This window comes from Oncorhynchus tshawytscha, linkage group LG21, assembly GCF_018296145.1.
Source record: "Oncorhynchus tshawytscha isolate Ot180627B linkage group LG21, Otsh_v2.0, whole genome shotgun sequence".
Classification (NCBI taxonomy): domain Eukaryota; kingdom Metazoa; phylum Chordata; class Actinopteri; order Salmoniformes; family Salmonidae; genus Oncorhynchus; species Oncorhynchus tshawytscha.
This window is the reverse complement of record NC_056449.1, coordinates 27,602,045-27,741,832: the sequence shown is the minus strand read 5'-3', so window position 1 is coordinate 27,741,832 and position 139,788 is coordinate 27,602,045. Positions and strand designations below refer to the sequence as shown.

General features: G+C 43.7%; 11 protein-coding genes across 24 annotated transcripts; 4 read left to right on the top strand and 7 right to left on the bottom strand.

Moving 5' to 3' along the window:
* The first annotated feature begins 12,124 nt into the window (after positions 1–12,124).
* Positions 12,125–16,395, top strand: si:dkeyp-115e12.6 (coagulation factor V). 4 transcript variants are annotated; one of them, XM_042303270.1, is made up of 5 exons: positions 12,125–12,281; positions 12,506–13,106; positions 13,275–14,098; positions 14,728–14,868; positions 15,228–16,395. In XM_042303270.1, the coding sequence occupies exons 2-4, from the start codon at positions 13,033–13,035 to the stop codon at positions 14,856–14,858; spliced, it is 1,029 nt and encodes a 342-aa protein (XP_042159204.1). In that variant the 5' UTR covers positions 12,125–12,281; positions 12,506–13,032; the 3' UTR covers positions 14,859–14,868; positions 15,228–16,395. The 4 variants fall into 3 exon arrangements, with proteins under 4 accessions (XP_042159204.1, XP_042159203.1, XP_042159205.1 ...); XM_042303269.1 differs by lacking the exon at positions 15,228–16,395 and having other exon boundaries at positions 14,728–14,973; XM_042303268.1 differs by lacking the exons at positions 14,728–14,868; positions 15,228–16,395 and adding an exon at positions 14,266–14,476.
* Positions 16,396–22,561: 6,166 nt separating this feature from the next.
* kcnk4a (potassium channel, subfamily K, member 4a) lies at positions 22,562–33,554 on the top strand. 2 transcript variants are annotated; one of them, XM_042303267.1, is made up of 8 exons: positions 22,562–23,318; positions 24,618–24,700; positions 29,160–29,435; positions 30,273–30,390; positions 30,625–30,686; positions 31,176–31,362; positions 31,591–31,727; positions 31,947–33,554. In XM_042303267.1, the coding sequence occupies exons 3-8, from the start codon at positions 29,247–29,249 to the stop codon at positions 32,907–32,909; spliced, it is 1,656 nt and encodes a 551-aa protein (XP_042159201.1). In that variant the 5' UTR covers positions 22,562–23,318; positions 24,618–24,700; positions 29,160–29,246; the 3' UTR covers positions 32,910–33,554. The 2 variants fall into 2 exon arrangements, with proteins under 2 accessions (XP_042159201.1, XP_042159200.1); XM_042303266.1 differs by having other exon boundaries at positions 22,563–23,318; positions 30,625–30,785.
* Positions 33,555–35,045: 1,491 nt separating this feature from the next.
* On the bottom strand, positions 35,046–43,109 carry tgfb5 (transforming growth factor, beta 5). Its single transcript, XM_024383313.2, has 7 exons — positions 40,477–43,109; positions 39,364–39,527; positions 38,100–38,232; positions 37,803–37,913; positions 37,390–37,567; positions 36,953–37,106; positions 35,046–35,535 (listed from the first exon to the last, which is right to left on the bottom strand). Exons 1-7 carry the CDS (start codon positions 40,868–40,870, stop codon positions 35,377–35,379), a joined length of 1,293 nt encoding a protein of 430 aa, XP_024239081.1. The 5' UTR covers positions 40,871–43,109; the 3' UTR covers positions 35,046–35,376.
* A 2,631-nt stretch (positions 43,110–45,740) lies between these two features.
* trmt112 (tRNA methyltransferase activator subunit 11-2) lies at positions 45,741–47,263 on the bottom strand. Its single transcript, XM_024382503.2, has 4 exons — positions 47,023–47,263; positions 46,803–46,904; positions 46,480–46,572; positions 45,741–46,222 (listed from the first exon to the last, which is right to left on the bottom strand). The coding sequence occupies exons 1-4, from the start codon at positions 47,095–47,097 to the stop codon at positions 46,121–46,123; spliced, it is 372 nt and encodes a 123-aa protein (XP_024238271.1). The 5' UTR covers positions 47,098–47,263; the 3' UTR covers positions 45,741–46,120.
* Positions 47,264–47,598: 335 nt separating this feature from the next.
* Positions 47,599–74,397, bottom strand: atg2a (autophagy related 2A). The gene is made up of 39 exons (XM_024383315.2): positions 73,871–74,397; positions 73,289–73,451; positions 72,836–72,985; positions 72,444–72,546; positions 72,029–72,167; positions 70,857–71,123; positions 70,626–70,725; positions 70,245–70,415; positions 69,809–69,991; positions 69,488–69,731; positions 69,193–69,334; positions 68,974–69,072; positions 68,686–68,844; positions 67,467–67,740; positions 67,299–67,371; positions 66,967–67,135; positions 66,589–66,725; positions 66,357–66,481; positions 65,968–66,128; positions 65,615–65,765; positions 65,243–65,427; positions 65,036–65,116; positions 64,813–64,919; positions 64,555–64,718; positions 64,342–64,418; positions 64,041–64,211; positions 61,399–61,525; positions 60,817–61,043; positions 60,457–60,686; positions 55,788–55,923; positions 55,316–55,546; positions 52,565–52,751; positions 51,231–51,396; positions 51,068–51,137; positions 50,879–50,961; positions 50,672–50,793; positions 50,325–50,479; positions 49,808–49,963; positions 47,599–49,711 (listed from the first exon to the last, which is right to left on the bottom strand). Exons 1-39 carry the CDS (start codon positions 74,039–74,041, stop codon positions 49,475–49,477), a joined length of 6,093 nt encoding a protein of 2,030 aa, XP_024239083.1. The 5' UTR covers positions 74,042–74,397; the 3' UTR covers positions 47,599–49,474.
* A 359-nt stretch (positions 74,398–74,756) lies between these two features.
* On the bottom strand, positions 74,757–95,091 carry nxf1a (nuclear RNA export factor 1a). Of its 4 annotated transcripts, none has more exons than XM_024383316.2 (22): positions 94,688–95,091; positions 93,875–93,931; positions 92,893–93,112; positions 92,622–92,766; positions 92,452–92,535; positions 91,956–92,060; positions 90,856–90,936; positions 90,685–90,754; positions 90,507–90,595; positions 90,308–90,415; positions 89,992–90,101; positions 89,746–89,782; positions 89,587–89,660; positions 89,435–89,490; positions 88,765–88,780; positions 86,922–87,026; positions 86,779–86,837; positions 86,552–86,667; positions 86,328–86,443; positions 85,898–86,080; positions 75,185–75,245; positions 74,757–75,074 (listed from the first exon to the last, which is right to left on the bottom strand). In XM_024383316.2, the coding sequence occupies exons 1-22, from the start codon at positions 94,746–94,748 to the stop codon at positions 75,036–75,038; spliced, it is 1,992 nt and encodes a 663-aa protein (XP_024239084.1). In that variant the 5' UTR covers positions 94,749–95,091; the 3' UTR covers positions 74,757–75,035. The 4 variants fall into 4 exon arrangements, with proteins under 4 accessions (XP_024239084.1, XP_024239086.1, XP_024239085.1 ...); XM_024383318.2 differs by lacking the exon at positions 94,688–95,091 and adding an exon at positions 93,996–94,277; XM_024383317.2 differs by lacking the exon at positions 88,765–88,780 and having other exon boundaries at positions 89,592–89,660; positions 94,688–95,089.
* A 345-nt stretch (positions 95,092–95,436) lies between these two features.
* Positions 95,437–100,728, bottom strand: LOC112221172. Its single transcript, XM_042303265.1, has 8 exons — positions 100,343–100,728; positions 98,961–100,054; positions 98,395–98,479; positions 97,937–98,150; positions 97,469–97,673; positions 96,310–96,411; positions 96,112–96,183; positions 95,437–96,004 (listed from the first exon to the last, which is right to left on the bottom strand). Exons 2-8 carry the CDS (start codon positions 99,954–99,956, stop codon positions 95,618–95,620), a joined length of 2,061 nt encoding a protein of 686 aa, XP_042159199.1. The 5' UTR covers positions 99,957–100,054; positions 100,343–100,728; the 3' UTR covers positions 95,437–95,617.
* Positions 100,729–104,039: 3,311 nt separating this feature from the next.
* LOC112221176 (seipin) lies at positions 104,040–111,429 on the bottom strand. Of its 3 annotated transcripts, XM_042303264.1 has the most exons (11): positions 110,776–111,429; positions 110,247–110,340; positions 109,802–110,120; positions 107,258–107,339; positions 106,978–107,121; positions 106,651–106,680; positions 105,883–106,017; positions 105,711–105,808; positions 104,862–104,991; positions 104,582–104,675; positions 104,040–104,486 (listed from the first exon to the last, which is right to left on the bottom strand). In XM_042303264.1, exons 3-11 carry the CDS (start codon positions 110,053–110,055, stop codon positions 104,200–104,202), a joined length of 1,254 nt encoding a protein of 417 aa, XP_042159198.1. In that variant the 5' UTR covers positions 110,056–110,120; positions 110,247–110,340; positions 110,776–111,429; the 3' UTR covers positions 104,040–104,199. The 3 variants fall into 3 exon arrangements, with proteins under 3 accessions (XP_042159198.1, XP_024239093.1, XP_024239095.1); XM_024383325.1 differs by lacking the exon at positions 110,247–110,340 and having other exon boundaries at positions 110,776–111,427; XM_024383327.2 differs by lacking the exons at positions 106,651–106,680; positions 110,247–110,340 and having other exon boundaries at positions 110,776–111,422.
* LOC112221174 (cathepsin F) lies at positions 108,545–123,844 on the top strand. Of its 3 annotated transcripts, XM_042303263.1 has the most exons (14): positions 111,516–111,716; positions 113,407–113,649; positions 115,482–115,592; positions 118,295–118,376; positions 118,498–118,565; positions 118,677–118,758; positions 118,872–118,985; positions 119,293–119,441; positions 120,478–120,574; positions 120,683–120,883; positions 121,045–121,109; positions 122,600–122,690; positions 122,783–122,841; positions 123,012–123,844. In XM_042303263.1, exons 2-14 carry the CDS (start codon positions 113,416–113,418, stop codon positions 123,084–123,086), a joined length of 1,428 nt encoding a protein of 475 aa, XP_042159197.1. In that variant the 5' UTR covers positions 111,516–111,716; positions 113,407–113,415; the 3' UTR covers positions 123,087–123,844. The 3 variants fall into 3 exon arrangements, with proteins under 3 accessions (XP_024239092.1, XP_042159197.1, XP_024239091.1); XM_024383324.2 differs by lacking the exons at positions 111,516–111,716; positions 113,407–113,649 and adding an exon at positions 108,545–108,702; XM_024383323.2 differs by lacking the exon at positions 113,407–113,649.
* A 132-nt stretch (positions 123,845–123,976) lies between these two features.
* eif1ad (eukaryotic translation initiation factor 1A domain containing) lies at positions 123,977–130,159 on the top strand. Of its 2 annotated transcripts, none has more exons than XM_024383330.2 (5): positions 123,977–124,078; positions 126,540–126,645; positions 126,917–127,025; positions 128,511–128,619; positions 129,426–130,159. In XM_024383330.2, exons 2-5 carry the CDS (start codon positions 126,556–126,558, stop codon positions 129,664–129,666), a joined length of 549 nt encoding a protein of 182 aa, XP_024239098.1. In that variant the 5' UTR covers positions 123,977–124,078; positions 126,540–126,555; the 3' UTR covers positions 129,667–130,159. The 2 variants fall into 2 exon arrangements, with proteins under 2 accessions (XP_024239098.1, XP_024239097.1); XM_024383329.2 differs by having other exon boundaries at positions 123,995–124,167.
* A 538-nt stretch (positions 130,160–130,697) lies between these two features.
* On the bottom strand, positions 130,698–134,402 carry LOC112221173 (N-acetyllactosaminide beta-1,3-N-acetylglucosaminyltransferase 2). 2 transcript variants are annotated; one of them, XM_042303262.1, is made up of 3 exons: positions 134,367–134,402; positions 134,163–134,265; positions 130,698–132,396 (listed from the first exon to the last, which is right to left on the bottom strand). In XM_042303262.1, the coding sequence occupies exon 3, from the start codon at positions 132,390–132,392 to the stop codon at positions 130,896–130,898; it is 1,497 nt and encodes a 498-aa protein (XP_042159196.1). In that variant the 5' UTR covers positions 132,393–132,396; positions 134,163–134,265; positions 134,367–134,402; the 3' UTR covers positions 130,698–130,895. The 2 variants fall into 2 exon arrangements, with proteins under 2 accessions (XP_042159196.1, XP_024239089.1); XM_024383321.1 differs by lacking the exon at positions 134,367–134,402 and having other exon boundaries at positions 134,163–134,360.
* Positions 134,403–139,788: the final 5,386 nt, after the last annotated feature.

Below are 139,788 nucleotides of genomic sequence, written 5' to 3'. Positions count from 1 at the left end.
CACTTTGTCACCACACCACTCTGTGTTATCACTTGTTGACAGATAATTGATGTGCTCTGATGTCGAACTCCACTCCAAACACCTTGGTTTATCATAGTGTCACAACAGTACAGGCTGATCATAGGCCAGTAGTGCTGAGCGATTCACTAACATTTTGATAACTTTGTTTTTTTTAATGTAACTAAATGACCGATGTGGGTTCAATTATTTGAATTCCATTTCATTTGTTTTTTTCTGTTAGCTCAATGTGCAGTTTCTCTAGAAATAAGATCAAGTCCAAACTGTACGACGTAAAGTGCTTTCGGAAAGTATTCAAACCACTTGACTTTTTCAAGGTTTTGTTACATTACAGCCTTATTCTAAAATGTATTTAATTGTATTTTTTCCTCATCAATCTACACACAATACCCCATAATGACAAAGCAAGTATTCAGACCCTTTACTCAGTACTTTGTTGAAGCAACTTTGGTAGCAATTAAAGCCTTGAGACTTCTTGGGTATTTGGGGAATTACTCACATTCTTCTCTGCAGATCCTCTCAAGCTCTCAGGTTGGATGGGGAGTGTCACTGCACAGCTATTTTCAGGTTTCTCCAGAGATGTTTGATTTGGTTCAAGTCTGGGCTCTGGCTGGGCCACACAAGGACATTCAGAGACTTGTCCCAAAGACTCTCCTGCATTGCCCTGGCTGTGTGTCAGTGGGGCCTTATATAGGGGCCTTATAGTCGGCTCTGTGGGGCCTTATATAGACAGGTGTGTTCTTTTCCAAATCATGTCCAATCAATTGAATTTACCGCAGGTGGACTCCAATCAAGTTGTAGAAACATCTCAAGGATGATCAATGGAAACAGGATGCACCAGAGCTCAATTTCTAGTATTATAGCAAATGGTTTGAGTACTTATGTAAATAAGGTATTTCTGTTTTTTAAGTAAAAAAAAAAATCTATAAACCTGTTTGTACTTTGTCATTATGGGGTATTGTGTGTCGATTGAGGAAATGTTTTATTTAATCCATTTTAGAGTAAGGCTGTAACGTAACAATGTGGAAAAAGTCTAGGAGTCTGAGTACTTTCCGAGTGCACTGTAGTAGCGAGGCCATTATCCTACATCAGTGGAGTCGTCAAACTCTACAATAATAATGGGGGAAGAAAATGTAAGAGTACAGATTATTGTATGGAACAATATACACATGTTTTTGAGAAGGCTAAAGATGCAGTTTTATTGTGCAAATGTATTTATTGGTTTCTCTTCATTTTGATGAGATAAAAATGCAATAGATTTAAGTTTATTTGTTGATGTAAAAATCGAAATTCAGATTTTACTGTTGCCTTTTAGATTTAGGGTGTGGTGGGGGGGTCAGAAGAAATTTTTGGGAAAAAATGGTGTCCCTGCTGAAAAAGTTAAAATACCACTGTTTTACATAGTTTAGTGCAGGAAACGTGGTAATTTACTACAATGACCATAATCCATGTCGCGCCAAATTGTCCGGTCTGTATTTCGTTTACAGCTGCTGCGAGAAGAGATGGAAAAATGTGTGATCGACAGGTATAGCAGTTTCTTTGAGGTATCTAGCTGAAAATACATCTACATCTAAGTGATTGCTAGTTGTTATTCAGCAGTCATAAAGTATGCCTCATTTACCTTGAAGAACTTCTGAAATGGTGATAAAGAAATATATATGCATAACCGTTCAAGTTTGGGGTTACTTAGAAATGCCCTTGTTTTTGAAAGAAAAGAAAACAAATTGTCCATTTAAAATAACATCAGTGTTGACATTAATGTTGTAAATTACTATTGTAGCTGGAAACGGCATAGGCGTACAGAGGCCCATTATCAGCAACCATCACTCCTGTGTTCCAATGGCACGTTGTGCTAGCTAATCTAAGTTTATCATTTTAAAAGGCTAATTGATCATCGAAAACCCTTTTGCAATTATTTTAGCACAGCTGAAAACTGTTGTTCTTATTAAAGAATCAATAAAACTGGTCTTTAGACAAGTTGATTATCAGCATTTGTGGGTTCGATTACAGGCTCAAAATTGCCAGAAACAAAGAATTGTCTTCTGAAACTCGTCAGTCTATTCTTGTTCTGACCAAATGAAGGCAATTCCATGTGAGAAATTGCCAAGAAACTGAAGATCTCGTACAACGCTGTGTACTATTCCCTTCACAGAACAGCACAGACTGTCTCTAATCAGAATAGAAAGAGGAGAGGGAGGCCCCGGTGCACAACTGAGCAAGAGGACAAGTACATTAGATTGTTTCTCAAACTAGACAGACGCCTCACAAGTCCTCAACTGGCAGCTTCATTAAATAGTACCCGCAAAACACATCTCAACGTCAACAGTGAAGAGGCGACTCCGGGATGCTGGCCTTCTAGGCATATCTCAGACTGGCCAATAAAAGATTAAGATGGGAAAAAGAACAGACACTGGACAGAGGCACTCTGCCTAGAAGGCCAGCATACGTTGAGACTGGTGTTTTGCGGGTACTATTTAACTATGATAAACTTGGATTAGCTAACGTAACGTGCCATTGGAACACAGGAGTGATGGTTGCTGATAATGGGCCTCTGTACACCTATGTAGATATTCCATTAAAAAAATCTAACGTTTCCAGATACAATAGTAATTTACAACAAGCGCATTTCTAAGTGACCCCAAACTTTTGAGCGGTAGTGTATATATACAAAACTCAACCGAAACGGTACCGAATTCGAAAAGGACTTATTGCTCAGTACTAGAGACCATATTTGATAAATTCTGTTGTGTCTGGTCTCATCTCTAGTATTTCCAAAAATCAGAGGATTTGTTTTCCAGTAGGAGGCCAATAATACAGTTGAAGTCAGAGGTTTACATACACCAAATACATTTAAACTCAGTTTTTCACAATTCCTGACATTTAATCCTAGTAAAAATTCCCGGTCTTAGGTCAGTTAGGATCACCACTTGATTTTAAGAATGTGAAATGTCAGAATAATAGTAGAGAGAATGATTTATTTCAGATTTTATTACTTTCATCACATTCCCAGTGGGTTAGATGTTTACATACACTCAATTAGTATTTGGTAGCATTGCCTTTTAAATTGTTTAACTTGGGTCAAACGTTTCAGGTAGCCTTCCACAAGCTTTTCAGGTAGCCTTCCACAAGCTTCCCACAATAAGTTGGGTGAATTTTGGCCCATTCCTCCTGACAAAGCTGGTGTAACTGAGTCAGGTTTGTAGGCCTCCTTGCTCGCACACGCTTTTTCAGTTCTGCTCACAAATTTTCTATAGGATTGAGGTCAGGGCTTTGTGATGGCCACTCTAATACCTTGACTTTGTTGTCCTTAAGCCATCTTGCCACAACTTTGGAAGTATGCTTGGGGTCATTGTCCATTTGGAAGACCCATTTGCGACCAAGCTCTAACTTCCTGACTGATTTCTTGAGATGTTGCTTCAATCAATCCACATACTTTTGCATCCTCATGATGCCATCTATTTTGTGAAGTGCACCAGTCCCTCCTGCAGCAAAGCATCCCCACAACATGTTGCTGCCACCCCTGTGCTTCTCGGGTTGGGATGGTGTTCTTCGGCTTGCAAGCGTCCCCCTTTTTCCTCCAAACATAACAATGGTCATTATGGCCAAACAGTTTTATTTTTGTTTCATTAGACCCGAGGACATTTCTCCAAAAAGTACGATCTTGCAGTTGCAAACCGTAGTCTGGCTTTTTTATGGCGGTTTTGGAGCAGTGGCTTCTTCCTTGCTGAGTGACCTTTCAGGTTATGTCGATATAGGACTTGTTTTACTGTGGATATAGATACCTGTTTCCTCCAGCATCTTCACAAGGTCCTTTGCTGTTGCACTTTTCACACCAAAGTACGTTAATCTCTAGGAGACGGTCTCCTTCCTGAGCGCTATGACATCTGCGTGGTCCCATGGTGTTTATACTTGCGTTCTATTGTTTGTACCGTTGATCGTAGTATCTTCAGGCTTGTGGAGGTCTCCAATTTTTTTGAGGTCTTGGCTGATTTCTTTTGATTTTCCCAAGATGTCAAGCAAAGAGGCACTGAGTTTGAAGGTACACCTTGAAATACATCCACAGATACACCTCCAATTGACTCAAATGATGTCAATTAGCCTATCAGAAGCTTCTAAAGCCATGACATCATTTTCTGGAATTCTCCAAGCTGTTTAAAGGCACAGTCAACTTAGTGTATGTAAACTTCTGACCCACTGGAATTGTGATGCATTGAATTATAAGTGAAATCTGTCTGTAAACAATTGTTAGAAAAATGACTTGTGTCATGCACAAAGTAGATGTCCTAACCGACTTGCCAAGACTAGTTTGTTAAGAAGAAATTTGTGGTATGGTTGAAAAACTAGTTTTAATGACTCCAACCTATGTGTATGTAAACTTCCGACTTCAATTGTACATGGGTTGAATTTGTTTTCCATTAGTTGTCCAATAATATATGGGTTGTATTTGTTTCCATTAGTCGGCCAATAATATATGGTCTGTTTTTGTTTGCCGTTAGTCGGCCAATAATATGTGGATTTGTTTTTCGAGTGCTGGTTGGAGCAGGAAGGATGCCATTAAAATTAAATCAGTAAAAACTGCTAGCTTCCTTTGACAGCAGGAGGGGCAGAGAGAGAGGCAATGTTTACTTTAGGTGTGAGTCAGACAGTGTGTAATCAGAGACTCAGGGAGTGCGTTCAGCCTGAATGCCCCCCCTCCCCTCCCCCATTGTCTTCCCTGCTGGTCGGTAGATGCTGGCTGCAGTAATGGGCTTTGTGTCATCCTGTATGGCTCCAGACACATTGAATTACTGGCCTTTCAGTACAGACACTGCGTTCCTCAACAGAGGAGACAAGACTGCTCAAATGTACTTTGAAATGAGCTCAAAATGGATTTCACATGACTTAGAATCTGTTGAAATTGTGGAACTCAAAACTAGAGTAAAGGGCATTGGGGAAACAGAGCTGATAGTGCCTTGACAGTTGACTGACTCCCATGAGTCATTCTGGATGGATTGTCCTACTTTCACAATAATCAATAGTCGCCACAGCTACAGTGTTAATCCGTGTGTTAATCGTTCTGACAATCTGACAGCTATCTGATAAATCAGTCACTTCCCTGTTTACATTCTAAACATGTTACAGCAAAACACTACGTGTTGACTGAATCCCGAACACCCTCTCAACTTGTATTAATTCACAACCCTTTGTTGACATGAAATGTGTAAGAAAGGCACAGTCACATTGCCTAAATGCCAAAGCAAACGGGGAACACTCTCTCACTCCACCTCTCCCAGTGTCGGGGTGTGTAGCAGAGCTGCAGGGGCGTATGCGTGGCCTACAAGGGGAGCTGAAGGCTGAGTGTGAGCGGTTCAGACAAACCCAGGATGCTCTAGCCAACGCCAGGAAAGACCTGACCACCAGAGAACAAAGTCTACAGAGGGCCAAGGATGAACTGAGCCTCGCTCACACGCGCATCTCACAGGAGAGCGATCGGGTACGGCTGCAACACACTAACACTGTATGAAACACAAAGACGTGAGTGACTGCCAAACACAGACTGCACTTAACAGTGTGACTGGCAAGGCACAGGGACACAGTCATACCTGTCACATTGTTATACTGTGTCTCCTCTCCAGGCCCAGTCGTTGGAGCAGCGTGGGAAGCAGCTGCAGGAGGAACTGAAGTGTCAGAGACAGAACACTGAGAGCAGCCGCCTGCAGCACCAGCAACGCACCAGAGACCTGGACAAGCAACACCAGAGGGTGAGGAGAGGGGAGAGAGGCTGTGTGTGCGTCTGAGGGTCTCATACGCCCCTGCAGCTACACACCCAGGTGTGACGGTGTGGAAGGTGATGTGGAAAAAAGTCTAGTGTCTGTTTCGTGCGTGTATTGTGAGTTCAAAGTGTCAAAGCATCCGGTTATTAAAATAGTATCTAGGTATGTGTCCCAAATGGCTCTCTATTCCCTATGTAGTGCACTACTTTTGACCCGAGCCCATAGGGTAGTGCACTACATAGTAGAGAATAGTGTGCCATTTGGGACAGAGTTCGGTATCCTGTCTACTCTACTGATGATGCCCATGATGTTGGGTGTATTGCAGGACTTGTTGGAGCTGCAGAAAGAGTGTCAGGCTGTGGAGAAACAGCACCAGCTGGATGTTAACAAACTGAACCAGGAGGTCCAGCAGGCCAGAACACTACACAACACACTACAGGCCCAGTCTGAGAAGGTAGACATACTTTCTTTACTTCACTGTTTTCATATCTCTGGGTTTCAAAATGTCTACTTTCTTGCCTCTTGTTCTCGCTCTCTCTCACAATGGGGTTCAGCTATGTGCTGCTCTCAAGGTCAATGAACTAATGTTTCTCTTTTCTTTCTTGACCTTGCTTGTTTTCTTTTTTGCTTCCTCTCTTCTCTCTCTGTCTCTCTTCTCTCTCTGTCTCTCTTCTCTCTCTGTCTCTCTTCTCTCTCTGTCTCTCTTCTCTCTCTGTATTTTCCTCCCCTCTTGGTTTGTCCCAGTGGAGTGTTGAGCAGGGAAGGTAATACTGGTGTGACTGACTGACTGTTCAGAACCTTTGACTTGATGTGCTGTTGTCTTCTGGGAAACATAACTCGCCTTGACGTAGTCATCATTCTCATCCAAGGAGGGTTGGTGGGAGTGGGTGGAGGCATGAGGGATACTTCCACTAGAGGCTGGAAGAGCATGTGGAGGTGCATGAATGGTGTGATGTTATTGGTGTGCATTTCAAAATGGTTGCACTTTACAGTAAAAGAGATGCTGGTTATTTCAGGCTCACAGGTGCTACTTAATATTTCCCATCCCCACCTCTACACATGTTTAGCTTTTCAAGCTCTAGTTCATGAATGATGAATAATAAATCACTTTCAGTTCCTTCTGTAGGTCACCACAGTCTAGTAAAGGCAGGCCTGACCGCAGTAGTATATCTAATCTAGTTCAATCTGATACGGCATTCATTGGTTACATCCCAAATGGCACCCTATTCCCCTTAATAGTGCACTTCTTTTAACCAGGGCACATAGATGGGGAATAGGCTGCCATTTGGGGACACAACCATTCTCTTCCTCACTCTCCAATCCACACTGAACACAATAGAGCTACAGTTCATATGGTTTAGCTAGCTGCCTCAAATCAGATTGACATAATATTGAATTACTGATAAGCTTTTTAATCTGATCACGTGTTGCTTTTAAAGCGATTATGCGAGTTAAACAGCCCAATGGTTGTAGGGCTTTGTTTGAGCATGGGGAATATAAGCATGTGTATTCCAGACCAGTGAATTCCACAACAATGACATTGCACAAATTGATAAACCTCAAATTGGTTGATCAATTTGTAGAGGTATTCATTAGTTGTTTTTATCCATGGCATGGAAGTGTATCCAATGTTTTGAGTGTTACATCATGTAAGCAAGAAACATGTGATCATGTTTACATGTAGTTTGCTATGTATCTGATGGATTTGATAGTTTCTCCATCTCTCTGCCTGGTGTGTAGCTTACTGCACTTTGTGCGGCTGTCCTTTAGACCGATACAATGCGACCCGTCCTTTAGACGGACACCACGCGACCCGTCCTTTAGACGGACACCACGCGACCCGTCCTTTAGGCGGACACCACGCGACCCGTCCTTTAGGCGGACACCACGCGACCCGTCCTTTAGGCGGACACCACGCGACCCGTCCTTTAGGCGGACACCACGCGACCCGTCCTTTAGGACACCACGGACACCACGCGACCCGTCCTTTAGGCGGACACCACGCGACCCGTCCTTTGGCGGACACCACGCGACCCGTCCTTTAGCGGACACCACGCGACCCGTCCTTTAGGCGGACACCACGCGACCACGGACACCACGCGACCCGTCCTTTAGGCGGACACCACGCGACCCGTCCTTTAGGCGGACACCACGCGACCCGTCCTTTAGGCGGACACCACGCGACCCGTCCTTTAGGCGGACACCACGCGACCCTCTCTTTTCCCAGCTCCTCCCATTGTTTCCTCTCCGCTGGCCTCCTGCCCTTTCCTCAAGAGTTCCTATTTCTACTACCTTTTTATATGTGACCTTCTCATAGCCCTCCCCAGTCCCCACCTTTTCCTTAGCACTTCCTTCCTCCATGATGGAGTAATATTCCTGTCCCTCATGTCTCTCCCAGGTGACCCTTCAGAAGCAGGCGTTGGAGAGGGATGTAGACCTTCTGAAAGAGAAAGTCAAATGGACTGAGGGGGAACTGAAGGAGAGCCAGAAGAAAGAGGCCCAAACACAAACCAAACTAACGGTATACCCACATAAAATTATGAACAGACTCTTGTGTCCTTTGTCTAGACATGTCAATCTACTATGCATGAACTAAGCAGTGGCCGCGTTATGAAGTAACTGAATCATTTAGCACTATCTGTTTAAGTCAATATGTTATTGCTATAGAATTGGGTTATGTTACAGAAAGAATATGTTGGTTATTTAAAGTTGTTTATATAGTTGATATTGCATAGTTATTACATAGTTATTGACTGTATGCATGTGAATGTGTTGCTCTCCGATAGGAGACAGTGCTTGAGAGGGAGGGGTTGAATGTTACTCTGGAGCAGAACAGGAGGAGAGAGAGGGGACTAGAGGAGGAGGTGAAGAATCTGACTGAGGATCTGGCTGAGGCCCTCCGACGTGTCAAAGAACTAGAAGGTGAGGAGGGTGGGAGGAGGAGAGATGGCTGTTGTTGATAATGGGGTGTTTACCCTTTATGAAAAGAGACGCTAGACAATGCTGTTGTCTTAAGGTTACGAATTTTGAATTGGACGTGTTTGAGTTAACAAAAGAGTGAAATCCTACACCAGACTGTTCATGACTTTCAAAATACTTTTCCCCCCTCACTAACTTCCTTTGAGCTGTACAAGCTAGCCGTTTGTTACTGCTGCCACCTGCTGACCTTCAGCGGTATTACACCCTGACTCATGATATTTGGTTGATTATCCAAATGTTTGTCTCTCTGGTAACATTTTGCTGAATTAACATGCCAGTTTGAATGATAATAAGTAATTTAGTTTATATTTTTCTCCCTTGTTTCTTTCCCTATTCCCCTTCACAGACCAGAAGACAGTCCAGCCCTCTGTAGCGCCAATGACTCCAGTTCCGTTTAGCCCTGCAGGACAGAGCTTTTCCCCAGTCTCACCACCACGACATGGCCGCCACGCCCCACACACACCCTCGGCTCAGACCAACAGACCTGCCAGAGAGGAGCGAGCGAGGGAGGGAGAGGAGAGAGGGAATGAGGAACGGAGAGCAAAGTACCCCACAGAGAGAGAACCTGGAGAGGGCATTGACTCAGAACACATCACTGCGTTTGGATCCACAGACTCTGAAAAACGACAGAGGGCAGGAGGGAGGGGGGAGGAGAGGAAACGAGAGAATGAGAGAAAAGACGAGGCAGAGTCCGTAGTAGATGGCTGCATCCCTGGAAAGGAAGCATCTACCAAGGACAAAAACACACTCGACACACCGAGCTCTCTTTCTCCAACAGACCAAAGTCCCCACCTCACCAGCTCCGCTGGCTCCGACACAGACTACGAGAGCGAGACCCTGTCCAGCCACTCCAAAGCCCGAGCCCAGACCACCAGGGCTGAGGGAGACCTACAGAGGGAGAACAGAGAGCTGCGTTCAGAGCTGCAGGACGTTAAGGATGAGTTACAAAGGAGACTGGAGGATCTGGAGACCCAGCGCAGAGCGGAGGCCGAGGCCAGGACCAGGCTCAAGCAGCTCACCCGCAAACACGCCTCCCAGACCAAGACCTCCAGAGAGACGGAGGAGGAGGAGGAGGAGAGGGCAGAGATGGGGAGGTTGAAGGAGGCACTGGCTGAACTTGAGATACAGGTCAGGACAGATGCAGAGGACAGGGAGAGAGTGGAGGAAAGGAAAGGGAGGGAGAGAGACGACCGGGAGTCTGAAAGCATGCTGCTGAATCTCCAGCTAAAGAAGCAGCTGGCTGAGTTGAAGACTGAGCTCTTGATAGAACAGGAGGAGAGAGAAAGGGAAAAGGAGGAGGAGAGGAAGAGATTGAAAAACAAAGGGATCGAAGGAACGATTGAACTTACTGTGAAGCTGGAAGAGCTCCAGGCAGAGTTGGAGGAGCTGAAGAACCGTGGAGGTCTTGAAAGGAAGAACATGGTAGATAAAAACACCCCTCTGACATATCTCACCATGCACCGTGACATCCCCTCTAACTCCAACAAGCTACTACCATTTCCAGACCAGCACCATCTCCTGTGTGAGTCCACCACTGTTGTCCCGCAGGCAACAACAGCTGATCTGATCCGGGAAGAAGGAACTCTGAACAAAGCACCAGAACTCTCCAGACCTATTGGTGAGGGAGAGGCCATTGTGGAGGCTCAGAGGGGTATGTCTGCCTCTGAGCTGGGTGAAACCACTGTGGAAGCTGAGAAAGGGATATCTTCCTCAGACCAGGGAGAGACCAATAAAGACACTCTGAGAGGTGTATCTCCCTTGGACATGGAGAAAACCCCACTGGCACTCCAGAGTGCAGGCTTCTCTGCCTCAGAGCTAGCCCAAGAGGTGGAGCGTCTGCGGGGGGAGAGTGCCAGGGAGGCTGGGCGAGCTATACACTCCCAGGCAAAGCTGGAAGCTTTACAGAGCCAGGTGACCAGGCAGACCCAGCAGCTGACCCTGGCCTTCGACCACCAGAGCAGACACATCCAGGACCTGCTGGCAGAGCTGCAGGAGAAGGAGGGCGGCCTTCTCAGGCAGGGAAAGGAACTGCAGCGCTGCAGAGATGAACTGGCCACGCTCAGACAGGGGATGGAGAAAGAGAGAGAGACACGAGAGGAAGAGAGACAGGAGGAGGAGATAAAGAGCACTAGGGTAACTATAACCCCTCAGCAGGCTGACCATTATACAGATATACATCAGATCACACATAGCACTCAGAATAAGTCTGCCTCCGGGATAGAAGAGACTACAGACATAACAATCAACCCACTGAACACTACCCAGGCTTCCTCTACACTTTGTGATGAGGGAGGTCAGCTGACCACTCCACAGAAAAACTGTGTCACTGAATGGCATGATGTAACAGATAGCAGTACCACTCTGGGCGGCCATCCTGCTGAACATAATACAGAGAAGATGGTGGATTCTAAGGCTTCTGCCCAGCCAGGCAGGAGTGAAGAGACGAGAAACAAAGAGAAATTCAAATCTGACAGTTTAACTGTAGTATGTTCCAAAGGGCAGATGGAACCGTCTGAGAGTTCTGAGATGAAACGCATCCGTAGTGAAGAACAACATTCAACGAAGGAGTTACAGCTATCCCAGAGAGACCCGAGTCTAACCAGGACTGAGAACACATGTCTTACTGCAGAGCTGGAGAAAGCTTCTGGTCCTATCAACAGACCAGAAGACACCAGGGGACAGGAGAGACAAGATAGCAGAGGAGAGAGTTTGGCTGTAGAGCTGCAGTCTCTAAAACAGAAGAACGAACTGCTGAAACTGACACTTCCAGATGTGGCAAACACAGACCAAGAAACTAGTTCTGTCAGTAACACAACACTACCAGCGACTTGTGAAGAACCGGCTGAAAGAAAAGCAAAGAGAAGGAAAAGAAAGAAGCAGAGAGGAGGACAGGAAGTTAATTCCACCTCTGGAGAGCTAAAGCAAATCAGTGACATCACCTCGGGACGTGAGGCCACACTGCATGATGGAGGGAAACCTGTAGACGAGGAGAGAGGGGGAGTAGAGTTTGACAGAGGGAGGGAGACGGGAGCTGGGGATGAGGGGAGAGGGGGAGTAGAGTTGGACAGAGGGAGGGAGACGGGAGCTGGGGATGAGGGGAGAGGGGGAGTAGAGTTGGATGGAGGGAGGGAGACGGGAGCTGGGCATGAGGGGAGAGGGGGAGTAGAGTTGGACAGAGGGAGGGAGACGGGAGCTGGGGATGAGGGGAGAGGGGGAGTAGAGTTGGATGGAGGGAGGGAGACGGGAGCTGGGCATGAGGGGAGAGGGGGAGTAGAGTTGGACAGAGGGAGGGAGACGGGAGCTGGGGATGAGGGGAGAGGGGGAGTAGAGTTGGACGGAGGGAGGGAGACGGGAGCTGGGGATGAGGGGAGAGGGGGAGTAGAGTTGGATGGAGGGAGGGAGACGGGAGCTGGGGAAGAGGGGAGAGGGGGAGTAGAGTCTGGAGGAGTGAAGGAGATGGAGGCAGGGGATGAGACTCTACTAGACACTACTCCACTGGCTCCACTCCAGATCACCTGCCTAGAGAAGCAGGTAGGTTTCTGTACTCTAACTCTTACTGTGAACATAGTTATCAATGTAAGTTACTGTAAATACTTGAATAATTTCCCCCCATAGCTTAAGCATGTGGTTGTAAACATCCACAACAGAATGCTACTACTACAGAATGCTATATACAAGCCAGCTATTTTAAATAAATCTGTATTTTATTATTTTGAAACGCTCCTGAATGTTATTCTCTCTCTCCTCCTGTCCAGGTGGTGATGCTGCAGGCTGAACTGCACTCTCTCTCTGAGGAGAACCAGAGGCAGGCTGAGGAGCTGACAGTGTGGAGGCTAATGGCCCAGCCCCTCTGTCTAGACCCAGAGGACCTCACCTCTGCTACCCTCAGCCCTGGCCACACCACTGCTACCCTCAGCCCTGGCCACACCACTGCTACCCTCAGCCCTGGCCACACCACTGCTACCCTCAGCCCTGGACACAACACTGCAGCCCTGGCCACAACACTGCTACCCTCAGCCCTGGCCACAACACTGCTACCCTCAGCCCTGGACACAACACTGCTACCCTCAGCCCTGGCCACAACACTGCTACCCTCAGCCCTGGCCACAACACTGCTACCCTCAGCCCTGGCCACAACACTGCTACCCTCAGCCCTGGCCACAACACTGCTACCCTCAGCCCTGGCCACAACACTGCTACCCTCAGCCCTGGACACAACACTGCTACCCTCAGCCCTGGCCACAACACTGCTACCCTCAGCCCTGGCCAACACAGCAGTGTGATGGTGATCAGAGAGGATGAGCTGCTTCTCTCCTGTACCTCCAGTAGACTGTATGGGAGGACCCTGGCCTCAAGGTAACACACAGGGGCTACGCACAAATTCTTGATTGACAATTGCAATGACCGGTTTTTGTTATTATGAATTGGTTGTAACAGTTTCTGTGATGAGCAGTTTTCATGTTCTGTCTATGGCGATTTCAAAGTTTGAATTTAAATTTGATTGATCTTTTTTTATTGGTCTAGACTGCATCACTGCAATTCTCCTGAAGCAAAGAGTCTCCAAAACCCATCCAGAAAGAACAAATCTACACATCCCCAAGAGACGGAAAAACAGACCAATGAACATGGGGAAGATGGTGAAGAAGCAGACATCACCAAAGATGTTTACCAAATCTCAGAGCTCCAGACCAAGGCAACAGAGCACACTAACCAAGATGATTCAGAAAACAAGACCAATCCAAACACTCCCAGAGCAACAGATCAGCACAATCTAGACGTCATAGAACTAGATAACAAAGAGTTCCCCACTCTGTCTCTCGCTGAGGCTCAATCCACTGAAGCACAGTTCTCTGAAACCAACCATTCCAGTCACCATCAAGAGGTACCAATCTCCACTGGTGTTGAGAATAAAAGTCACTCCTCGGTCCGTAGAACAGTCACCACTACATCAGAGTGGCGAACTGAGAGAACGATGGTGGAGACCAAGGTTCTGAGTTCAAAGGTCATACCAGCAGGATGGACAGGTCAAGAGAGATTGAGCTCTGTAGAGGTGAGTAGTACCAGCTCTCAGACAGAGGGGAGAGAAACAGGCGCCCTACCAGAAACACACCACGTATACACACAGACGGAGGAGGAGAATGATGAAGAACCCACAGAATCACCCCCTGTGTCACCAGTCCAGATGTCTGAGGCCAAGGGGGACAGGATGTTGTTTTCTGGGTCCTTCCCGATCCCTGCCGACCCAGCCCGTCTTGCGGAGCGGATCCGTCGTAACCGGACTCAGATGTCTGCAGCGTACGATGATACGGAATACGAACCCTACGGCCTGCCTGAGGTGGTCATGAAAGGTGAGGAGAGGGGACACGGGTGCTGTTTTGTTAATGCTGTGTATTTGAATATCACAACGAAGGGGGGTTGTTATTATTGGCCAGAGGTGAAGCCTATATACTATTAAAATCAGCTCACCATTCTTTACCACTGTTGGTTATCAAAAGATCTGTGTTTATATTTTCAGCCTGTCAAATCATCAACCACTCTAACCAAACCAACTCTCCATCAGACCTTACAGACACCGAAACAGACAACAGATATGAGCTTAACCTGTGGGATGGTATCAAACTATGTCTAATTGAAATGCATTCCAGGTGACTACCTCATGAAGCTGGTTGAGAGAATGCAAAGGGTGTGCAAAGCTGTCATCAAGGCAAAGGATGGCTAGTTTGAAGAATCTCAAATCTCCAATTTTTGGTTACTACATGATTACATTTGTGTTATTTAATTGTTTAGATGTCTTCACTATTATTCTACAATGTAGAAAATAGTCAAAATAAAGAAAAACCTTTGATTGAGTAGGTGTTAACTTTTGACTGGTTCTGTATGTCTTCCTCCTAGCACCCCTAGTAAACATACAACCTCCCACTAGCATTATATAAACAGTACTAAATGTTCACATTGCTCCTTCTCCCATCTTCTCCAGGTTTTGCTGACATTCCCAGTGGTCTAGGCTGTCCGTACATTGTGAGGAGGGGGCTCCTGGGTACTGCTGCTATGCCCCGCCCCCAGAGAGATCCCGGCCAGGGGGAGGGGGGGCAGGAGGACCCTGATTAACCCCCAACAGGTGAAGCGTTTAGCCCCTTAGAACCCAATATCTGCACCGGTCACACAAATAACAGCTGCATCATCACACAGTTTACGTTCAGCACGTATTTCACAATTATCACACGGTTTGTGTAGTCGTAATGTAAACCACTATGTGATCGTGATAGATTATACAAAGTCTGTAGTTGCATAATGTTGTCTTTAGAAAGGACGTTTCATGTGGAGATGACATTAACTAGTTCCACATATGACTGACTTAATCGTCTGGTCCTCCTTGGGAGAGTAGGGCGTCCCCCATGGCAATCCACCTCTCTCTCTCCTGTGTGGGTTCACAAGTTCCACATATGGTTGAGTGTATTTGTTTATGCCGTGTGTCAGAGTGTTTGTACAGATCCACTGGAAGACCGTCAGAGGAGTTAATTTCACTGGACCTGCTGTGTACTGACCCCCACCTCCTGCCCTGATGTACTGACCCGAATAAAACCTGTTTCATCTCTTGTGTACTGAAACACCTGAAGAGGGACATCTGTCCCCTGCTGACGTTTAAGACAAGACCTTTCATTGAGTTATACAGAGGTCCATTGGTTTCTATGCACCTACTACAGTACTGTTCTTTACAAATCTACTGGTTCAGATTTCCTTGTTGTGGTTCAAATGAGAAATGGTGCCTTGTTTTTATTTAATTTGTATAAGCTACTTTAGGCCATGGTCCATTGCCTGTTGTGAAAACTTGAATTTTCATTTGAATAGTCTTATTTATAGACTGTTGAATGTTTTAGTGTGTGTGTTCATGTTGGTTTTTATAAGCAGTGGGTGTACATTTGAGGGAGCGTGTGTCGGTTTGTACAAAACTGTCCACGGATGAGTACGTACTGCATGTGTAGGATGATGTCTGGTCGTTATGTTTTCTCAATATTAGCCTGTGCCTGTGTATGACTCAACCTAACCTGAGCGTGTTTCCTCTCCTTGTATGGTGATCCACTGGGAGCGCTCCTTCTCTTCCCCTCCCTCGTCCCCTCTTTCTGTTCTTTCCCTATTCATTTCTCTCTTTCTTTACACTCAAACCTTTTTCAAAATGACACCCTCTGTGCTCTTGAATTTACACAAGTGCTAAACACATGAGTGAGGTAGTTTATTTTTATTTTTTTAGATACACTATTTAAATTGTGCAGGTTTTAGTCTGCTTTTTTGGACTATTTTAGTTTTTCCTAGATTTAATATATTACATTTTTGGGGGGATAGATTTTTCGTGCACGTTAGTGATTGTGCCATAGTTTTCTAGATTTTCAGTTGCATCTATAAACTGCCCTGGTTTGAAACAATATTCACTTAAGAGATTGTATATCAAATGAATTTATAGCATCTTAAATGTAATCTTGGTACTGCCACCAAGATTGTGCTTTGAGGAAGTGTGTGCGCTTGTATACAAAACATTAAGAACTCTTTCCATGACAGACTGACCAGGTGACTACAGGTGAAAGCTATGATCCATTATTGATGTCTCTTGTTATATCCACTTCAATCAGCGTAGACGAAGGGGAGGAGAAGGTTGAAGAAGGATTTCTGGTAGAGCATGGCACTTGCAACGCCAGGTTTGTGGGTTCGATTCCCACGTGGGACCAGTACAAACGAAATATGAAAATGTATGCACTCACCACTACATGTCGCTCTGGATAAAAGCATCTGCTAAATGACTCAAATGTAAACGTGTGTGTGTGTGTGTGTGTGTGTGCCATTCAGAGGGTGAATGGGCAAGATAACATATTTAAGTGCCTTTGAACAGGGTATGGTAATAGGTGCCAGACTCACCGGTTTGTGTCAAGAACTGCGACACTGCTGGGTTTTTCACACTCAACAGTTTTTCCGTGTGTATCAAGAATGGTCCACCACCCAAAGGACATCCAGACAACTTGACACAACTGTGGGAAGCAACTGCCCCAATGAAGTGAGGCTGTTCTGAGGTCAAAGGGGAGTGCAACTCAATATTAGGAAGGGTTCTTAATGTTTTGTACACTGTGTTTTGTTAACGAAACCTTCCTCCATTCCAAATCTGCTCCGACCTTCTTTCAGAGCTGAGGTTTATTACAGCGTTACTGCATGGTACTAAGATGAATGTGAGTTGTTATTGGTTTTGTTGTGGTCTAAAAAAATCTCTCAAAACACCTATTTGTTTTTAACACACAACTAAATAAGTTAACAGCCATTGGATCTGATAGAAATGACAGGTTTAATACATTGTGGAGTGATTTTAACTTGATATACATAGTTAGCTACACTTGCTTTCTGTCACTACTGACATGATGCATGTAGCCACTAGCAACAACCATGTCTTCTCTAGATTCTAGAAGCCTGGCGTGTGTTCTAGAACACGTATGGGCTGTTACAGTACCATTCACTAGCCTTCTGAACACACCCCTAGCTGAGTTATCTGTGGGATCTCTGGGTGGTGGGACTAGTCCAAGGAGTCCAGCAGAACACACTGGATTCTTTCCCCTGTATGTGACACTTTTATGTGAATGTATCACTGTTGATGCTTTGTGTCGCTGTTGAAGAAGATAGATTAAAAAGGTTGATCTAAATTTATCTTGTCAATTTCTCTTTCCACCTCCTAAGGTCTGTGTGTCAGTTGTTTGTTTCTGTCTTGTCTATGCTAGCTCTATTTGGTAGTTGTATTTCTTTCCATCTCTCTTTATTCTCTCTAGGTTAGAGTCACATTCCAAATAACGCCCTCTAGTTTAGAGGTCACTAATGAGGTACCCAGTAAGGCAACTGGCAAGACATCAGTCCGGTGTACAACTGAAATAATTTTTTCCATTCACGGTTGACTTGAAAGTAGCCTGCTGTCAGATCTGTTTGTGCTCTTGCCAACTCTTGCTCATTGTCAAGCAAGACATGTTTGGCTTGACAATGAGTGGCATGATGGCACATACAGACTGGTACCCAGATGGATACCCATCTTAAGGATATCCTGTTTCTGCTACACCACAGTCTACCTTCCAGTCACCTCGAGAGACTTGAGTTTGATGACTGGATAAATATGAGTGGATTACACTGTGATAACTTAACGTTGCTCAAGATACCTCTGTCTGTGTTCTCATCCAAACTCACTGTAGTTAGGAATGTATGGGTTTAAAAAGCTAAACCCCTCTAAATGGACATCAGGAAACAGACAGGGGTTCTGCTCTTACCCCATAGCTTTGTCATGCTTACAGTAATGACTAGGATTTCCCTAACTCGGTCCTTCGGGATCCCACTGGGTGCACTTTGTGGTTTTTTGCCATAGCACTACACAGCTGATTCAAATGATCAACTCATCATCAAGCTTTGATAATTTGAATATGCTGTGTAGTGTTAGGGCAAAAACCAAAATGTGTGTGTGTATATATATATATATATATATATATATATATATATTATATATATATATCTAATTGTGTGTGTGTATATGAATAGAAAAGGTGTGTACAGCAGTAGTTATATAGGATGAGCCTTGACTAGAATACAGTATGTAAACAAAGTGACCTGTGTTAAATGACTATGTACAGTACATAGGGCAGCAGTCTAAGGTTCAGAGCGCGGTACTGAATTACCAGGCTAGTGGTAATTGTTTAACAGTCCGATAGCCTGGAGATGGAAGCTGTTTATCAGTCTCGGTCCCAGCTTTGATGCACCTGTACTGTCTCCACCTTCTAGTGGGGTGAACAGGCTGTGGCTTGGGTGGCTGAGGTCTTTGATATTTTTGGCCTTCCTGTGACACCGGGTGCTTTATATGTTCTGAAGGGCAGGCAGTGTGCCCCCGGTGATGCGTTGGGCTGACCGCACCACCCTCTGGAGAGCCCTGCGGTTGCCGTACCATGCGGTGATACAGCCCGACAGAATGCTCTCGAGGGTGTATCTGTAGAAGTACGTGAGGTTCTTAGGGGCCAAGCAAAATTTCTTCAGCTTCCTGAGGTTGAAGAGGTGCTGTCAGTGTGAAGGGACCTTTTCAGGTTCCGTGATGTTACACACTGAGGAACTTGAAGAGTTTGACCCTCTCCACTACAGCCCCGTCACCACCTCCCTGTAGGCTCTCATCGCTGTTGGTAATCAGGCCTACCAATGTTGATTAAGTTGGAGACGTGTGTAGCCATGCAGTTATGGGTGAACAGGGAGTACAGGAGGGCGCTGAGCACGCACACCTGTTCCCCCGTGCAAGTGTCTTCACTGACATTTTCAACCTCTCCCTGTCCTAGTCTGTGCCCAAGAACACCAAGGTAACCTGCCTAAATGACTACCGACATGTAACACTCACGTCAGTAGCCATGAAATGCTTTGAAAGACTGGCCATGGCTCACATCAACACCATTATCCCAGAAACCCTAGACCCACTCCAATTTGCATACCGCCCCAACAGATCCACAGATGATGCAATCTCTATTACACTCCACACTGCCCTTTCCCACCTGGACAAAAGGAACACCTATGTGAGAATGCTATTCATTGACTACAGTTCAGAGTTCAGCACCATAGTGCCCTCAAAGCTCATCACTAAGCTAAGGACCCTGGGACTAAACACCTCCCTCTGCAACTGGATCTTGGACTTCCTGACAGGCCACCCCCAGGTGGTAAGGATAGGGAACAACACATCTGCCACGCTGATCCTCAATACTGGGTCCCCTCAGGGATGCGTGCTCAGTCCCCTCCTGTACCCCCTGTTCCCTCATGACTGCACGCCCAGACACGACTCCAACACCATTAAGTTTGTCGATGACACAACAGTGGTGTAGGCCTGATCAACGACGAGAGAGCCCATAGGGAGGAGGTCAAAGACCTGGCCGTGTGGTGCCAGGACAACAACCTCTCCCTCACCGTGATCAAGACAAAGGAGAGGATTGTGGACTACAGGAAAAGGAGGGCCGAGCACACCCCCATTCTCATCGACAGGGCTGTAATGGACAGGTTGAGAGCTTCAAGCTCCTTGGTGTCCACATCACCAACAAACTATCATGGTCCAAACACACCAAGAAAGTTGTGAAGATGGCACGACAACGCCTATTCCTCCTCAGGAGACTGAAAGGATTTGGCATGGGTCCTCAAAACGTTCTACAGCTGCACCATTGAGAGCATCACTGGTTGCATCACCGCCTGGTATGGTAACTGTTCGGCCTCCAAACTATTTGCATTGACCCCCCTCCTTTTTACGCTGCTGCTACTCGCTGTTTATTATCTATGCATAGTCACTTTACCCCTATCTACATATTACCTCAATTACCTTGACTAACCTGTACCACTGCACATTGACTCGGGGCCGAGCATGCCCGCATTCTCATCAACGGGGCTGTAGTGGAGCAGGTTGAGAGCTTCAAGTTCCTTGGTGTCCACCTCAACAAACTAACATGGTCCAAGCACACCAAGACATTCGTGAAGAGGGCACGACAAAACCTATTCCCCCTCAGGAGACTAAAAAGATTTGGCATGTGTCCTCAGATCCTCAAAAGGTTCTACAGATGCACCATTGAGAGCATGACTGACTGACTGGTTGCATCACTGCCTGGTATGGCAAATGCTCAGCCTCTGACCGCAAGGCACTACAGAGGGTAGTGTGTACGGCCAAGTACATTACTGGGGCCAAGCTTTCTGCCATCCAGGACCTCTGTACCAGGCGGTGTCCGAGGAAGGCCCTAAAAATTGTTAAAGACTCGAGCCACCCTAGTCATAGACTGTTCTCTCTGCTACCGCACGGCAAGAGGTACCGGAGCGCCAAGTCTAGGTCCAAGAGGCTTCTAAACAGTTCTACCTCCAAGCCTTAAGACTCCTGAACATCTAATCAAATTGCTACCCAGACTATTTGCATTGCCCCCACCCCCTATTTTACACCGCTGCTACTCTGTTATCTATGCATTATCACTTTAACTCTACCTACATGTACATATTACCTCTATTACCTTGACTAACCGGTGACCCCGCACATTGACTCTGTACCAGTACCCCCTGTATATAGTCTTGCTATTGTTATTTTTACTGCTGCTCTTTAATTACTTGTTCATTTTATTTCTTATTTGTATTTTTTAAACTGCATTGTTGGTTAGGTGCTTGTAAGTAAGCATTTCACTGTAAGGTCTACACCTGTTGTATTCGGTGCATGTGACTAATACAATTTGATTTGTGTTGAGGATCAGCACGTCGGAAATGTTGTCTTCCAAGATACTGGATATAATGATGAGATGCTTGTCTCCACCCTAACAATGCATTTCGTTGTCCACAGAGTGAAACGGCGGGCTGTCAACCTCCCACCTATGTATCTCTTTCGATTGGTGGATACATCTTGTTATCTGAACACATTTCAATATTCGATGAGGGGTGTTGATGTCAACCACCTGTATTCAATGGAGAGTGAGATGCTATGCTGGCTCATGAATATGCATAGACCGGCTCAAATATCAACAGGGACAACTCTGATTTAGTGTTTTTCTTTCTTTCAGGAAGTCAGCATCACACTTATATCAGTACACACGTAGCCGATATAAGCATTACGAAACTTCTATTAGATCAAATAAGCCGCATGTATCAAAATAGCAATACTTTTTTATCTTTACTAAATTCGACACTCATATTGCCCCCCCCCACACAAAAACTCCTCACCTGCTTAATACACTGAACAAAAATATAAACACAATATCTAAAGTGTTGGTCCCATGTTTCATCGGCTGAAATAAAAGATCCCAGAAATGTTCCCTACTCACAAAAAAACGTATTAATCTCAGCTTTTGTGCACAAATTTGTTTACATCTCTGTTAGTGAGCATTCTCCTTTCCAAGATAATTCATCATATCAAGAAGCTGATTAAACAGCATGATCATTACACAGGTGCACCTTATGCTTCGGACAATAAAAGGCCTCTCTAACATGTGCAGTTTGTCACACAACACAATGCGACAAATGTCTCAGGAATGTCCACCAGAGCGGTTGCCAGATAATTGGACGTTAATTTCTCTGCCATAAGCCGCTTGCATCGTCATTTTAGAGAATTTGGCAGTACGTTCAACTGGGCCTCAACCGCAGCACACGCATATGGCGTTGTGTGGGGGAGCAGGCATAAGCTACGCACAACAAACACAATTGCATTTTATCGATGGCAATTCGAATGCACAGAAATAATGCAACAAGATCGAGGCCCATTTTTAAAAAATGTATCTGTGACCAACAGATGCATATCTGTTTCCTCAGTCGTGAAATCTATAGATTAGGGCCTAATGAATTTATTTCAATTGACTGATTTTCTCATATGAACTGTAATCCTTGAAATTGTTGCGTTTGTGGGCCTCTTGAGTGCTAGCTGTGCCACGAGAGATTCTGGGTTCGAGTCCAGGCTCTGTCGCAGCCAGCCGCACCGGGAGACCCATGGGGCAGCGTACAATTGGCCCAGCGTTGTGCGGGTTAAGAGAGGGTTTGGCCGGCAGGGATGTCCTTGTCCCATCGCGCACAAGCGACTCTTGTGGCGGGCCGGGTGCAGTGCACGCTGACATTGTCGCCAGGTGCACGGTGTTTCCTCCGACACATTCATTCGGCTGGCTTCAGGGTTAAGTGGGCATTGTGTCAAGAAGCAGTGCGGCTTGGTTGGGTTGTGTTTCGGAGGACACACGGCTCTCGACCTTCGTCTCACCCGAGTCCGTACGGGAGTTGCAGCGATGAGACAAGACTGGGACTACCACTTGGATACCACGAAAATGGGCTAAAAAAAATATAATCATAAAAAAACCTTAAAATAAATAGAAATTGTTGCATTTATATTTTTGTTCAGTATAAATAATGATATACTAATAACGTGGACATATTTTGGGTGACGAAAACCCTCTCACTTCGCCTTTTCCTAAACCAGGGGTGGTGTAATTCTGCATATCTTAATCCCACAAACCCTGTATTTAGCAGGGAATAATATTTGCTCAATATCAGCTCAAGCTGCGCAAATTGATCAGAATTACTGATCTACAAATTGTATTCCCTGCTAACTAATAGGTTTTGTGCGATTTAAGATTTGCTGCACTTCACCTCCCCTGGTTTTGGCAATCCCTCTGCCAAACACATACGCACAACCAGACATTGATTGATTGATTGGAGAAAGCATGTGTCAATTACAGAACATTTCCTAGGGTTTCCTACCTGCAGCAACACCAGTGGACAGTGCTGGAATTACTGGAAAAAAGCAGTGCCTCAACTCCTGGCCCTATGAGAGACAAACACACACACACACACTTCCTAGAATCCCTCTTCTCCTCCATCACAGTGATGTAGAGTCCTGAGCATGGGGAAACACCTTTCCCACTGCCAGGAACACACACACACTTACTTAGTGGACACACACTTCTCCTCTGTGAGCTTTTGGACATACACACTTCTACTCACAGAGCGTTTGATGGTGAGAAGAGCCTGGACACCAAGAAGCACATACCATACTGGTTCTTCAGACTTCATCGTTTCTCCTGAACTCAGGTAGGATTTAAAGTCAGTTGCTTTGTTCAGATTGGTTTATTTGCTCACCTATTAGTAATATACAGTATTTGTTGTCTGAGAAGACATTTATGTACTTGTTTGTGGTGTGTGGATTGCAAGGGCGAACTAACCGGCATCATCGTATGTATAACGTGTTTCTGTGTTCAAGTGTAGGCTTTGGTTCTGGTGGGGTCATCAGTTTTTTTTATAGACAATATTTTAGCACATCATTTTATTTTACTAGGCGAGTCAGTTAAGAACAAATTCTTATTTACAATGACGGCCTAGGAACAGTGAGTTAACTGCCTTGTTCAGGGGCAGAACGACAGATTTTTACCTTGTCAGCTCAGGGATTTGATCTAGCAACCTTTCGGTTACTGGCCTAACGCTCTAACCAATAGGCTACCTGCCGCCCTCAAATGTATCTGGGGACATTATCTGTTTTTGACATTTCATTGAGTGATTTACTTACTTGCATGACTGTCAATTGTTTTTCTCCTCAAAAACAGTTTCATAGCTTTCAGTCAGTGATTTGGGTAACAAAACTGTCCTTCCAAAGAACATTGGCCATATCAAATGCCGAGGGAAATGTTGGAAACATTCTTTATGATGTATCTTTAAGCTCTCAATATAAATGACTGATAGCATTACATTTTATTGTATGACAAATGTACCCTAAAATATGAATCATTAGACAAATAACCTGCTGTTTTACATCCATCTCATGAGCTAGGTGGAGACTGGCGCCAAAGCCTCTTCCCTCCTTGGCAGTTCTGCACTCCTTTTTGTTTTTAACTGCAATACATTGAAAACATGATTTATCACAATTTATGCCACGCTGTTTGAGCTGGGATATTTCACAACACATCAAACACACATATCTTACAAAGATCTAAAAATATGCCAGGATAGGTTTAGACAACGATAACAAATAATACATTTTCAGCCTCATAGACGTCCATACAAACCAATGCGTTCCATTAGATCTGAATGCTAACAGAACTCCGGGAAATATCAGAAAGTTGACGCAAGTTCTTTGAAACACCATGGCCATCTTCTGGTTCTGGAGGTGAATATCATTTAAGGAAAACAAACTGTTTAAACTAGATAAAGATAAGCATCCTGAACATACTTAGATTAACAGCGAGATGTATGTTTAGCAGGTTGGCAGAGGCTAATCGTTTAAAAATGTTGGCCAGTTGATATCCGGGACAGTCTGGTGAGTGTCAGTGTGTGTTGTTATGACAGGGGCACTAACGTAGACGCTGGTCTGAACCCTCCTACTATTCCCCCTTTCAGCCCTGGGCCTGGTAGAGAGGAGAGAGAGAGGAGGAGAGAGAACTCTCATCACCAGATCTTCAGGATGGATAAAACGTGGACAGGTGAGTTATTTAGAGCGGGATGTCTTAACGGTAGTAACGTCACACTTTCCTCTTTGGGTAAATCCAGTTGAATTCAATCACTTTTTGACAGCACCACTTTTGATTTGAATGAAATCATATATACATATTTGCCTAAAGTGACTTTTGGACATGAATGACGAATCATTCAAGAGATTGCACTTCTTTGGTACTCCTTGTGTATATGTCCTTATTGTTATTTTATTGTTACTATTTCCTTTTAAACTCTGCGTTGTTGGGAAATGTCTCGTAAGTAAGTGTTTCACAGTAATGTCTACACCGGTTGCATGTGAGATAAAATTGTATTTTATTTAAAATTGGACCTTTTTGCATACCCCACCATACCTATTTTATCATTGAAAAAAATGTAAAGTAATTTCCAACATTCACTCAATGCGTTCTGGGTTTTTACGAAGTGCAGGACAAGCTATTCCATCAGAACGTGTTATCGGACAGTTAGATGATACCTACTTATATTTTGGAAGTTAATATATTCCATTTAGATAAAACATGAGGCATAATAACCGTCATCAGAAGATACTATTAACACAAATATTATTTGCCACATAAATAATAGCAGAAGAATAATGCTCTCATTGAAAACTGTACACCCGATGTTGTCTTCTCACACTATTCAAACTCCACAATCGAATAAATAGCCTTTGAAGCTCTCTTAGCCAATAGATCACATATTGAAAACAAATCATCTGAACTGAACTACAAACATATTTTGGAATGTCTGTGCCTCCTTGACAAACACAAATCAATATCCAAAAACAGCATGTATACAGCATGTATATTTTTTTCCGCGAACCTGTGTAACCGGAGTAAAATGGTTAGCGGGGTGCGCGCTAATAGCGTTTTAGTTGGTGACGTCACTCGCTCTGAGACCTTGAAGTAGTTGTTCAACTTGCCCTGCAAAGGCCGCGACTTTTGTGGGGCTATCACGATGCTTCGAGGGTGTCAGTTGTTGTGTGCCGAGGGTCCCTGGTTCGAGCCCAGGGTGGGGCAAGGAGAGGGACAGAAGCAAAATTGTTACACCTGCACATCATCATCTCCTCATTTGTAGCAACAATGTGAAGGTTTATGGCAGGGGAAATGGTGTTACAGTAGTCTAATGTGAGGGGTTATGGCAGGGGAAACGGTGTTGCAGTAGTCTAGTGTGAGGGGTTATGGCAGGGGAAACGGTGTTTCAGTAGTCTAGTGTGAGGGGTTATGGCAGGGGAAATGGTGTTTCAGTAGTCTAATGTGAGGGTTATGGCAGGGGAAATGGTGTTACAGTAGTCTAGTGTGAGGGGTTATGGCAGGGGAAATGGTGTTTCAGTAGTCTAGTGTGAGGGGTTTATGGCAGGGGAAATGGTGTTTCAGTAGTCTAATGTGAGGGGTTATGGCAGGGGAAATGGTGTTACAGTAGTCTAGTGTGAGGGTTTATGGCAGGGGAAACGGTGTTACAGTAGTCTAGTGTGAGGGGTTATGGCAGGGGAAATGGTGTTTCAGTAGTCTAGTGTGAGGGGTTATGGCAGGGGAAATGGTGTTTCAGTAGTCTAGTGTGAGGGGTTATGGCAGGGGAAATGGTGTTTCAGTAGTCTAGTGTGAGGGGTTATGGCAGGGGAAATGGTGTTTCAGTAGTCTAGTGTGAGGGGTTATGGCAGGGGAAATGGTGTTACAGTAGTCTAGTGTGTGGGTTTATGGCAGGGGAAACGGTGTTACAGTAGTCTAATGTGAGGGGTTATGGCAGGGGAAATGGTGTTTCAGTAGTCTAATGTGAGGGGTTATAGCAGGGGAAATGGTGTTACAGTAGTCTAGTGTGAGGGGTTATGGCAGGGGAAATGGTGTTACAGTAGTCTAGTGTGTGGGTTTATGGCAGGGGAAACGGTGTTACAGTAGTCTAATGTGAGGGGTTATGGCAGGGGAAATGGTGTTTCAGTAGTCTAGTGTGTGGGTTTATGGCAGGGGAAATGGTGTTACAGTAGTCTAGTGTGTGGGTTTATGGCAGGGGAAACGGTGTTACAGTAGTCTAGTGTGAATGGCAGGGGAAACGGTGTTGCAGTAGTCTAGTGTGTGGGTTTATGGCAGGGGAAATGGTGTTACAGTAGTCTAGTGTGAGGGGTTATGGCAGGGGAAATGGTGTTTCAGTAGTCTAGTGTGAGGGGTTATGGCAGGGGAAATGGTGTTTCAGTAGTCTAGTGTGAGGGTTATAGCAGGGGAAATGGTGTTACAGTAGTCTAGTGTTTATGGCAGGGGAAATGGTGTTTCAGTAGTCTAGTGTGAGGGGTTATGGCAGGGGAAACGGTGTTACAGTAGTCTAGTGTGAGGGGTTATGGCAGGGGAAATGGTGTTTCAGTAGTCTAGTGTGAGGGGTTATGGCAGGGGAAATGGTGTTTCAGTAGTCTAATGTGAGGGGTTATGGCAGGGGAAATGGTGTTTCAGTAGTCTAGTGTGAGGGGTTATGGCAGGGGAAACGGTGTTACAGTAGTCTAGTGTGAGGGGTTAAGGGGAAATGGTGTTTCAGTAGTCTAATGTGAGGGGTTATGGCAGGGGAAATGGTGTTTCAGTAGTCTAGTGTGAGGGGTTATGGCAGGGGAAATGGTGTTTCAGTAGTCTAATGTGAGGGGTTATGGCAGGGGAAATGGTGTTTCAGTAGTCTAATGTGAGGGGTTATGGCAGGGGAAATGGTGTTACAGTAGTCTAGTGTGAGGGGTTATAGCAGGGGAAACGGTGTTGCAGTAGTCTAGTGTGTGGGTTTATGGCAGGGGAAACGGTGTTGCAGTAGTCTAGTGTGTGGGTTTATAGCAGGGGAAACGGTGTTGCAGTAGTCTAGTGTGTGGGTTTATAGCAGGGGAAACGGTGTTGCAGTAGTCTGTGCGGGAATAATGACAAGTGAACCTGGGGAGCTGTGTGTTCACATTGCCGGAACCGGACTCAGATCACCTCTGGAGATGCTTTCAGTTCGGTTCGCTTCGGAGGCTCTTTTGAGAAGTCTGAGTTTCTGTGGAGTGTTCACACTGCAAAAAAAAATGAAGCGAACCGCACTGAATTCACAAAGAATGTCTGAAAGGTACCACGTGTGAAAACACCCATAGACCCTATTTTACATCATCAGACGTTTTTGTGTTGTGCCCGCCATCGGTTGAGACAAAACATGCTCTTGAATACAGGGTTGTTGTCATGTTTTGGCTGTTAATTGTACTTAAATGGCAATTAAATTGAAATGTCAACTTTCAAATGCTACCACAAAGATGGTAGAGAATGTTGACTTGAATGGGAATATCTTTTGTTTTAAATTATACTGTCAATCCTCCATAGGAAACTTATTGAAATTATAGAAATCTAGACAATGGAATGGACATGACCATTTCATTTGACATTCAACACAGGTGGCCCGGCGGCCATCTTTGTGGTATTAATTAGAAGTAAACATTTCAATGATAGAAATGACACCCACCCTGTATCCAGGAGCATGCTGTGTCTCAACCAATGGTGGGCACAACACAAAAACCTCAGATAATGTAAAGTAGGTTAAAGTAAGTTAAAACATATGCTAATATGAAAAAATTCATAGTTTAGGCATTTTTAGGTAATTGATGTTGAAGGTTAAATTACATTTTTATTTAATTTCTTTAAAAAAGTTGATCAAGTAGTTTGACAACCCTGTTTGTAAGCATTTAAATGTATTTTTTCCAGTGAGGAAGATATGTATGTCTCACGGTGTGCCGGGTTCTGCAAAACGGGTTAACTTTGAGCACCATTTATCTCCTGAATGTTCTGGCATTCAGGTCCAAAAAGTCACTTTCTGACCACTTCTTCCACGGGAAAACATGTCTGGAGAGTGTTGTTTCAATCAGAAGGGACAATGTCAAAAAGTTATTGAATTCAAATGGATTTAAACTTCATATCTTGTCTCACACTTTCATGTTCTGGAAATGACCAGAGAACCACCCTGCTCTGTGTTGTTTTTTCCTTGATATAGCTCCTCAAATAATCCCCATTATCAAGTTGTTCCTGATCTTATATTTCCAGAAAGAGATCATCATCATCATTGAACACACACACTTAAAATCCTATTTTCCCTAACCCTTAACCTAACCTAAACCCCTAACTATAAATGTAACCCTAATCTTAATCCTAGTTGTAAACCTAACCCCTAAACCTAAAATGGCCTTTTTTCCCTTGTGGGGGCCAACAATTATTTTCCCCTTGTTTTACTATCCTTGTGGAAAACAGAGGACTTCTGTCTCCCACAAGGATAGTAAAACCAAACTTAAAATGGTGTGTGTGTGTGTGTGTGTTTGTGTGTTTGTGTGTTTGTGTGTGTGTGTGTTTGTGTGTGTGTGTGTTTGTGTGTGTGTGTGTTTGTGTGTGTGTGTGTGTGTTTGTGTGTGTGTGTGTGTGTGTGTGTGTGTTTGTGTGTTTGTGTGTGTGTGTGTTTGTGTGTGTGCAGCTGTGCCACCGTGTGTATCGTGGAAGAGGCCGTAGAACAGACCCTGGCGAAACCTGACTCCTGTGGTGGGGGGGTGTGCTCGGGGCGATGCGGTGCCCCACCCTGCTGGCCCTGCTGGCAGGGGTCATGCTATACCTGGTGATAGGGGCGCTGGTGTTCCGGACCCTGGAAAGCCCCCAGGAGAGCAAGGAGCACGAGAAGCTGCTCCGTACCACACATGACTTCCTCCGAAACCACTCCTGTGTCACCGCACAGAACCTCAGCGATCTCATCATGGTACACACACACCAGAGCACACACATTTGAGCAGAGAAATAGACACACACACCAGAGCACACACATTTGAGCAGAGAAATAGACACACACACCAGAGCACACACATTTGAGCAGAGAAATAGACACACACACCAGAGCACACACATTTGAGCAGAGAAATTTTGAGCAGAGAAATAGACACACACACCAGAGCACACACATTTGAGCAGAGAAATAGACACACACACCAGAGCACACACATTTGAGCAGAGAAATAGACACACACACCAGAGCACACACATTTGAGCAGAGAAATAGACACACACACCATAGAGCACACACATTTGAGCAGAGAGATAGACACGCTCACACCAGAGCAAGCAGACATAAACACACATAATATACACCTTGGCAGGAATAACTTCAGAGAGTGAAAGCATACACTTGAACAGACAGACGAGTTAAAACACATCTGAGAAGAACCTCACCTAAACAAAGTCCCGTGTAGAACCCCCACTGAGAAGGTGTAGCCCAGGGGTAGGCAACTACATTCAGCCATGGGATGATTTTTGTCAGTGTGGATGGTCGGTCGGGGGGCCGGAACATAATTAGAATCATTTATAAATGAATCACAACTAGGCACCAAAAGGGCTTTGAAATGAAAATGACATTGAGACATGATCATGTCTTTTAAAAAAAAAATTATATATACTTGGAAACAGATTTCCTAAATTAAACACTTTTTAGCTGAATTCCTGGTAATTTTATATTTATTTATTTACTAAAAACTAAAATCCTAAAAAGAACACAGACCCCAGATGTAGCCCTAGTCTGTCTGTTCTGTCTCTGTAATGTCAGAGTGTGGTGAAGGCGGTGGAGGCGGGCCTGGATGTCAAACACAGCTCCACCAACTTCACTAGCAGGTGGGACCTGGCCAGCGCCTTCTTCTTCTGTGGTACCATCATCACCACCATCGGTGAGCCTTTGTTCATTTTTCCCTCCTGCAAACCATTTGGTAATAACGTAGTCAGCCAGATGTGTATTTTGAATTTGACAGAAAATGAATGATCCAATCTCAGAAATACAATGAACCTCAATAGACATGCTGGTGAATTGAATCTTTGTTAAATGATAGATAGATAGATAGATAGATAGATAGATAGATAGATTAACATATAGGTGAATGTATATGGTCTCCCTCTGTCCGCAGGGTTTGGCAATCTGTCTCCCAGGACCAAATGGGGCCAGCTGTTCTGCGTGTGTTATGCCCTGGTAGGGATCCCTATGTTTGGTTTCCTGCTGGCTGGTGTCGGGGACCACATGGGGACGGGGCTGAGGAAGGCCGTGTGGAAGATGGAGACACTCTTCCTGGTTAGACTGTCTTGTCTCAGTGGCTGCTTCATTTACAGGATGTCATCTCATTGTTCTCGCCTGTCTCAGGGGCTGCTTAAGTGATGTCACTGTGCTGTAAACAGAAGAGGCCGTCTTGGAGTCTCTAGCACGTGAAACATGTTACACACAAGTAGAACAGAAGCCGGCTTAAACATTCAGTCAGTCATTAGATACTTCCCAATGTAACTTTGCAGTACTAAAAAAAACAAAAAATTATTGTTTCTGTTTATCAAAGAAAAGGCACATTATTTGATCATCTTGAGGAAGATCTTACCCTCTCCATCCTTTTCCCCTCATCTCTCCATCTTTTAATCCTTCAGTCTTTCCCTTCTTATTTTGTGTCCCCTTCTCTCTCTGCCCCTCTCTCAGAAGCGGCGGGTCAGTCCCACTTATGTGCGGGTCATGTCTGCTGTTCTGTCCATCCTGATTGGCTGTCTGATCTTCCTCGCCGTGCCAACGCTGGTGTTTAAGGAAGTGGAGGACTGGTCCTTTCTGGAGGCGCTCTACTTTGTGGTCATCACTCTGACCACGGTCGGCTTCGGAGACTATGTAGCAGGTACGAAGTGAACACTTGTTACATGAAAGACACTGTACACACTTTGGACAGTACAGACTCTGGAGAGTACACACACTACACATTTCTATCAGTATACACACTGTGAAAGATACACTTGATATTTCATAGGGATATGGGCCTGTCTAAGCCCTTTTGTTTGTGTGTATGTGCATGCTTGTGCTCCTTCGAGTCCATGCGATTCCAATGCGTCAATGTCCTTGTGCGTAGGTGCTAACCGGCGGGACGGAGATCTGTTTAAGCCCCTGGTGTGGCTCTGGATAGTGTTTGGCCTGGCTTACTTTGCTTCCATACTCACCATGATTGGGAACTGGCTGCGGGTGCTGTCCAAGAAAACACGTGCTGAGGTGAGTGGTAGTGAGTGGGACACAAACCAAGTGATTGGAAGGGCTGGTGAAAGGGTCCATATGACAAGATCTGGACAAAGATTTTACTGAAAGGCAATTTGGATTTGTACTGTCAATATTTACTTATCCTCTGTCTCTCTGTCTTTCTCTGGGTCTCTGGGACACCTCTCTCTTTCTTTCTCTGACTCTTTCCCTCTCCCTCCCCTTTCTCTCTCTCAGATGGAGGAGTTGAGGGCCCATGCTACAGACTGGACACAGAACATCCAGAACATGTCCATGGACTTCCGGATCCCCAACCCTCTGGAACTCAATGACCCCTTCCTGCTGCAGCGGCGCCGCTGGAGACGCAGCACCCGGCAACGGGTCCGCAGGGGGGCGCTGGGGCACCGCGGCAGGCAGGGCGCCACAGGGGAGAACGGACATCTGCCCAATAGGTGGGTCACACGCTCCATGACCCGTCTGGAGGTCGTGAGGTTAGGGGGGGGTGAGGTTAGGACTGAAGGGGTGAGGTTAGGACCAGGGATGGGGCTAGGGGTAGGTTTGAGGGCAGATTGCAGGGTCAATGCGAGGTCAGAGGGGCGGATGGTTGCGAGGTCACTGTCGATGCCTTTGGCGCGCTCCGTGATGGAGTTAGACTATGACCCTGATCCTGTTGCGATAATGATGATGCCATGGGAGTCTGGCTCTGTGTCCGAGTCTCCAGAGTCTGACTCCAGATCAGTTGTCTCCTCCTCTGACTCTCACACCTCTGACATGTGTAGGCCAGTGCGGAGGATGCCTTTTGCTAGTTTTGACCCCAGTGGGTCTCTCTGTACTGAACAGAGGGGACACCATGGAGGATCCAGGCTGGTATATTTCAGGGAGGACGTCCGGTTCCCTGTGCCTCTCCAGCAACTCCCCAAGTCACCCAACTCCACAATGCCGCTCCCCATGCCGCTCCCCATGCCCCCTTTGCCCACCCCGCCAGGCTGCAAGATGCTAGATTTCTTCGGGGAGAACTTGGCCTACATCGACGAGTCGTCGGACACGCTAAGTGACCGGAACCAGACGGTTGAGGGAGGTGTCAGTCCTCGTCCCCGGATACACTGCATGAGGAGGCAGCTGAAGGAGAGGAGGGACAGCGACATGCAGCCCCCCTCTAACCCACCGACTCCTCCCCCTCTTTCCCATCTCAGAGACTGACACCGTGACATGCAGTCCCCTCATTTAACCCCCCACCCCTCCCCCATCTCAGAGACTGAACAAACTGACAGACACAGGCCCTGAAGGGGGATACTAAGGCTGGTCTTTACTAGTGTTCAAAGGAGAAGCAGACCTTAAAGCTCAGATGGACTTATCTACTGGGGATCAATGTGGACCAGGCCAACAATTTATTAGATCTCACTGACTGAGGACCACAGTCACCATTGAGAAATATTTGTATGAAAACCAATGAATGTATTCAGCAGCACAGGTATAGAATATATAAACTGTCTCAGCTCAGTGAAGTCAGACTCACTGGGTTGAGAAATAGTACCAAGTGTAGTACCTCTGCATAGGTGTAGAGGCTGCTGTCCTGTCTGCTACTGGAGCTCAGCCCAAACCTCAGACACCGTTTTTAAATGACACTAAAGTGGATGGACTTTTTTTAATAACCATTTAGATCTGGTGTCAGAGATCCATGTCCCTGTATATCCAGTGTCCTTCAGCATGTGGGATATTCAGTACTCTGCTTGTATAGCTTGTTTGTTTTGACGCTGTTCTGTTGCCCTGAATGTGTATGTGCCAAACTGGTATTTAAAATAGAATTGTGCTTTTCTAAATAAAGAAAAGTCCCATACAAACCTACAATACTGTATGTTTGATAGACTGATGAGATAACAACATGATATACTGTGTAGAGAGGCCTTGGGGAGAGGTGTGGGTGGGGCTAGAAGGGATGTCAGATTGTATGTTTACATACTACACACACAAGCACGCACACACACACACATTACACACCGTCTCAAAGTCACTCACCCAGACACACACACTCAGACACCCAGAGGAGTGTTACTTTGGGATAAGTGCAGGTTGAATATAGTAAGGGGTGGTTAGGTGGAAAGGACTAACAGATGCTGGGCTGGTTTACAGCCGGGGACGGAGGGGTGGGACCTCACCACACCTCCGTCCTGCAGCCTGCCAGCCACTCAGGGGTCTACCCCCCTCATGTCCTCTCACCCCTCCTTCCCCTTTACAGAGACACCACACGTCCTTTTCCCAGAGAGGCTGGACAGGGACGGGCGGGGCCCCAGAAAGGCTCACAGGGAACTGGGGGAGGAGGAGAGGGTTAATGGGGGTACAGTCTGGTTACTATGTCCGACTCTCTAGGCACTATCTATTTTTCATCACCTTTCTGTGTTTGGCGCATAAAGCAGACCGACTTGGCAGCCGAACAGACCCACTCTGTTTCTCTCTAGGTTCAGTGTCAACCACAGCAGTACACAGACCCTAGAGATAAACATACAGAACACTGCAGTCTCTCTCTCAAACCACTGAAATACCAGAAGGCCTAAATATAATTTGAGTTCCAGGGTGGATGTATTTTGAGTTTTTATGCATCTTATCAAAAGTGGTTAACGTGGCCAAACTTTGATTTGTGTGACTGGATCAATGTTTTCAATATGACCTTAACATTTTATACAAACAGCAATCAAGTAAGAAGTAAATGACAAATAAATAAAAAGTGTGGTTACAGCTGTGCAAAGCCCTACCATGCCAGACCTAATAGTTACAAATTTGCTAAGGCTACAAAATGGCTACCACCGTCCAATGTGGATGTGTTCCAAATTGGGCCTATCAGCCCATGTCTCTCCTTTGAAAACCTCCTTTCTGTTTCATTCCTCCTCTCCTCTCACCACAAACCCCGAACGGGTTTAAATCTGGCATTCCGTGAGTGGTCGCTCTGGAAATCTTTCACATCCTGTTTACGCCAGCAGATTTCAGCCCTTACCGCAGAGAGCTGGCTAGAGGCCTCTACTGCCTGGACACACAACCTCACTCTATCCTTTATTTTGCTTCCCGTCTCATATTTCTCGCTCTTTCTCCTTCTCTGTCCTCTCCTCACTCCCCTCTCTCGCGCTGTCATTTTCTCTTCTCTCTCTCAGCCTCTTTCTCTTCTATCCTCTCTCAGCCTCTTTCTCTCTCCATCTCCTTCTCTCCCTCTAGCAGCCCAAAGGAAAACTAGCTCACATCAACAGTTCACATCAAAATCTTCTCCCTTTAGGAAATGCACACAGATCTCTGCCTAAAGCTACTTGGTGGAGTTTACATAATCTTATGCAACAAGCACACATTGTATTTCCAACCAAAACACTTTAATATCAGATTTTGAAAATGTGAAATAAAGTTTAATAAAGCTATTTCAATTAATAAGATATTTACAGTATTTTTGACCTTATGAAAGTGGGGAAAAGACCCACAGTTGAAGACAATTTCTCAGTTTCATACTTGTGAGATTTGAAAAAAAAAACAGCCTGTGCCAGACTCCGACTGTGTAAGTGAAATGAAGGGTTGAATATATAGACAGAGAGGGTCAGTCTGTCCTTTTTGCTTGAGGAGCACAAGTAGTCGTTGTTTTGTCAAGCTCTTTTCCTCCTCCTTCCCCCTCTCCCGTCGCTGGGCTCCTGCGTCAGCGGCACTTGCAGGACCTGACCACCATGTTGGAGAGCTGCTCTACCTTGGGCGTTCGGCCCATGAAGTACACGATGGTCAGAGGCTCCAGGTCCTGAGGTACGCAGCACGGAGATGCCGACGCCTCAGGGTTCAGCTTGTTATACAGTGGCAGGATCTGTGTGTGTGTGAGAGAGAGAACATGAAATATCACAAAAACACTACTTAAAGAGAGAGTTCAACCAAATTACAAAATGACACATTGGTGTCCTTACATTGAACAGGTATGAAAGTGATCCATGCTTTGGTTTAGTTTCCCTGGCACTGTTTCCTTTTGTGGCACATTTCCCATTCAAGTCATGGGACCGATATTATAATTTTTTGCACGTCATATCCAAACCATCCGAAAGTATCTAAAATTGACTGACTGTGAAGCTCAACAAAGTCACTTATAGATGATTTGAACTTTATGAGTGAAAAATGTTAACGGTTGCATGACTTGAATGGGATTTGTGCCACAAATGCTAAAACGTTAGCATGTGGAAACAGTAGCAGGGAAACTAAACCAAAGCATTGATTGCTTTCATAACTTGTCCATATTTGGTATTTGTATTTATTATGGATCCCCATTAGCTGTTGCCAAGGCAGCAGCTACTCTTCCTGGGGTTTATTATGGATCCCCATTAGCTGTTGCCAAGGCAGCAGCTCCTCTTCCTGGGGTTTATTATGGATCCCCAATAGCTGTTGCCAAGGCAGCAGCTACTCTTCCTGGGGTTTATTATGGATCCCCAATAGCTGTTGCCAAGGCAGCAGCTCCTCTTCCTGGGGTTTATTATGGATCCCCATTAGCTGTTGCCAAGGCAGCAGCTCCTCTTCCTGGGGTTTATTATAGATCCCCATTAGCTGTTGCCAAGGCAGCAGCACTCTTCCTGGGGTCCAAACACATTAAGACCCTTATATTACACATAAAACAAAAGCTAAACAATACATCATATAACTCTGTCACACCACCACATATCCACGACTGCTTACAGGGAAGGAAACTAATTGGTCATTTTGTCAATTTGGGCGCACTAACCCTTTAAGTACTTCCATCTAACCTTACTACTGTGTTGAACAATATGGTTCTTTAGGAGCACTGGGATGTGTAACCAACGGACTGTGCAGGGTGCTGAGATGACAGGACATTTCAGCTACTTGTATAGCCATGCTGTAAAAGTAAGTGTATGGTAATAAAGCCATAAGACCTGACTGTGACTGAGGTGATAGAACATTTATGCCACTGTAGTGATTGGGGGTTAACTAACCATGTTGTGGTGGTTGGGGGTTAACTAACCATGTTGAAGTGGTTGGGGGTTAACTAACCATGTTGAAGTGGTTGGGGGTTAACTAACCATGTTGAAGTGGTTGGGGTTAACTAACCATGTTGTAGTGGTTGGGGTTAACTAACCATGTTGAAGTGGTTGGGGGTGAACTAACCATGTTGTAGTGGTTGGGGGTTAACTAACCATGTTGTAGTGGTTGGGGGTTAACTAACCATGTTGAAGTGGTTGGGGGTTAACTAACCATGTGGAAGTGGTTGGGGGTTAACTAACCATGTTGTAGTGGTTGTCAGCGCTCCAGAGGTATGGGCAGCTGCCAGAGCAGAAATTGGCCTTGTAGCCCTTCGGCTCGTGGATCCACTTCCAGTTCAGGTCCCGGCGGAAGTCGATGTAGAGAGATCGCAGGCAGCAGCCCGCGCCTGAATTCCTATAACAGGTAGGAGAGATGGACAGAAAACACTCTTTCATTCTGATCCACACAGAATATATCCTACTTAATAAGTTTCAGGACTGCAAGCCTAGCAGACTCCCTATAAGCCTCCAATAGATTCATAACAACAATACAACGATCATCAATAATGTGGCTATGAACAAATATGCAGTGATTCTGTATATCAAAGACAAAAATAAAGAGATAGCGCTGATAAGTATATTCTATGGTTGTAGATAACAATGTAGGTTTTTGGCTTCTGGATCAGTGTTTCCCCTACCTGGAGCAGGTGGTGGTGTCTGCAGCAGCCCTCCTCTTGCGGGTCTTTTTGCCCGGGTTGTCTACCCTGTCACTGGGCAGCAGGGTGAGGATGAGGTGGGGGGTCTTGGTACTAAACTCTACCTGGCCCTTAGCCCCCGGCTTCCGCACCTGCTGCTGAAGCAGCTCATCATCCAGACCTTGGGAAGAGGAGGAGGAAGAGAGGGGGAGGGAGAGGAAAATGAGGGAGAGGGGTGAAGGAGGAGCGAGAGAAAGGGTTGGTGTGGAGTGATCTCATGGAGACATACTGTAATGGGAACATTTGTCAGCCAGAATGCTGTGTGTAAGTGAATTGAGAAGCTCAATCATTAAAAAAAGAGCCATGTGTTACGTGTCTATGTTACTTAACATAAACAAGTTCTACAACAAGCAGACCTGCGAAGCGTGTCTCCAGCTCCTCACTCTTATTGAACACAATGCTGTTGGTGGAGGGAATGAAGGTGCAGCATGGACAGTGAACACCCAGCTTCAAACCCAGGTTCCTCTCTGAAAGAGTGATATGGAGGATGAGAGGATGGTGAGAGGAGAAAACAGATATATACCTCCAAATGCGTGTGCAATAACCACTAACTTAACAACATTCAAGGTGTCAAGGAACATTTTACGTGACACCTTGAATGTTGTTAAGTAGATAAAGGAGTATAGAGCCATGTGATATGCTTGTCAACGTACCCTTATGAGCCAGCCAGTCCTTCACAGTGTCAGTGACATCCACAGAGAGCCACGCCCCCTTGGTCCGTGGGCGAACAGTTCTGGAATCGATGTATCTCTGCGAGGGGCCTGTTGGCTCTTCTGGCTCTATCACCTGACAGAGACATAGAGGGAGAAACAAAGAGAACCAGAGGATAGCGTGTAACCCTCTGTAGATGTGCTCTTGAACATCAGTCCACAGCTGGCACAAGGGAGCGTTTACAATGAAAGTGACTCCAAAATGACACTACATTATTTACCATTCATTTCTATTGGGCACAAAATCATCTGAAACAAAACCAAACTGAACTGCAAATGTATCCAACACGTTTGTAGAGTCACAAACTAGGAATAAGGGATCAAATACTAAACTTTTGACTACTTTATTTATAAGAATTTGAGCGGTGTCAATGATTTCAACCCCTACCTTTCTGAGAGAAACAAATGATTACTTGTTAAACAAAATCTCTTTCTCTGAGCAATAGTATTATTATAAAATAATATAATTTCCCAAAACATTTTTGCATACAATGTAGCTCTGTATTATTAATTTTATACAATCGTTATTGCTCATTTTTATGAAGGGTGTCAATCATTTCAGACTCCACTGTATTGCAGTTGCAGTTCAATGATATTGTGACACCTGGAGTGGGTATATGATATTGTGACACCTGGAGTGGGTATATGATATTGTGACACCTGGAGTGGGTATATGATATTGTGACACCTGGAGTGGGTATATGATATTGTGACACCTGGAGTGGGTATATGATATTGTGACACCTTGAGTGGGTATATGGTATTGTGACACCTGGAGTGGGTATATGGTATTGTGACACCTGGAGTGGGTATATGGTATTGTGACACCTGGAGTGGGTATATGGTATTGTGACACCTGGAGTGGGTATATGGTATTGTGACACCTGGAGTGGGTATATGGTATTGTGACACCTGGAGTGGGTATATGATATTGTGACACCTGGAGTGGGTATATGATATTGTGACACCTGGAGTGGGTATATGGTATTGTGACACCTGGAGTGGGTATATGGTATTGTGACACCTGGAGTGGGTATATGGTATTGTGACACCTGGAGTGGGTATATGGTATTGTAACACCTGGAGTGGGTATATGGTATTGTGACACCTGGAGTGGGTATATGGTATTGTGACACCTGGAGTGGGTATATGGTATTGTGATGGGTCTACCTGGTGCAGGTAAGTGATGGTGTAATGTTGTCAGTACCTGATAGAGCTCTACTCTCTGCTCTGAGGTGCGGGCCTGGGGGTTGGGTGCTCTGTAGATTCTGAACTCAGCTTTGACCAGGTTGCTGGAGTTCCTGTCCACACCACTCACATCGAATCCCACCACTCTGTAATATGGGCTGGGGACTGGAGGGTTCACTGCATCTATGGGAGTGGTAAGAGATATAGGACTTATTGGAAATACTAATACCTGGACATCAATTCATTAATAAATATGCAATCTTCACTTCAACCTGTATGCACAAATTACCTCGACTACCAAGTACCACCTGTGTTATAGCCTCGTAATTGTTATTTTATTGGTACTTGTTATTCTTTTTTTACTTTAGTTTATTTGGTAAATATTTGGTAAAATCTTCTTGAACTGCACTGTTGGTTAAGGGCTTGTAATTAAGCATTTCACGGTAAGGTCTACACTTGTTGTATTCGGTGCATGTGACAAATAAAGTTTGATTTGAATCTACAATATATGCTAAATATTGTATAGCCTATCCGAGCGTCTCACACACATATCCTAAATCATCGAGGTATCTGACAAATGGTTGACAACTTGGCAAGGGTGGTAGGAAGGGTTGAGTTGGGTACTTTCTAAACGTAATCGGTTACAGTTACAACCTGTCCAAAATTGTAATTAGCAACGTAATTTTTGGATTACCCTAACTCAGTAACACAATCGGATTACTTTGTTACTTTCCCGTTACGAGGCATTAGAAGAAGACAAAAAGGATCCATCAAAAGCGTTTGGTGTGTCATCATGGTGGTCTCTGACCTGTGGTCAGACACTCAGGTGGAACGCATTTTTTCAGTGCTGAATTGAATGTCATTGATAAAACAAAAATATGTCATCATGTATTTTTTTCCGCGAACATCCTTTCTGAATGTAAAAGTAATCCAATAAGTAATCACGTAGTTTTTCAAAAGTATCTGTAAAAATTTTTTTTTTTGTAATCAGATTGGTGGTTGGAAATCATTACGCATATGCGTTATAGTGCTGTACAACGTTTTTATATATATATAAATCACTTATATAAAAAGGGACCACGATTGATTTGCGACATATATTGAAAATATAATTGTGGAAAGCGCCACTCACTGATGTCTGTGCGCTGCGGAAGCATGTCTATGCGCTGAACCTCTTTTGCATAATAATCCTCCTCGCTGCTCTCCCGGTCGCACGCGGACTCGGCCTGGCGCGCACGCTCCTTCAGCAGCTCCCGAGTGCTGTTGTAGAGCAGCATCACCTCAGCGGGCACAGTGTCGGGCTGAGGGCTCGGTGCGGGGGGCTCCGGTGGGCTCCGGTAGCGGAGCTTGCTGAGGATCTGACCGCGAACGGCCTCGATGCGCTTGGACTTCTGATCATCCAGGCTGAATGACTGGCAGGTGGAGAGCCCCTCCGCGGACACCGCCAGCCGGAGCAGCAGCAAGGCGAGGTGGGTCAGCCACATAGTCCGGTGGTCAGATTGGTGAACGGACTCACTCGGCTCCATATGAAATCTTCAGGAATCTTTCAGTCTGTGTCTGTCCGGTGCAGTCCAATGCGCACTGAGGACCTGTGTGGAATCCAATGCGCACTGGCGAATGTTTTAGCAACTCCCAGAGTGTAAACTTTATTAACAGAGAATTTACGTTTGAAAAACTTCTAACACGTAAAAAAACAGAAAACAATCTGCCAAATAAGTGAAAAAGAAATACAATTACAATTTAAGAGTGCTAAATGACAAACATGTAATGTAAATTTAAGAGTTCAGCCCATGTCTTACATTGCAAAGTTCTATCAAATAATTTGGAAAGTGTATGTTTATTCATGTTCTTCTCTGACAGCCTCTGAGCAAATGAAAGAAAAAAATCACTATTATTTGTATTTTTTATTATCGGAACTGAATGCTATAGATTCCTGCTATAAGGGTGACTTCACTGGTTAAATAAATTATAGTCATGGGCTATGAATTTACACACATTTTGAGAAAATGTTGATGTAAACCAATCAGCATGGTTGGCTCGTCAAATTATTTCACACTACATACAAGTTAGAATATGATTAAATCCTCCAAGGAAGAAATATTTGTACTCCTGAAAAATAAAACTCCTCCAGAAAAGTTTAAATACATTATAGAGCTTAGGGTAAGCGTTGGTACAGTCCCATCCTTAGAAAATGAAGAACAATCTAATCCTCTTGATTCTTCTGATGTGGATATCAGAGGGGGAAAAACGATCCACTACAGCAAAAAGGTCTGATGCCACTCTTTCATTTCTTGGCAAGAAAAATAAATCATCCAGAGCTGTGGGACAGTAACTTCAGTGTGCAATGCAAGGTGTGTGTGAAAGAGAGAGACAGACAGACAAAGCAACAGACAGAACGAGAGACAGAGAAACACAGTGGGTGATGGGTATGTGTCATTATGTAGGTATCTCCCTCTCATCAATTCAGAGTACACACACACACACACACACACACAAAAAAATAGCAGATATATTTTTCGAAAATCTCCACACCACAAAAAGGGTTTGCACAGGCCTCCCATCTATCCTCAGGTAAGTATCTTGTTGAAACATGTCAAAACCACCACTTGATAAGTAGCCAGGCCTAAAATCTGTCCATGATTTGTCCATGTTACCCAGTCTCCATTGCAAAGCTAAAAAGTTATAGATGGAGTTTGCTAATTCCTTGGCTTGCCATATTTGACTGATCATGGTCTCATTCGTCTTCCCTCTAGTTATTTCCATAACTGTGACATGTCTCCTAAGTGTGTCCTACATAAATGTAGGCCACTTGTCCCATATCTTAGTATTTATTTCAATCTTTTAATTTTCAGTTATGAGTAGCCCAGTTATTCAGTCCCACCCTGTCTCTTTCTTTCTCTCTCTCTCCCCCTCCTTCCCTCTCTCTTACTCTTCTTCCCAGTCTCATTGTTAATTACAGTTCAGAAGCCAGGGACTGTTAATCTGTCAAAGGAGGCTTTTATTGCAGCTCTCTCCCCATCCCATTATACTGTTATTATAGTTTCGGCTCCAAGGCTGTAATTGCAGTAAGTAGAAGGGATAGGTACTACAAAGAGAAAGAGAGTAAGAGACGCAAGCAGCCCAAAGGCTTGTGGCAGGATTTTTTCTCTCCTTGCAAGGTTTCTAAAAATGATAACACTACAGGGGAAGTTTGGGAACAAACACATTCTTGTTTCAACATGCTGTGCCCCAGAGCCTCAGACGGTGCACCCCCATGGCTGCTCAGAGCAAATTTTGCCTACGTGGATCTAGGGATGTTTGGCAACAGCCAGTGTTACTGTCGGACCTGGGGTTAATGGATCAAAGGGGCCTAGTGGTTAGTTGTAGAATTGCAATGTGTGGGTATAAAAATACTTCCTCAAAAACAACTTATCCCTGGCTGGAGCTTTTTCGCTTTTCCTCAGTCCAAATATAGTCATGACTCGCCACGTCATCTATCCCCTAGCAGTTCTCTTGCCTGCGACAACAAACTCAAGGATATGGTTCTCTCTCTCTCGCTCGCACACACAAACACTGCTGTCCCATGTTATAGAGACATTGAACCACTGGTCACTCCCGTTTCACACTGTGTATTTAAATACTGCATCCTGACATAGCTCATTCTAATATTTATACTACTGTACATTGTATTTTAGTTAGTGTTTATACACACCACTTTTGTATTTATATACTGGATACTTGACATAGCTCACTCTAATATACAGTACATGACCAAAACTATGTGGACACCTGCTCGTCGAACATCTAATTCCAAAATTGTGGGCATTAATATGGAGTTGGTCCCCTGTTTGGAGGCTGTTAGAGCAGCACTCTTCTGGGAAGGCTTTCCACTAGATGGTGGAACATTGCTGCGTGGACTTGCTTCCGTCCGTTGGACTGCCAGATGGTGAAGTGTGATTCATCACACCAGAGAACATATTTCCACTTCTCCAGAATCCAATGGCGTCAAGCTTTACACCACTCCAGCTGACACTTGGCATTGCGCATGGTGATCTTAGGCTTGTGTGTGGCCGCTCGGCCATGAAAACCCATTTCATGAAGCTCCAGACGAACAGTTCTTGTGCTGACGTTGCTTCCAGAGGCAGTTTGTAACTCACTAGTGAGTGTTGCAACCGAGAACAGACGATTTTTATGTGCTACGAGCTTCAGCACTCGGCTATCCCGTTCTGTGAGCTTGTTTGGCATACCACTTTGCAGCTGAGCCATTGTTGCTCCTAGACGTTTCCACTTCACAATAACAGCACTTGCAGTTGACTGGGGCAGCTCTAGCAAGGCAGACATTTGACAAACTGACTTGTTGGAATGGTTGCATCATATGATAGTGCCACGTTGGTACCAATGTTTCTCTATGGAGAATGCATGGAGGTGTGCTCAATTTTATATACCTGTCAGCAACAGGTGTGGCTGAAATAACCAAATCAACTAATTTGAATGTGTGGCCACATACTTTTATATATAGTTTATCTACTGCTGTACATATCATTCTTAGTCTAGGTTGTGTAAATTCCCCCAGTGTACATATGTAGATTGCATTTTGATACTGCTAGAGTGCTATTTGGGTTGTTAATTGGATTCGTTGTTAATTGGATTCGTCCCGCCATCCTTAATTTCTTTCCTTTCTTTTTTTGTGTATTTTTCTGCATATTTTAGCTGTTTGACATTTGACTGCATTGTTAGGAGCTAGTAACATAAGCATTTTGCTGCACCGCTATAACACAGGCTAAACCGTGTACGTGACCAATACACTTTGATTTGATGATTTACAGTTGAAGTCGGAAGTTTACATACACCTTAGCCAAATTCATTTAAACTCAGTTTTCCACAATTTCTGACATTTAATCCTAGTTAAAATCCCATTTTAGGTCAGTTAGGATCACCACTTCATTTTAAGAATGTGACATGTCAGAATAATAGTTGAGAGAATGATTTATTTCAGCCTTTATTTCTTTTATCACGTTCCCATTCGGTCAGAACTTTACAAACACTCAATTAGAATTTGGTAGCATTGCCTTTAAATTGTTTAACTTGGGTGAAACATTTTGGGTAGCCTTCCACAAGCTTCTCACAATTAGTTGGGTGAATTTTGGCCCATTCCTCCTGACAGAGCTGGTGTAAGTGAGTCAGGTTTGTAGGCCTCCTTGCTCACACATGCTTTTTCAGTTCTGCCAACAAATTGTCTATGGGATTGAGATCAGGGCTTTGTGATGGCCACTCCAATACCTTGACTTTGTTGTCCTTAAGCCATCTTGCCACAACTTTGGAAGTATGATTGGGGTCATTATACATTTCCATTTGCGACCTAGCTTTAACTTCCTGACTGATGTCTTGAGATGTTGCTTCAATATATCCACATCATCATCTTTCCTCATGATGCCATCTATTTTGTGAAGTGCACCAGTCCCTCCTGTAGCAAACACCCCCACAACATGATGCTGCCACCCCCGTGCTTCATGGTTGGGATGGTGTTCTTCGGCTTGCAAGCGTCCCTTTTTCCTCCAAACATAACGATGGTCATTATGGCCAAACAGTTTTATATTTGTTTAATCAGACCAGAGGACAGTTCTCCAAAAAGTATGATCTTTGTCCCCATGTAGTCTGGCTTTTTAATGGCGGTTTTGGAGCAGTGGTTCTTCCTTGCTGTGCGGCCTTTCAGGTCATGTCGATATAGATACTTTTGTACCTATTTCTTCCACCATCTTCACAAGGTCCTTTGCTGTGGTTCAGGGATTGATTTGCACCAAAGTATGTTCATCTTCAGGAGACAGAACTCGTCTCCTTCCTGAGCGGTATGACGGCTGCGTGGTCCCAGTGGTGTTTATAGTTGCATACTATTGTTTGTACAGATGAACATGGTGCCTTCAGGTGTTTGGAAATTGCTCCCGGCGATGAACCAGACTTGTGGAGATCTACAATTTTTTTTGTGATGTCTTAGCAGATTTCTTTTGATTTTCTCATGTCAAGCAAAGAGGCACTGAGTTTGAAGGTACACCTCCAATTTACTCAAATGATGTCAATTAGCCTATCAGAAGCTTCTAAAGCCATGACATTTGGAATTTTCCAAGCTGTTTAAAGGCACAGTCAACTTGTGTATGTAAATGTAATGTATGTAAACCAAATTGTGATAGATTACTTCACTTATAATTCACTGTCTGTAAACAATTGTTGGAAAAATGTCTCGTGTCATGCAAAACTATAGTTTGTTAACAAGAAATTTGTGGAGTGGTTGAAAAACGAGTTTTAATGACTCCAACCTAATTGTATGTAAACCGCCGACTTTAACTATCACAGTTTGACATACTTTACCTTTCAATCATGACTAAATATAGTATTGATATGTATTTTTTTTTAAACATTATGTAGTTGATGTGTACCAGTATTTATTTATCTGTGTAAATTAATTACAAGGAAAAGCAGGGTACCAAGGAAACCAAGGAGTTGTACTTCTACGGCAAAAAATCCACCGAAACATTTCTATAAAAATAAATAAAACAAAATCAGCTCACAGATATTGGACAGCATTCAGATCCGTTCTGTGGTTTTCTTGGGGCAGCAGTGTGTTCACATTTCATTGCCCAAGGTACTATACTATATAACCAATTCAACAGTGTGGTATTTCTTCCTATCCACTCAAACAATAGTCCAGTTTTCCCCTCACTTCTAATGCCAGCAGTCCCATACAATGAACGGTTGGGGTGAGAGGGTGGAGGGTGGGTTAGCATATAACCAACCCCCCTCCTCTATGCCTCATCCTCATTCAGCAGCATGTTGGGGACCCCCCGAGAGATGGGGAACTCACGGCCAGACTCTGGGCACTGCAGACACCCTTCCAGCACCTCCACCTGGACAGAGATAGATAAATGTCACATGACCTGTAGTTACTCTGCGTGTGTGTGAAAATAGGGTTAAACCTACAATCACGTTTTATCAAGCAGAATGAAAGTGCCAAGAGGGAACATGACGGAGACTCTACCTAACCTGACCACTAGATGTCCTCATATTCCCATAATAAATACACTATGCTTCTTTCTATTGACCAAAATAGTAGTTGATAGAACTAAGTAATGAACAACAACAGGTTATTTATGGTGAACCTCACCTCCAGCAGAACCCGGTGTACTTTACGCAGGAAGTCTTCATTATTCTCATAGTCCGTGACGAGCTCTGCAGGTAAATCTTGGAGATGACCCAGCTGGAGAAAAGACCACAGTTAGGAATTAGGATATGCAGGAAGACAGTGATATTGCCATACAACCACAATCACTTTAACAATATTTTAGGTAAAGCCTTTCTGTATCAGACCCAAGTATAGTTAGTGGACATGTCATCTAGCTGTTGGCCTAGCTAACTATTCTACCTCTGTTGGATACAGTAGCTTGAAATGACTTTGTACAAGTGTGTTAGTCAGACAGACGGACTAACCCCATCAGCCGCCTGAACCAGGGCGCTCCACTCCAATTTTGGGATCATTCGACTCACGAAATTGGGATTAAACTCCACCTCACTCACTTTCACCTCCGTCGCCTGGGATCCGCACAAACGGGATGAAAAAAAACACATATTAGCTAGCTAAATACGTGGTGCATTTAACACATTGCAAGTTGCCGCAACACTACAAGTAGTTTTGAGCAGACTTCCTTACCTTGATGAGGAGAGGGTATCCTTTGGTTACCCCTTTCACGTGAGAGGTCAACATGTTGTGCGTCAGTAGTTTCATGCTTACAGTCTATGAATGTCGCTTATATAATCAAAGAAAGTGAGAGAACCAGTAACTTTTTCAATATATACTATATCTACAGTAACTTTAATACTCTACCGTGCAAACTAAAAACAATGAGTTTACATGTGGACCGGAAATGTCGAAATTGCAACAGTAAACAGTTTCCCCCAAACACAGACCATCCTAAAAACAGGTTCCTAGCAGTACAAACGTTTCCGGAAAACATAATTTATATTGTATATAATTTATATTATATATTTTTAACTAGGCAAGTCAGTTAAGAACAAATTCTTATTTGGTCGTCCTGCGGGGACAGGAGTTGAGATTAAAGATAAAAAAATATAGGACAAAACACACATGATAAGAGAGACACCACAACACTACATAAAGAGAGACCCAAGGCAACATAGCATGGCACAATCTTTTATTTTGTCAACTGTAAAAAAAAAAATATATATATATATATATATATAAAAAATTAAAAAGCACAAAACCATGTTAAGTTTTTTATATTCATGTTTTATTTTTTGTATTAATATGTGTACTCATTGTCTTGATATTATACAAGTCATTCTTACAGATATGATATAGTAAATACACAAGAGGTTAGCAGGCAGGTCCAATCCGCTTGTTTACAGCTGCACTAGGGTCGGACAGCATTCCTCTGTAAATTAGGACAACGCGGTGCCGGCGGGAGATATGGCTCGGAATACGTACCTCAATGCAGGGATGAGAAATGAGTTCTACTCCAAATTGTCCCATTATCCCTACTGTTACACCAAGAAGATTGAACGACTTCTTAGGATAATGGGACAATTTGTAGTACCAAAACATTTCTCATCCCTGGATTGAGGCATGTTTTCCTAGCCATATCTTGCCCCTGGCTCCACGATGTCTTAATATACAAAGGTATGCTGTCAGGCCCTAGTGCAGCTGTAAGCAAGCGGGTTGGATCTGCCCGCTAACACAGAGGTGTGACCAATATAACCAAAGGGTCACCCTCACAAGAAACCACTAACCCACCCACACACACACACACACAAACTCCATTTTATGCACAGACATACCTAAACATATATCCCTTAAAAGTATTGAACAAAAAATAAAAATGTAAAACGATTGACCACAAACCCCCTTTTTCCCCCCATGTCTTAACCCTTCAGACATCCCACCAACACTGTTATTTTGAAAATGAATATGCTAATTAATACTAGTGTTTTAACATAATTAGAAAAATACAAATAAAAAAACGCAGGAAGGCAACTAACGAGACAAACAAGATAATTTTCTGTTGAGAGGAAGGAACCAGACTTGTGATAAGGTTCAAGGCCCTGAGGGGGACATCTTGCTCTGACAGAAACAAAACCGTTAACAAAGTACAAAGTACAAATTGGATGACCAAACGCTGGCAAGCATTAAAAGCAAGGAAAGCCATTTGACATAGAGAGGAAAGGACAGATCCCTAGTTTGTTCAGTTCATCATCCATATTCTCCCATGACTGCATTTAGTTAATACAACCAGGCCATTGTGTCCATTGGTCAAATATGAACAAGTAAGCATACAGAGAGATAAGTATAGGTTTCAGGAAGGCAATAAATGTAGACATTGATTTAAAACCAAAAGGGGGAGAGGCCAGGGAACTCAGCATTGAAAAAGCTTATGGCACAAACACTGGGGTGGGGATGTGTACAGGCTACGATAGAACAATCACAGAGTTGCATTTTGAGTTGAGGAACTATGACATTCCTAACCTTGGTAAGGATCTCAGCAAAGGCCACTATAATAGTTTCTTCAGTCTCATCCATCCATATCTCAAAGGAATAGAGGATGTTACCCTCCGATAGAATGAGTTCCCGGACTCAGATTAAGCCTACTCCTAAAATGCATGCTCAATTAATTATCGCCATTCAAGGTGCTTTTCAGTCAAGGAATAGGTTTAATCTCAATCTGGGAAACCGGCCCATAGTCTGATCAACAGAAGACTGGGAGAGCTACTGATTAACACATTTAATCCCACCTACTACAGACCTTATACTAGACTAGAGCCCTGTATGCCCGTTGACAGCTAAACAAGAAGTCAACCCAGAATGACAGTGATATGTTTACGTACTAATATAAGGTAGAGTATCTGCATCATGTACATACTGCTGCAAGAAGAGTGAACTGAACTCTATTTGATTGCGTTGAAGAAAGAAAACAAAAAATGTATCTCGATCCATCTGGAGCCACATCAAATACTGGGTGTCAATCACTCCGCAGTAGTTAGGTTTTTTTGCATTAAAAACTCACTCACACATTCACTCCCTTCATCGGTTCAGCCACATAACTTCACCACCATATTCTTAACCTTTAACCCAGCCACCACCAGAATCATCACTCTTGGCCTTCGTCGGAGCGCCATTTTAAGAAGTCCTCCTTCCGTGCATCTGGCTTGATCTGGTTCCGCATGCCCCCCAGTAGGTTGGACGTTGCCTCGGATGCCACTATTAAGGGACGGACGACGGTGGGCGGGATCTGCCGCAGGACTCCGCCCACAGCACCAGGCAGACCTTTCTGCTCATGCCCGCGAGACGCCACGTCACATAGCGTTTGAGCTGTGTCCATCATACCCTGGGAAACAGACAGAAAACAGAGTGTTAGTGAGAGTGCTAGGCCTTTTATTGTCATTCTAAAATGGTTGATTAAAATACATTTATTTATCAGTACCTCTCTGACAGTGTCATAGGCCTTAGCCACGCCCTCTCTGAGGTCGGCAGGCTGGTGGGGTCGGCGGGGCTGGTTGGAGGGCGGTCGGCCCTCTGTGATGTAACGGTTCAGGGGGGGCGTTGGGGACAGGATGTCATACACAGTCTCCGCTGTGGCCTTGAGGAGAAAGAGCAGGATTATTACAACTCTGTAAGAGAGTGAAGCATATCAAAGCAATGGAGGAATCTGTATTACTGGTCCCAGTGGCTTCCACCTGTATGGTTGCTTCTAGTCTTTCAGTTCTTCCTACATGGTATGCAAACCCTTTAGGTATGCGAACCCTTTGGCCACAATCTATGATACATGACTGTAAGAATAGTGGTATTAACATGTATGGTGTGTAGTACATGGGATGCATTGTTTCAAGCTATATGTCTATGTGAGCTGCACGTATGATTGGTATTCTACCGCTGTGTGGCCTACGGACAGTCTGTTGCCTGCTAATAGTCTGTGGTTAGAGGTCAGAGGTCAGTAGTACCTGTATGGCCTGCACCAGTCTGTTGCTGAGCTCCAGAGCAGCAGAGGCAGTGGAGGTACCGAAGGACGCTGCCCCCCGCTGGAGACCCCGGATAATGCGGCCGTCCCGCCTGTACTGCTCTATGGGCATCCAGAACAAGTCCCTGACTCCATGGACTAGAGAGAGAGAAAGTCACACACAAAAAACTTATTGAGACCAACACTAAATGAGGTTGTGAAAGTAGGCTAGCTATAACCACACTGCAAGAGAACAATTCTATTACTATGGTTATAACTCAGGGACTACTAAAGGGACAACGGCAAAGAAACAAAGAACACCATACACGTAACGTCACTTCCCGTACTTACACAGCTGAACTACAGAGTGCATGGGGCCTACACCTCCCAGAATGCCCGGCAGCTGGTTCTTTCGGATGTCTGTCAGCCACTCAGTGACAGCGTACTGAATCACCTTATCTACACCTAGAAGTCTGGGAGGAAGAGATAGAGAAAAGTGTTATGAAAAAGACACTTGCTTCAGACGCCACAGAAACCCCACAGTTAGTGTTGTTGTACCCGTGTCGGCAGCAAAGTCTCTTCAGCTTCAGTTCAGAGCAATTCAGCTGGGCCAGACCAATAAGAATCCCTGCAAACGTTCCCTAGGGAAAAAATCACAGTGCAAAGGTCAAGTGTGTGACATAACATAACCACAGAGATGAGTTCACTGACAAAGCATCACAGTTAAAATGTCCTTTGTCCTTTCACCTGCTCAATGACCACATGCTTGCCCTGGTAGTCAAGCCAGATGGGGACTTCAGAGGTGAAACGGAACTCCCTTAGAAAGGAAAGACAATGAATAAATAATTGACGCATTCAAAATAGACTTTGTTTTTTAAATACTTTTTGGGAGGATTAAGTTAGTAATTACCGGAAGTAGATTGGCTGATCAGTGGAAGAGGTGGAGCCAGAGGACGAGGAGCTCTGCTCACTATAAGTGGTTTCTACAGAAGCAGTGAGGTCAGGACCCAGACCAGAAGTGGTCTCTGTGCCAATGACCCCATCTTCAGTGGGCTTCTGAGAAGGGTCTGTCTTCACTGTGAGAGGACAGAGAGAAAATGAAGAAAATAGGAGAAAGTATTGAGTGGTTGAGGAGGACATATACACTGGGAACGTACCCCAGGCTGTAGTGATGCCGCAACACTGTGTTGCAGTGCTGTAGACCGCTGCGCCATTCAGGAGGCTCGACAAACCCTTTCTGTATGGACCTCACTTTGTGCCCAGGGACATTAACATGCTGAAACAGGAAAGGGCCTCACAAATTTGTGCCAACAGTTTGGGGAAGCACAGAATCGTCTAGAATGTCATTGTATGCTGTAGAGTTAAGTTTTTCCTTCACTGGAAATAAGGGGCCTAGACCGAACCATGAAAAACAGCCCGAGACCATTATTCCTCCTCCACCAAACTTTACAGTTGACGCTGCATTTGGGCAGGTCGAATTCTTCATGGCATCTGCCAAACCCAGATTTGTCCGTTGGACTGCCAGATGATGAAACGTGATTCATCACTTCAGAGAACGCGTTTCCACTGCTCCAGGAGTCTAATAGCATTAGGCTTTACACCACTCTAGCCGATGCTTGGCATTGCACATGGTGATCTTAGGCTTGTATGCGGCTGCTTGACCATGGAAACCCATTCAATAAAGCTCCCAACTAACATTTATTCTGCTGGTGTTGCTTCCAGAGGCATTTTGGAACTTGGTAGTGAGTGTTGCAACCAAGGACAGATGATTTTTACATGCTATACCCTACAGCACTTGGCGGTCACGTTCTGTGAGCTTGTGTGGTCTACCACTTCGTGGCTGAGCCGTTGTCGCTCCTAGATGTTTCCACTTCACAATAACAGTACATACAGTTGACCGGGGCAGCTCTAGCAGGGCAGAAATGAGACGAACTGACTTGTTGGAAAGGTGGCGTCTTATGACAGTGCCACGTTGAATGTCACTGAGCTGTTCAATAAGGCCATTTTACTAACAATGTTTGTCTATGGAGATTGCATGGCTGTGTGCTCGATTTTATACACCTGTCAGCAACGGGTGTGGCTAAAATAACCTAATCCACTAATTTGAAGGGGTGTTCACATACTTTTGTATATATAGTGTATGATACAGAGCACCACAAATGAATGCTATGTATGACTGTTTTCCTAATCCATGTGACCTGAGCTTTTTTGTAGAGTACAAAAAAACATAGTGATGGTGCTCACCCTCAGCTGCAGGATCCATAGGCAGGTAGGGGTTAACTCCAGCAGCCAGACTACTGAAGAAATCCTTCAGGAAAAACAAGGCATCCTGGTCGATGTTGAGTCGGAGGGGGAGGAGGCTGATTCTTAAACAACACTCTGGACCACCTACACCTGAGTCTGGACACACCTGCAGGGCCTTCACTGTTAACTGGGACACACAAACATAGAAGACTTTATATATTTTTTTAAATTTCACCTTTATTTAACCAGGTAGACCAGTTGAGAACAAGTTCTCATTTACAACTGCGACCTGGTCAAGATAAAGCAAAGCAGTGTGACAAAAAACAACAGTTACACATAGGACAAACAAAAGTACAATCAATAACACAATAGAAAAATCTATATACAGTGTGTGCAAATGGAGTGAGGAGGTCAGGCAATAAATAGGCCAATAGTAGCAAAGTAATTACAATTTAGCAAATTAACGCAGGAGTGATAGATGTGCAGATAATGATGTGCAAGTAGAAATACTGGTGTGCAAAAGAGCAAAAAACAATATGGGGGATGAGGTAGGTAGTTGGGTGGGCTATTTACAGTTGGGCTGTGTACAGCTGCAGCAATCGGTAAGCTGCTCAGATAGCTGATGCTGAAAGTTAGTGAGGGAGATATAGGTCTCCAACTTCAGCAATTTTTGCAATTAGTTCCAGTCATTGGCAGCAGAGAACTGGAAGGAAAGGCGGCCAAAGTGGGTGTTAGCTTTGGGGATGACCAGTGAGATATACCTGCTGGAGCACATGCTACAGGTGGGTGTTGTTATGGTGAACAGTGAGCTGAGATAAGGCGGAGCTTTACCTAGCAAAGACTTCTACAGTATATCACAAAAGTGAGTACACCCCTCCTATTTTTGTAAATATTTGAGTATATCTTTTCATGTGACAACACTGAAGAAATTACACTTTGCTACAATGTAAAGTAGTGAGTGTACAGCTTGTATAACTTGTGTAAATTAACTTGTGTAAATTTGCTGTCCTTTCAAAATAACTCAACACACAGCCATTAATGTCTAAACCGCTGGCAACAAAAGTGAGTACACCCCTAAGTGAAAATGTCCAAATTGGACCCAATTAGCCATTTCCCTCCCCGGTGTCATGTGACTCGTTAGTGTTACAAGGTCTCAGGTGTGAATGGGGAGCAGGTGTTTTAAATTTGGTGTCATCGCTCTCACACTTGGTACAACTGGTACAACACTTGGTACAACTGATCATACTGACTGGTCACTGGAAGTTCAACATGGCACCTCATGGCAAAGAACTCTCTGAGGATCTGAAAAAAAGAATTGTTGCTCTACATAAAGATGGCCTGGGCTAGAAGAAGATTGCCAAGACCCTGAAACTGAGCTGCAGCACAGTGGCCAAGACCATACAGCGGTTTAACTGGACAGGTTCCACTCAGAACAGGCTTTGCCATGGTGGACCAAAGAAGTTGAGTGCACATGCTCAGCATCATATCCAGAGGTTGTCTTTGGGAAATAGACGTATGAGTGCTGCCAGCATTGCTGCAGAGGTTGAAGGGGTGGGGGGTCAGCCTGTCAGTGCTCAGACCATACGCCGTACACTGCATCAAATTGGTCTGCATGGCTGTCGTCCCAGAAGGAAGCCTCTTCTAAAGATGATGCACAAGAAAGCCTGCAAACAGTTTGCTGATGACAAGCAGACTAAGGACATGGATTACTGGAACCATGTCCTGTGGTCTGATGAGACCAAGATAAACTTATTTGGTTCAGATGGTGTCAAGCGTGTGTGGCGGCAATGAGGTGAGGAGTACAAAGACAAGTGTGTATTGCCTACAGTCAAGCTTGGTGGTGGGAGTGTCATGATCTGGGGCTGCATGAGTGCTGCCGGCACTGGGGAGCTACAGTTCATTGAGGGAACCATGAATGCCAACATGTACTGTGACATACTGAAGTAGAGCATGATCCCCTCCCTTCGGAGACTGGGCCACAGGGCAGTATTCCAACATGATAACGACCCCAAACACACCTCCAAGATGACCACTGCCTTGCTAAAGAAGCTGAGGGTAAAGGTGATGGTCTGGCCAAGCATGTCTCCAGACCTAAACCCTATTGAGCATCTGTGGGGCATCCTCAAACAGAAGGTGGAGGAGTGCAAGGTCTCTAACATCCACCAGCTCCGTGATGTTGTCATGTTGTCATGGAGGACTCCAGTGGCAACCTGTGAAACTCTGGTGAACTCCATGCCCAAGAGGGTTAAGGCAGTGCTGGAAAATGATGGTGGCCACACAAAATATTGACACTTTGGGCCCATTTTGGACATTTTCACCTAGGGGTGTACTCACTTTTGTTGCCAGCGGATTAGACATTAATGGCTGTGTGTTGAGTTATTTGGAAAGGACAGCAAATTTACACTGTTATACAAGCTGTACACACCACTTTACATTGTAGCAAAGTGTCATTTCTTCAGTGTTGTCACATGAAAAGATATACTCATATTTACAAAAATGTGAGGGGTGTACTCACTTTTGTGATATACTGTAGATGACCTGGAGCCGGTGGGTCTGACAACGAATATGTAGCGAGGGCCAACCGACGAGAGCATACAGGTCGCAGTGGTGGGTGATATATGGGGCTTTGGTTACAAAATGGATGGCACTGTGATAGACTGCATCCAGTTTGCTGAGTAGAGTGTTGGAGGCTATTTTGGCGATGTCAAAAAGTAAATAATGATAAATGGCTATAAAAGCCTCTTCTCTCACCATGTTGGAGTGTGCTCTGCGGGGCATGCTCTCGCTTGTGTACAGGTAGAGGAACTTGTTGAGCTGGGACGAGGCCAGGCGGTCGCGTATCTCCAGCTCCTGAACGATGAACACCTGGCGGGACAGAGGCTGCTCGCCCACCGCGCCAACCCCTACCCCAGGCATCCTTCCCTCCTGACACGGCCCAGCCGCAGACACCACCACTGGATACGACTCGTGCTGGAAGCTCACCTGGAATAGGAATGGCACATTTAACTAATAGTACCAGTTGTAGCTTTTTGCTGTCTCCACGTTAACAAAAGCATCGGTTGACATTTATACTACACTCCAACTGAACATATCCTTACGATGGGGGAAAAAATGTAATTAGCTTTCCATTTTGTACAGAGAAAAAAAATCAAAAGGCAAACAATATCTTTAGAGTACTGTATGGACACACCTTGTGCACACACAGTACATACAGTCTCCCTACCTTGGTGAGCTGGATCTCCATGAGCAGGTTGTGTTGTCGTCCACCACCTCCAGCCCAACGCCAAGAATTCTGTGGCCGTGACGGAGCAGCGGAGCGGGACGGGGACCCACGCATCCCAGAAGGGGCAGAGCGACCCCTAGAGAGAGAGGGGGGAAGGAGGTAGAAAGGAGCTTGATGATCATTAAGAGAGAAATCTTACAAATTCAAGTGCCTGTTGCTGGGTTGTGTGTGCAAAGAATACAAATTTAAGAAAAGATTAACTTAATAAATTAGAATTTAAAAAATCAAATCAAAAAGTAACATAACAATAATGACTATATACAGCGTGTACTGGTACAGAGTCAATGTGAGGGGGTACAGGTTAGTCGAGGTAATTTATAAAGTGACTATGCATAGATAATAAACAGCGAGTAGCAGCAGTGTAAAGACAGAGGGGGTTGGGGGAATTTGATTAATTGTTCAGCAGTCTTATGGCCTCTTGGTCCTAGACTTGGTGCTCTGGCACCGCTTGCCATGCGGTAGCAGAGAGAAGAGTCTATGACTTGCGTGACAGGAGTCTCACAATTTTTTGGGCCTTCCTCTGACACCGCCTAGTATATAGGTCCTGGATGGCAGGAAGCTTGGCCCCAATGTACTGGTATACTGGGCCGTACGCACTACCCTCTGTAGCACCTTACGGTCAGATGCCGAGCAGTTGCCATACCAGGCGGTGATGCAACCGGTCAGGATGCTCTCGATGGTGCAGCTGTAAAACCTTTTGAAGATCTGAGGACCCATGCCAAATCTATTCAGTCTGAGGGGGGAAAGGTGTTGTCATGCCCTCTTCACATCTGTCTTGGTGTGTTTGGACCATGATAGTTTGTTGGTGATGTGGACACCAGGGAACTTGAAACTCTCAACCCGCTCCACTTCAGCCCCACCGATGTTAAATGGGGGCCTGTTCGACCCTCCTTATCCTATAGTCTACGATCAGCTCCTTTATCTTGCTCACATTGAGGGAGAGGTTGTTGTCCTGGCACCACACTGCCAGGTTTCTGACCTCCTCCATATAGGCTTGTCATCGTTGTCAGTGATCAGGCCTACACCACTGTTGTCGTCAGCAAACTTAATGATGGTGTTTGGCCTTGCAGTCGTGGGTGAACAGAGTACAGGAGGGGACTAAGCACACACCCCTGAGGGGCCCCAGTGTTGAGGATCAGCGTGGCAGATGTGTTGTTGCCTACCCTTACCACCTGGGGGTGGCCCGTCAGGAAGTCCAGGATCCAGTTGCAGAGGGAGGTGTTTAGTCCCAGGGTCCTTAGCTTAGTAATGAGCTTTGTTGGCAATATGGTGTTGAACGCTGAGCTATAGTCAATGAACAGCATTCTCACATAGGTGTTCCTTTTGTCCAGATGGGAAAGGGCAGTGTGGAGTGTGATAGAGATTGCGTCATCTGTGGATTTGTTTGGGCGGTATGCAAATTGGAGTGGGTCTAGGGTTTCCATAATGATAGTGTTGATGTGAGCCATGACCAGCCTTGCAAAGTACTTCATGGCTACCGACGTGAGTGCTACGGGTCGGTAAACTTTTTGTCAGGTTACCTTTGCTTTCTTGGGTACAGAGACTATGGTGGTCTGTTTGAAACATGTAGGTATTACAGAGTTGGTCAGGGAGAGGTTGAAAATGTCTGAAGACACTTGCCAATTGGTCCGTGCATGCTTTGAGTACACGTCCTGGTAATCCGTCTGGCCCCGTGGCTTTGTGAATGTTGACCTGTTTAAAAGGTCTTGCTCACATTGGCTATGGAGAGCGAGATCACACAGTCGCCCAGAACAGCTGGTGCGCTCATGCATGCTTCAGTGTTTCTTACCTCAAAGTGAGCATAAAAAAGGCATGTAGCTCGTCTGGTAGGCTCACATCACGGCAGATCGCGGCTGAGTTTCCCTTTGTAGTCTGTAATATTTTTAGAGCACTGCCACATGTTTATTAGCATTCAATCTTAGTCCTGTATTGACGCTTTGCCTGTTTGATGGTTGGTCAGAGGGTATAGCGGGATTTCTTATAAGCGTACGGATTAGTGTCCTGCTCCTTGAAAGCGGCAGCTCTAGCCGTTAGGTCGGTGCGAATGTTGCCTGTAATCCATAGCGTATGGTTGGGAAATCGATGCACTTATTGATGAAGCCGGTGACTGAGGTGGTATGCTCCTCAATGCCATCGGATGAATCCCGGAACATATTCCAGTCTGTGCTAGCAAAACAGTCCTGTAGCGTAGCATCTGCATCATCTGACCACTTCCGTATTGAGCGAGTCACTGGTACTTCCTGCTTTATTTTTTGCTTGTAAGCAGGAGGATAGAATTATGGTCAGATTTGCCAAATGGAGGGCGAGGGAGAGCTTTGTATGAGTCTCTGTGTGCGGAGTAAAGGTGGTCTAGAGCTTTTTCCTCTGGTTGCACATGTGACATGCTTGTAGAAATGAGGTAAAACAGATTTAAATTTGTCTGCATTGAAATCCACGGCCACTAGGAGCGCCGCTTCTGGATGAGCATTTTCTTGTTTGCTTATGGCCTTACACCGGTCGTTGAGTGCAGTCTTCATGTCGGCATCGGTTTGTGGTGGTAAATAGACGGCTACGAATAATATAGATGTGAACTCTCTCAGTAGATGGTGTGCTCTACAGCTTATAATGAGGTATTCGACCTCAGGCGAGTAATACCTCAAGACTTCTTTAATATTAAACATTGCGCACCAGCAGTTGACAAATAGACACACAACCCATTGGTAGGATAGTCTTAATTGTAGATCGTCCAGTTTGTTTCCCAATTATTGGCCAACGTACAATCATACGGAGGGTAGTGGTGGTTTCCCTACTTCTCTACGAATTCTTACAAGGCACCCCGCCCTCCTCTCCATTTTCTTCACGCTGTTAACAGAGATTTGGGCCTTGTCTTGACAAAGTAGAATATCCTTCACGTCGGACTCATTAAAGAAAAAAATAATATTTGTTCAGTTCAAGGTGAGTAATCACTGTTCTGATGTCCAGAAGATATAAGAGATGGTAGTAGCAACACTATGTACAAAATGTACAAAATTAGTGTTGTGTCTGTGACTATCATTACATGTGAAGACTTATTTTATCAAATCAATTCTCTTGGTTTAATTATTACGTGATTAAACTAATCATGTAAATATGAATTAACTAGGAAGTTGGGTCACCAAGGAAAATGTTGATTAAAGTTATAATTTTTAGAATATAACTCCAGATATTTTAATATCTGATCAATTATTAATCTATTAATGAATTATTAATTTTCATTAGTCTCATTCCAAACGTCTTAAAATTCTTGGTTATCTGCACGAACCCTAGTTTCCATAATGAATCAGCAATATATAAATTGGCTAAATTATTTATTTACTAACTAACTAATCACAGAAATACATCAAACAAACAGTAGATATTGGTTACTAACAATGATGGAAAATCCCTAGTGGGCTAAGTTGATAGACGGCTTGGTAGACAAAGGAAATGGGTGGGGCCTGAGAAAGAGCGGGAAAGACTAAATGGATTCACAACACACAGTCTATAATTATATTAATTGAAATGCTAATCCTTTGCACATGAATGGCCACTCATTCTGAAAGAAATTGCAATGTACATATTTACACTTAGACGTCATTGCTGTCTCTCCTGTTGAGTTCATCAGAGTCTCTGGTTAACTTTCCCAGAAGTCACAATCTTTTGTGGTTGTCGGTGTTTAGAATGGATACTTCAGAGTACCATTCGGAAAGGTTGTCATAGATAGATGCTTCGGCGGTTGTTGGTATTCTCGTTCCAGACTTACATCATTTCTAGCTGCAGACTAGTAATTATACGTCTAAGATTTGCTCCTATTCTGTAGTGATCTATAGTCTGAGTTTAACCACTTCCAGCCGTGTAGCCAAACTACAGCTGTATGGTCTCTGATGGCCTATAGAATTGTAGCCATTGCAACGTGGGAACTCCGTCCCGGTGTTCTCTGACTTCTTAACCATTCGAGACGTCCTGCTTACGGTGGGTTTCTTTGGCATGAAATGTACATTTTGTCACGGGTGGTTTTATACACTTCAGAGAAAAGGGCTGTCCATGACACCTAATGTGATGTCTGGGTTCATGGGGGTGTGGCCACTGACTAGTTAATCTTTACATGAAAATCCATACTCTCATTTAGAAGGTTAACATCACATTACATCTTTTCACAAATAGTTTCATGTTTAATCACATATGTTTCACAATATTTAGATGTAAAACTGACAGCTGGGAAATGTACACTTTAAGAGATACAGTTGTGTGTTTCCTGTCCTTCATGAGATCACAAAATGAAACACACTCGTCATAACTGTCCCTTAAGCCAGTCCAACATTCTCAAAAATATAGAAATATTGTTTATTTCTGCCATTTTGGGGATTAGGAATTTTGAACAAAATAAGTTCTTTGTTCTGGTAGACTCTCTCAATACTGCATGGCAGTTTCTACCAGGTATTTATAACCTGTCGTTAAGTCATAAATCTATGTAGAGAGAGAGAATTGGGGGGAGGGCTAAAAAAACTAAATATCACTGTTGGTTAGGAGCCCGTAAAACGGCAGCCGCCCCCTCCGGCGCCATTATTAATTATAATTCTGTGCATTTGTCTGTATACGTGTGTATGGGCACCTGTTTCCATGCTGCGTGTGTGTAGACATGGCCTTGCCACCGAAATCTCTCCCGCCGTACAGATGCCAGACAACAGACACCTCTCGTAGCACCACCCTGCTCTGGGGGACAGGGAAGTGGCTGGGGGCCCGCAGCAGGTCAGAGCTGCCCCGCGGTCGGGAGAAGTGGCCCTCCCTCACCCTGATAGGACCCTCAGTTAGCACCGTCACCATGGGCTCCCCGTCTCTGGGCTGAGGGTGAATTGACGAACATGGACACCAGAATAGGTTTAGTACTTCATGTCGCATAATTAAATTCCATGTGAACTACGAATAAGTAGTATGGCGAGATGAGGGGGATGAAGATGAAATAGAGACGCACAGGTATACCCATCCCAGGAGCCTCTAGGATGCAGAAGTCCTCGTTGTCCTCTGAACACTCAGAGCCCTCCTCTGACATCATATCTGCCTGCACCTCAGTGGCTGTCGCCACCAGTCCGTCAAGCTCTGACTCCTCCCCGTCAATGACAACAGGTGGGGGGAGCTTGGGAGCCTCCCCGGGGAACAGGTAGACAGAGACAGGTGAGCCCCGCGGGACTGTGGGAGAACCTGGAAACACACAAGGAAATATTCCACATATCCAGGAGTGATCACCATCCTCTATTTAATATCTATTATATGTATATAGAGGACAGTAAGCCGCTCTGGGTAAGAGCATCCGCTAAATCAGTGTTTCCCAACTACAGTCCCCCCAACAGAAGCCGTTTTTATGTAGACCCAGACAAACTCGAGGGCTCGATGATTAGTTGAATCAGGTGTGCTTGTCCGGGGCTACATAAAAAATGTGCTCTGTTTTGGGTATTGGAGAACCTGAGTTGGGAAACACTGATCTAAATGACAAAAATGTAAAATGTTATATCTAGAGAGATGCTGAACTACACTGTCACTTAAAAGCCCGTTTTACCCGAGTCCATATCCTCATCTGGATGGCTCCTCTCGGTGTCAATCAAAGCATCAAGGAGATCGCACTGGTTGATCTCAGCAGTCTCAGCTGGAGGGCAGGGTGGCAAGGAGGCGGGACTTTCTGACAACTAACACGACACGTAAACACAGACAACAGATCAGGGATGGACAACTCCAGTCCTCAGGGGTTGAGATTCAAATAACTGCATTCTGAAACTGAAGATCACGATTAGTTGATAATTGGAGTCCGGTGTGTTAGCTGGGGCAAAAGTGTGACACCAATCAGGCCCTTGAGGACTGAAGTTGCTCGTCCCTGCAATAGACAGTTTACGCTAGTGGAGTCAGTCTCCTATTCTGCCGCTCCACAGTTTCAATCTCTTCAGTTGTAGTATATACTAGTCTAATGTATATAAACAGCACAGGAATGAAACCATCAACATGTATTGATCACATCTTTACTAATGCTGCAGAAATGTGCTTTAAAGCAGTAACCAGATCCATAGGATGCAGTGATCACAATATAGTAGCCATATCTAGGAAAACCAAAGTTCCAAAGGCTGGGCCTAATATTGTGTATAAGAGGTGATTCAATAGGTTTTGTAGTGATTCCTATTTTGTTGTTGTAAAGAATATTTGTTGGTCTGTGGTGTGTAATGACGAGCAAGCAGACATTGCTTATCCCAGTTACTAATAAGCATGCACCCATTATAAAAATGACTGTAAAAACTGTAAAATCTCTGTGGAATTGTGTGGTTGACAGGGATGAGGAAAAAGGAATGGCAAATAAGTCTGGCTGCACAACCAATTGGCAAACATACTGCAAATTGAGAAATCATGTGAATACATGGAAGTAAAAGAAGAAACTACACTATGAAACAAAGAAAAATGACAAAGAATGACAGTAAAAAGCTTCAGAGAGCCTTCAATTATATTTGGGGGAAAAAAGAAAACTCAGCTCCGTCATTCATTGAATCAGATGTGGCTCATTCATCACAAAAACTGACTGTTATTGCTAACTACTTTAATGGTTTTTTTCATTGGCACGATTAGCAAACTTAGGCATGACATGACAGCAACAAACGCTGACACTACACATCCAAGTATATCTGACCAAATTATGAAAGACAAGAATTGTAATTTTGAAACCCATAAAGTGAGTGTGGAAGAGGTGAAAAAATTATTGTTGTCTATCAACAATGACAAGCCACTAGGGTCTGACAACATGGATGGAGAATTACTGAGGATAATAGCGAACGATATTGCCACTCCTATTTGCCATAACTTTATCTAAGCCTACTAGAGAGCGTGTGACCTCAGGCCAGGAGGGAAGCAAAAGTCATTCCGCTACCCAAGTACAGTAAACAAATTGACAACATACTTTCAACACGCTTATAGGGAAGGACATTAAACAAACACAGCACTTACACAAATGACTAATGATTGGCTGAGAGAAATTGATGATCAAAAAATTGTGGGGGCTGTTTTGTTAGACTTCAGCGCGGCTTTAAACATTATCGGTCATAGTCTGCAGCTGGAAAAAGTCAAGCCAGTGTGTGTATTTATGTGGATGACTCAACACTATACACATCAGCTAATACAGCTACTGAAATGACTAACACTTAAAGTGCTACAGTTAGTTTCAGAATGGGTGGCAAGGAATAAGTTAGTCCTAAATACTTCTAAATACTAAAAGCATTGATTTGGGACAAATCATTCACTAAACCCTAAACCCCTGAAATAAATATTGTAATGAATAATGTGGAAATTGAGCAAGTTGAGGTAACTAAACTGCTTGGAATAACCCTGGATTATAAACTGTCATGGTTAAAACATATTGATACAACAGTAGCTAGGATGGGGAGAAGTCTGTCCATAATAAAGTGATGCTCTGCATTAACAACACTATCAACAAGGCAGGTCCTACAGGGCCTAGTTTTGTCTCACCTGGACTACTGTTTAGTCGTGTGGTCAGGTGCCACAAAGAGGGACTTAGGTAAAGTGCAATTAACTCAGAACAGGGCAGCACGGCTGGCCCTTGAATGTTCATATAGATCTAATATTAATAATATGCATGTCAATCTCTCCTGGCTCAAAGTAGATTAGAGATTGACTTCATCACTTCTTGTGTTTGTGAGAGGTATTGACATGTTGAATGCACTGAGCTGTCTGTCTAAACTACTGGCACACAGCTCAGACACCCATGCCCCACAAGACATGCCACCAGAGATCTCTTCACAGTCCCAAAGTCCAGAACAGACTATGGGAGGCGCACAGTACCACATAGATCAATGACTACATGGAACTCTATTCCACATCAGGTAACAGATGCAAGAAGTAGAATCAGATTTAAAAAGCAGGTAAAAATACACCTTCTGGAACAGTGAGGACTGTGAAGACACAACAAACATAGGCACAGACACATGCATACACACACGATAACATACGCACTATACACACACGTATAGATGGATTTTGTGTTGTAAATATGTGGTAGTGGAGTAGGGGCCTGAGAGCACACAGTGTGTTGTGAAATCTGTAATGAATTCATTGTAATGTTTTAAAACTGTAAAACTGCCTTCATTTTGCCAGATCCAAGGAAGAGTAATTGGGGATCCATAATAAATACTGGTCTGTCTGTCTTACCGGCAGTTTCTGTCCCGCGATCTCAGTGGGTGATGTTTGTCGGGGGGGCGGGTGCAGGTCTCCCTGGGAGACCAGGTACTGCAGCATGTTGACCAGGGCAGCACAGGAGTCAGCACAGGTGTGGAGGTGGACCACGTTGTTGGAGCAACGCAGCTCAAACAGAGGCTGGGACTGGGAGAGAGAGGAGGGGATTGGAGCAGAGGAGAAAGGAAGACAGTGTAGATTTGAGACCAACAGTCTCTTAAGTTCAAACACACAGACAGATATATAATCACACAAAATTGGCAGGCTAAGAACTTACCAGTTTCCCTTTATCACTGCCTTTCCATGTGGTAATGGCCAGCTCCAGCAGATCAATGTCCAGAACACACACATAGTCTGGGGGAGACAGAGAGAGAGACAGAGAGAGAGAGGGGTGGCGGGGGGGGAGACAGAGAGAGAGAGAAGGCGTTAGAATTGAACACACACTCAGATGCACATGTACACACGCGGTACAGATAATTGTGTGGCATACCTCGTCTCAGGTCCACAACACCACTTTCACATTTATCAGAGAGATACAGTGCAGAGTCATCCAGGATAAACCTGAGGTGAAAGGTGGCCGTGTCTACGATGATGTTACTCGACAGAGAGAAGGATTCTGCTGTGAACAACACCCTCAATGGAAGATACAAGGGCCTGAGAGACAGAGACACGAGAGAAGAGAAAAATCATTATTATGTTCATTTATTATCTGGCTTTGTCCACATATGTAGATCTGGTGTGTGTGTACCTGTAGTCCACCGCACAGGTGGCCAGGTGTGTGTGTAGGACGGTAATAACTGCAGGAGATGTGTAGCCCAGGATCGGGTCATCAATGACATCCAGAAAATCAACCAGCTGTCATGAAGAAACACAGCCTCACTAACCAAACACACCCCACACAGTCAAATCATGATATGTGCCTGAAGCTTCTCTGCTTTGGTATGTATTAGGATCCCCCATTTCCCCCATACCTGTTCGTGCCAGCTGTGATTGGTCTGTGCCATCTGATGTCGCATAGTGGCGCCATGGAGACGAAGGGCAACCAGGAACTCCTGTGAAACACACACAAACACAGAATTAAGTCAGTGATATTTCTCTCCACATCACAAGCACAGATAACTTACAAGCGCAATCAAACGGTGATATTCAAAAAATAAATGAGAAGATATGAATGTTACCTTGACGTTCCTCTGAGGGTCCAGGGTTATTTTGAAAGCCGTGGATAACATGTGGACCTCAGTCTCCCTGCCACTCACACTGCTCACCCCCACCTCTGTGGGGTAAATGGTAGGGTCCAGATGCCCTGGGGGAGTGAAGCTGGGCATTTCTAACCGCCTGGGGACGGGGGAGTCTTTCACTACAGCTGCGAGGGGGAGGAAAAGGGTGAGTGACCAGAAAGGAAAGAGGTAAGGGCTGTCAGTCATTTAGAAGAGATTAGCTCATGGCTAAAAACAATCTACATGAAAACACATAGATTGTCACACTACTACATGTGATTAGGAAGGTACTATCAGAGCTAAACCCTGATATCACAGAGCCATTCCACTCACCTTTGTGGTAAAGCTCCACCCTCCTGCTCTCCAAGCACAGGAAGCTGAGATGGGGGTTGTTCTGATGCTGCGCCACACTGAACATCTTTCCCCCTTCCAGGTCCAACATGAGCTCCCCGTGACACCGGTCCTCCTGACTTCCTGTCTCCCCCTGAAGGAGGCGAAACAGGAAACGATTTATTTATGCGTCTTCCTTAGAAGAATCATAGTACACACATACATTCAATTTGTGTAATAATATCGTTCCTTCAGGCTGTACGGTCCAGTCAGGATTTGAACCAGGAACCAAAATGCCTCCAGTCTATATACCTAGCTAACCATTGTAAGATGTAGCTGGTTCATTATTTGCTCACCTTGCTGTCCGTCATGGCTTGGAGGCGGCCCTTCCCTATGACGACGGTGAGGGAGAGCAAGCTGAGGTTGTGGTTAGGGCGGGGCTCCGACTGCCCGCATCTGGCTGATACACTGGCTGTGTAGAACTGAGCATCTTCCTCCTCCTCCTCCTCCTCCGAGTCTGAGGGACCAGAAACGTCACAGTTATAGAACTGCTGAGCAACAACACATTTCACATGGTCTACAGGGGTGCTGACTAAAGAGTTGCTCAACACATACCACTTGGCAAGCCAGTTTAAAATCAGAGCTTTAAATAGACTAAAGACATTAACAAGTTGCTACACAGAGATGACCCAATTCTGTCTGACCAGTTTGAAGTGGTTTACCAGTCTCAGTATGGGGGTCTCACCTAGTTTGAAGGCAGACTTGCAAAGATGGAAATAGTCATTGTCTTGGCGACGGTGTTGGGGGCTGTGGTCGCTCTTAGGGTCTGAAGGGGGAGAGGCTTCCCACATCAACAGGTCATTATTGATCCTACAGGGATGGAAAGGGAGAGGGGAGGACAAAGGGAAAGAACAGAAAAAAAGCGATGTAAAATGGTGTCAACAAATAAACAACCGAGCAGAAAAAGAGAGACACACCTGTTGTAGACACTCTGGAAGGCCTGTTTGCTGGGCAGGAAGATGTAGGCCAGGGGCAGAGAGACATCTACTACACACTGAGACACACACTGAGACTGGAACTGTTGCATCTCCTCTGGGTCTGCTGGGATCACCATCTGAGAGGAGGAGAGAGGGGCAATGAGGAAAGGTTAGACTGAAACTTCCAGAAAATGGGTCAAATAAAACCAACATCTTTAGGAAGTGATTGTGTGAGAGAAACTGAAAACTGGTCCAGAGAGGGACGGCCGGGGGCGAGAGAGGGACGGCCGGGGGCGAGAGAGGGACGGCCGGGGGTGAGAGAGGGACGGCCGGGGGTGAGAGAGGAGTCTAGGTGTTTGTGATGGGATGGTGCGGTACCTCCTCAGTCTCGAACATGGTGCGGTTGGAGGAGAAGGGAGAGCTGGTCTTCTCTCGGAGTTCACAGGGGTTCTCAAACGACATGGATCCCAGGTCCCTCATCAGACCCACCCCTACCCCCCCTAACCCTGACCCCAGACCCTCTCCTCCACTGACACGCACTGACAGCCTGGAGAGAAGGAGGGAGAGATAGATAGAAGAAAGAGACAGATGTAAACTATACCGTAGGTTGATGTGCAACGTTGACTTCTGAAACACATTAAATCTACACAGCCAAGTGACACAGCAAGTGAAAAACTCCCCTAAAATACATGTTCCGGAAACACACTCACTTGGCCATGGACTCTTGACTCTTCTTCACTCTGATACAGGGGAAGGAACCTCCCTCCCAGCCCTCATACGTTCCTGAGAGACAATGAACAAACAATTGCTCAAAATGTGAGTGTTACTTTTGTTGTTGTTTGTGTGTATATTTGACTGTGTGTGTGTGTGTTCCTCACCGTGCATGTCACTGAAGCTGGCCTCCAGTAGCTGTGTGAGGGAGCCATGGGAGGGGCCAGGGGGTGCATGGGGATCCGGCTGTAGGTCAGGGCCCTCCTGGGAGCGGATATCCAGGTCACACAGCTCTAGCACCAGGTTCTCTTGCCGCACAGACCTCTGGGAAGGCGGGCGTCGGAGGTGGTACGGCCGGAGGTCCGGGATGGGGAAGCGGAGCTTGAGGATGGCGTGGGGCGAGAGGAGGGAGAGAGAGGAGTGCAGCTCACTGCTCTGGGTCTGAGAGACGGAGAGGAGAATGTTCAAAGATAAACAATCGTAAACATAAAGCAAACCTGAAATTTGACTTCAATTGTGAGGCAGGCATATCAAAAACCTTATCAAATGGCACCTCTCAGTGGCTGGTGGCTTGCTAAGTGTTTACCCATGTGTGGACGGGTCCTCTTAGTGGCTGGTGGCTTGCTAAGTGTTTACCCGTGTGTGGACGGGTCCTCTTAGTGGCTGGTGGCTTGCTAAGTGTTTACCCATGTGTGGACGGGTCCTCTTAGTGGCTGGTGGCTTGCTAAGTGTTTACCCGTGTGTGGACAGGTCCTCTTAGTGGCTGATGGCTTGCTAAGTGTTTACCCGTGTGTGGACGGGTCCTCTTAGTGGCTGATGGCTTGCTAAGTGTTTACCCATGTGTGGACGGGTCCTCTTAGTGGCTGGTGGCTTGCTAAGTATTTACCCATGTGTGGACGGGTCCTCTTAGTGGCTGGTGGCTTGCTAAGTATTTACCCGTGTGTGGACAGGTCCTCTTAGTGGCTGGTGGCTTGCTAAGTATTTACCCGTGTGTGGACAGGTCCTCTTAGTGGCTGGTGGCTTGCTAAGTGTTTAGCCGTGTGTGGACGGGTCCTCTTAGTGGCTGGTGGCTTGCTAAGTGTTTACCCGTGTGTGGACGGGTCCTCTTAGTGGCTGGTGGCTTGCTAAGTGTTTACCCGTGTGTGGACGGGTCCTCTTAATGGCTGGTGGCTTGCTAAGTGTTTACCCGTGTGTGGACGGGTCCTCTTAATGGCTGGTGGCTTGCTAAGTGTTTACCCGTGTGTGGACGGGTCCTCTTAGTGGCTGGTGGCTTGTTAAGTGTTTACCTGTGTGTGGACGGGTCCTCTTAGTGGCTGGTGGCTTGTTAAGTGTTTACCTGTGTGTGGACGGGTCCTCTTAGTGGCTGGTGGCTTGTTAAGTGTTTACCTGTGTGTGGACGGGTCCTCCTCCTGTCTGTGTGGGACAGTGGCTGCAAGCTCTGCTCAGAGACTCCAGTCGACTTAGTATGTCCAGGTCCAACTCAGCACTCAGCTCTCCCAACTCTACCCTCACTACACTGTCTCTACGCAGAACACGCTGTCTCCCCTGCAATACAGAGTCATTGACATGTCAGGAGGAGGGGGTAGCAGGTTAACAGAGGCGACCAAAACAGACTGAAACAATTACATATTAGCTTTTGAACATGTTCAACTGACACAAACTGTCCTGGTTTACCTTGCGCAGGTGTTTCTCTGTGAGACTGTAGTGTAGCTGTGCACAGGGTCTGGCTGTAGCTCCCACTGTGAACATTCCAGCACGCTGGAAGTGGAGCAACTAGAGAAGGTGGGAAGAGTTATATCCTGGGCAATAATAGCCCATGCTGCAGCACACTGTATCATGTGGAATGTTGTGTTGAAGCCCTCAGATCATCTCAAATAACAGCCCCTTTCCTACCTCAGTGTATTGGGGCTTTCCTGGCTCCCAGAGACACTCAAGCAGCTCTAGCCTACTGAAGGACAGGTCTGAGGTCACAGCACGAGAGTGGCGACCTGCACTGCGCATCTCACACGCCACCTGTACCGCTGCTCCAGTCATCCTGAGAGGAGACAGAGAGAGAAGGGGACAGAGATGGAGAGCGAGATATGAGAGAGAGAGCAAAATAAGGATTATTTATTGATATGTAGGGCAGGTCTGTTGATTTATCTGAGGAGTGGTGGCCAATGTTGAAGAGGCTATTGTGTGTTTGTACCTGAGGTGTGAGTGGGGGCAGGCTTTAGCGAAGCTAGCCCTGAGGTGGTGGAAGTCTCTCTCGCTGAACATGCTGTCTTTGAAGAAGGCCAGCTCCCGGAAGAACACCTGAGACACCTGGGCCAATGAGTATGCTGCGTCCGGCCCGGGGGGCGGGTCCTGCTCCAGTAGGGTTAGGGTGAGCCCACCAAGCGAGAGGCGGAGCAACACCTCTGGCTTCAGTGGCTCTGATTGGCTACTTCGCCCTGGAGGAGGGGTTAATAAGATAAGTTGTATAGTTTTTGTTATCTGTAAAATGTGTACAAGACAGTGTGAGTGTTACCTGGTATTCTGCTACACTGTGGCAGGCTGGATAGTGATCCTGGTACAGGATAATGCCTGGGACCCTGTGGTAGGCCCTGGGCGTAGCTAGCCTGGCTGTGTGTAGACGACGCCATGCTGTCGGAGAGAGAGCGCGTGGACGTCACACTACTAGTCATACCAGGACCCATGGAGAAGAACATATCTGAGAGAGAGAATGAGAGAGGGAGGAGAAAGAGAGCAAGAGACCGAGACAGCAAGTGAGTAAACAGAGAGAAGGAGCACTATGCTTCACATGTCAAGTTCAACCAAGCTCTCACAGAACATGATGCAGCAGCAGACTACTGTACACGTGTCCTGCAGAATGTGGGTCACCACAAAGCTAATACAACCCCTGCCACCGCAACCTTCACTAGCCTCCATATTGCATTCCAACTCTTTAGCTACCCTCCACGTACCCCCGTTCTCCAGACCAGTGAGGTAGGGCTCCATGTCAGGCTCTTCGTCCCAGTCCGGATCTCTGTCTCCAGGGCTGGAGCTCAACTGTTTGCTCAAGTCCTCCTCTATCAGACGCAGGTCCTCAGAGTCCAGGGGACGGCTGTGAACCCCAGCACCACTGGGCTTAGGCTCTGGTAGGATAGACAGGGAGGAATTCATACAGGGTCAGCAGTACACAGTGTGGATGAAGATGTGCATGGTTAAAAGACACTGAAATGTGGATCCAAACAAAGTGTGTTCAGTTAACAGAGTTTTGTTCCACTGTCAATGACATGAGGATGTGGAACTAAGACATGTGGAATGCAGGTGGGGAGAAACATGTAACCAGTTTCCTTACTCACCTGTGTCGATGCAGAGAGCAGACAGAAGGTCGGTCAGGTGAGTGATCTGGTCTGGGGAGAGCAGCAGGTGGAGGCAACCCACCTTCCCATCCAGCTCCAACTGAAAGATAAGGAGAGACAAGTGGCTGTAATAACAGTGACAGAACAAAAGGATCAAAGCAAAACAGAGGTTCTTAAAAACTTAAAGTGAACACAGGAAGGAACTGAACAAATCCACTGAAACACACACACCTTAGGTCCAGGCAGCATGTCGTTCTGTTTGATCTTGACCGTGGTCTCCATGAAGCCAGAGCAGCTGCCGATGAGGAGGGGCTGCTGGACGGCTGGAGGGTCATCTTCCTCCTCAACACCTTCCTCCTCCTCCTCCTCCTCAACACCTTCCTCCTCCTCCTCAACACCTTCCTCCTCCTCCTCAACACCTTCCTCCTCCTCCTCAACACCTTCCTCCTCCTCCTCGCTGGCTGAGGCTGAGCCAGTGGTGTCCGCTCTGAAAGGACCCTGTGAGGGAGAGGATGATTACCATGATTAACCGCTTAAAGGATCCTGTGAAGGAGAGGATGATTACCATGATTAACCGCTTAAAGGATCCTGTGAAGGAGAGGATTATTACCATGGTTAACCGCTTAAAGGACCCTGTGAAGGAGAGGATTATTACCATGGTTAACCGCTTAAAGGATCCTGTGAAGGAGAGGATTATTACAATGGTTAACCGCTTAAAGGACCCTGTGAAGGAGAGGATTATTACAATGGTTAACCGCTTAAAGGACCCTGTGAAGGAGAGGATTATTACCATGGTTAACCGCTTAAAGGACCCTGTGAAGGAGAGGATTATTACCATGGTTAACCGCTTAAAGGACCCTGTGAAGGAGAGGATTATTACCATGGTTAACCGCTTAAAGGATCCTGTGAAGGAGAGGATGATTACCATGATTAACCGCTTAAAGGATCCTGTGAAGGAGAGGATTATTACCATGGTTAACCGCTTAAAGGACCCTGTGAAGGAGAGGATTATTACCATGGTTAACCGCTTAAAGGACCCTGTGAAGGAGAGGATTATTACCATGGTTAACCGCTTAAAGGATCCTGTGAAGGAGAGGATTATTACCATGGTTAACCGCTTAAAGGATCCTGTGAAGGAGAGGATTATTACAATGGTTAACCACTTAAAGGACCCTGTGAAGGAGAGGAACATTACCAGCACTACTGGTTGGTAGTCTGTCAGCTAGCCACTAGGAGGAGTGTGAGAGGAAATATGAGTTTATGTGAGTATCTATAAGTGGATATTTCATTTCTAAAAGATGTGTGTGTTATATTGGGATCAAACTTGAGTATATGCAGGTGACAGTGTGTGTACATGAGTGGGTTTATAAGTGTCGTGGTTAATTTAAAACTGTGCGTGTTACCTGGGGCCCTCCGGTGGTCTCGTACAGCAGTTGAACAGAGCTGAGCTGGAGGATCTTGTGCAGGAAGGCAGGCGGCTGGTGGATGTCTACAGGCACCGTCTGGCTGGGGTCCCTCACCGCCTCGTCACAGTACTCCAGCCTGCAGCGCAGCACACCACACAGCCACCGGGGGCAGAGCACTCAGCACAATAACACTATATTACCTTCAACCTCAGCCAAAACACCCACCACACACACAAGCTCTACTAAAGATAGTGAAGCTTCTCCGAGATTCAGATGTTCTCTTTAGATCTACAGACAAATCCTGAGACAGAAGTGTTTCCTTATCTCCTGTCCTTCCTGACTTCTAAACTGGTCAGGTGGACAGACCAACACAGGCAGTGTAAGAATGTCAGTGTGGTGAGAACCAACATACCGTTTGATGTGCACCTCTAAGGCAATGCCCGTCTCCATGTCCAGGGGCTGGTGCTCGATTCGGACGATGGTGTCCAGGAGGGTGACTTTGATCCGACGCAGGACTGCAACATAACACAAACAAGGACATCCGTTATCACTAAGCATATTGGTCACAAAGAAACCAGAAGGGACACCAGTGATATGATATCAGTCCTTATCTCACAAGTTTGGAATTGACAGTACATTACTTTGACTGCACAGTTTGAAAATTACAGGAAAAGTTGTTATCTTCAGAAGAAGGCACTAACCAACCACTGGGGACAGTACAGGAACAATAATGACAACTTTAAAATAGTCTCTGTGCCCCCCCACCACCACACACACACAAACAAGGCCTACCCAGTGACTCACCTGTCTCAATAGTTTGTGCAAACATCTCCAGGCCCTCCAGTGGAGCGGGCGGCTCCTCTGACGCCTCAGGGGGGTCCTTTAGACACTCCTGGGCCAGCTGCATGCTGGAGGTCATGCATGTGGACCAGCCCTGGGAGTCCAACCCCCCACCTACAATTAAACAAAAACAAGGCATGATTCAGCTGGCTCTGAGAAATGTTGAGCATGGGATAGTGTAAGATGTCTTCTCTTGAGCTCAGGCATTTACAACAAATGGTTAGCTAGTACTAGACATTACTGTATTTGTCTTTGTTGACAATAACATTCTAAAAGGTTGCTAATCAATGGTTACCATAACTTCCTTCCTGAACCTGACAGGCCTGCGGCAGTGACAGGAACAGGAGCTGATACAATAACATGGTAATAACAAAGATCTCATTAGTCAGGTAGACTGGCTGTCAGGCTGAGACTTACTGCTCCTGTACTTGGGTCTGCATGTTATCTGAAGGCCTGAGATGATGAGGGTGCAGTGGTCGGTGACAAGAGCTGACCAGGGAATTGTCACCTCTATGCTGCTCACAAACCCATCCACAATCTCAAATGGAGCCCCAAGAGACTCCAAGTGTTCGTTGACCGCCTGGGGTAGAGGGAAGGAGGTGTGATGAGAAATTAAGAGATGACTGGAAGATGTTGGAAAAAGAAACGTGTCCTACAATAAACAGCTGGTGGAAATGGCTTAGGGCAATGGGTTTGTCTGTTCTGCTGATTGAAAGTGAGTGCGTTTGCAAGACCTAAGTATAACTTGGTCATATATATTTCAACTGAACTGCAGCGACACTGGATGAGGTGAGTTATTTTCCAATTAGATGCTGACAAAAATATCTCGGAACGGCTGTTCCTTGAACTCACGAGAAGCAAGGATATGACGTTGATTGTTGTTATGTTCAGGTCTTGAAATTGCGAAATAAGTTAGTTGAGGGCCAGGGTGCATGGGAACACACAAAAGCAACCAGTTGTTCCGACAGTTAAACGACCGTACTACTTTCACTAACTTACCCAAACGTCGATGTTGATTTCTTTGATGACACCACTACCATTGTACAGGTCCAAACTTAACTGTTCCAAACTCAGTCGTTCTTGCAAGAAGTGACCGAGGTAATGCTGTAAGAGGTACCGACAGGCCCGCTTCTTGATTGAGCCTGACCAGGGGAAAAGCCAGCGAGACATAGGGCCAGCAAGTTCAGGGTGAGGGAGCGAAGAGATGGAGGAAAACGAAGGCGAAAACAGTCCTCTGGCAACTGCATAACAAAGAAAGCAAAGTGTACTAACGAAGAACGAGCTACATGGCTAGCTAGAAGGGGCTAAGGGAAAGCCGTCTCTCGGAAATCCTTTGTGTCAGGACCGATGAGTCCAACGTCGTTTTACAGAACGTTCAACTCGTCTATGGTTGTTCCAGTTAATCTTTTAGTTGTATTTCTGTCGAAACTGGACGACAGATGTTCTTGCATATCTCCCGTTTCTCAGGGTTGTTTATTGTTTTCATACTTGAACTGAATGTATGGTGGGGACGGCGCTGCGTCATTGCGTCATCAGTCGCAAAAGCCGTAAAGTAGATTGATGTACGCCATCTTTGGAAGGTCAAAACAAAACGGTGTGCGCGTTCCTCTTGTATACCTCTACCCAGGCGTTGCTGATACATGCCAGATCTTACAACATCTGAATAGTTATTTTACGTATTAGCTGACTACACAGCAATTGGTTGATGCATGCAACGTTTGAGCGGCTGAACGCGACCGGTATCTGTACGTGTGGTACTACTGTCATCCAGTGATAATCATAATTTTGCTGTGGAATACAATTTATTTTCAGAGTATGTGTGAATTTGATACATTTTGATAGCCAATTTTATAACAAACAATCTTGAAAACAGGTTGAACACAAATTCAAAACCAATTGCTTTTTATTTTTCTGTATTACAATGAAAACATGACTTTAAACTAAGGTTAAAATAACCAAGATTTTATCATAACATCAGTCATCAAGTCAAACAACCTTGACACTATTACTAAAACAATGGAGCAGAAAGTCAACGTTGTGGACATTATCTTTCTACTTCAGTAAAAGGATAAAACCAAAACCCATAAAATATATACAATTCTATTCTAGTTATTCTTAACAGAAAATCTAATATTCAGTATCAACAGCATGTATTCTTCCAACTTCACTTTATAAAAGCGACATCTGGAATCTTGCCTTCAATCTGAGGGAGACGTTGCGGAGAAAAACAACATTTAGTTGGACAAAGTGAAACTCAGAAAATGCATGTATTTAATCAAACTTTTATTAGACAGTTGATTCATGATACTTTACTTTTAATTGTGTGAAGATCTGTGCAGCTTTGTTGAAATCCCACTCATTGTCCTGAAGACACCTGACAGAGAGAACATCACAGTGAATGTTTCTGCACCAAACATCAACCTTTAGAATTTGACCTTTAACATTGACCCTCTGTCAAACAAGTACACACAAGGTGTGTTCGGGCAGTAATAACGCTAACGCAGCCGACTGTAGAGGAAAGTCGACGAGTGACGATGGGGGAGGTGCATTTATGACAGCTGAAAGTCGGACACTGTTGTGGTTTACCTACAGCAAGGCTCCATGCAACATGTTGCCATTTTTTACAAAAGTTTATCTTTGTAATGTCAAAATAAACATGTCTCCAACCTTTCAATTTTCAAGCCGTGATACAATTGAGACATGGATTGTGTATGTGTGCCATTCAGAGGGTGAAGGGGCAAGACAAAATACTTCAGTGCCTTTGAGGTATGGTAGTAAGTGCCAGGCGTGTGTCAAGAACTACAACGCTGCTGGGTTTTTCACTCAACATTTTCCCGTATGTATCAATAAATGGTCCACCACCCAAAGAACATCCAGCCAACTTGATACAACTGTGGGAAGCATTGGAGTCAACATGGGCCAGCACCCGTGGAATGCTTGACACCTTTTTGAGTCCATGCCGCAATGAATTGAGGCTGTTGAGGGTAAAAGGGGGTGCAACTCAATACTAGGAGGGTGTTCCTAATGATTCGTACACTCCGTGTATTCATGGGTTGCACCTCCGTCACTCGGTCGCATCATGCCATTGTTATGAATGTTCTCAAGCCGCCCTCTATTGGCGGCACCATAGTGGTGCCCTAAAGTGGTGATAAGCCCAGTCATTCTGGGACGGAGGACGGAACTACTGTTGTCCAAATTACACTATAGTGCCTGGAAATACAATGACATTGCTAAAGTTGTGAAATATTTGGTAGGAAACAACTTTGCCAGGATTATAATGTCATCAAATTTACTTTAGACAGATGGCAATGTTGTCATTAGCTAGCAAAATTTGTCAAAAATAGCTAGCAGTGCTAACGCTAGCTAGCTAAAATCCAGTGGCCTCCCCTCAATCTTAGCTAACGTTATACCACAGATAGAACAATGAGACATATTTCACTGGATGTATAAATGTGAAGCATCCACTTGGCGTTTCCACTCAGTACCAAATATGGTAGAGGAAGCCCACTGGCGGGCTGTGGGAGAAGATGGAACGGGGTAGATTTTGGCTGACATTCGGCATATTTTCTCATGTATGAAACAGTTGATCTCATTACAGTTTTCTGTTCCCCAAAGTTGAATCTGTTATGAACAAAATGGACTAAAGTTTGTAGAATTGACCCTTTGCAAAACATGTTTTTTTTTTCTTCAATCGCATTGTTTAGGAGTGCAAAGGCGAATTGTGTTACTGCACAAGCACACTTCAGAGTAGGCGTTCCCTAATGAAAATATGCAGATGATACTAGAATGCGCCAATAGGATCTCACTAGCTCGTGCTTGGCCCTGCCCCCTCCTTGCTTGTTCTGCCCACTATGGCTCATTTGTTCTCATTGGAAACGACAGACTGTGGTTTATCTTGGATTAGTTATAAAAATCTTTGGTTATAGTGCATCTAAAGTCAATCTGGTGAAATCAAAATGATGACAAAAGGTTTTCCTACCAATTGTTTGCCTCCTTTCGAATGTCATTGTATTTCCAAGCCACTGAAATGCACTTTTGATAATCTTCATCAGCGCTCATTGATGATGCTCAGTCAGGCATCAGTTCAAAACAAACATTCAAAACAATAGTGACAACATGCAACCCATGAATAGGGAGTAGAAAATACAATGGCAGAAGTACAAGTTAATTGAGGTAGGGGTCAAGTGACTAGGCAACAGGATAGACAAGACAGTAACAGAAGCGTATGTGTGTGTGGCGTCAGTTTGCATGGGTGTGGGCATATGTAGTGTGTATGTTGGAGTGTCAGTCTATGTATATAAGAGTGTGTGAGCAGAGTCCAGTGTGTGTGCGCATAGAGTCAGTTCAAGAGAGGGTAAATGCAGGTAGTCCGAGTAGACATTTGATTAGCTAATTAGCGGTCTTGTTTTGAAGTTTCATGGCTTGGGGGTAAAAGGTGCTTAGGGTTGTTCACCGCTTGCTGTGTGGTAGCAGAGAGAACAGTCTGTGGCTGGAGTCAGATTTTTGGGGGGCTTTCCTGACACCGCCTGGTATAGAGGTCCTGGAGCAGCAGGGAGCTCGGCCTCAGTGATGTACTGGGCCATACGCACTACCCACTGTAACTCTGTAGATGCTAAGAGGCTGACTACACCGCAAATCAATTTAGAAATCTGTTATTCAATTATTGCACCCACACTGCTTGCGCGCACCAACGAGCATCTGCGTTGCCAAGGGCTAAAATAGAAGTCAGTTCTATTTCTGACGCAGATCGCGCTGCAAGTCCTGCCTCTCCCATTTCCTCATTGGTTTATAGAAGCAGGTACCCACTTGCCATCTCCTCATTGGTTATAGCCACGTGGGTGACTGAAATACAAACAAGGTCAGTGACTGTAATGCACCTAATTTATGAAAGTTGCCAGTCACAATATAAAGTCAAGAGAAGAAAAAGCCTAGGAGAGATGACTAGAAACGATTCGGGTTGACCGTTTTATGTGTGGATTAATTGTCGGAGTAGAGGACCTTGTGCATTTCAGGTGAAATAACAACTCAATGTTTATATCCCAGGACAAATTAGCTAGCAACAGCAAGCTAGCTAAATAGGACAAATTAACTAGCAAGTGCAAGCTAGCTAGCTAGCTAGCTAAATTGCCATACATGTTTAATGCTTTTCGACCTGTCCCCAAATTAATATAATTGGTTCAGAGTTTGTTTTGATATTTTAACCTGCGTGTCGTGATCGCGTTTGGTGTGGGGGGACAAAGTACATTTATGCACAATGGTGCATGCGCGCAGCCGGTTTGGGTTCCATGTAAGCGTTGCCATACCAAGTGGTGATTGAGCCAGTCAAGATCCTCTCAATGTTGCAGCTGTATACCTTTGAGGATCCGAGGGCCCAGGCCAAATCTTTTCAGCCTCCTGAGGGAGAAGAGGCATTGTTGTGCCCTCTAAGATGACAGTGTTGGTGAGTCTGGACTAGGGATGCACAATACATCGGTGAACATATCGGCTTATATTAGCTACAAATGCCAACATCAGTATCAGCCGATGTCTAGTTTAACGCACAATGTGCAAAACTGATGTCAAAGCTGACGTGCATACTGATATAACAAAGGTACATGACGTGATGACGCCACATAAAATGTTGCGCTATACGTGCAACACAGCATTCCTAAACTAGCCCACAATGTCTGCTGTGTGGATCGAGCAGTCAACAAGTCAAGCAGTCATTTGAAAGAGTAACAACATGTCAGCGAGACAACTCAAAGGCAAAATCCATTAAAGCCAAGATAATGGAATTCATTGTCCTTGACAATCAACCATTCTCTGTCGTGGTGATGTTGGCTTTCGCCGACTGGTCAAGCACCGGTTAACACTACCAAGTGCACTATTTTTCCGATGTTGCCCTACTGGAGTTACACAGTAATAGCGTCACTGCTATTAGCTTCACGACATGCATACTATGGAATGCCGTTTGGGTCTTTGCATGTCAAAAAATAAACAGTAGCACTGTCAAATCTGTACAAAAAAGTCAGCAAGCAAGCAAACACCAGCCACGAACGATGCGTTTACAATACCGCGTTGGTAATAAAGCATCATTTGTTCGACCGCAACTTCTGGGGTAGCTAGCTTTAGCTTGGTACCTAGCTAGCACCAATACAACCAGCCTGAAAACAATGACGAGTAAAAACTGCAGTCATTTTCATTATTCTTTGCAATGATTACGGAATCCTTGTGAGTACGTATTAGCTAGGCTGCCAATTGTTGTTCGACTATTGAAATTGAACTTCAGTTCATAAATATAAATAGCTACCCAGCTACTTAACCCTGTTGCCCAAAGCTAACGTTATAAGCAGCTGGCAAGTGAGGTTCGACCGGACCGGGTTATGTGTAAGGATTAGGCACAATAGTGGATTTTGCGTATGTCATTGACAGTGACGCAAAATAATACAAATAGTAGAATTATGCCATACTTTTATTTTGAAGGCTAACCGCAAAGTCCACTATTGAGGCTAATCCTTATTGTGGCTAGTTTCACATAGATGAGTCCGACCACCATTAATCAAACAAGAACTGTCTTATAAAATCAGGGTTATTTTAGATGATGACACCTGGCTATATAGTTAATTAGCTAACTATATAGCTACTGAAACAGATGTCGTTTTGTTATGTTTTTGGTGAAGAACATTGCTTGCATCCATGAGCTTGCTAGCTTTTTTTATGACCAGTACTGTAGGAGCGCAAGACAACTTTACCAGCATCATAGCATATGCATCGATGAATCGTTGTGACATATGAAATATGAGTGTAATCAATGTGTAATAACTACGTAAAAAATGTATGAACACGTTAAATTATTATGTGACGTGCAGTCATATTCATGTCCTGACTGGTCAACAAGCTTATTTGACACGTCAAATAGTGTTAAATAGTATATTTTTTGACATGCAAAGACCCAAACGGCGTTCTATAGAAATCGTGGTTAAGAATGAAACTGAACAAATTAAAACGAAACAGCACAGCAAGTAAGTGAAAGAAATAGGTTTGATAATGTTTTACTGTTAATGGGGACATACGTAAACGCCAACAAAATAACTTTTTGGTCAGTGTGGTGTGTGTGTGTAACCTTTATTTAACAAGGCAAGTCAGTTAAGAACAAATTATTTTTTACAATGACGGCCTACCCCCTTCCAAACCCGGACTATGCTGGGCCAGTTGTGCACCGCCCTATGAGACGTCGAATCACGGCCGGATGTGATACATTCTGGATTCGAACCAGGGACTGTAGTACGGCGATGCAGTACCTTAGACCGCTGCGTCCGTGTGTGTGTTAACTATTTAGCTATACTAGAATACTTAAAGTGCCGCTAAAATGTTTAATATTGGTTATCGGTATCCTTTTTTGGGGCAAGTAGAATATTGGATATCGGTATCGGCCACAAATGTCATATCAATGCATCACTAATTTGGACCATGATAGATCTTTAGTGATGTGGACACAGAGGAACTTGAAGCACTCAAACCACTCCACTACAGCCCCGTCACGTGCTCGACCCGCCGCATCCTGTAGTCTGCGATCAGCTCCTTTGTTTTACTGCCGTTGTTGTCCTGCCACCACACTGCCAGGTCACTGACCTCTTCCCTATAAGCGGTCTCATCATCGTCGCTGATCAGGCCTTAATGATGGTGTTGGAGTCGTGCGTGGGTGAATAGAGTACAGGAGGGGACAAAGCACGCACCCCTGAGGGGCCCCCGTGTTGTGAGTCAGCGTGGCGGATGTGTTGCTGCCTATGTGTTGCTGCCTCACCACCTTGTGGCGGCCTGTCAGGAAGTCCAGGATCCAGTTGCAGAGGAAGTGTTTAGAACCAGGAACCTTAGCTTAGTGATGAGCATTGAGGGCACTATGGTGTTGAACACTGAGCTGTAGTCAATGAACAGCATTCTCACGAAGGTGTTCCTTTTGTCCAGGTGGGAGAGGGCAGTGTGGAATGTAGTAGAGATTGTGTTATCTGTGGATCTGTTAGGACGGTATGCGAATTGGAGAGGTTCCAGGGGGTCTGGGATGATGGTGTTGATGTGAGCCATAATCAGCCTTTCAAAGTATTTCATGGCTAGATATTTGAGTGCTACGGGGTGATAGTCATTTGACAGGTTATCGTGGCGTTCTTGGGCACAGAGACTATGGTGGACTGCTTGAAACAAGAACAGTGCCTTCAAAGTATTCATACCCCTTGACTTATTCCACATTTTGTTGTGTTACAGCCTGAATTCAAAATGGATTTAAAAAAATATATATTCTCACCCATCTACACACAAGACCCCATAATGACAGTGAAATTGTTTTTAGAAATGTTTGCAAATGTATTAAATTCAAAAATCTAATTTACATAAGTATTCACACCCGAATCAATACTTGTAGAAGAACCTTTGGCAGCGATTACAGCTGCGAGTCTTTTTGGGTAAGTCTCTAAGAGCTTTGCACAACTGGATTGTACAATATTTGCCCATTATTCTTAAAAAATATTCAAGCTCTGTCAAGTTGATTATTGCTAGACAGCCATTTTAAAAAGTCTTGCCCTATTTTAAGACAATTTAAGTCAAAACTAACTAGACAACTCAAGAAGATTCAGTGTCGTCTTAGAAAGCAACTCCAGTGTATATTTGGCCCTGTGTTTTAGGTTATTGTCCTGCTAAAAGGTGAATTTGTCTCCCAGTCTGTTGGAAAACAGGCTGAACCAGGTTTTCCTCTAGGATTTTGCCTTTGCTTATAGCTGTATTCCATTTCTTTTTATCCTAAAAAACTCCCTTGTCCTTGCCGATGGCATACCTATAACACGATGCAGCCACCATCATACTTGAAAATATAAAGAGTGGTACTCAGTGATGCATTCTGTTGGACTTGCCCCAAACATAACGCTTTGTATTCAGGACAAAAAGTTAATTTCTTTGCCACATTTTTTTGCAGTATTACTTAAGTGCTTTGTTGCAAACAGGATGCATGTTTTGGAATATTTTTTATTCTGTGCAGGCTTCCTTATTTTCACTCTGTCATTTAGGTTAGTATTGTGGAGTAACTACAATGTTGTTGATCCATCCTCAGTTATCATATCACAACCATTAAACTCTATCTGTTTTAATAAAATCCCCAGTGGCCTCGTGGTGAAATCCCTGAGGAGTTTCCTTCCTCTCTGGCAACTGAGTTATGAAGGACGCCTGTATCTTTGTAGTGACTGGGTGTATTGATACACCATCCAACTGTTTTATTTTTACCCATCTACCAATAGGTGCCCTTCTTTGCGAGACATTGGAAAACCTCTCTGGTCTTTGTGGTTGAATCTGTGTTTGAAATTGAAAAGTTGAAAATGGAAGTGAATTTCTCAAAAAAAAATGTACAACCCTGTTAGTGAATATTCCTACTTTGCCAAGATAATCCATCCACCTGACAGGTGTGGCATATCAAGCAGCATGATCATTACACAGGTGAACCTTGTGCTGGAGACAATAAAAGGCCACTAAAATGTGCAGTTGTCATCACACAACACAAAGTCTCATGTTTCCGGGAGCATGCAATTGGCATGCTGACTGCAGGAATGTCCACCAGAGCTGTTGCCAGAGAAATAAATGTTAATTTCTCTACCATAAGCCACCTAAAACAAAACAAAATTTGAGAGAGAATTTGGCAATATGTCCAACCGGCCTTACAACCTCAGACCACGTGTATGGAATCATGTGGATGAGCGGTTTTCTGATAAACCTTGTGAACAGAGTGGTATAGGTATGGGCAGGCATAAGCTACGAACACAATTGCATTTTATCAATGACAATTTGCATGCACAGAGATTCCGTAACGAGATCCTCATTGTGTCATTCATCCGCCGCCTACCCTTCATGTTTCAGCATGATAATGCATGGCCCCATGTTGCAAGGATCTGTACACAATTCCTGGAAGCTGAAAATGGCCCAGTTCTTTCATGGCCTGCATACTCACCAGACATGTCACCCATTGAGCATGTTTGAGATACTCTGGATTGACGTGTAAAACAGTGTGTTCCAGTTCCCACCAATATCCAGCAACTTTGCACAGCCATTGAAGAAGAGTGGGACAACATTCCACAGGCCACAATCAACAGCCTGATCAACTCTATGAGAAGGAGATGTGTCGCGCTGCATGAGGAAAATGGTGGTCACCCCAGATACTGACTGGTTTTCTGATCCATGAACCTACTGTTTTTAAGGTACAGTGCCTTGCGAAAGTATTCGGCCCCCTTGAACTTTGCGACCTTTTGCCACATTTCAGGCTTCAAACATAAAGATATAAAACTGTATTTTTTTGTGAAGAATCAACAACAAGTGGGACACAATCATGAAGTGGAACGACATTTATTGGATATTTCAAACTTTTTTAACAAATCAAAAACTGAAAAATTGGGCGTGCAAAATTATTCAGCCCCCTTAAGTTAATACTTTGTAGCGCCACCTTTTGCTGCGAATACAGCTGTAAGTCGCTTGGGGTGTCTTTATCAGTTTTGCACATCGAGAGACTGAAATTTTTTCCCATTCCTCCTTGCAAAACAGCTCGAGCTCAGTGAGGTTGGATGGAGAGCATTTGTGAACAGCAGTTTTCAGTTCTTTCCACAGATTCTCGATTGGATTCAGGTCTGGACTTTGACTTGGCCATTCTAACACCTGGATATGTTTATTTTTGAACCATTCCATTGTAGATTTTGCTTTTTGTCTTGGATCATTGTCTTGTTGGAAGACAAATCTCTGTCCCAGTCTCAGGTCTTTTGCAGACTCCATCAGGTTTTCTTCCAGAATGGTCCTGTATTTGGCTCCATCCATCTTCCCATCAATTTGAACCATCTTCCCTGTCCCTGCTGAAGAAAAGCAGGCCCAAACCATGATGCTGCCACCACCATGTTTGACAGTGGGGATGGTGTGTTCAGGGCGATGAGCTGTGTTGCTTTTACGCCAAACATAACGTTTTGCATTCTTGCCAAAAAGTTCAATTTTGGTTTCATCTGACCAGAGCACCTTCTTCCACACGTTTGGTGTGTCTCCCAGGTGGCTTGTGGCAAACTTTAAACAACACTTTTATGGATATCTTTAAGAAATGGCTTTCTTCTTGCCACTCTTCCATAAAGGCCAGATTTGTGCAATATACGACTGATTGTTGTCCTATGGACAGAGTCTCCCACCTCAGCTGTAGATCTCTGCAGTTCATCCAGAGTGATCATGGGCCTCTTGGCTGCATCTCTGATCAGTCTTCTCCTTGTATGAGCTGAAAGTTTAGAGGGACGGCCAGGTCTTGGTAGATTTGCAGTGGTCTGATACTCCTTCCATTTCAATATTATCGCTTGCACAGTGCTCCTTGGGATGTTTAAAGCTTGGGAAATATTTTTGTATCCAAATCCAGCTTTAAACTTCTTCACAACAGTATCTCGGACCTGCCTGGTGTGTTCCTTGTTCTTCATGATGCTCTCTGCGCTTTTAACGGACCTCTGAGACTATCACAGTGCAGGTGCATTTATACGGAGACTTGATTACACACAGGTGGATTGTATTTATCATCATTAGTAATTTAGATCAACATTGGATCATTCAGAGATCCTCACTGAACTTCTGGAGAGAGTTTGTTGCACTGAAAGTAAAGGGGCTGAATAATTTTGCACGCCCAATTTTTCAGTTTTTGATTTGTTAAAAAAGTTTGAAATATCCAATAAATGTCGTTCCACTTCATGATTGTGTCCCACTTGTTGTTGATTCTTCACAAAAAAATACAGTTTTATATCTTTATGTTTGAAGCCTGAAATGTGGCAAAAGGTCGCAAAGTTCAAGGGGGCCGAATACTTTCACAAGGCACTGTAACTGTGACCAACAGATGCATATCTGTATTCCCAGTCATGTGAAATCCCTAGTTTAGGGCCTAATGAATTTATTTCAATTGACTGATTTCCTTATATGAACTGTAACTCAGTAAAATCTTTGAAAATGTTGCATGTTACTGCACTGTTGGTTAAAGGCTTGTAAAGTAAGCATTTCACGATAAGGTCTACACTTGCTGTATTCGGCACATATGACAAATAAAGTTGGATTTGATGTTGCATTTATATTTTTGTATAGTATATTTAGGCTTGCCATAAAAGGGGTTGAATACTTATTGACTCAAGGCAGTTCAGCTTTTCATTTAGAATTAATTTTTTTAAATTTCCCAAAACATAACTATACTTTAACATTATGGGGTATTGTGTGTAGGCCAGTGACAAAAAAAAAAAACTATATTTCATCCATTTTAAATTCAGTCTGCAACACAACAAAATGTTGAAAAAGTCAAGTGGTGCGAATACTTTCTGAAGGCACTAGGGACGATGTCGTCGATGCACTTATTAATGAAGCCAGTGACTGATGTGGTAAACTCCTCAATGACATCGGATGAATCACGGAACATATTCTAGTCTATGCTAGCAAAACAGTCCTGTAGCTTAGCATCCGCTTCATCGGACCACTTCAGAATTGAGCGTGTCACTGATACTTCCTGTTTTTGCTTGTAAGAAGGAATCAGGGGGATCATTTGTCAGATTTGCCAAATGGGGGGGGAGGGAGCGCTTTGTATGAGTCTGTGTGTTGAGTAAAGGTGATCTAGATTTAATTTACTCTCCTCCGTAGTTTCATCAGGAGAGCGCCTCAAAATATCACAATTTGTACATAATAACATTTGAATTGTGGAAAAGTTGGTTCCTGTTTCCGTCACGTCTCGGGTATTGTTCGCATGGGTCAAACAAAAACACCCTAATGATTGGTTGACAAATAGTACCTCCCAGTAGCCAGGCGACGGCTGCATGGTGCAATCGATCAGAAGCAACTGCAGCGACTTGAAGACAACTTTATAAAAAAACTGCATAACCTTTGATCACGTTTTTTATAAAGGTCATGTAGTCGACATGTAGACACAAGTCGGACAATTTCTATCCCCATAATGCAACACACTTTGAAAGGCGGTGACCAATGACTTAGCAAAATTTATCCGCTTGAACATGCCCACAAACTTACTTCTCTGACCACTCAAGGTTCATGCCAGACTTGAGGGAGAAGGCGGAGAGCATCTCCTGCTGGGGGGCGGTGAGGATGGGCACTGGGCTGCTGGAGGGAGTGGGGGCGGTAGCAGCGAACGCATGCTGGATCTCCTCCGTTGTAGCGATGCGCACAAATAGCTCGTCATTCACTATGCATAGACTGGAGAAGGAGAAATGGAGGACAAATAGTTTGAAACTGTCTTTCAATTACACCCCCCCCGATTTCTTTAATATAGGACCAGTTGGCCTGTTGCATTTTCTTATAACTGATGCCAATATTTATTAATATTCGTTGACCATTGTTTTCATATATCATATAAGATATAATTTTAGCATTCTTCAGCACAGACAGTCTTATAAGAGATTTTTAAAACCAAGATCAGGTGAACGAGCAACCTCAGAATTACCCAGAAATTCCTGCAGGAACTGCGATGAAGACCCGAGAGAAGGCCCTAACCGCGTCTGGAGATTTACCATCAACTTCTTTGAACATGCCGCTGACCGTAAAGGACAGTAACGTGGTCTAAAAAAGAGAAAATTCAAGGTTTTGAAAAATAAAACCACCATGAACAGAAGAACTGATGATAGTATTGAGAATGCTACACTAACTATCAATCAGATATTGCCTAACCGTGTAAGTGTTGACGTCTACATTGAAGGAGGCAGAGTCATGCTGAGTTTTAGGCAGCTCGTTGAGCAACGCCACCACGTTTAGCCGTGTGTGCTTCAGTAGGCGGAACCGTGTTGCTGTGGGGAGCAGATTCCAGAGGGAAGATGCCACATATTATTACAGAAATACAACAGACAAATCTGTTGATGACATACTTGTTAATTGTCTTAAATATTTGGAAGACTCACATGGATCTTTGAGTCGCTTTATGTTACGGCTGTCTTTATGGTACTCTCTCAAACTACACCTATGATGAAAAATATACAAATAAATATGTAATTCCGAACTCCCACGAGCCAGACATTCAGATGGAGAAATGTGTGTGTGAGACCTGTTTGGGTTTTGACTGGAGGGCAAGCTGAGTGAGAAGGAGGCACCATCATGGTAGGCATCTAGAAGTGGCTGTCTGTTCCCAGAGTCATATACACTGTAGTACCTGTAATAGAAAAGTTATAACACTGTAGTACCTGTAATAGAAAAGTTATAACACTAATATCTGCCATAGAGGTCATAACACTTTACTCAAAGCCAGTGGCATGTCGTTAGTCAAGTTTGAAAAAAGTAAAAGGGGCCTAGACAGCTGTCCTGGGGAATTCCTCGATCCACCTGGATTTTGTTGGAGAGGCTTCCATTAAAGAACACCCTCTGTGTTCTATTAGACAGAACTCTTTATCCACAATATAGCAGGGGGTGTAAAGCCATAATGTATACGTTTTTCCAGCAACAGACTATGATCGATAATGTCAAAAGCCGCACTGAATTTGAACAAAACAGCCCCCACATTTATTTTGAGCATTTTCTCTCAGCCAATCAGTCATTTGTGTAAGTTCTGTGCTTGCTGAATGTCCTTCCCTATAAGTGTGCTGAAAAATAGCATTGTATCTGGTCAAACACAATTTTTTCCAAAAGTTTACTAAGGGTTGGTAACAGGCTGATTGGTAGGCTATTTGAGCCATTAAAGGGGCTTTACTATTTTAGGTAGGGGATTGACTTTTGCTTCCCTCCAGGCCTGAGGACACACACTTCTAGTAGTCTTAAATTGAAGATATGGTAAATAGCAGTGGCAATATTGTCCTCTATTATCCTCAGTAATTTTCCATCCAAGTTGTCAGACCCCGGTTACTTGTCATTGTTGATAGACAACAATAGATTGTTCACTTCTTACACACTCACTTTACGGAATTCAAAATTACAATGCTTGTCTTTCATAATTTGGTCAGATATACTTGGAAGTGTAGTGTCAGCTTTTGTTGCTGGCATGTCATGCCTAAGTTTGCTAATCTTGCCATTGAAAAAAACATCAAAGTAGTTTGCAATATCAGTGGGTTTTGTGACGAATGAGCCATCTGAATGATGGAGCAGAGTTTGCCTTTTTGCCCAAGATTTCATTTAAGGTGCTCCAAAGCTTTTTACTATTTTCATCTTTGTTTCATGGTGTAGATTCTTCTTTTTTTTATTCAGTTTAGCCACATGATTTTTCAATTTGCAGTACGTTTGCCAAATTGGTTGTACAGCCAGACCTATTTGCCACCTCTTTTGCCTCATTCCTCTCAACCATACAATTTTTAAATTCCACATCAATCAACGGGGATTTAACAGTTTTTACAGTCATTTTCTTAATGAGTGCGTGCTTATCAGTAACTGGGATAAGCAATTTCATAAATATGTCAAGTGCAGCGTCTGGTTGCTCGTCATTACACACCATGGACCAACAAATTCTTCACATCAACATAGGAATCACTACAAAACCTATTGAATGACCTCTTATACAGTATATTAGGCCCAGCCTTTGGAACTTTGGTTTTCCTAGACATGGCTTCTATATTGTGATCACTATATCCGAGGTATTTGGATACTGCTTTCAAACAAATTTCTGCAGCATAAGTAAAGATATGATCAATACATGTTGATGATTTCATTCCTATACTGTTTTTAACTAGCCTGGTAGGTTGATTGATAACCTGAACCAGGTTGCAGGCACAAGTTACATTTTGAAGCTTTGGGTAGCCTGATGACAGCCAGTCAATATTTAAAGCAATTAGATAAAAAAATGTGTTAAACAGGCAAAAATGATTTAAAACGAATGTTATGCGTGGTAGTGGTACATTTTTCTTGGGTAGCTACCAATTCTCTGTGGCTAGTTGGCTAGCCATATTGACTTACTATGGACTTACCCATTCACTGAACCGTCTTCCAGCCATGACAATGGCAATAAAGACGAAACAACACATACACAAAGCAACCATTTTACTTCTTAACTATCAGCTAGCTATATGTGAATTGTAATAATGTATCTAACTAGATAGTTTAACAAGCAAAATGACCTAAAACAAATATTATGCAAGATAGATGTCAATTCTTCGTGGCTAGCTAACAGTAGTAGCTAGCCAGTTAGCCTTATTATGGGCTTGCGATCTACGGTACGTAGGCAGGTAAACATGCCGAAATGAAACACCATGTATTTATTAACGTATCAAGATCAAATATTGTAGTCAGGCAACATGTGATTTGTGAATAGGCAACATTTTCTCTCGCTTCTGCTCAAATAACGGTTGCCATTGATTTCAATAAATTTTGCGTACTTTTTTGACATGATCAGGTAATTTCTTTGCATAATTTCCGTTAAAGCTTGCGTCGACGCATGCTTCAAAATATGCACGTATGGAGTACGCCTTCGAGATGTGCCCTCCATGCTTCATTTCGCATACTTTGATTTGGACTGCTTTGCTCGGAATTATGCATTTTGACAAGCACCCACTGTGTTACCTGTCTTAGAGGTGACAAATATATCCTTTCTGAAGGAATATACTTGAATCTTGACAAAAGATATGTGAATACACTTACTGTTGCAGGAAATGCATGATGAGGACCTTGATTTCTTCTGAACCGAAGTAGCTACCCTGGATTGGTCAAAGAAAAGAGCATCTGTCAGAATCAACCAAGCGAATAAAATGAATCAAGTGCACCTTTTTGTTATTCTGTGAACGAAAACGGACCAGACCTTGCAGGGGGGGGTAGTGGTGGGTGATACCACTTCAAACACTATCGGCAGGGGGAGGTCATGACCATCCTACAGAACAACAACAGGAAATAAACAAGCAAATCAAATGCAGTCAAAGATGGAGAGGATCAGAGAAGAAAAGAGAACATCTTACCAGTTTGAGTAGCCGGGGAAACCTCTCCCTGATAGCACTGGTGGCCATGTTCACAATGGAGAGGGAACAAGAACAGAGAAGTCACATCCCACCTCACACACCCACTCAACGTAATGGAGTCAACAGGGCCACGACATCCACTGGACTGCGGCATCCACCGGACTATGTCAGTGCTCCCATCTACCTACTAAATAACACACACAGCCTAACCCCCACACAGCCTATCACCCAGGCTCAGAGACTGACCTGATGTAGGTGAGCTGGTCCTTGAACTGGTCACACAGTGGGTTACGGTCCAACCACAGCTCAACCAGCTTCAAACCCTTCAACCTATCCAGCTCCTTCTCTGACTTCAACTGGGAGGAAGATGGAGAAAGAAAAAAGAGGATTGAATGGGAAAAGGTTAAGTGAGTGAGCAGATTTAGGAGCAAATCCTAATTTGTAATCTCCCATTGATATTAATGCATGACGTAGTAAACATGTGATGTGAAAGTTAGGATTCGCCCCCAAAATGAATAGACAAGGTTAGAGATTAGGGTTAAGGGTCAGTCTCTCCTCTCACCTCATTGTGGGAGAGGTTGAGGATCTTCAGGTGTGGGGCCTTGCTTATCAGATCTGCCACATCTTCCAGTTTATACAGCTTGTTATTGCTCAAATTCAGACACACCAGCTGAGATAAAAGAAGAGGACAAGAGAGCTACACATTTTAGCACCACACACTGAAACTGTATGGGTATAGATTGGTATTATTATACTATTACCTCAGGGATGTTTTCCTCAATGATCTTGACCACAGCATCCATAAAGGTCTTTCTGCTCAAGATCGCCCTGATGTTCTGAGACACCAAGTCTGTAACAGAGGTACATACATTTTAGACCAGGACAGAGGAAGATAGAAACAGTGGTTAGTTTGAATCTCCAGGTAGTATGGGGTGCTACCTGGGTCAGTACGGATGTTGTTCAGGTCCAGTGCTCGCTGGGACCCATCAAAACGCTTGGCCATGCATTGCTGAGAGAGATATTTCAGAAGTTACTTATATTCATCTGTAAATATCCATCCTTATTATTTTCCAACTTTCTCCATCACTGCCCCCTCCCTCCATCTCTCACCTTTAAGTGCTCTATGTCTTCAGGCTTCAGTTGGGTGTTGAGGATGGCGGGAGGAAGACAGGGGTTCATCAGCACTATCACCTAGAGAGGAGGGGGGGGGGTGTAGAGGAAGCATAAACATTATTATAAATAGTAACTTCAAAGAAATTCTACTGTACAAAAATCTTTACGCAACATGCAACAATTTTAATGAGTGTCAGTTCATATCAATCAATAGAAATTCATAAATTAATTAGGCCCAAATCTATGGGTTTCACATGACTGGGCAGGGGCACAGCCATGGGGGGGTCTGGAAGGGCATAGGCCTACCCACTTGGGAGTCAGGCCCACCCACTGGGGAGCCAGGGCCCAGTCAATCAGAATGAGTTTATCCACAAAAGGGCTTTATTACAGACAAAAATAATCCTCAGCACCCCCCCCTCAGACGATCCCGCAGGCGAAGAAGCCGGATGTGGAGGTCCTGGGCTGGCGTGGTTACACGTGGTCTGTAGTTGAGGCCAGTTGGACGTACTCCCTAATTCTCGAAAATTACGTTGGAGGCGACTTATGGTAGAGAAATTAACATCCAATTATCTGACAACAGCTCTGATGGACATTCCTGCAGTTAGCATGCCAATTGCACGCTCCCTCAAAACTTGAGACATACAGTATGTAGCATTGTGTCGTGTGACAAAACTGCACATTTTAGAGTGGCCTTTTATTGTCTCCAGCACAAGGTGCACCTGTGTAAAGATCATGCTGTTTAATCAGCTTCTAGATATGCCATACCTGTCAGGTGGATGGATTATCCTGGCAAAGGAGAAATGCTCACTAACAGGGATGTAAACAAATTTGTGCACAAAATTTGAGGGAAATAAGCTTTTTGTGTGGGTATGGAACATTTCTGGGATATTTTATTTCAGCTCATGAAACATGGGACCAACACTTGGTCCCAACACTTATATGTTACGTTTATATTTTTGTTCAGTGTATATTAACATTCAATCTGCAGCTCTTATCAAATAACATTAAATTGGGAGATCATGGTTTGAGGAATAGAAGGGATACACTACACTTATAGCCAGGAGTATAGCCAACGGTTAGTGAGAAGGCTGCTGTACCTTGTAGCCCTCAGTGTCTGTGATTTGGCGAGAGACTCTGCACAGTGCGTTGGCTGTGCAGGCATCCTCGAGGTAGAACTGGGCTTTATGGCCTTCAATCTGGTACTGAAAGGGATGGATGGGGGGGGCAAGAGAGAGAGAAACAATACTAATACTTAAATGCACTTGTAAATATCCTCAACATTTACTTATATATATATATATGTCAGTTAAGAAAAATTCTAGGCCTAGGAACAGTGGGTTAACTGCCTTGTTCAGGGGCAGAACAACATATTTTTACCTTGTCAGCTCGGGGATTCGATCTTGCAACCTTTCGGTTACAATTCCAACGCTCTAACCACTAGGCAACCTGCCGCCCCGGTTTAATAGACAGACATACATGTACTTGTATTGGTTTCAAAGCATTAGACTCCTCTATCCCAGTGATCAGAAAAACAACATTTAACCCATCAGTCAAGTCCTATGATAATGGCTGGGCTGTCTGCCAGCAACTTACCTGAACAGGTGTGAAGGGTACAGAGCACAGGTTCTGTAAAGCCATCAGCAGCCATTTCTTGTCATATTTCCTCCCATAGGGAATCTGCCAGAGAGAGCAATTAGTTCACTATAAAATAGTTTACCATAATGAAATAGATACTTGTCATGCTCTTCGTTAAAGATGCTCACAATCATCTTGTACCAACTGCTCTTGTCTTTTCCTCCTCCGCCTCCTTCTCTTCCTCCTCCACCTTCTCCTCTGTAGCCCCCAGCTCCTCTTCTGTCTCGTTCAAATTGTCCATCGCCTCTCCGATTCGGCCACCTGTACGGGTTGCTAAGGGGGTCAGAGTGCACAGTGTTACCTGACAAAGAATCATCTCACAAAACATGTTTATTTATAGACAGTAACAGAAAATCTTATCGCTGCCATGTAACAGTTGTAGTATGCAATCTCACTCACAATCTGCGGTGAGAGCTGCCATCCTGTGGGCTCCCTCTGTTCATAGTTACATCTACATAGTTATCTTCGAACCGGACCCGAGGTCCCGGTCCAGGGCCCCTGAACCCACCCACTTGGCCCCCTCGAGGCCTCTGCTGCCTGGCCGGACCGTCGTAGTAGATTGGGCCCCGACTCATATGCCCCCCCCGGAACTGAGGGCCCGCGACTCTGTTGTCATGCTCTGGGGGAGGGAGAGAGAGGATGGATCATCATAAACAACCTCGTACGGGCAATCTTCTGGTATGAATATCTGTTTATGCATATACATTATCATGTTGTAGACACAGTTGTAGATGATTCATCACATAACTGCATATTTAAAAAGGTGACTAAAGTAGCTCCAAATATTTTGTGATAAATGGCACAAATACTTCTGAATCTGCATTGAAAATATTGAGCATGCCTCAGTCTGGTCAACTGACCAACGGTCACCAGTGTTGCAAAATTTGTCCCTATATTTAGCAAGTTTTCAGACCCCTACAGATACTTTTATTTGTAAGGCTAGCAACAAATTCAGCTACTTTTCAGACTGCCTTTGGTGAATTTTGACACGAATGATTTCTATGGTTTTCATAGCATTTAGCGAATTTTCGGACTTAATTTAGCACCAAACGAGATTGGTTCAAGTTGTCTGTGCAACAGCAGTCACAGCAATGGTGCACACACAGGCAGAGAAGCTCAAAGGGGGTGGGGGGGTGAAGAAATGTCTTGCTGCAGCAAGGCAGGGGGCAAAACATAATCTACTGACAAATCAGGGAGCCAATCGCGATTCTCACTAAAAAATAATTGCCAACACTGTATTGGTAGCCAGGTGTGCTTGGGATTGTTCCTGAATCGGGATGTGGCCTAAAATTCATGTGTCACACTTCGGTCACAGAAAACGTAAACGACTGTCCTGTCCCCATATGCGCCTCACTTATTTGTTTACACTTCGGCGTTTTACCTCCTGGTAGCTTGCCTTTGCGCGTGACTTCTCTCTGGACGACAACTCCCTCCTGATCTAGGCAGAGGAGGAAAACAACTGTTTAGAAGCAGATTTGAAGCTTTGTTCCAGGGTAACTTACCACTGTAGAACCGGCCACCGTCCGCCATACTCCACTGTCAGATACAAAACACAACCCCGGGTGACAGACAGTACATCACAAGCGCTGCGACTATAGGCTACTTCAGACGAACATAAATCAAAACGAGTGAAAAATAGATATTTAAAAATATAGAACTCTGTTCCAAAACGTGAAGGTAATGTGGTTATAAATGGTGTCCCAGTGCATTACTCTATGGAAATCTAGCTACTGTTCTGCACTTTAACAGAGACGTAAACACTGCGGTTTAGAACTACATATACCATGGTCACTAGCTTCCGGGACGCGCGCAATTGCCAGTGCAGAGCCCACCGCAGTGGTACGAGTGTCATGGCTAGAAGGGATCCCGATTTTGTCAAATTAACGTCAAATGTACAACAACAAAAAAGCATTTGACCGAACTATAATCATAGCCCTTCTCTTATCTGCAGCGTAAATTATCCTAACCTGCTACGAAACGTCAAATAAGACGTCACTAGTAATTTGACAACAGCGGAATCCCATGACCTGGTACGAGTGGAATCCATTTGAAGGGAGCTGTTTTCAACCTAACAGTTCAGGCAAACGTAATAAACATTTATTTAAATACCCATTACATTGGTTGACTAAACTATTAAACAAAGAAGTTGCCTTAAAAATACTTGCTAGTGAAAGCTAACGTTAGCTAGCCATACCTTGGTCAAATCGGACACGTGCGACCACAGCCAGGTTGGGGTACCATTTTCGAAAGGTCATCTTGAGTCTCGCAGTTACCGAGTACTGTCACCAAATTATCTGAACAAATGCAATTTATTTTATAGACATGGATTGCTGGTTTACTTCACTTGTGCAGTTTAAAAGTTCGCTAGCTAACAAATTGGAGAAACGTCAACGTTTCTCTGGTGATGCCTCATTTTGCAGTGCAAATCTATAATTGACCACATCTAAACAATGCTTGATCAAAACTAAATATTAGTCAAAGTGTTTAGTTTTAGCAATATAAGTTGTGACAATGAAGATAAATGACGACTACAATATCAAATTTGCGATAGGGACTAAATTGATAGTGCCCTGTCCGCAGACGGACCCTCCTAATAACTTTAAACAATGCCCCCTTGTGAGTGGTTTGAGCATGCGCGCTACCTTCAAGGTAAGAGAACTCAGGGACATCCACTGAGCAGTAAAGACAATTCCTGGCATGCGACACAGATGTAATGCTGCAAACGTGTAATTAAATGAAAGACCCTGTTTTTGTTGGCTGCATCTGTTGATGTTGGGTGCTAGACTCCCTCACCTGTCCTGCAGTGATGGTTCAGGAGATAACCACCACCACAAAGCCTGAAGTATCGACTGTGGCTATTCAAATTAAAATTCCTCAAGGGCACATTCAAATGAGACGAACCAGACATTTGAGTTAGAACACATTGATAACTGTCAATATGATGTCTATAGATGAGGCATTTGTACAATAGGTCGTTTTTATTGTAAAAACTGAAAAAATATTGTCCATAAACACCTTATTCAACTCAACTCACCCTGTATTCTGTCTAAACAGTTGAGACTTCTGTCCATTAATACTGTCTATTGCAATGCCTCAAATCATCCACAAACATAATCCATGTAAATTAGAGAACACATTCCTGTGAGTATTGTCCTGATGTGGTCTCTCTTGTTCCATCAGAAGTACCTTCATTCTGTGCTGCCTCGCCCTGACCACCCTGACTTTTAGTCTGTGTGTGTTCCTGTTCCTGCAGGGTGTGTGCGACACTGCCCATCTCCTCTCCATGGTTCTCTTCCTTTCTGCAGGCTGCCTGGCTGATGGCCTGACCCACGAAAGAGGTGAGGGCGGCCAGCCCGATCAGGTACCCGTCCTCCCGATTCCCCTCTGCCCAAGGGACGTCGTGCCTCAGCTGCACACTGCTGGGCGATGGGGTGGTCTTCCCAAAGTCTATCATCCAGATGCTTGCCTGACTGGTCCGGTCGTGGACAAAGAGGAGCGAGCTGCCAATCACCTGTCAGGTGAACCCAAAACATTACTGTATGACCAGTTCTGAGACTAAATATTTTATTATTAAGTAGAGGGAGAGTTGACATGTTTAAGTGGTAAATATGAGCTGACCTCGTGGGCTTTGAAAAATGGGGATTCCTTCAGTGCTTCATCCAGAGCCTGAAGTCTGGAATGGTAGGCCTTCTACGGGTGAGAAACCAGAAGGGAGAGTGCAGGGGGAAAAGGATGAATATTTTAGCTATATTATTAGAGGTATGTGAAACCTTTATTTGTACATAATATAGGTGATGTTGATGGCAAATGACTGACCAGGATGTGTAGCTGACTCTTGGTGAAGGAGAGGAGGGCCTCAGTGACCTGAGCTGGGGTTAGCATCTTCTTAAAGTCCCGCTGTACGCTGCCATTCTCCATCTAACATGGACACACAGGGACAAACACAGACTTAGGCCTAGATTCAATCAGATAAAGTATTAACAAGCGATAGCCGACACCCGCATTGCTGATGTTTTGGCGGTATCGGCGGTGGAGCTGTTGGAGATATTAAATCGGTGAGCAGCTGCTCTTGTGATCATTGTCACAAAGCCTAACCCGCCCACTCGCGTTAGAAGTTAAGAATGAGAAAGTGTACGCCAGGGTGGTTTTATTTGGCCCACCAAGTTTAATGAGAGAAAAAACAAGTTTGCTGTACATAATAGAGTGTAAAAACACCAGGAAATCAGCTGAAAGTGATTTTAATATAAGACATGTATTACCAAGTATTCCCACACTTAATAAAGAGACATGTGATCATATAGAAATATAAGCAAGGCTTGAAATTATTATGTTTTGGTCAAACATATCTGTTTGGACTTCTTGTGGTCAATTAGCAGTCTACGTTCCGGCCCGCTGACCATCCGCTCAAGAAAAAAATAGTCCCGCAGCTGAAAATAGTTGATGATTCCTGGTGTAGGCTATATAGAAATAATGACGCTCAAATTGAAAATAATTTAACTAAATAGGGAGGATTTCTTACATTCTAGTGTTTTAACTTAAACAAGGCTGCATGAGATTTCTCTTAATGCGACTCCATGCAGCCAATGGCAATGCTTAAGGTGTAATGCCGGGAGTTGCTTGTGAATTTGACAGCTCTAAAGCAGTTTCACCTCTGACTATACAAATATACGGATGTTGGCTAAAGCGGATGTAATTGAATTGGGCTCTAAAACCCTGGCACTATTGTAGACCACCAACAGTATACATAACCTCAGTATACATAATCCAGGGAAGTTAGTAGACCCTCCCCTGAGAGACAGAGAGGTCGAGAACAGTCAGGACTTTCGAAACATCAATGATGAAGTCAATAAATGAAGACTTTGGCACAAAATAATATTTTTTATCTTGATCTTGATTCTGATGTTTATTTCCTTCTCTTATAATTTAGCCAATCAGCGGACAGCAGAGGTTTGGGTGTCAGAGCTGTGTCTCTTACCATGATGCACTCGATCCTGAAGCCTAATGTGGCAGTTGAGCTGGTGTTATCCCTCCACTGCAGGTAGCGCCACTTTGTCACACCTCGCTGCTCATGTTCCTCCACTGTGGGAGCCGTCGGATCTACTTTTACCATCTTCTGGTACATATCAGTCCGCAGGGTGGGTTTAGTGTGTGCTTTGGTTAACTCCTCCTCCTGGTATGTCCTAAGAGCAACAGTAGCTTAATTACAGACGCACGCACGCACACACACACACACACACACATACACACCAGTGGTGGCTGGTGGCACTTTTAATAGGGAGAACGGGCTCATAGTAGTGGCTGTAACAGATTAAATGAAATGCCTGGAATCAAATGCATCAAACACCTGGTTTTCCATCTTTGATTCCATTCCATTCATTCCTTTCCATCCATTATTATGAGCCATCCTCCCCTCACCAGCCTCCTCTGACACACACACACGTACCTCACGCCCATCTTGCAGTCCATGATGACAGGGTTCTTCAGGCCACTCAGTAAGTCCTTCAGGCGGATGTAACTCTCGCCCCCCTTGGTGACCGAGCCATGATACTGCGGTACAAATGGACGCAGGGGGTCGGCCATGAGGGCCTGAAGACACACAGCCTCCACCTCACTGAAACGCTTCAGCACCTCACCCCCCTCACTCAGCTGGAAGTTACCTAGCAACATATAGGCAGGGGCAAGGGGAGGGTGGGTGTAGTCAATATTTAACTTTAACTTTAACTACATTCACTAACTAACCAATGTATCTGCAGTTTCCTCAATGCTCACATTGTAACAGAATGAGTGAATGATTTGGAGTGCTGATGATGTGTGAGTAAATAGTGAGATGTGATACAGTGAGTTATACAGTACATATAAAGCGCTATATTGATGTGTTTGTGTTGTTAAATGGACACATGCCTTGATGTCCTGCTAGCTGGACCCATGAGCTCTGCCGACGCACTGTCCACTGCATCACGGTTAGGAAGGTCCTCCAGGAGCGACACTGGAGTCAAGAAAATGTCCATTGTCATATGCGCTTAAAATAGCCTACTTTCTATTTCAATTATCTCTCTCTTTAGCATCATAATGGGAAATGTGGAATAACTTGAGTCAAAATACTGTAGGCCCACACTAAGGGGAGTGGGAAAGCACTGGTGGAACACCCATCACCCTCCTGTCCGGTCTCCCCTATCTCCATCAGTAGGACCCATGCAAATCCTATTCAAATTTGCCCATGTCAAGGCTCAAGGCTCGCTTTCAAACTCATGCAAATCGCAGACAGCAGTTAGACAGAGAGGGGTTGAGAAGGGGATGGAAATTACAGACACTCTGATGGAGAATAAAGGCATCAACAGAAACAGCCTACAGGGGATATGAAACCAGTGACTTATTGTCGTTGTCTATTTGAAATATGATCTCCTAAAGTATGGTGTATCTAGTAGCTCTATACTCTCTCTCTTTTCACGTTCAGTTCTCAATCTCACCCTCCTCATGGTGCTCCTTTTGCTGGCTGCGTCCTCTCCTTCACTGAAGACATCATCGCTTTCCGCTGAGGAGCAGTTGAAGGAGGAAGAGGAGGATGAGACGGAGGAGTGCATGTGCATCCTGGAGAAGACGGGATGGGGGGAAGGAGACCAGCTCCCTTCAGAGCTCAGGCTGCTGGCACCCTCCTTCTCTCTATCCCTGACACTCTCTCCTTCCATCTTACCTTCCCCTGCACACTCTCCTTCCATCTTTCTGTCCCCTGCACTTCCTACTTCCATCTCGCTATCCCCTGTGCCCTCTCTGTCTATCTCTCTATCCCCTATCCTCTCTGTCTCTTTATCACCTATCTCCTCTGCGCTCTTCCTCTCCTCGCTCCTCTCATTCAGCACACCTTCATCTTGCATCCCCTCTTCCTCTTCCATTTTTCTCATCCTCCTTGACTCACTCCATCTCTCTCTTTTCTCCATCTTTTCCCATCCCTCTGTCTTTGCTGCTGGCATGCTCCCTCCCAACCTATCCCTCTTCCTCAGTCTCCATCTCTCCTTCGCGCTCCTTCTGTTAATCCTTGAATCCTTTACTCTCTCACTCTCTGACCACTCCTCCTCTTCTACATGTACTTTTCCCCTCTCTTCTCCCCTCTCCCACACTCCACTGTCACATCTTTGAATATCAACCAAAAGGCCCTGAGTCACATGCATGTCAGAGGCTGGTTCTGTATCTTCCAGATGCCTTGGTCTCTCTTCTGGTCCTCTTTTATGGCCTTGTAGTTCCAGACTGTTAGAGGGTGAGTCCGGGCTAGAGAGAAGTTTGGTTTGTGGTTTCACCGTACCAAACACACTGGGTGGATGTTGGTCCATATCATTCAAGGTTCCAAGAAATCCATCATCATTGTCATCGTCATGTTCTCCATTCTCCAACTCTCCTTCTACCGTCTCCTTTTCTTTCTCAACATCCTTCATTTCCTCCAGAGCTGGGGGTGTTGTGTTGTCCATCATTCCCAGGTGAAAGGGTGATATTCCAGGGGATGTAGTTATCCTGATAACTTCACTCCAATGTTAGTAGGCCTAATCCTCTTTGTGAGTGTAAGATGAGTCTAATGAGTAGAGATTATATGTTCCAATGTTTTAAAAAAAATTTTTTTAATCATATACAGCACAAAACACACAAGCAAATTAAGATATTTGAATATGTAGTTAACAATAAAATAGTAATGAAAAAAAGTGTAAATTTCATTCACTAACAAGAGACACAAGAATAAGCTATAGCTACAACACATTTTTTAAAACAGGTAATGGTCTGACAATGAAATTACAAAGTTTATTTAGGTGTTGCAATAAGAATGCTGAAATACTGATAATAAAAGTTGCTAGCAATAGCCTACCTTGTGCATTAAACAGCCTCCCCTTGATAAATCTATGTAACACTTTATGGACCCTAGGGGTTCATTTAGTCCGTAGAAATGACACCTGTACAGTCGGTGGACTGCAGTAGGATAGGATAGACTCTAGCTCTGTCTCCCTGCGTTATCCCTGATGTGGCAGTATTTTGCATGCTGTGACGCAACAAAGTTTCCAAACATTCTGGTGAGTGAGTGACTGTAACTGACAGCATGGCATTGAACTGCAGGTTGACAGGAGTCTCTCTTGTTTGTGTGTTATCTAGGAAATACATCTGCGTCATCTGCATCAATGTCATATGAATAGGCCATAGGGTACTCTGTCAGGGGAGGCTGGTGGGAGGAGCTATAGGAGGACGGGCTCATTGTAATAGCTGGAATGGAATTTTTGTAACGGTATCAAACATGGAAAATATATTTTGGACTCTGTTAAATTCGTTCCATTCTGGCCATTACAATGAGCCCGTCCTCCCATATCTCCTCCCACTAGCCTCCTCTGTTCTCGGTCTAGTATCCAAATAGAGCCCCACAGTGGAGGTGTCAAAATACCCATAAAACCTAGCGGTCAAACAGGGAAATGGTTCCAATCATTTTTAGAATAACTTAAAATAAGGGCTGTGTTTTGTGTAGGCTTACCATGGCGTGACATTTTGATAACCATGTAAAACTCTCTCGGACAAGGTGACTTTAATTAATATTTAATATATATTTAATATATAATATTTAATTAATATTTAATATTTAATTAATATATTTTACTCTCATATTCGAAAATGCTAATTAGCATCAAAGTAGACATCATGCAAGACTACAAATCCCTGCAAGCTCCTGCACGGCATCTCTAGCTGAAACTTTTACTAAGCAGGTATTGTGTCAATTTAAAACATTCACAATACATTTATTTTTATTTTTTTACCTTTATTTAACTAGGCAAGTCAGTTAAGAACAATTTTTTATTTTCAATGACGGCCTAAGAACGGTGGGTTAACTGCCTGTTCAGGGGCAGAACGACAGATTTTGTACCTTGTCACCTTCCGGTTACTAGTCCAACACTCTAACCACTAGGCTACCCTGCCTAGTTCACAGAATTGTCAATTTAAAGCAATTTTGCCAATTTACTCATTACTACATTTAGCTAACATTATATAGTTAATCCAGAGATTCTTACCTTTGCCTCGATTAGGCAGTCTCGTCCAGATCACCAATGGTATTTGTTGGTCTTTATGATAATCACAATAGCAGCTAATTAGCATTTCATTTTTTTTACAGGTAAATACAGGCAAATATATTGATGAAAGTCACCATGTCCTAGAGAAATTTACATGGTTATGAAAACGTCACGCCAGGGCAAGCCTACATGAAACACAGCCCTTGTTTTAAGTGTTTCTATAATCTCCTATGGGAAAAATGTATGGTAGAAAAAATTATTGGAACGTTTCCCTGTTTGACATCTAGGTTTTATGGGTATTATGACACATGTGGTACTCTATACAGAATGTTTTACTAACGGGCATAACTACTATATGATATTTAAAAAGAATCTTAGGTGACTTGATTAATGTCACAAATAAATAAATAAAAATACACTGCTTTTTTGGGGGGACAGATTGTGCTGTGAACATGTTTTTGGACAGAATGTGAAATGTAGGATGTAAATGCATAAATGCTATACAAACACCAGTAAAATCATTTATAATATTTGTTAAATGAAAATGATGAGGGGAACATGGGAGACATAACAATGTTTGTTACTAGCTAGGTTTCGATCGCATTGGCGACAGATTTTCATGCCAATATTCTAAAATCCGCATAAAAATAATATGTGCATTTTCCCACCATTTATATGTTTATATGTCCATTAAATTTACTTCATTGTTGCAGGTAAAAGGCTGTGCACACATGTTACACATAAATATACATTTTGCGGTTAAATTCCAATGTTCCGAATAGAAAATACAAGTTAAATGGGTTTCCGTCGCATTTTTAACTCCACTGATGGTTGTATCACAAAATAATTTTGCGTTATACCGGGTATTGGCACATGCGCTCTATCCAACATAACGATCTGCTCGCTGATGGCTAGCGCACGTATAGCCTATATGACGAGGTCATTAATTATGGACAAATTAGCGAGATACTTTTTATTTGTCAAATGGCAGCCAAACACTCATTATCATGTCACCAGAATAAGACCCTCAATATTTATTGGAAAGCAGCATCAAGCTCATTTACTTGCACTTTCACCACCCTATAGCCTATAGTAAACTTCATGCCATCGCATTTCCACCGACATTTCTCGCATAATTAATTTTACTGACACAAAACGATCCCACCTTGTCTAGCGTATTTTGTTTTGTCAACATTTGAAAAGTTTACAGAAAAAGTTATGTTTCTGTATCGACATTTACGATACTTTACTTGCTTGCATAAAAAGGTTGGATATAATTCTGATTACTAATCACGTTTCCATCCACCGTTTTTATGCAAGCAAAGTCATGCCTTATAAAAAAAATGACAGCTGTGAAGTTTAGGTACAATTTTATGAATGCCAACGGATCATTTGTTCGTTCGACATGGTGGGATCTTTTTGTTTCGGTAAAAATAACTATGTGAGAAATTGCGGTGTAAACGCCTTTATGCGCAAATATTGACATAACTATCATATCGAAGTAAACTTGGAGTCAGTAATAACTATCATATCGAAGCGATGATATGGTGTGTGGTTCTCCCACTACCACTCGGGAAGTCATGCAGTTTATTAGGCGACAGATGATGTAAAATTATGAACTTCACAGGGTGATGAGGTTGATGCTAATTTCGATGAATATCGAGGGGTCTTATTCTGGTCACATGATGATCGATGCTTGTCTGCCGTTTGACAAAAAAATGATATACTCGCTCTTATCCATAATAATCTCATCATGTAAACTAGTCTAGCTACACAGCCTGGTCTTCACTAGTTACCACATTTACAAAGTCGTAAACCCCGCCCATTTCTACAATTTATCCTAAAATGTGATTTTAAACCGAACCTTAACCCTAACATTAACCACACTGCTAACCTTATGCAAACCCCTAACCTTAAATTAAGACCAAACAGCAAATATTTGTTTTTTACAATAAAGCCAATTTTGACTTAGGCTGTGAAGTTACCACTAGTTACCACAGCCACTTTCCTCACTTTATATGCGAGCTATTGGCTGGAGCGCATGTGAGGAGACCAGAGTAGGCACATTTGCTATTTAACGCAACAGTTTGTGACAAAACTATCTGTTCGGCAGGCCTACATGAAAACTTACGCAAGAAAGTACATTTTGTGTGCACTACATCATCACGCAACAAGTACGTTTGTTGGAAACCATTTGTGGAAAAATGTTCATATTTTTTTAATGTGGATTTTAGAATATTCACATGAACATTTGTTGCCAATTGGATGGAAAACTATCTGGTAACATGCAAACATATTAAAATGAGGAAGGCACTTTGTGTTGTCATCCACCCTGAATGTTTCATAATACTGAGGTCATCTGATATAACCCTTACTCCATTTGTGCAATACTGTAGGCTACAGTAAAATGGTAACCTTAGGTGGAGGCCTATGGTCAAATATTTCAACATTGTCTGGTTTTTGCATGAATCATCACACAACTTTAAATAAACTAAATAAAAGAGGACACAAAAATTAATATATTCACACAGCTTTAAACATATCAGGTTTTTAAACTTAACAAATCTTCATATTGTTTTACAGTAACAAAGTACAATAGGGCCCCCTCTAAAGATAATACTTTGGTGCCCAACTATTGGTCATTGAGCCACTGTGCATCCATTGGAGCTCTCCATCAGGATATCACACAGGTTGAGGTTCCAGTCAGTCTGCTGGGGATGCTGTCTGGCTGCTTTGCTGTCTCAAACGACCCTTCCAACTCTGGGTCAAGAGACATGCCCATATTCTCCCCCTCTTCCTCAGCAATGATCTCTTCTTCATCTATCTCACTCTGAAACCTTCCATGTCTGATGTCCATCTCCCCCCCATCTGCTTTGAGAATGGACTCTTCCTTCTGGTTCAGATGGGTTGCTGTAATCTGATGTGCCTCCAGTAGTGCATCCGATGAAGAATTCTTGATTCCTGAGTGAAAAGCACACCGAACATAACATCATGATATAGGAAACAAACAACACATGATACATCTCACACAGGTGTGTGTACAAGTGTGTACTTACCTGTAGTGTCATCCTGGTAATCTTGTAGGTGTTCAGTGTCCTCGCTCTCATCGCTCCCGGCTAGCCTCCGATGAAGATTAATCCTATCTCTCACCTCATACACACACACATACATGAACACACGCAGAATATACTAGAACGTACTGGGACTACTGTCTCTGAAGAAATGTTTTGGACAGGTACGAGAACGGTATACACAGGTTATAAAAAGATCCACTACACCGTCTCACTATGTGAATCATACCATGTTCTCCTGTTCTAGGGGAGATTCCACTCTCACCTTTTGGGGGTTGATAAATCGGCCCCAGATGAGCCTCAGGTAGCTGAAGAGGAGGAGGACACTGAGGAAGGACAAGTTACTGGCCACACCCATTACTGCTGACAGTGTCGGGAAGTTGTACAGGAAGTACCTGATGAGGGGAGAGAGGAGCAGTGGTGTAAAGTACTTCAGTAAAAATACTTTAACATACTAATTAAGTAGATATTTGACAACTGTTACTTTTTCTTCACTAAATTCCTAAAGAAAATAATGTACTTTTTTACATTAATTGGAAATGTATACTTTTACTTTTGATACTTACACTACCGGTCAAAAGTTTTAGAACACCTACTCATTTAAGGGTATTTCTTTATTTTTACTATTTTCTACATTGTGGAATAATAGTGAAGACATCATAACTATGAAATAACACATATGGAATCACGTAGTAAGTAACCAAAAAAGTGTTAAACAAATCAAAATATATTTTATATTTGAGATTCTTCAAATAGCTACCCTTTGCCTTGATGACAGCTTTGCACACGCATTGCATTCTCTCAACCATGAAATAGTAAAAATAAATAAAAACCTTTGAATGAGTAGGTGTTCTAAAACTTTTGACTGGTAGTGTAAGTATATTTAAAACCAAATACCCAAGTAGTATTTTACTGGGTGACTTTCACCTCTACTTAAGTCATTTTCTATTAAGGTATCTTTACTTTTACTCAAGTATGACATTGGGTACTTTTTTCACCACTGGAGAGGAGGTGGGTGGGGGGGGGTTAGGTCATACTTTCAAGTAAATGTGTTACTTTAAGTAATTCAAAATGTTTCATACTTGTTAAAGATTTAATATGAGGTAAAGCTAACCTTATGCCAGTGAAGTGAGCGTGAATGTAGAGATTTGCTGAGTAGATCTGCACCCTTTGAGACTGGATTTCAATGATGGCTCCTATAGATGGGGCATACTATTTAGAGAGAGAGGAATTAGCCCTGTACATACACACACACATACACACACACTGGGCGGCAAGACACTCACAGAATCCTCTCTGTATTCGGAGAAGAGCTCCACCTCTACCAACTGTTTCTGGTCAGCCGTTCCAGCCAGGAAGAACGGGATGAGAAACAGTGTTCCCAGAGTCTGGAGCAGGCCGGAGCGATACCGCAGCATTGTCTAATAGAAACAGGACATGGAGCAGGACACCCTATGGCCAATGTATACGGTTTCTAATGCATATTTTAGTTTATTGTCCATTGCCACATTCCTCTGACATACTGTACCTCTGTCATAAAGCTTATTACACTGTAAAAAAACACTACATAAGAGATATCATAAGCAGTTCTATAGTTATATTTAACTATATAAGAGATGTCATAAGCAGTAATATACTTATGTTTAACTATATAAGAGATGTCATAAGCAGTAATATACTTATGTTTAACTATATAAGAGATGTCATAAGCAGTTCTATATTTAACTATATAAGAGATGTCATAAGCAGTAATATACTTATGTTTAACTATATAAGAGATGTCATAAGCAGTAATATACTTATGTTTAACTACATAAGAGATATCATAAGCAGTTCTATAGTTATATTTAACTATATAAGAGATGTCATAAGCAGTAATATACTTATGTTTAACTATATAAGAGATGTCATAAGCAGTAATATAGTTATGTTTAACTATATAAGAGATGTCATAAGCAGTTCTATATTTAACTATATAAGAGATGTCATAAGCAGTCATAGTATGCGGTATGACAGCTGCGTGGGAGGTCAGTGTGGGGCAGCGGCGTACTCACAAAGCGAGAGCTGGAGCTGAGCTGCCTTACCTGAGACAGCGAGGCAGACCAACATGGTGTTCAATTTACCAATACAGGACAATCAGAATATTTAAATGTGCAGCTGATTTGTTCAGATTCAGAAGATATAATTGTTCCCCATTGCTGGGCAATTTGGTTGCAGCAATATACAAAAATCGAACATACACTCAAAATACACCACACTAATACAGATCAAAACAGATTAATGTTAAAAAGTGCAAAGCAGGGTTGTTTAAAATGCAACTATGAGATGCACATTAACAAATCCAACACAATACTTGGAATTGCCAACACTGGTCAACTCACAGATCGTGCTGAAGAGGTCACAGTTTGCCCCTGTCCGGAGTAACAGAACATCTTGACCATGAACATTCCTAACTCCTGATTGGCTGGCGACTCGGGCATCTCCAGCTCCAGAGAGATCCGATAGGGCTGGCCGTATGTCATCACCTTCAGAGGGAGGGTTCAAATGAGTTCAAACATCATAGTGAAAACCTCCCAATTAATTCTGTGAATTTGGAAAACGTTTCAAATCGTTACATAGGCTAATAAAGGTGGATGGATAAACAGTGTATATAAGGATCACCTGGTTCTTGCCATTCCTCAGGAGAGATACGTTGGCGGTGGGGAAGGAGCAGAGAAGAGAAGCTGAGGAGTCACAGTCCGTCCTGCAGAAGGAAAGGGAGTCAAAAACGTAATGAATTCCAATTATTGTAAAAGTATGTATGCACAGGGAGAGAGAGAGAGAGAGAGGGAGAGAGAGAGAGAGAGAGAGAGAGAGAGAATGTGTGTGTGTGAGAGAGAGAGAGAGAGAGGGGGAGAGAGAGAGGACCTGCACCAAACCTACACCTAGACCACAGCATCACCAGCCACACCCCAACCAGCTAAGATCACTGCAAGCAAACCCTGGTCACACCCTATATAGGCCCTCCCATATCAGACCTACTCAACATGACAGCAGGACATATGCCCAGGCCATGAGTAGAGCAACAGGCCCAACCACACGAAAAAACACGATGGAACACAAAGCTCTTACTAACTCATCCTGGAATATACAAGGTCTTAGGTCATCTGCCTTTGGCCTAAAGAGCAGGAACGCAGACTTCATCAAAGAAATTGGAAATACAGACATTGTCATCCTACAAAAAACATGGTGTAAAGGAGAAGGACCCACTGGTTGCCCTCTAGCTTACAGAGAGCTGGTAGTCCCATCCATCAAACTACCAGTTGTGAAACAGGGAAGAGACTCAGGGGGTATGCTAATTTGGTATAGAGCAGACCTAACCCACTCTATTAAATTTGTCAAAACAGGAACATTTTACATCTGTTTAGAAATGAATAAGGAAATTATGTCAACAGAGAAAAATGTCTTCATGTGTGCTACCTGTATCCCCCCAATAGAATCCCCATACTTTAACGATGACAGATTCTCCATCCTAGAGGGGGAGATAAAGAATTTCCAGGCCCAGGGACATGTGCTAGTCTGTGGCGATCTAAATATCAGAACGGGACAAGAACCTGACACCCTTAGCACACAGGGGGACAAACACCTACCTGGAGGTGACAGCATTCCCTCCTCCATATGCCCCCCTTGTCACACCCTGACCATAGTTTGCTTTGTATGTTTCTATGTTTTGTTTGGTCAGGGTGTGATCTGAGTGGGCATTCTATGTTGGATGTCTAGTTTGTCCAATTCTGTGTTTGGTCTGATATGGTTCTCAATCAGAGGCAGGTGTTAGTCATTGTCTCTGATTGGGAGCCATATTTAGGTAGCCTGTTTTGTCATTTTGGGTTGTGGGTGAATGTCTATGTTAGTTGCTTGTGTCAGCACAGTTCTCATTATATGCTTCACGGTCGTTATTCGTTTATTGTTTTGTATAGTTTGTATTCAGTGCTTTAATTAAAAACTTCATCATGAACACGCTGCATTTTGGTCCGTTCCTTGCGACGATTGTGACACCCCTAGACACAACTACGACAACATAACCAACAAAAATGGGTCACAACTCCTGAAGCTCTGTCGGATGCTGGGTATGTACGTAGTCAACGGTAGGCTTCGAGGGGACTCCTTTGTTAGGTTCACCTATAGCTCATCTCTTGGCAGTAGTACTATAGACTACTTTATCACTGACCTCAACCCAGAGTCTCTTAGAGCGTTCACAGTAGTCCATTGACACCCCTATCAGATCACAGCAAAATCACACCCTACTTGAACAGAGCTATGCTCAATCGTAAGGCATCAAAGCCAAAGGAACTGAATAATATTTAGAAATGCTATAGATGGAAGGATAGTGTGGAAATCTAACAAACAATTAGACAACAAATTCAGTCCCTTCTAGAGAATTTCCTGGACAAAATGTTTAAGTTTTACAAACAATTTGACATTTGATAGCTTCCCTATCAAATCTAAAAATGTCAACTTAAGAAAATTAACAATGACAAATGGTTTGATGAATGCAAAAACCAACGAAAGAAATTGAGAAACCTGTCCAACCAAAAACAGAGACCCAGAAAACCTGATACTATGGTGAACCACTAAAACAATACATAAATACACTACGGAAAAATAAGGAACAGCAAGTCAGTAATCAGCTTCAACGTTATTGAAGAATCCATAGTGTCACATTTACTCCCGCTTCCACTCGCTCGACGTCGCCAGTTTACTTACTATTACGCAAACCTGCCACCATCGTTACGCGCACCTGCGCCTCATGACACACTCCTGCTTTCCATCACCTTCCTGACTACCTCCCCTATATCTTACACTTCCCTTGGGTCTTTCCTCAGGCGTTATTGACTGTTTATGTTTATGTTTCATGTCTGTACACTCTTTGTTCCATCTTCATGTATTTATTAAATTCACTCCCTGTTCTTGCTGTCCGATTATTAGTGTACACGTTACACAGAATCTAACCACTTCGGGGAAATTGGAAAAATCTATACAAACGACACGAAGAGTTATCTATCCAAAACGGAGATGAATGGATAAACCACTTCTCCAATTTGTTTGTCTCTATAACAACGAACAAACAGCAAAAACATAGACATGATCAAATACAGATCTTAGAATCAACTATTAAAGACTACTAGACAACGAGAGAGAGTGTGTCTGTATGTGTGTAAAACACACCTGTAGTAGTAGTGGACAGGTGTACTGTAGGTAGCTAGGGGCATGTAGGAGTAGTAGAAGCTCCCGTAGAGGAAGATGGCGGTCCATAGTAACAGTCCCAGAGCACACAGTAACAACGCTCCCTGTAACACCCTCTGACGCGCCTGCAGTGTTACCGTGGTAACAGTGTCCTGGAGCCAGAGCAGCGCCGGTCCAACTGGGTCACCTGACCCATGATGACCTCCGGTGCCCATAGGTTCAGTTCCTGTGTCCATCTCTGGAGTGTGGATTTATTCTGATGCTTGATAGAACTTCTCTGGTTAAGCTATCCGGTCAGGTTCTCATAAAAAAAAATATATATATATATTTTATTATCACATAAACGGGATAGGTGCAGTGAAATGTGTTATTTTACAGGGTCAGCCATAGTAGTACAACACCCCTGCAGCAAATTAGGGTTACTCACGGGCACATCAACAGATTTTTCACCTTGTCGGCTTGGGTATTTGACCAGCAACCTTTCAGTTTCTGGCCCAATGCTCTAACTTCTAGCGTTTGATCTATTATATGAACAGAGCGAAAGACAGACCTATATCTGAGGGCTAATGAGAAGATACTATTGAGGCCTGTGTGCCACAGGACAGAGGGTTGAAGGCACAGACAATGATCGCAGTGATGATTTTGAGTGGTATGAAACCACTGGGTCTAATTTCACAAGTCACAAGTGTAACCAAACTACATCAGATGACTAGATGAGATGAGTGAAGTTTGTCATGATCGAAAGGGTAGCGATTGAAGAATACAGAATATTCCTAAAAAATTATTTATAAAGGAACTAATGGACACTCAATTTACCTAAATATACCAGCAGTAACAATTAATACACGTTTAATCTTGTCCTCCAATGATACAACTGTGGGAAAAGATATAGTCCCATATTAATAAACTCTCTGTTACTGACACAGAGAGCACACTGCCAAAGTATTAAAACTCACCTCCAAATGTCTCAATGACCTCGGATATTGGTGCCGAGATAAAATCAAATGGTGTTATTGTTTCAATAACTTATTTGATAACGAGCAGTAAAAGTTGTCCCCCTTCTCCCAACTTCTTCTCTAAGAGCATGTATTGCAGCACAGACACAAAGATATAAAAACATGCTCTCAGTGCCTTTATAGACAAGCTCTCCAATAGGCTACTGAGATAGAAAAAAAACACCGGATTGGTCGCGTCGCTCACGTAGGGTTACAATAACCAAAACAAGACGGAGTTATTTTGCAAACAGAACATTCAACTGATATCAGTATCACCCATACCAGCACAAGTCATTTCTCATTTATTTGCATACGGAATTGCTCTTCACAGACTTCAGATGTGTTGAGTAATATTTTGGATGCTGAAATATCCCAATATTTGGTACCAAGTCGGATCCAGTTTCTTCACGATAGGATATTAAACAATTTCCTGTCTCTGGAATGGATATGAATTCAAATATAATATTTGATATATGTTATTATTATGCATATTTTCTCTATTAGCTTGCAGTGAAGTGCATGCATTACTTAGCCTACAACAAACTTGAACAACTTGAGATCAAGAATGCAGCGCCAAGGCTTGTTGAACAAAACCCGAAACTAAAGTACAGTCCCTGTAGCTCCGCCCACGGTCCGCCCACGGTTCCATCGTTGTTTCTGGCAACATTGTATCCATTGTGTAACCATTTCTATTTGGGGCCTTCTGCTGCAGTGTTGCCATGTTCGTAGTTTTCCACCAAATCAAGCTACTTTGAAAACGTCGCGGCTGAAAATGTATTGGTTGCGGGTTTTTGGGTTATGTCTAAGCTGCACCGCGGCCGCCAAGGCATACTGCTATTAAAAAAATATATTTCACTGTGACCTGCTCCTGACTGTCACGCAGTGAGAAAGGCTGTTGCTTGGTGAGTGTGTGTGTGTGTGTGTGTTGAGATCACTACAGTTATTGGCTGAGACAACTTTTTGGGTAGATATGTAGGCTATTTACATTGTCATTATGGAGAAACCTTTTTCCATAAAACATATTAATACTCTAGAAGTGATGCACATCAATAAATAATGGTGACAAAGCACTGGAGAAATACTTTGGGCGCACTAGAGTGCATTACATAAATCCGCTCGGAGGTATTTGAAACTGTATTCTAGTTATAACTGTTTAAATAAAACGGTATTAAACGAAGTGCTTTAAGCGTGCTCAGTTCTTTGGTCTCTGGGGCTGCCGGAGTGGACATTTAAAATGGAAGTTATGGAACTCCCTCGCATGATTCTTTTTATGGGGAAAAATCCTCAATGAAACGGACACGAGGCTAAATGTATATAATTAAAAATGTGCCTCTGTTGGCCATCAAGTAGCCTATTAATGTATATGCCATTGTAGGCTACCATTTGATACAATAAATATGTTGAAATTACGATATCATTGGAGTCACTGCAAATCAATGTCTGCCACTTGTGAAGCCTACCGGGAGCTGGCAAAACTATTTAATAAATCGCCTACAACTTCCGTTTATTGTTGTTGTAGACTTGTGTTATTATGAACACATTAGATTGACTGTAACAGTAGTCATATTATGCTACAGGTAAAACCAATTCAAAAAAAGAAACACTGGCAGCTGTTGACAAGCATATTCAGTTCATATACATATGATTAATATTTAATTCAGTGATTGAAAGCATGACCTCATCCTCAGTAGCCTATTCAGACAGGCTATTGGGGGAAAGCACTTATTGCGAAATGTCCTCGCTATTCATGTTGAATAAATTAGTCTGTTAATTTGAACTAAGCAAGCTGCTAAATCGTTAAGTTTACATATTGTCTATGCTACTGTAAACTATCTGAAATGAGATGTAGACCTATCGGGTGCTATAGGCTATCTGTCTTTATCTAAGCAAACTATGGCTAAATGTAATTAGAATCATAAACCCAGATTTGTGTATGTAGTCTATGCCTATTGAAATGACAAGTCATTCTCGCAAACGGGCCATTTATGACGACTTAGTCTTAACTTAGTCTTAACATCTGGAACATAATAACAGCACAATTGCCAGAAAATAGCCTAACATTAGTTTATAATAGCACCCCAGGGTGCCTTAAACTGTATCCAGGCACTCTGCGTTGCATCTGCTTAAGAATAGCCCGTAGCCGTGCTATATTGGCCATATACCATACCCCGTGTGCCTTATTGCTTAATAATAGCAGTCAAGTGAGTTAATAAGGGCGAATTATCTTTTCTCTTGTCACATATTAACATTCCTTTATTATGTCATAGATTGATTTGATTTTGAAATACCCGATCTTTTTCTTCCAACGTCATTACAAGTTACACTGATATTCCTTAATTGTGTCGATAACATTATGGAAAATGGGTTTATTGTATAGATATGGCAACTCCTCTTGCTGTGAATTTGTGTGTGCTAGTTTTCAGGCCTTTTGGCAGGTTTTGAGTGGTCATTTACTAGAAATTCTCGCTTTACCTGGCAACCCTGGTCTGCTGATTTCTTGTCGCATTGTCGGATGACAGTTAACTGGGAAAACAAACATCCCGTTTTATAATCTTACCGTCCACTGTCCCTTTGACTTTTTCTGCTCTACAGACAGACAGGATGGATTTCGGATTTCGCTGCCCCGTTATCCTTTGCCTAACCCTGGCGGTTTTGGCCTCGGTTCTGGCCGATTTGGATGACACTTTAATGGGGGCACCCGGGTCTTCTGTCCGTTTGTCGGAAAACGACCCAGGTTTGAAGAAGGCACTGAAGTTTGCAGAGGACCGCTATAACATGGGGTCCAATACGATGCACGTTCGTAGAGTTAGCAAGATCCTCTCTGCCAGTAAACAGGTAGACTACACCAGTGTTGTGAAAATGTTATTTATATATATATATATATATATATATATTTTTAAATCTCATGATAGCCTAAAATCAAGTTACTGTCCATTGTGGTTGTAGGTCATAATACTGTATCGTGGGCTGTTCGAGGGTGCTCTCGAGCGGCTACTCTAGATGTTCTTTACCATTCAGCCATCATATTTGCCACCAATGCTCTTTATAGGACACATCACTGCACTCTATTACTACTCTGTAAACTGGTTATCTACCCGTCGCAAGATCCACTGGTTGATGCTTTTTTATAAAAACCTCTTAGGTCTCATTCCCCCCTATCTGATATACCTACTGTAGCCCTCATCCTCCACATACAACAAACGTTCTCAGTCACTGCTCCCGAGTGGCACAGCAGTCCAAGGCACTGCATCTCATTGCAGTCGCTAACGTTATTTAGCTGCAGCGAACTGAAAAGAGGAGCAACCCACGGATGCGTGTGCTTTGGGGACCTTTAACAGAATGAACTACAGTCCCTGGTTTGAATCCAGGCGGTGACAGTCCCTGGTTTGAATCCAGGCTGTGATTGGGAGTCCCATGGACGGCGCACAATTGGCCCAGCGTCGTTAGTGGTTTGGCCGGGGTAAGCGGTCATAGTAAATAAGAATTTGTTCTTAACTGACTTTCCAAGTTAAACAAAGGTTAAAAAAACATTATTCTGTTAAAGGTCCCCAAAGCACACGCATCCCTGCGTTGCTCCTATTTTTAGTTCGCTGCAGCTATATAACGTTAGCGACTGGAATGAGCTGCAAAAAACACGAAAACTGGACCATTTTATCTCCATCTCTTCAATCAAAGACTCAATCTGTTTCGCGTGATGCATTGTCTATATTTTCATGCCCTTTGTGCTGTTGTCTGTGCTCAATAATGTTTGTACCGTGTTGTGTTGCTGCCATGTTGTGTTGCTACCATGTTGTTGTCATGTGTTGGTACCATGCTATGTGGTTTGGCGCAGTGATCTAAGGTACTGAATCTCTGAATTTCTACTGTCTTTCTTTCTCTACTGGAGCAGTTGTGTTCGGCTCTGCACGGGCCCTTCAGGACAAGTCCGTCCAAATTAAACATACCTGAGACCCGTGACAATCATATCAGATCTGACCCAGTTAATTACTTCTTCTTTTTTACCATGTAGCGGTGTAGCTTACTACTGGAACTTCATACTACTTTTTTTAGCTAAAATAAAATATGGGTGAAGTAGGCAAGAATCTCCTTCTCAGTGTCTGACCTGCCTAATTCTTACTTGAAACAGTTATTGTGTTTAATAGGCCAAATTACACATTCTGTTAACATATGAACCCAAAGTCCTCGGTCTTGCAATTTGTACCCTGACATTTCAGATTTACAAGTAGTTTGGATGTAGTGAACTACTTTTTCAGATTAACTTTAGTGAAGTCAACTATATGTTTCTTAATGGTAGCTTTAGTGTATATTAACTTCTTCCAGTGTGAAGTAATTGGTAGCTTGGTAAACTTGGTAAACTATCTTTTTAGAATAGCTTCCAACACTGCCCTCAACAAACCCATTGTCTCAGCTAGACTAGCCAGTTAGTGCTCTGCTGAATAAGATACCTGTATTTTCAAGCATAATCAGCCCCTTTAGCTAGGCCTATAAATGCCATATATTGGTCTTGAATGTGACGTTAGAGCTAAATTGTAAGCTAGATGGCAAAACAAGAACCGCAGAGATTTAGTTTATTTTTCATAGAGGCTGACCTTCACAGTGCATTGTCTCTGTGTGTTGTCTCTGTGTGTTGTCTCTGTGTGTTGTCTCTGCGTGTGTCTGTCTTGTAGCTGGTGAAGGGAATCCGATACAGCATCATGGTGGAGCTAAGTAACACCCAGTGTAAGAAGGCTGCTAGACTGATGACCTGTGACTTCTATCCAGAGGAACACAACCTGAAGGTGAGGCCTGTGTGTGTTTTGTTTTTCTGTCTTGGGATGATAACAGTGTGGGTTGTTGGAGGGAGATAGTGTTACAGGGAAGGTACAGCAAAACTAATGTCAGTCCTCCTCATCAAATCAAAACCCCAAGTTTTACAATATTGAATATTGGCAAAACCTAAACCACAAATGTAAATAAACTGTCAACACAGAAGTGGCCAGTATCAAGGCCATTGTGTGTATCTGGGTCTATTTTAGGTTATTGTTCTACCTTCCCCTAGTCATGTGACCAGGACCTTGTGATAAATAACTTGTCATGAATTTTACACACTGTTATCCCCTGCAGCAGCTATGTGCACAAGCAGTCAGCTACCCCTTATTTTTTTCCGCCTGCTGTATTTGTTTTCATGACTTAGCAGAAACTTAATCAGAAATGTCTCCAAGGTCAAGGAAACAAAGTGTTCACCCCTCTACTTAACTTCTGTATCGGTTCAGAAATAGACTGTTGGATGTTTACATTAGGTCGCATACAAAGGATATGTATGTGCTTTACCATCACAGGCATTTCACACACAGGAAATCACAGGCATTTCTCTCTGAAATGCACATAAACATACACTACATTCTATTATCAAATCAAATCACATTTTATTGGTCACATACATGTGTTTAGCAGATGTTATTGCAGGTGTAAAATGCTTGCGCTTCTAGCTCCTACAGTAAGGTAATATGTAACAATTTCACAACATATACCCAATACACACAAATCTAACTAAGGAATGGAATTAAGAATATATACAGTGGGGCAAAAAAGTATTTAGTCAGCCACCAATTGTGCAAGTTCTCCCACTTAAAAAGATGAGAGATGCCTGTAATTTTCATCATAGGTACACTTCAACTATGACAGACGAAATGAGAAAAATCCAGAAAATCACATTGTAGGATTTTTAATGAATTTACAAATTATGGTGGAAAATAAGTATTTGGTCACCTACAAACAAGCAAGATTTCTGGCTCTCACAGACCTGTAACTTCTTCTTTTAAGGGGCTCCTCTGTCCTCCACTTGTTACCTGTATTAATGGCACCTGTTTGAACTTGTTATCAGTATAAAAGACACCTGTCCACAACCTCAAACAGTCACACTCCAAACTCCACTATGGCCAAGACCAAAGAGCTGTCAAAGGACACCAGAAACAAAATGAGAATGTCATATGGTCAGATGAAACCAAAATATAACATTTTGGTAAAAACTCAATTTGTCGTGTTTGGAGGACATAGAATGCTGAGTTGCATCCAAAGAACACCATACCCACTGTGAAGCATGGGGGTGGAAACATCATGCTTTGGGGCTGTTTTTCTGCAAAGGGACCAGGGCGACTGATCCGTGTAAAGGAAAGAATGAATGGGGCCATGTATCGTGAGATTTTGAGTGAAAACAACCTTCCATCAGCAAGGGCATTGAAGATGAAACATGGCTGGGTCTTTCAGCATGACAATGATCCCAAACACACCGCCCGGGCAACAAAGGAGTGGCTTCGTAAGAAGCATTTCATGGTCCTGGAGTGGCCTAGCCAGTCTCCAGATCTCAACCCCATAGAAAATCATTGGAGGGAGTTGAAAGTCTGTGTTGGCCAGCAACAGCCCCAAAACATCACTGCTCTAGAGGAGGTCTGCATGGAGGAATGGGCCAAAATACCAGGAACAGTGTGTGAAAACCTTGTGAAGACTTACAGAAAACATTTGACCTCTGTCATTGCCAACAAAGGGTATATAACAAAGTATTGAGACACTTTTGTTATTGACCAAATACTTATTTTCCACCATAATTTGCAAATAAATTCATAAATAATCCTACAATGTGATTTTCTGGATTTTTTTTTCTCATTTTGTCTGTCATAGTTGAAGTGTACCTATGATGAACATTACAGTCCTCATCTTTTTATGTGGGAGAACTTGCACAATTGGTGGCTGACTAAATACTTTTTTTGCCCCACTGTACATATATGGACGAGCGATGTCAGAGCGACATGGACTAAGATACAGTAGAATAGTATAGAAGACAGTATATACTGTACATATGAGATGAGTAATGCAAGATATGTAAACATGATCAAAGTGACTAGTGTTCCATTACTTAAAGTGGCCAGTGATTTATTGTCTATCTATAGGCAGCAGTCTCTAATGTGCTAGTGGTGGCTGTTTAACAGTCTGATGGCCTTGAGATAGAAGCTGTTTTTCAGTGTCATGGTCCCAGCTTTGATGCACATGTACTGACCTTGCCTTCGGGATGATAGCGGTGTGAACAGGCAGTAGCTCGGGTGGTTGATGTCCATAATGATCTTTTTGGCCTTCTTGTGACAGTAGGTGCTGTAGGTGTCCTGGAGGGCGGGTAGTTTGCCCCCGGTAATGTGTTTGGCAGACCGCACCACCCTCTGGAGAGCCTTGCGGTTGCGGGCAGTGCAGTTGCCATACGAGGCAGTGATACAGCCCGACAGGATGCTCGCAATTGTGCATCTATAAAAGTTTGAGGGTTTTAGGTGCCAAGTCAAATTTCTTCAGCCTCCTGATGTTGAAGAGACTCTGTTGCACCTTATTCACCACACTGTCTGTGTGGGTGGTCCATTACACTGTTTATATACAAGTCATGAACACAGAAGCCCAATAAAATAAACACAGATTATCTCACTAACCATGTTTTCTCCGCTGACATGTTCTCTGTCAGACGGAGGTGTGTGTGTTTGAGGTCTGGGACATTCCCTGGGAGAGGAAGTCCACCCTGCTCAAACAGAAATGTCAGCCAGCAGGTTTGTGTCAAAGGTTTAACTTTGGGAACTAAATGTACCTTTCTGCTTTTATTTGTTTAGGATTGTTTCTATAAATACTCATAGCTACATCTAATTGTTTTTCATTATGCTTGCGTTTCAGTTGATCCCAAACCAGTTGAGACCAACAAAGTAGAATTTCTGTCCCTCTCCTCCAGCAAACCAGTTGAGGTAATAGAAAACATAGCGCTTGTTGTATGTGTGTTTGAGCGTGTTTTCTCATTTATTCTGTATGCGTATATTTAATTTACTTGTCAATAATTAACTTATATTTTGTGACAGGAAACAGAGTATTTAGTGGAGCTTCTGGGTCAGTTCAAAGAGTTCATGGTCAGATACAATAGGACTTACAGCAGCAAAAAGGGTGAGAGAGAAATCTCAATCCATCATTTTACACATCGTCCATCCACCTCCACAGATAAGGTAAAACATCTTAACATAACATTTTTGTCTGATCTCTGACCTTTGCTGCTACAGACACTGAGCGGCGGCTGCGTATCTTCCATGAGAACCTGAAGACCGCTGAGAAGCTCCAGTCTCTGGATCTGGGCACAGCCGAGTACGGGGTCACCAAGTTCAGTGACCTCACAGGTATGTGTGTGTGTGTGTGCATGTGTGGGAATGCAGATTAATAAGCCCGATGCAGTTCCAGAACATCCACTGAGCGTGCCGACGAGGTCACCGTCTGCTCTTCTGTGGAGCAACAGGACATACTATGTGTGTGTGATTCTGTGACCGTTTGAAACATGTTCCCTTGCAGAGTTAGTTAACCTGTTGAGTAATTCCACTTCTACATAGCTAATTCCAAAAGGCTATAGTACAACTCCTCAGCTGTACACTGTGAAAAATCCTAATATTCTTCCTCTCCTCCCTCTACCCACTCCCTCTCACCATCCAGAGGAGGAGTTTAGGACTCTGTACCTGAACCCCCTGCTGAGCCAGCAGACATTTCAGCGGTCCATGAAGCCTGCAGCCATGACCCACGGCCCCGCCCCGCCTAGCTGGGACTGGAGAGAGCATGGAGCTGTCAGCCCTGTCAAGAACCAGGTAGGACAGGGTTTAGAGATGGTCTTACAGACTGGAGATGACTACAGGTATGACTGTAAATGTGTATATATGATTGTACACTGCTCAAAAAATTAAAGGGAACACTTAAACAACACAATGTAACTCCAAGTCAATCACACTTCTGTGAAATCAAACTGTCCACTTAGGAAGCAAAACTGCTTGACAATAAATTTCACATGCTGTTGTGAGAGGTAGCCAGAGGTAGCCTGACTGCCATTAGGTACCGAGATGAGATCCTCAGACCCCTTGTGAGACCATGTGCTGGTGCGGTTGGCCCTGGGTTCCTCCTAATGCGAGTCAATGCTAGACCTCATGTGGCTGGAATGTGTCAGCAGTTCCTGCAAGAGGAAGGCATTGATGCAATGGACTGGCCCGCCCGTTCCCCAGACCTGAATCCAATTGAGCACATCTGGGACATCATGTCTCGCTCCATCCACCAACGCCGCGTTGCACCACAGACTGTCCAGGAGTTGGCGGATGCTTTAGTCCAGGTCTGGGAGGAGATCCCTCAGGAGACCATCCGCCACCTCATCAGGAGCATGCCCAGGCGTTGTAGGGAGGTCACGTGGAGGCCACACACACTACTGAGCCTCATTTTGACTTGTTTTAAGGACATTACATCAAAGTTGGATCAGCCTGTAGTGTGGTTTTCCACTTTAATTTTGAGTGTGACTCCAAATCCAAACCTCCGTGGGTTGATAAATTTGATTTCCATTATCCAGTATTTAATAAGAATATTTCATTCAGATCTAGGATGTGTCATTTTAGTGTTCCCTTTATTTTTTTGAGCAGTGTCTTTATGGATTTCTTTATCGGACAAATAACAACTTAAAAATACTTTATATAGCATTCAAAGTATTCTTGACTCTTCTTTGATGCTTCACTAAACATAAGTTTAAGTAAGCAAAAGTCATACTTTCATTCATACTGTAGATATGACACAATTCATGGAAAAGGTGGAGGTAGGTAATGCCTGTGTGTATGGCTGATTATGTGACTTGTGTTTGTATTGCAGGGCATGTGTGGTTCTTGCTGGGCATTCTCAGTGACAGGAAACATTGAGGGCCAGTGGTTTGTGAAAACGGGTAAACTATTGTCTCTCTCTGAGCAAGGTAAGCACAAGCATTGTAGGTATCATACACTTACCTGTACAACAGCACAGTTTCCATTTTCTCCATAACAGTTTTGAACTGATTGCTTCAATGTCCTATCACCCACAGAGCTGGTGGACTGTGATACTGTGGACCAGGCCTGTGGGGGCGGGCTTCCATCAAATGCATATGAAGCCATCGAGAAGCTGGGTGGTCTGGAGACAGAGACTGACTACAGCTACACCGGCAAGAAGCAGAGCTGTGACTTCACCACCGACAAAGTCACTGCCTACATCAACAGCTCCGTGGAGCTGTCCAAGGACGAGAATGGTGAGTGGGAGGAGAGGTGAAAGAGAGAGAGGGTAGGGTAGGGTAGACAGAGATAAAGACACGGATGATAGGTTGAAGGATTGGATGAAGATTGAACGATGCAGTACATATGGAGGAGGGTTGGCCATGTGTTAATCTTGGTTTCCTTCCCTTATGTTTAGAAATTGCTGCTTGGCTGGCAGAGAATGGACCAGTATCTGTGGCCCTGAACGCCTTTGCAATGCAGGTAACCAGGGGTTGAATGGGTTCATGGAACAGAAACGGAACCTGGAATGAAAGTGATCCATACTGTTCCAGAACATAACCACTAATTTAAAAGCATGGGAGCGGTTAATAACGTTGTTTTACGTTCCAGGCATTTTTTTCTAGTCCCACAACAAAGCGCCTATGCAAAGCCCTCACTCTGTCACTCAGAAATGTATTCCAGTGTCTGCCTGCAAGCTGAAAATCTTCACCTGTGTGCGTTTAGGCTACCTGTCCCTTTCCTCTTTTTGAAGCATAGGCTACTGTACTGACGTTACAGGCTTGATTCAGAAGATAGGGTGGCAGAGAGATTTTTAATTAGCTAGAGAAGAATGGATTTCATTTTTTTCAATGCTAGTTAAGGATTCTATAGGCCTAGTGATCACGTTGGACTTATTAACTACAAAAAGGTATTTTTAATTCTCTGCACATACAAGCTTGTTAGCTAGCTAAATCAAGTTTGTTTTCTAGCTAGCTCAAAAGACGTTCAAAGTTCCTACATAGAAGCCACTTCTCCTAGGTATAATTCTGTGGACCTAATTCATTCAATGTATGTCATAACAAGATACTCAGCGCTTCAAGCCTCCTCAAACCTATCTCGCTCTCTCCCCAACTGCAAAGTTTCAGTCGCATCTTGCGCCATAGGCTACATTTGTCTGTCCATCACACATGTAAACAACTAGCTTGCCTGCTCTTTCCACACTGATTGGTGAAGTAATTTAATGAGTTAAATGTTAAAAAAAGAGGGAAAAAAAGGAACAGAAAGGAACAATATAAACCAGTACATTTTTTAGGGTTTGAACCGGTTCAGAACTGTATTTTGCTGGTCGTAACAGTGGAACGAAACAAAAAAAAGTGGTTCTGTCCAGAATGAAACGATTGGAAAATAATTTTGGTTCCAACCCCTACAGGTAACACCACTGCCATATCTTTCTTTTATTTTTTTACTTTTTGTGATATCCAATTAGGATCTCATCGCTGCAACTCCCCAACAGGTTCAAGAGAGACGAAGGTCAAGTCATGCGTCTTCCGAAACATGACCCGCCTAACCATACTTCTTTACACCCGCCCGCTTAACCCGGAAGCCAGCTGCACCAATGTGTTGCAGGAAACACAGTTCAACTGACGACCGAAGTCAGCCTGCAGGCACCCCGCCAGCCACAAGTAGTTGCTAGAGCGCAATGAGCTAAGTAAAGTCGCCCTGGCCAAACCCTCCCCTAACCCGGTCGATGCTGAGCCAATTGTGCACCAGCCTAAGGGACTCCCGGTCACGGCCATTTGTGACACAGCCTGGGATCGAACCAGGGTCTGTAGTGGTGCCTCAAGTACAGCGACCGCTGCGTCACTCGGGAGGCCTGTCATATCTATCTTAATGCAACTGAAATTAGCATCACTAAAACACAACTGAACAATGAAGTGACTAGTATCTATCTTTCTAATCCCACCTGCTTTTCTCTCGTTGTTTGTCCTCAGTTTTACAGGAAGGGCGTGTCCCACCCTCTGAAGATCTTCTGCAACCCCTGGATGATTGACCATGCAGTGCTGCTCGTGGGCTACGGAGAACGTGAGACTGACTCTTAACTACTAATTTATCTTACATTAACCTAGTATAATAACAACACTGTGATGAGTGTGTCTGGTTGTTTCTGTGTACAGGTCAAGGCAAACCTTTCTGGGCCATCAAAAACAGCTGGGGAGAGGACTATGGAGAACAGGTAACAGAAAGCTGTCACACTGAACCTCTATGACAAGGCATTATGCGTGCATTTGTAAACAGTGTATTTGTTTACAATGCATGCACAATACCTAGTCATGCCTGAACTTTTGGAACATTTGACATGTGTATTCGTGTATTAATTGCCTGTTGTGTGTTCCTTCCCTCCAGGGTTACTACTACCTGTACAGAGGATCCAGGCTCTGTGGAATCAACAAGATGTGCTCATCTGCTATTGTGAACTAGGCGATATGACACACACACGTGATCTGAATAATATTTTATTTCAATCTTCACCTGGGATAAAAAACAAACAAATCCTACACCCCCCCCAAAACATCTACACACACGCTACCTACAAACTGACAGAACTGCAATGTTACTTATCCCCTACCCCCCTAATTGTGTAGTCAGAACACTGCACAATGCACTGGAAGACCTGCTGACAGCTTACTTAAATAGGGGAAGCAGCATTTATTCATACCCCATTCTTCTCTTTCAAAACAAACCAGCTCCGATGAAGCTATAGTTCTAAGGTAACACTGATCTTTTGTTGTGATTTTACTACTAGACTTTAAGGATATTTTAATTGAATTGCTGTGTTTTAGGCAGAGGTCATTTCGGTCATCTCTTTACAATAAGAGTCTAAATGATAAAGGGGATGTCATATATTTAGACTTCAGTCATGCTGTTTAGTGTCCGTTATGTTCCCCTGCATCTGACTACTCTCTGTGCGGATGCTCTAGTGTAGAATTAATGCTTGTGCATTTTTGCTAGACCTTTTTGTCTGTAACATGTTCTGTGCAATACCACATAACGTCAATCTCTCCCCTCAGTTTAAAACTTACAACTTCACTGTGCAAGTACTTATAATGAATGGGTTTGCATGTTTTTATTTTATTTTAAAAGGATCATACATTGACTGTGTAGCCTATTAACTGTTAAATATTGCAGTGCTGTGTAACTAGACAAACTAAGGTTGAATAAAAAAAATATATCCTTTATTCATTGTGGAATGTAATTTCTGAAGTCAATATCCACAGTATGTTGGTTGATTCATTGGAGAAACTATATAGTCACAAAAGCATGCGGTTCTTGAATACAGCCAAGCCCCGTACATGAAAACGACTAAAACTCCCAGAATGCAACTGGAGTAGAATCCCTACGTCAGCAGTGCCTAAAAGGAAAGGAAGCACATGCGTTTACTGGCTGTTGGAAACTAATATTTGATATAACAGGTATTTTTCAAAGTTCACATGCCATCTGACAATCCAGAATCTTTGACCTACAGTAAAGATACACATTTTTTGCAGTTCAGATTTATAAGGTATGTAGCAAGTGGCTCATTTTAAGTGTATGTGCGTGTTAACTCTAGTGAAAACTGCTCGTTAGCTAGCTAGCTACCAATACTTATAATTACTACGTTAATATATTGTCTAATCTTCTATAATTTCACAATTTAACAGCAAGCATAATTCTGACAATTAGCCATTTGTGTTTGTACGATACCGGCATTTCTGCTTGACATAGCTAACGTTAGCTAGCTAACGTTAGCTAGCTAACGTGGGACCGCTTGCCACTTACTTTGCCCAAACAAAACATACATTTTGATGGAAACGTTAGCTAGCTAGCTGTCACACTAACGTCGTTAAGGGTTGACCTTTTGAAATGCTACGCTGTTGTCAGTGGGGATTATAACATGTACATCTTTGTGGGGCAAAAACAATGGGATGCATACCAGCAAAACCACAACACTAAACCATACATGAATGACACTATGCCACTGCTACGCCTGGCTATCAGCGGGAACCTCATTTAGTGCCCTTTGGCTGATTTTTCTGTAACACATTTGGTTTCTACTGACAATTGAGATGTACAAACTAGGGTATAAGGAGACGACAAGCAGATAAGAGGCAATCATAGCCAGTATGGGGCAGCAGGTAGCCTAGTGGTTAAAGCGTTTAGCCAGTAACTGAAAGGTTGCTGGATGAAATCCCCGGGCTGACAAGGTACAAATATGTCGTTCTGTCCCTGAACAGGCGTTAACCCACTTCTTAGGCAGTCATTGAAAATAAGGATTTGTTCTTAAACTGACTTGCCTAGTTAAATAAAGGTAAATAAAAATGTCACAATAGACAGTCTGCTTAATTAAACTAGTAACACACAATTGTACATTTTCATCTCTTTATTGAACACACCATGTAAACATTCACAGTGGAGGGTGGAACAAGTATGGGAACCCTTGGATTTAATAAGTGGTTGACCTTCCTTTGGCAGCAATAACACAAATGTTTTCTGTGGTTGTGGATCAGACCTGCAGAATGGTCAGATGGAATTTTGGACCATTCCTCTTTACAAAACTGATTCAGTTCAGCAATATATTCTTGGGATGTCTGGTGTGAACTGCTCTCTTGAGGTCATGCCACAGCATCTCAATTGGGTTGAGATCAGGACTCTGACTGGGCCACTCCAGAGGGTGTATTTTCTTCTCTTGAAGCCATTCTGTTGTGCTCCCTCCACCATACTTTACAGTTGGGATGAGGTTTCGATGTTGGTGTGCTGCGCCTTTTTTTTCTCCACACAGTGTTGTGTTCCTTCCAAACAACTTATCTGTAGTTTTATCTTTCCACAATATTTTTCCAGTAGCGCTGTGGAACATCCAGGTGCACTTTTGCGAACTTCAGAGGTGCAGCAATGTTGTGGCTTCAGCAGCAATGCAGTGGCTTCTTCTGTGGCCATGAACACCATTCTTATTGAGTGTTTTATGTATCGTAGACTCGTCAACAGAGATGTTAGCATGTTCCAGAGGTTTCTGTAAGTCTTTAGCTGACACTCTAGGATTCTTCTTAACCTCATTGAGCATTCTGAACTGTGCTCTCTCTAGGGAGAATACCAACAGTGCTGAACTTTCTCCATTTATAGACAATCTGTCTAACCGTACTGATGAACATCAAGGCTTTTAGATACTTTTGTAATCCTTTCCAGCTTTATGCAAGTCAACAATTCTTAATCTTGGGTCTACTGAGATCTCTTTTGTTTGAGGCATGGTTCACATCAGGCAATGCTTCTTGTGAATAGCTAACTCAAATTGTGAGTTTTTTTATAGGGCAAGGCAGCTTTAACCAACATCTCCAATTTCGTCTCATTGATTGGACTCCAGGTTAGCTAACTCCAATTAGCTTTTGGAGAAGTCGTTAGCCTGGGGGTTCACATACTTTCCCCAACCTACACTGTGAATGTTTAAATTATGTATTCAATATGGACAAGAAAATACAATTTGTGTGTTATTAGTCTAAGCACACGGTCTATTGTTGTAACTTAGATGAAGATCTGGTCAAATTTGACCAATTCATGCAGAAATCCAGGTCATTCCAAAAGGTTCACATACTTTTTCTTACCACTGTACATTTTTTTAATACATTGTTTGCAAACTGATATGTGACATGTATTAATGCCAAATAACATGCAAAACAGGCAAGCCCCCTCCACAATTTATTGATTTATTTTTGCTTAAAATATGGGGGTCAAAACAGGTGGGGTTGCCACTGCTCTGAATGATGGGTCACCACTGCCTGTTATGGATTAAGCAGCCTGTACTTCTCATTAGATGTTTGCTATCTGTAACTTATTCTGTCCCCCTGACATTCATAAAGAACAGTTGACTAACAACAGTGGTGATGAAAACTGATCTTTCCACAGCTGGCAAACTTCAACGATGTCACAGGCTACTAAACGCAAGCATGTTGTCAAGGAGCAGACACTCGACGACTACGTCACACCTACAGAGAACCAACAGATTGTGCGGGTTAGTATCTGTGCTGTCAGACATGACAGATGTTTTACTGAACACACACAACAAAGACTAGCCTAGATGTCTGATTTGGACTCATTCAGCGAATACCAAACAGATAGGGTCAGTGGATGAAGCAAGAGGATGGGAACTTTTAAGTCTTTCTTCATGTAAGCTGACTGACACACATCTCTGCTGCACCTGTAGTTAATTACCTGTTTTTGCATGCACGTTCTACCAGTTTCTTTGTCATACTAATCCCGTCTCTGTACCTGTCTCCATGCAGGTTCTTGGTAGTCGTGGCAACAACCTGCACGAGGCTGTCACGGCCCAGGGGGAGAACTTCCTGATCAGCATGCCCCCAAAATTCCGCAAGAACCTCTGGATTAAGAGAGGTAACATGTCCCCTTATACTAGAGTGCATCCCAAATGGCACCATAACGATGTTTTGTTTTTAAATATCTTATTTTAAAATATATAGGCCCATTATCTTTTCAATATACTTTGTGGTTTTAAATGTTTAAAGTCAAATAGAATTGTGAATTATAGATCACATTGAAACCAGGTCTCAGAACAGATCTACTGCTTCGATGTGCCCTATTTCTATGCTTCCCGCTATTAAAGGTGCAATATGCATAAATCGCTCAGCCACTTCCTGGCTAAAATTCGGAGATTTTGCCTAATTTCAGTTTGTGACAGAAATGAGCACTAAGTGTAGAGAATCATTGTACCATCTAAACCGCTGTGAAATATCTTCCCAATAACCAAAAAGATTAGATTTCCAGCTGTTTGAACCTGCTGTACAAAACCTAAACTTAACAGTTTAAGTGACTGCTTTTTTTTGCGTCTTTTACATTCGGTTTTGTACAGCAGCTTCAAACAAGCTGAGAATACAATATTTTTTCTTATGAAAAATACATTTTTACAGCAGTTTAGATGGTACAATTATTCTTCACACAATGGCTGCTTGTTTGTAGCATAAACTGAAATTAGGCAAACTTGTGTACAACTAGGAAATGGTGGAGCGACTTCTGAATATTGCACCTTTAAGTTTACACCGAGAATGTTTTTTTTTGGACCATAGACATTAAAACCAGTAGATAGTGATGGCGCTGACGTCATCCATGTATTCCTATCGAAAACTTCTAATGAAACTGGAAGTATTTGAATCACGCCATATTAAGAATCATGGTGAAGATGGCCGTAACTATGGTCGATGAAGTCATTTTCATTCTTCCTGAGCGCATCAACCCAACGCTGCTATTGACTTCGGCATCTATAACAGATACCACATGAATTCCGTGTGCATGAGGATGCGAGCCTCCTCGTAGCCTGCCAGTCCGTGATTGGTCTGTCAGCACGTGGTCCTGTGTGGCGATAAATGTAGTCGTCAGAATGGATCACTATTTAATTAACTACCTCGATTTGTAGTGAACTTGAAAATAATTTGCTGTGGCGATTGAACTAATAAACACATTTTAGAGCTGTAAACGGCTGTAATTTACGTTGGTTTTCTAGGACAGACCAGGGCTTTTGGCACTGCTAGTTCGTTACGCAGTAGCCGACCAGCAGAGATTGTGACTTTACGCCCCAGACCAGATACTGGGGGGCTTTGTTTGGAAATAGGCAGCCCGGAGTACCAGTGGCAGTCAAACACTAAAGCCGGCTGATTGTCCTGAATTTGAGTGGCTAGTTTCATGTTTATGTTTTCTGCATACCTGTATGTCGGTGTGCTTTCTTTTGTGGTTCAACCACCTCAATGTCATGAAGACAGAAACACTCTGGATTAGTTTCTACTGAACACAATGAAGGTCTTTGTATTCCTCTCAGTATTGGTTTGTTATTGTAAACATGGCATTGCTCTCCCTCCCCCCTCCCAGGTGACTATGTGATTGTAGACCCTATAGAGGAGGGAGAGAAGGTGAGGGGAGAGATCAGCTTCATACTCTACAGAGACCACATTCAGCACCTGCAGAAACTCACACTCTGGTGAGTGCTCCTTGGACCCATAGTTCAGTATATACAGTTCAAGTCGGAAGTTTACATACACACATACATACACGCGAGCAAGGAGACCTACAAACCTGACTGTTGCATCAGCTCTGTCAGGAGGAATGGGCCAAAATTCACCCAACTTATTGTGGGAAGCTTGTGGAAAGCTACCGAAACGTTTGACTCAAAGTAAACATTTAAAAGGCAATGCTACCAAACACTCAATTAGTATATGTAAACTTCTGACCCACTTGGAATGTGATGACAAAGAAATAAAAGCTGAAATCATTCTCTGCTATTATTCTGACATTTCACATTCTTAAAATAGTGGTGATCCTAACTGACCTTACAGGGAACTTTTACTATGATTAAATGTCAGGAATTGTGAAAAACTGAGTTTAAATGTATTTGGCTAAGGTGTATGTAAACTTCCCACTTCAACTTTACATCCACATATAGAAATAACATGCAGAAACGCATGTAGCCAGTAAACCCCATTTTAGTCAGCACTTCTATGACCTTGCCATAGTAACTACAAGGCCACCACATCTGACAAACATTTTTTTGCTGCTCTTGTGAAAATATGAAGAAATTATTTCAAATGATCTTAATCCCAACAGGATGTGGTAGGATGTTTTTTCTGACACACACACACACACACACACACACACACACACACACACACACACACAGACTCATATGTCACCTGTGAATGAGAAGACAATTAAACAAAGGTTCAATTATAACTGAATCAAGTGAGTTCTGCTGGCACTATTTTTCATTTTTTGTGTGTCTTCTGTTAGGCCTGAGGCCTTCACAGACGAGCCCCCATCGGAAGAGAGAACAGATGCACCACAGCCCAGGGAGGGGAGAAGGGAGGAGAAGGTAGAGGATTGTGGGAGTGATCACAGTACTGACTCAGAGGATGACGAGAGCGATCTCTTCGTCAACACCAACCGCTGTAACGTCCACTACAGTGAGAGTGAGGAAGACAGTGAGGATGAGAAGGATGAAGAGGAGGATAAAGTGCAGAGCAGCTTTTAGAGGGGAAATCTTTACAAGAGACAGTACACTGCTGTGGACAATGTTTACACACATGTCGCCCTCAGAATACACTGCTGCTGAAGAATGAGTTGTGGATTATACTCTCCAGTCCCACCCCCATGAATCCAATCAAACAGAAAATCCTGCTATTTCACCATTTATTTGGTGGTTGAACTTAGCATCCCATGGACATAATAGGTTAGGTATATCATACTTATATCACTTGTCCTAGAGAGGAACATTAGCATGCTTTGCTAAACTGCTAAAAAATAGGTTAATTGTGGAATAATTGAACTGGTCCATGACATTCCTGACTGAAGAGGTTGTCATAATTTATGTACATAATGATTGTGTAATAAAATCTTTATTGTGGTCTTTCATCAGATTTTTGTTTTTGTTTAATTAAACATATGTCTGATTCAAAATTATATAATCAAAGATTAAAGTTTTGTTTAATGTTCAGAAAAACATTAAAGTGCACAACATTAAAGTGTCAGAGGGTTATTTGCACATTTAATTCATGCCCACAGCAAGGAACCAAAACCTGTTCAATAGGAGGCAGTTGAGCTATGTATGCAATGCACATGTATGGCCTTCAGTGACATTCATCACAGATGACTGTACCGATCAAGTCATTCTGGTTTATACTTTAATAAATACGTGTCAACATTCAGTATTTCTCTCAAACCTAGGTCCACCTTTCTCACATTGTGGGGCCTTGTTACAGGGCCATTCTCAGCTGGTAGCATACCTTTCTCCATCATTTGAGTCGGTTTTAAAATAGCGAGTCTACTATTTCTCAAACGTAGCCTCTTTTTTAATTAAAAAAAAAACATTTGTTGGGTTTACAGTAATAATTGGTACTGTTCGCCATTGTCAAGTGGCAGCACACCTTCTCGATAGTCAATCACCATATGTCTGTTTTCTATAATAGGAAAGCCAGTCTGAATGCCTCACTATGAGAGGAAGTTTCCAGGTGTACCCTGTTCCCCCAGAAGGCCCTGCATCTTCCCCATTCTAAAATGGCAGCATACCTTCTCAACAGTCAATTAATCACCTTCAGTTTTATAACAACTAGTCAGTGGTTACCTCAGTGTGGAGTGGAAGTTTCTGGCATACCCCAAGGGTCTTTCAGAAGGTCCTGCAGGCTCTTCCCTATTCTCAAGTGGTAGCATTCCTTCTCCATCACCATCCATCCATTGTCAGTTTTAAATCAGTCAGTGATTACCTCACAATAGAGCTGAATTTCCAGAACTATCCCATGGATCCGTCAGAAGTTCCTGTCCCTCGTTGTCTTTCACACTAAATGGATCTATCAGAAGTGTATTCTTTTTCTCCTTCTCCATTCTCAGGATGGTGTTGCTGCACTCTGTCTGGTTCGTCATTATCTCCAACCACAGCTTCATCACCTGAGCAGGGCTACGTTTGTGTACGAGTAAGATAGTGTGGTACGCACACTGCTCTACCCCCTCTTTCTTGGGGAAGTCGAAGGTGAGGAAGGCGGGGTGGTGGATGGGGTGGACCCCAAGCCTGTGGAGGCACATGCCCACATAGACATCATCAATGGGGTACAGGTGAACTCTCCGGGAGATACGGTTGAGCCGCAGGGCCAGCTCCCCTGAGTACACCACACCTCCCCCACCCCCGTACGGAGGGTACAGCCCCTTATAGAAACTATCAGGAATAAAGTACTTAGTAGAGTTGACTCTGTTGGGGACAGCCGCTCGTATCACATCCCCTACCATGAATCCCTTCATACCCTCTGACCCGGGCGCACCTGACTGGATCGTCTGCTCCCGGAGGTAGTCTAAGAGAGCAGGGGTCCGCAACAGGACGTCGTCGTCCCCTTTAAAGACGAAGCGTGCCAGGGGGCAGTGGGTGGAGAGCCAGTCCCACAGCAGTACGTCCTTCAGGGTGAGGTTAAAGAAGGAGTCGTGGAAGTCCCACTGGAGGATGTCCCCGTAGTGGCGGTTCTCCAGCTGCAGCAACTCACTGATGTCCACATGGGGTTCTACATGGTTCTTCCCCAGGAGGAAGACCCTCCGCACCACCCCGCCTTTCCCCGTCGCCCCTGCCACCCACCCCGCCCAGCCCCATGTCTGCCGGATGGCCTGGCGGTTCTCAAAGTTCATGCCCTGGGTCTTGATGGCCAGCAGTAGGAGAGGGCCCTGCCCCTTCTTTAGCCCACGTCCACACAGTTTAGCAGGCTCAATGAGGACAGGGTAGTCCCTGAAGTGCATGGAGTACACAAACATCTGCATCTGCAGGGGCAGCTTCTGAAAATCATCCATTTGAGATGTCAAGTTCCCGATCTCAGAGAACCCTGCACTCAAGGTGGGAAGGGAAAGCCGCAAATAGTTTGCATTATTATTATTGGTATCAAGATGGTCATTGTGCTCTTTGCTGGATTTGGGCTTCAGGATGGGATTGTAATGGCGGTCAATGGGTAGCTGGAGACGGTTCCAGAGGGCCCCTCCGTGGGGCTTGGGGTCCCAGAAGGAGTTGGTGGGGTGTGGGGCCAGGTAGTCATTTCTGGTAAGCCCTGGTGCAATGAAGCTCTCTGGTAGAATTTGTAAGATAGGGGCAGAGCTGCTCAGGCCTGTACTGGTGGTCATACCATAACACACAGCCAGGGTGATGTACACACAGAGAGACCCTACCAGGACACTGGAAGCACAGCACAGGCACAGGAGCACCCGTCGCCACCGGCAATGGCATTGCGCCATTTAACTAGAGAAAAGGAAAGAGCAAGAGGTGGCAAGATACATTTGGAGAAGAGTGAAGAAGAAATGGGTAAGAGTTGTGAGGAGAGAGAGGGATGAATGATAAGGGGAGTGAGAGAGGAGGGGAGGGAAGAGGTGGAGGATTTTATTGCAATCTTTTGTCACTTAAGTCAATACAGCTGTATGACTAACTAAGAATAATTACTTCTGGTTTTAAGTCATTTAGTATGGTTTTAAGTATGTAAAAACATGAAGTGTGATGTGTAGGCTTATTTAAATATAAAGTGGAAAACAAGGCAACAGTAAACATGTCTTCTCCCAAGAATGATGCAGCTGATTGCATTTAGGAATGTTAGCAGTGACTGGGCTTATTAGAAGACATCAGCTGTGTGATGAGTTGTGTGCTCTCGATTTTTGTTTTCTTGCCACGGTTAAAATTCAGCTGATAAATAAACGACATAGCTCATGAACAGCTTCTGGAATCAATCTGTTTAAAAAAAAACTATATAGCACAGGCCTTGACTACAGAATAGCATTATTACAATATTCATTTTGTATTTAGCCAACAAGTGATTTAATAGTCATAAATACGATTTAATAGTCGTAAATAATAGTAATTTCTTGACAAGCAAGCAGCTCTACAGTGTAGGTCTACGTAAACATTTCTTTGGTAACAATGACATCACTGTGATATGAAAAAAGACGGAAAAGCTGGTGGAACACTTTTGAATGCGTGCGTTGATGAATTTATGAGCTTCCTGCTTCCGCTGAGACGGGTCTTGGTGAGAGTTCCTAGGATGTAGTCTATTCAGGCGGGGCTCACTCAAGTAAGGCAGAGGGAATGTTTTCGTATTTTTTTTGCTTAGAAACCGAATGCTGGTTGATACTAAGTGTGAAACGTCAGACGTCGTCAATGTTTTATATATCTTTTTTTCTGCTTTGGAGTTTGATCATTTAGGCCTACTGGCCATATGACAGCTTGATTAACTGTCCCCGCGTTCTAGACAGATGTTGCCAGGCCAGCGGGCAGCCCTGAACGTCGAGCTCTGCAGTCTCTTTAGCTAATCCACGCCCTGTGCTCCATGTCACCTGCCAAAGAAAAGACGCCACTTGATGATTATGGGCCTAGTTTTCCCTCTCGCTTCGCGTCTTCCTCGCTGGTGTGACTCACACATTTCAGTTAATTACAATAGCTTCTGCCTTGGCCAATTAATACTGTAATGAAACAGGCAGGGAGCAGGTCTCGAACCCCCTACTCCCTCCTTTCAAAGAGCGCGTCCTCGCTCACCAGCCAAGCACACGCACTGTCGTGGATGCGAGGTCCGATCACTTCTGACACCAATGTAATGAAACAGGCAGGGAGCAGGTCTCGCACCCGAGGTCCGGCGCGCTATCGCGAAGCATGCTCGTGCGGTGATTTCCGCGCTTATAAACCCAGGGTCGTTACAATACAATTTTGAGTTTGGACATAATAAAGTTTGTAGGTGAAAACGACCTCAGTTGTTGCTCCACATGCGCAGATCAAATACACAGTTGGAACGCCGATTAGGGTGTGTACACGTCCTAATAATTCGACAAATGACTCAGAAAACCATGTGTTTTAATTGGGGTGTGCTTACTTCGATTTTGACCTTACGCTGATTTAAGATAAACATAGTAAAGTGATTACATGACTATTGCATAATCTGCCTACTGTTATAATCAATTAAAAATCCAAATTATTAGTGTACATGTAAACATACTCAATTATTTGTAAATTACACCATAACCTACCTCGATTTATTCTTTTGAAACGAACGTTTTCCCATATGGCTTTAAGCGTTCCTTTTCATATGCCCAATGTATCCATCGCGTGTGCCAATTGATATAAAAGTCGACCAAAACACAAATTATATAATCAAATAATACAACAAAAATGAAAGGATATTTTCTTTGGTCTTCTCAGACGACCCTGAGACCTAATGGTCCCCTGAAGTGGCCTCCACCTTCACAAACGTTTGTTCGACAGCATGGCCATAGATCAAGAACTTACCTATGCAGCAAAAAAGTTGCAGGTATATATATATATATACGAAGGACACTCCCCCTCGACTCGTCAGAAATTAGAACAAGAGAGATGCCATACGTTTGTTACTGATGTTTATTAGTATAAAGTACCACTCAATTTCTTATATTTCCGATATTGGAAGTATAAATACACTTAAATACACTTAAGGGTAAAACGATTATGTTTTCAGCAAAACTGTTTTTGTTTTAGACACAATGGCGAAATTCAAGGGTTTTATAATTCAAGGAGTTGGTCTGATGGTGCACTCTGATGTCATCCTTGCAACAGAGGAGCAATTAAGGACAAAAGAGGAAAGGCCCAAGCCCCCACTTGTGCCATGTCAGAGGACACCTGGACCCATTGAGATGTGATAAATTAGGTTCTAGGGAGTCGGGTGGATCTTTAAAATCTTTAAACAAATATTGTATTTCAATTTTGTATCTATTCCCTTCATTGTTGATACTAAACCTACCACAACTGACAGAAATGACAAAATAAAACGTTTCTACTATCTTCCAGAGATAACAATAATAATATTGTTAATACTATTTTAGAGGAAATGATAGTCTGAATAGTCACTGGCATGGCCACGTGAAGATGTGGGGGTGCTGTTGAGGATTTTTTTGTCCCGCTCTGTTGACAAGGATTTTTCACCGCTGATACAGGAGTAATAAAGTGCACTAATTTGATTATTATATATATATATTTTTAAATATTAATAATAAAATAATATTAATTTAACAAAAAACAATTGATTTTTTCAGGGGGTGGTGCAGCACCCTCAACACTGCTACTTCTCGCGGCTATGCTCACTGGCCACAATATAGCTAAATATACAGTTAATATCAGTTGAAAAGGCCATTGCCAGTTGTTAATTAAAGAAAAGGAGGACCGAGCACGCCCCCATTCTCATCGACGGGGCTGTAATGGAGCAGGTTGAGAGCTTCAAGTTCCTCGGTGTCCACATCAACAACAAACTAAAATGGTCCAAACACACCAAGACAGTCCTGAAGAGGGCACGAGAAAGCCTATTCCCCCTCAGGAATCTAAAAAGATTTGGCATGGGTCCAGAGATCCTCAAAAGGTTCTACAGCTGCAACATTGAGACTGGTTGCATCACTGCCTGGTACGGCAATTGCTCGGCCTCTGACCGCAAGGCACTACAGAGGGTAGTGCGTATGGCCCAGTACATCACTAGGGCTAAGCTGCCTGCCATCCAGGACATCTACACCAGGCGGTGTCAGAGGAAGGCCCTAAAAATGGTCAAAGACCCCAGCCACCCCAGTCATAGACCGTTCTCTCTACTACTGCATGGCAAGCAGTACCGGAGTGCCAAGTCTCGGACAAAAAGGCTTCTCAACAGTTTTCACCCCCAAGCCATAAGACTCTTGAACAGGTAATCAAATGGCTACCCGGACTATTTGCATTGTGTGCCCCCCCCCAAACCCTATTTTTACACTGCTGCTACTCTCTGTTTATCAAATATGCATAGTCACTTTAACTATACATTCATGTACATACTACCTCAATTGGGCCGACCAACCAGTGCTCCCGCACATTGGCTAACCGGGCTATCTGCATTGTGTCCCGCCACCCACCACTCGCCAACCCCCTCTTTTACGCTAATACTTGTATAGCCTCACTACTGTATATGGCCTGTCTTTTTACTGTTGTTTTATTTCTTTACTTACCTATTGTTCACCTAACACATTTTTTGCACTATTGGTTAGAGCCTGTAAGTAAGTATTTCACAGTAAGGTCTACACCTGTTGTATTTGGCACATGTGACAAATCAACTTTGATTTGCAAACCACATACTTTGAACTGGGTAATACTTCTACGGTAGCCCACCCCAGACAAACACCAAGCTGGAAGAGAATACAATAAAAAGTAAATGTAAAAAAATTAATATATATATATATTTTCCCAGTTTCACCTTGATCTAACACAAATCAATGGTTTGTTATCAGCATTGTATCAGTGCTTTATCTGTGGAACATTGTGTTGTACATAGACAATCTTCCCAGGCATTTATTTTTAACTGTCTCTGACTGTTGAGGGTTTCAATGCCTGTCAGGTAGAACTGGAGTTACGAGATGTGCAAACACCTGCTCAACTGCATGCCCAAATCACTGCAATGTATGGAATGTTAAGCATTATGTCAAAGTGTGTGTTGCAACAACAAGGGCAGAAACAACCTTGACTAAACAGATTGAGACACAGTTATGTCACTGCCCCAGCAGAAAACAAGAATGTACAATGGGGCAAAAAAGTATTTAGTCAGCCACCAATTGTGCAAGTTCTCCCACTTAAAAAGATGAGAGAGGCCTGTCATTTTTATCATAGGTACACTTCAACTATGACAGACAAAATGAGAAAAAAAATCCAGAAAATCACATTGTACGATTTTTTATGAATTTATTTGCAAATTATGGTGGAAAATAAGTATTGGGTCAATAACAAAACTTTATCTCAATACTTTGTTATATACCCTTTGTTGGCAATGACAGAGGTCAAAGGTTTTCTGTAAGTCTTCACAAGGTTTTCACACATTGTTGCTGGTATTTTGGCCCATTCCTCCATGCAGATCTCCTCTAAAAATCAAATCAAATCAAATTTTATTTGTCACATACACATGGTTAGCAGATGTTAATGCGAGTGTAGCGAAATGCTTGTGCTTCTAGTTCCGACAATGCAGTAATAACGAGCAAGTAATCTAACTAACAATTCCAAAAAAACTACTGTCTTATACACAGTGTAAGGGGATAAAGAATATGTACATAAGGATATATGAATGAGTGATGGTACAGAGCAGCATAGGCAAGATACAGTAGATGATATCGAGTACAGCATATACATATGAGATAAGTATGTAAACCAAGTGGCATAGTTAAAGTGGCTAGTGATACATGTATTACATAAGGATGCATTCGATGATATAGAGTACAGTATCAACGTATGCATATGAGATGAACAATGTAGGGTAAGTAACATTATATAAGGTAGCATTGTTTAAAGTGGCTAGTGATATATTTACATTTCCCATCAATTCCCATGATTAAAGTGGCTGGAGTAGAGTCAGTGTCATTGACAGTGTGTTGGCAGTAGCCACTCAATGTTAGTGGTGGCTGTTTAACAGTCTGATGGCCTTGAGATAGAAGCTGTTTTTCAGTCTCTTGGTCCCAGCTTTGATGCACCTGTACTGACCTCGCCTTCTGGATGACAGCGGGGTGAACAGGCAGTGGCTCGGGTGGTTGATGTCCTTGATGATCTTTATGGCCTTCCTGTAGCATCGGGTGGTGTAGGTGTCCTGGAGGGCAGGTAGTTTGCCCCCGGTGATGCGTTGTGCAGACCTCACTACCCTCTGGAGAGCCTTACGGTTGAGGGCGGTGCAGTTGCCATACCAGGCGGTGATACAGCCCGCCAGGATGCTCTCGATTGTGCATCTGTAGAAGTTTGTGAGTGCTTTTGGTGACAAGCCCGAATTTCTTCAGCCTCCTGAGGTTGAAGAGGCGCTGCTGCGCCTTCCTCACGATGCTGTCTGTGTGAGTGGACCAATTCAGTTTGTCTGTGATGTGTATGCCGAGGAACTTAAAACTTGCTACCCTCTCCACTACTGTTCCATCGATGTGGATGGGGGTGTTCCCTCTGCTGTTTCCTGAAGTCCACAATCATCTCCTTAGTTTTGTTGACGTTGAGTGTGAGGTTATTTTCCTGACACCACACTCCGAGGGCCCTCACCTCCTCCCTGTAGGCCGTCTCGTCGTTGTTGGTAATCAAGCCTACCACTGTTGTGTCGTCCGCAAACTTGATGATTGAGTTGGAGGCGTGCATGGCCACGCAGTCGTGGGTGAACAGGGAGTACAGGAGAGGGCTCAGAATGCACCCTTGTGGGGCCCCAGTGTTGAGGATCAGCGGGGAGGAGATGTTGTTGCCTACCCTCACCACCTGGGGGCGGCCCGTCAGGAAGTCCAGTACCCAGTTGCACAGGGCGGGGTCGAGACCCAGGGTCTCGAGCTTGATGACGAGCTTGGAGGGTACTATGGTGTTGAATGCCGAGCTGTAGTCGATGAACAGCATTCTCACATAGGTATTCCTCTTGTCCAGATGGGTTAGGGCAGTGTGCAGTGTGGTTGAGATTGCATCGTCTGTGGACCTATTTGGGCGGTAAGCAAATTGGAGTGGGTCAAGGGTGTCAGGTAGGGTGGAGGTGATATGGTCCTTGACTAGTCTCTCAAAGCACTTCATGATGACGGATGTGAGTGCTACGGGGCGGTAGTCGTTTAGCTCAGTTACCTTAGCTTTCTTGGGAACAGGAACAATGGTGGCCCTCTTGAAGCATGTGGGAACAGCAGACTGGTATAGGGATTGATTGAATATGTCCGTAAACACACCGGCCAGCTGGTCTGCGCATGCTCTGAGGGCGCGGCTGGGGATGCCGTCTGGGCCTGCAGCCTTGCGAGGGTTAACACGTTTAAATGTCTTACTCACTTCGGCTGCAGTGAAGGAGAGACCGCATGTTTCCGTTGCAGGCCGTGTCAGTGGCACTGTATTGTCCTCAAAGCGGGCAAAACATTTATTTAGTCTGCCTGGGAGCAAGACATCCTGGTCCGTGACTGGGCTGGGTTTCTTCCTGTAGTCCGTGATTGACTGTAGACCCTGCCACATGCCTCTTGTGTCTGAGCCGTTGAATTGAGATTCTACTTTGTCTCTGTACTGGCGCTTAGCTTGTTTGATAGCCTTGCGGAGGGAATAGCTGCACTGTTTGTATTCAGTCATGTTACCAGACACCTTGCCCTGATTAAAAGCAGTGGTTCGTGCCTTCAGTTTCACACGAATGCTGCCATCAATCCACGGTTTCTGGTTAGGGAATGTTTTAATCGTTGCTATGGGAACGACATCTTCAACGCACGTTCTAATGAACTCGCACACCGTATCAGCGTATTCGTCAATGTTGTTGTCTGACGCAATACGAAACATCTCCCAGTCCACGTGATGGAAGCAGTCTTGGAGTGTGGAGTCAGCTTGGTCGGACCAGCGTTGGACAGACCTCAGCGTGGGAGCTTCTTGTTTTAGTTTCTGTCTGTAGGCAGGGATCAACAAAATGGAGTCGTGGTCAGCTTTTCCGAAAGGGGGCGGGGCAGGGCCTTATATGCGTCGCGGAAGTTAGAGTAACAATGATCCAGGGTCTTTCCACCCCTGGTTGTGCAATCGATATGCTGATAAAATTTAGGGAGTCTTGTTTTCAGATTAGCCTTGTTAAAATCCCCAGCTACAATGAATGCAGCCTCCGGATAAATCGTTTCCAGTTTGCAGAGAGTTAAATAAAGTTCGTTCAGAGCCATCGATGTG

Coding starts and splice junctions, on each gene's coding strand:
- si:dkeyp-115e12.6 (XM_042303268.1), top strand. CDS start 13,033: ATGGTGATCAGAGAGGATGAGCTGCTTCTCTCCTGTACCTCCAGTAGA. Junction 13,107..13,274: donor GGGAGGACCCTGGCCTCAAG/GTAACACACAGG, acceptor TTATTGGTCTAG/ACTGCATCACTGCAATTCTC. Junction 14,099..14,265: donor GCCTGAGGTGGTCATGAAAG/GTGAGGAGAGGG, acceptor TTATATTTTCAG/CCTGTCAAATCATCAACCAC.
- kcnk4a (XM_042303266.1), top strand. CDS start 29,247: ATGCGGTGCCCCACCCTGCTGGCCCTGCTGGCAGGGGTCATGCTATAC. Junction 30,786..31,175: donor AGATGGAGACACTCTTCCTG/GTTAGACTGTCT, acceptor CCCCTCTCTCAG/AAGCGGCGGGTCAGTCCCAC. Junction 31,728..31,946: donor CCAAGAAAACACGTGCTGAG/GTGAGTGGTAGT, acceptor TCTCTCTCTCAG/ATGGAGGAGTTGAGGGCCCA.
- tgfb5 (XM_024383313.2), bottom strand. CDS start 40,870: ATGGAGCCGAGTGAGTCCGTTCACCAATCTGACCACCGGACTATGTGG. Junction 37,568..37,802: donor GCTGGAGACACGCTTCGCAG/GTCTGCTTGTTG, acceptor CCTCTTCCCAAG/GTCTGGATGATGAGCTGCTT. Junction 35,536..36,952: donor CTGACAACCACTACAACATG/GTTAGTTAACCC, acceptor ACACACACACAG/ATCCTGCCACTGTATAACAA.
- trmt112 (XM_024382503.2), bottom strand. CDS start 47,097: ATGAAACTACTGACGCACAACATGTTGACCTCTCACGTGAAAGGGGTA. Junction 46,905..47,022: donor GATACCCTCTCCTCATCAAG/GTAAGGAAGTCT, acceptor TGCGGATCCCAG/GCGACGGAGGTGAAAGTGAG. Junction 46,573..46,802: donor TGGTTCAGGCGGCTGATGGG/GTTAGTCCGTCT, acceptor TCTTTTCTCCAG/CTGGGTCATCTCCAAGATTT.
- atg2a (XM_024383315.2), bottom strand. CDS start 74,041: ATGTCTCGCTGGCTTTTCCCCTGGTCAGGCTCAATCAAGAAGCGGGCC. Junction 64,719..64,812: donor ACCTGTGCGGTGGACTACAG/GTACACACACAC, acceptor TCTGTCTCTCAG/GCCCTTGTATCTTCCATTGA. Junction 49,712..49,807: donor CCTATGACACTGTCAGAGAG/GTACTGATAAAT, acceptor TCTGTTTCCCAG/GGTATGATGGACACAGCTCA.
- nxf1a (XM_024383316.2), bottom strand. CDS start 94,748: ATGACCTTTCGAAAATGGTACCCCAACCTGGCTGTGGTCGCACGTGTC. Junction 90,416..90,506: donor TTGAGGAAAACATCCCTGAG/GTAATAGTATAA, acceptor CTTTTATCTCAG/CTGGTGTGTCTGAATTTGAG. Junction 75,075..75,184: donor AGATCTTCACACAATTAAAA/GTAAAGTATCAT, acceptor CGTCTCCCTCAG/ATTGAAGGCAAGATTCCAGA.
- LOC112221172 (XM_042303265.1), bottom strand. CDS start 99,956: ATGATGGACAACACAACACCCCCAGCTCTGGAGGAAATGAAGGATGTT. Junction 98,480..98,960: donor AAAGGAGCACCATGAGGAGG/GTGAGATTGAGA, acceptor TCTTGACTCCAG/TGTCGCTCCTGGAGGACCTT. Junction 97,674..97,936: donor GACTGCAAGATGGGCGTGAG/GTACGTGTGTGT, acceptor TGTTGCTCTTAG/GACATACCAGGAGGAGGAGT.
- LOC112221176 (XM_042303264.1), bottom strand. CDS start 110,055: ATGGACACAGGAACTGAACCTATGGGCACCGGAGGTCATCATGGGTCA. Junction 104,992..105,710: donor GCTCACTTCACTGGCATAAG/GTTAGCTTTACC, acceptor TCCCCTCATCAG/GTACTTCCTGTACAACTTCC. Junction 104,487..104,581: donor TTACCAGGATGACACTACAG/GTAAGTACACAC, acceptor CTTTTCACTCAG/GAATCAAGAATTCTTCATCG.
- LOC112221174 (XM_042303263.1), top strand. CDS start 113,416: ATGGATTTCGGATTTCGCTGCCCCGTTATCCTTTGCCTAACCCTGGCG. Junction 118,759..118,871: donor GACTTACAGCAGCAAAAAGG/GTGAGAGAGAAA, acceptor TTGCTGCTACAG/ACACTGAGCGGCGGCTGCGT. Junction 120,575..120,682: donor ATTGTCTCTCTCTGAGCAAG/GTAAGCACAAGC, acceptor TATCACCCACAG/AGCTGGTGGACTGTGATACT.
- eif1ad (XM_024383329.2), top strand. CDS start 124,097: ATGCCATCTGACAATCCAGAATCTTTGACCTACAGTAAAGATACACAT. Junction 124,168..126,539: donor TTGCAGTTCAGATTTATAAG/GTATGTAGCAAG, acceptor ATCTTTCCACAG/CTGGCAAACTTCAACGATGT. Junction 128,620..129,425: donor CTGCAGAAACTCACACTCTG/GTGAGTGCTCCT, acceptor GTCTTCTGTTAG/GCCTGAGGCCTTCACAGACG.
- LOC112221173 (XM_042303262.1), bottom strand. CDS start 132,392: ATGGCGCAATGCCATTGCCGGTGGCGACGGGTGCTCCTGTGCCTGTGC.